At 39.9% G+C, this 123841-nt stretch overlaps 1 protein-coding gene across 6 annotated transcripts; it reads left to right on the top strand.

The window, feature by feature from the left end:
- Positions 1-57196: 57196 nt before the first annotated feature.
- LRIG2 (leucine rich repeats and immunoglobulin like domains 2) lies at positions 57197-117581 on the top strand. Of its 6 annotated transcripts, none has more exons than XM_070268489.1 (19): positions 57201-57672; positions 67685-67861; positions 93713-93778; positions 95303-95377; positions 95537-95671; positions 96173-96316; positions 96442-96585; positions 97099-97242; positions 97447-97590; positions 100096-100176; positions 100899-100970; positions 101109-101177; positions 102222-102385; positions 104054-104374; positions 105341-105622; positions 107079-107528; positions 108185-108313; positions 109938-110228; positions 112218-117581. In XM_070268489.1, exons 4-19 carry the CDS (start codon positions 95307-95309, stop codon positions 112448-112450), a joined length of 2874 nt encoding a protein of 957 aa, XP_070124590.1. In that variant the 5' UTR covers positions 57201-57672; positions 67685-67861; positions 93713-93778; positions 95303-95306; the 3' UTR covers positions 112451-117581. The 6 variants fall into 6 exon arrangements, with proteins under 6 accessions (XP_070124587.1, XP_001495377.4, XP_070124590.1 ...); XM_070268487.1 differs by having other exon boundaries at positions 108164-108313; XM_070268488.1 differs by having other exon boundaries at positions 57203-57672; positions 67685-67811; positions 108164-108313.
- The last annotated feature ends 6260 nt before the right edge of the window (positions 117582-123841 follow it).

Below are 123841 nucleotides of genomic sequence, written 5' to 3'. Positions count from 1 at the left end.
TGAACTTGCTTCTGTCGATTACAACATGTCAAGTTACTTGATCTGTATCTCGGTTTTCTCAGCTGTAAGTTGGGAATAGCATTTGTGCCTACCACATAGAATAGTGCCCGGTAGACCATAATTAGCACTCAATAAATGGTGGGTGTTTTAACATTGTTGTTAATAACCACCAGAGTTACTGTCTGGGCTAAATATCTCCAACCAATTGTACTGTCTTCTAGATCACCTGAACAGATTCTAGGGTCTGCTATCAGTATCTCTGGTCTGTATACTTGATCCCTTTATTTTATACACAGTTGAATGACTGTGTGAGGGCACTTTAACCTCCTAAGGAGCAAAGTGCATGTGCTTTTTGATGGCTATTTACTCATTAATATCTAGTCCCTGGACTGTGTTCTAAATACTTGGGAGTATTAGAAACATTACCTGCCTGTAAAGTGTGGCATTACAAAAAAAAAAAATCAGTCTGCCAATTTTACCAGCAGTTTGAAGTTAAAATGATCATTTTCAAACATAATTTTACAAAGGCTCTTCTCTTTGTTCTACTACCCATTTTGTCCAAAAAATCCTTCTTCTTCTCTATGGTTTCTGAAATACTGAGGAACTGCCTGGACAGAATGTGAATCTGTCTTTGTTAATTTTGTTAATTAACTTTGTTAATTTTCTCAGGGAAGTCCAGGAAAGGAACATTCTTAAAGCACAAGAATGAGACTTTTAAGTCAGTAAGTGATTTTCCCTTATAACTTGATCCTATACCAAAAAAGCAAGAGATAAAAACATGCATGTGAGATCCAAGAGGAGAAGGTTCCATATGAATAATGGAACATGGAGGTGCACTTAACATAGCTGGACTGACTTCCCCCACCTTTCTCTCTCCTCCTCCCACCTGCAGACCTAACCATTCCAACCCAAATCTGTGAGTCACCATTTAATCAATTGCACTCCTCACTTCAGGACTGGACAAAGATGACCCATTAAAGTTGTTCTCTTAAGCCCATAGCACTCCCCTGAGGTACTCCCTGGGAGAGAGGAAATGCTTCAGAAGAGCAGATAAATTCAAGCCTACTGGCATCATTCACGTGTCTGTTTGAAAGTTGTGGCGTTTTTAAAAATCTGTTCAGTCCAAAGTTAACCTGTTTGAAACTGGCCACTGGGAGTTGGCCTCCTGTCTAAAGGTTTAGCTGTAAGCAAACAATCTAAAAAAAAAAAAAAAAAATTAAAGACCTTGTTTTTGATCAGACTGTTCAAAGAAAGACTTTTGTCGGTAAAAGTTCACTAAGCTGAAACAATAGAAACATTTGAGAGTGGAATATGGCCTTCATTCTTAAAGCAGAGCATGTCACTGCACCCTTGCTGGCCTCTTTCCTGGGAGAACGGGACACAGCTTAATTCACCTCTTAGAATACTTTGCAAGTTGATCTTTAATATCAGGAGAGTCAATTAGAAAATACTATGCTCAGCATTGGGCATTTATCTAGGTCTAGGAAAATCTGGGAACAAATTTCAGCAGGGTTGATCTTCACTTGGCAAATAACCTCCTGAATCATTTTTAATGATTAAATAGCAAAAAGGGGGGCGAAAGGGGTAATAGGGCACATATGTATGATGATGGATAAAAACTAGGCTATTGGTGGTAAACATGATGCCATCTATGCAGAAACTGAAATATAGTAACGTACACCTGAAATTACAATGTTATAAGCCAGTGTGACCACAATAAAATAATTTTAAAAAAGAAAAAGCAAAAGGAAGACAGTAGCAGGAATTTTGCCACTCCCATGGCTCTGTATCAATTCCACTATAGATTACTATGACAACCACCCAGAACTGAAGAAAAGATAGCCAGTCTGACCCATCCCCTGATTTAAACCTTACTTTTTAACCATTAAGAGACAGAAAAACAAATTTAATCCTTAATTAATGAGACTCTAAGTTAGAAGAGGCCAAAATTAATTATTATTTCAAGAGTATGGAGGTAATTACATGTCCATGAGTTTGCTTGTGTGTTCCAGCTGTGGCAACCATGGGTCCTAAATTATCTGGGAAAGTCCAGATCTTTACATATTTTATCTCAGAAGTCCTTTACTCCTCAGACCATGAAATTTAGAAATTTTTCAGTCTGTGAAATATGATTGTTTTAGCTATAGCCTCATAAACTCTGTTAACAGCAATGATGTGCAAAGTTGTTTTAGGCTGAGAGAAGGCTGTTGAAGAACAAATAGTCATCTTCTACCCCCTTATGACATCTTACCAAGGTAACATCAAGTCATGTCCTCTATATGATTTTAAAGCACACCAAAAGAACAGGGCTTATCACAATTACTGCTAGAATTATCCTGACCTTCTCTTTCCTCTAGGGTAAGTGGAGAAAGAAGGAGGGGGATATGGGTTTATGTTCCTCTGACTGTCCTCCTCCTAGTTGTTAATTGCATGCTCTTCCCAGGTGCCCACTGCATCATGGGATCTTCACCATTTCCTCCATTATGGGTCACCACTCACTTAATCGCAGATCACTGCCCTGAACTCCTGGACACAGTTCTCTTGTAGGATGCTGTTGCCTGTAATGGGTGCAGCATAAGAGTAAAAGTGAGGCAGGACACAATTCTCTTTACAGTTTCATCCCTTTATCCTCCACACCTCCATCACACAAGGTAGTGTAGGTCTGTTAAACTTAGTGAATGGCTGGAGTAACTTAAGGAAATCACAGTGTAGGAAGGGAAAAAAATTTAAACTGAATACGAAATGTGCTATAATCATACAACTCACAGAGCATTTGATAGGTAAAAGCTCTATTTAAGCTGCCTTCTTCGAAGGCCCATCAAGACTTCCACTTAACTAATTAGAAATTTAGACTCATGCCTCATAGACCTGCTATTTCAAGAGTTAAGTCCATATTCCACTCCTGAATCTCTCATGTCACTATGGTTTCAGACTAGTGAACCCACAAAAGGCTGCAGAAGGGAGGCCAGCAAAATTAAGTGCCCTGACTTCCCACCACCACCATAAGCGAAAGTCAGGGGTCAGAGAACAAAATGAGACTAGCGATACTAATTGATCAAGTTATGTAGTTTTTTGTACATCCTGGTTTCAGTATATCAGTGGTAGTCCAGCTAACTGACCTTTCCAATAGTCTCAGAAAAGCGAACGAGACATTACACCCTTCCCAGGAGACTGCCTTGTAGACAGCCCAAACTATCATCTTTCTACCCTACCCTCAAGTCTGCGAGCTCTACGTTTCTGAACTTGTGCTGTGTGGTTGTCCATCTGTCCTCGGGAAGCTCTAGTGATTACCTGTGGAGTTGGTCTCATCTCAGAGACTGTCTCTTGCTGCTCCCAGTAGTTCATTCTCTGAGTCTGAGTTATTCAGTCAAAAAACCCAAATGCTTCAGACAACTCTCACAGACCATCACGGCCACCTTTGGCACTCTAGCCCCACAGAACAGTCCAGGTGGGCATATTGTCCCTCCAAGTGTGAACCCTGCTTGTCTCCTCACCGCTGTGAGTAGCAAATGTGCCTTTTTATTGTTAAATTGTCTGGCCAGTAACTGTTGGAACACCAATGCACGCATACACACACACACACACCTTTCAAGGGAAAATGTTAAATCACAGAGACAAGAAAACTTAAACTAAAGCTCTCAAACTGCCTATAAAGTGAAAACATCCCACAGACATGTCTGATCAGCCTGATGTTTTGTTGTTGTTGTAACTGCTGTCTTTTTCTTTTAAGTTTAATTAACATGCAATATCCTATTAGTTTCAGATGTACATCATAGCGGATCAATATTTATGGATATTACAAAATGATCACTGTGATAAGTCTAGTTTCCATCTGTCACCATACAACCTTATTACAATATTATTGACTATATTTCCTATGCTGTACATTACATCCCCATGACTTATTTATTTTATAACTGGAAGTTTGTACCTCTTAAACCTCTTCACTCATTTCACCCATCTGCCCTAACCACTTGTCACTCTGATAACCACCAGTTTGTTTCCTGTATCTGCGAGTCTGTTTCTGTTTTGTTTTGTTTTGTTTGTTCATTTATTTTGTTTTTGAGATTCCATGTTCTTGCTGTCTTTAAATGATTTTTAATGTCTTTAGAAGGGGCATGCAATTCCCATTTCCCGCCAGTCTCTACTCCTCCCTGTTATATTACATCCAACTGCTTCACCCATTTATAGTACTGGCCTGCCCTCGGAAAGCATTTGAGCTTGAAAGCCCTGTACCTAAACCCATAAGGAGGAAGGTGTACATTTTCCTAATTACCCTATAATATGTGAACATATCTCTTTCCTTCCCCTTCTGCTTTTAAACTTTGCCCCTTGGATCTTCAAGTTATAATAGGTCACTCTCTTAGCTACTCTCAAACCACATGAAGTTTTTCAATGTTCCTTTATGGATTTAGGTAAGTTCTTAGCAAGACTTATCCTCTCCCTCAGCCTTTGAAATACTAGAGATGGAGGGAGCTTTGATTCTTCAGGCCATGTTAGTAACAGTCATTTTCCAAGTTCTTCCTTACCCTTCTCACTGATATTGTTTGGAATACTGATAATTGGGCAATAATTCTTTCAGGATTTAGTTTAATAATTTTGGGGTTTTTTTAAGGAAGATTAGCCCTGAACTAACTGCTGCCAATACTCCTCTTTTTGCTGAGGAAGACTGGCCCTGAGCTAACATCCATGCCCATCTTTCTCTATTTTATATGTGGGACGCCTACCACAGCATGGCTTTTGCCAAGCGGTGCCATGTCTGCACCCAGGATCCCAACTGGCGAACCCCACGCTGCCGAAGCAGAACGTGTGCACTTAACCGCTGCGCCACCAGGCCAACCCCTAGTTTAATAATTTTTGATTTTCTCTTATAATATCTCTAAATGTTTTCATTTGTTCAACAAATATTTATTGAGCTCCTACTTTGAGTCAGGCCTACTCATACTAGGGTATACAGCAATGAGCAAAACAAAGCTCCCTGTCGTCATGAAGCTTACATTCTAGTAAAGGAAACAATTTCAGTATCTGCAGTAGAGAGCGTATTGTAATGTCTGTAATGCTGGAGATGTAATGTACTCTGGCTTTAATTTATTTTATTTTATTATTTTTTTGGAGGAAGATTAGCCCTGAGCTAACTACTGCCAATCCTCCTCTTTTTACTGAGGAAGACTGGTCCCGAGCTAACATCCATGCCTATCTCCCTCTACTTTATACGTGGGATGCCTACCACAGCATGGCTTTTGCCAAGCAGTGCCATGTCCACACCCGGGATCCAAACCGGTGATCCCGGACTCCCGAGAAGCAGAACATGCAAACTTCACCACTGCGCCACCAGACCGGCCCCATCTGGCTTTAATTTAGAATTATCTGTCTTGCACGGATATCTTTCATGTAATCAGGAGATATTATCTCAACTCAAGTAAATTAATTGCATATTATTAAATACTCATTTAGTAAGAAAATGTTCAAATGTAACCAAGCTAACTGTGACCAGTTAGCTCAGTAGACAGGGAAAGGTATTAATGATATCAAGGTCATTAACTCTTGGGCTTACTCTGCACAAATTGGTTACTAACCTTCAGTCTCACAGTCACGGACTACTCTGCTAGCCTGGCCTGTCCTCCTTCAGAGGCATGGAGTTGGAAAAGGGAAATCAGGGAATGATAGATGAGGTGTCTGTTAGCACCCTTGGAAAAACAACTTCACATCCATGTTGTGATGGTGGTGTCCTAAGAGGCATGCTGGACAGTAATGTCATTGTGATCAAGTGTGGCTCAGGGCAGTCTTCAAACTGGAAACTCTCCAGGTCCCTCTGTCTCTACCAGCCAGGAGGATGATGAGGGGGTTCTTTTCCTTGGATGAGACCCTTAGGGTGGGATGCAGTCCTTTCATTTCTGTGCTGCTGCTTTGATATAGTCCTCTGTCTTCAAGAGAGTTTTGAATTAAACTATTGATGCAGATAATTTAAGAGAATAACAAATGTGATGGGGATGTTTTGAAAATTTAAGCTGACACATTCTGGTGTTCAGACATTTCTGGAGGACCTGGCTGCCAAGGTTCCATCGATGTAAAAGATTAAGCAAGAGTTCATCCTAAGGGAAGAGAGGACCACAAGACAGGGTTAGAAGAGAGGAATGATTTTGGTCACAGACCAGATTCATATTTGAATCCTAGGGAAAGGGAGCTAAAATAAAGGGCACGTAAAACCCGAAAGAGTAGTTTCCGTAAAATCTCTGTGAGCTGTTACGACCTTAAAGCAGCCCTTCCAGATTGACCGTGTCACTGTGTGGAGCAAATCTGGGGTGGAGAGTGCTTTTGGCAGTTGGAATTTCTATGGTAGGCATAACAGGCTGAAACAGCCACCATCAGGCCCCTGAAGGAAGCTAGGGCAGCATCAGATCTCAGTGAGCCTGGGAGATGTAGCACAGACACCAGTGGCTCAGGTGCTTTGGCCCTGGCATCAGTGTGTGTGTATAGGCTGGCTTCAGGATGACAGGAGATAGCACCGAAGTGAACCAGAGAGGAAAGAGAGCGCATGTAGGTGTGGTTAAGTGTAATAGTTAAGACTGTGGTTCTATAGATGTCTCACTGTCAGAGAAGGAGATTATAAATATGAAAGGGGGAAGGCTAAAAGGAACTCTCCGCTGCTGGACTGGAATTGAAAATATCAGTCTGACCACGTTGTTTTATAAGTGTGTGTGTGTGTGTGTGAGAGAGAGAGAGAGAGAGAGAAAGCGTGCACACCTGTCGTCTCAGAGGGCCTACAAGCAATGACACGCCAGTACAAATCGGCACACCTAGAACCCAAATCTTTCTAAATACTTTTATCCACTAAAGGAACCAGGGCTTCTTAGAGAAGTGACTGATTTCAGGGTTAGGAAAATACAGGAAAAGCCTGAAATATCTTGTTGTGTCATAAAGTTATGAAGCTCAAAGAATCTTAGGGACATGACAAAAGGATAGTTTGAAGGGATTCCTACTATCGAAATCAGGCACAATTTGAGAATCATAATCAATAGTGTCAATAACAGATTATAACCCATTGAATAAAATAGGAATCTGTGAGTTCACACTGGTATAAATAAATAGCCAAACAAATCACGGAAAAGAGAAAATTTTTCCTTACAGTAGAGTGCCAACTAAAAAATATAAGAGGAATGGGGGCCGGCCTCATGGCTGAGTGGTTGGGTTCACGTGCTCTGCTTTGGCAGCCCAGGGTTTCGGCAGTTCGGATCCTGGGCACAGACATGGCACTGCTCATCGGGCCATGCTGAGGGGACATCCCACATAGCACAACCAAAGGCAACACAACTAGAATATACAACTATGTACCGGGGGGCTTTGAGGAGAAGAAGAAGAAGAAGAAAAAAAGATTGGCAACAGATGTTAGCTCAGGTGCCAATCTTTAAAAAAAAAAAAAAATATATATATATATATATATAAGGAAAGACAGAATTATAAAGTCATCATTTGGCAATCATCATCATAATAATTGACTCAGGCAAGAATTATCATTATAAGCCAATATGACCTCAGCAAAATAGTTAAATTAAAAAAAGAATCATCAATGGATGCTAAAACTAGTGGATAAAGTTTGATGAGGAATAGGATATTTACATAGTTTCAAAGTATCTCACCATGTGATACTTGTTAACTATAAATGGAAAAATAGTAATTTTAAGGTGGAGAAACCTGGCAGACACCACTTTGACCAAATCATTAAAGGCAACTTCAAAAGTAATGGAACAAATCAACTCCTAATATTATGTACTGAAAAGATCACATCACTTCTGTGGTATTCCTGCTAAGAATGCATAGCCTGAATCTAGTCATGAGGAAACATCAGACAACCCAATCGGAAGAACACTTTACAAGACAACCGGCCTGTAACTTCAAATATGTCAAGGTCGTGAAAGACGAAGTGTGGAAAATCTATTTCAGATTAAAGGACTAAAGATACTTGACAACTGACTGCAATGTATGATCTGGAATTTTCTTTTACTATAAAGGACATTTTTGGGGCTACTGAGTAACATTTGAACATTGAGGTCTGTAGATTAGATGTTCTTGAATCAGTATTGACTTCTTAAGTGGCATAGTTGTACTGTGGCTGAGAATGTTCTTGTTTTTAGGAAATACACACTGAAGTCCTTAGGGGAAAAGGGCATCATGTCCACAACTTATTCTCAAACAAAAAAGTTCAGAAAATGAACACATACAGAGAGAGTTCATGAGCATATGCTAGGTATTGGTCTAGGTTGCTAAGAGAAAGAAGTGAAATAAACAAGCAATTTATACATGACTAATATCAGAAATTTTGAGAATATGCCTCAAAGCCCTTTTACTGGGTGTTCAGTGCCAATTTATGATGTAAGATAAGATAGCAGCCCACATGGCAAAAAGTCTTGAATGCCGGTGAATCATTCCCTGGTTTGAAAGACCTATAGATCACTCTTCTAACCCAAAGTCAGTTCAACTCATCTTAACTTCAATTCCACAAACCCCTCTACTGAAAGTTGTTTCTTTAACCTTCATCTTCACCTTAAGTCATCGGAGTCCCAAATTCTACATAACTCTCCTGCTTGAACAGTAGAATAATCCCTTTTCTGATGAACAAGTTTAATGCAAATAAATTGCAAACACTTATCTAATATAATATAGGCATAAAATATTTTGGACCCCAAAGTCAAAGCTGATTAGAAACCAGCACAGATCACAGATTGAACCACCACCAACCTCTCTTTGCTCTATTACTTGTTTGCTCTCTTTGCTCTGTTATTTCTACATCACGTGTGGGCAGGAAGCAGCCATATTGAAATACAAATTTTACTTGGTTCTTTAAAAAAAAAGAAAAAGAAAAACAAATAGGTGGTTTATTCTAAGAATGTACAGGAACTTATATTCTAAACGTCCATAAATACCTGTTCTGGGGACTCTTATCACCTCAGAACCCTACCACAGCTTCTCTTTAATCTTTTTAAACATCCTGTTACATAAATTGCAGCTGTATCTATAGCAGGAAGAATAATAAGATAATAATTGGTCAAACATCAAAAGCCCTTGGGTGGGTCTTACATAGACATTTAGTCTTCTCTCCCACCAATACCATGTTCTTAGATATTTTTCCTAACCACAGTAACGTATTTTTTGTTTGTTTGTTCCTTCTTTTTCCTTTCCCCTGAGTAATTACTATGAATTTTTGCCAGATCACGAGTTTTTCCCAGGAAGAGACCCCGAGTAATAAGAAAGCAGGCAAACAGTACCTGAAGATAAGACATAAACTCTTTCCAGGCCAGCCCCTTCTTTTGATTTCTTTCTCTATGTTGAATGAGATTAATTGGTGGAATTGCACGTCCTCGGTTTTGTATGAGGGAGAGGTCCTGTACATGACCTATGCTAGGAATTTCCTATTAACTTTCATGAGATAAATTTGGAACTGTCCTTACCACCTAAAGGACACAATAATTATATTATTATTATTATTATTACACCATCTAGTATTATAGTAAGAACAACACAAATTGTCTTATGTGAGTTGTGAATCTAATATATATACGTCCAGCAAATATTTCTTGATCATAAAATATTAGAGTCAGGAAGAGTTTTAGAAGTCATTTAGCTTGACCTCTCTTTCAACACAGTCATTTCTTCCATGACTTTTCTGACAAATGATCGGCAGCCAAGATGCAGTTGTTAGAACAAGGGCTCCCTGTGGTGTTGGGCAGCCCCTTCCTTTGCTGGACAGCTCTCATTGTAACCTTTGCTTCTTGCTGTGGCTCTTTGGATCCTCACAGACTATGTCCAATCCCCCTCCATACAACAACCCTTCACATATTTGGAGGCTGGTAATTCGTCCTAACTAAGCTATCACGAGGCCTCAGAGTGATTTTTCAGACCACATTGAGTAAATGCATGAACATCCAAAGGTTAACAATAGTTTATTCTTGTAAACAACAGTTTAGTTTTCATTTTCTTGCTTATATGCAAATTCTAATTTTCACAATAAGTATTTACTTTAATAACAATGACAACAATCACTATTTTTATTGAGTTTCTTCTAGATGCCAGATCCCAGTAATTACATATAATTATCCAACAACAACCCTGAAAGATAGAAACTATAATTATCCCCATTGTACAGACGAGGAAACTAGGGTTTAAAGGGATTAAGTAATTGGCTCAAGGCCACACAGCTAAGTGGTTGAAAAGAAATTGGAACCCAGGGTTGCCTGACTCTTAACCATTCCTCTTATAACAAGAAAAACAATTTCTTTCTTTTTGGGGGGAGGGAGATATTTGTTTTTGCTTTTAGTGTCATGTCCAGAAATTGATACAGCATGCTAGATTTGATCTGAAGAGCATAAAGTATGCTGCAATTATTATGTCCTTTGGTTTGGACACAGAACAATCTATTAATGTCCCTAAGCCTGCATTTGATTTTTCACCTGTGAGATGAGATTATTGGCTCACGTAGAGCTTTCCAAAAACTCTTTGATTCTTTTTTTTTCCCTTGACTCCCTCTTGCTCCCTTGTCCTCTGCCACCCCATTAACATTTTCCCCTCCAGTAACCATTTTGTCAACCTAGATGTTAACATTTTTCTCCATGTTCATGTAATCACATATAGACAAATACAAATGCACACATATTCAATATAGATTTTCTTTGCCATTTAAGAAGTAATTACTTTTTTGCCTCTTTTACTTAAAACAATTTCTTATGTGAAATCCCTCTAAATCAACTGATAGAGTACAAATTTATTCCTTTTAATGGATATTCCCAAATGTAGTTGTGCTATAATTTTTGCAACCATTCTATTGATGGGAGTGCATAGTATTTACAATTTGTGTGTGTATTTTGCCACTTAAATTGCTGCTCCAATAAATATCCTTGTACATGTGTACTATGGGGTTTTTGTTTTTTGTTTTGGTGAGGAAGATTGGCCCTGAGCTAACATCTGTTGCCAGTCTTCCTCTTGTTTTCTTTTCCCCAAAGCCCAAGCACATATCTGTATATCCTAGTTGCAAGTCATTCCAGTTCTTCTATGCGGGATGCCTCCACAACATGGCCTTATGAGTGATGTGTAGGTCTGTGCCCAGGATTGGAACCAGTGAACCCTGGGCCGCCAAAGCGGAGTGTACGAACTTAACCACTTGGCCACAGGTCCGGCCCCTTATGATGTTTTTACTTCAATAGTTTTATTGAAACTAGTGGTTTTATCTCAGTAGGATAGATTCCCAGAACTGAGGTTGCTAGGTCAAAGGGTATATGTATTTTTTAAATAGTAGCTGTTGCCAGCTGTTGCTTTCCAAAAAGGCTGTAACACTTTACATTTCAATAGCAGCACATGAAAATATCCTTTACCCCACATCCCTGCAGCGAAAGGTCTTAGAGCCTACTCAGCAGCCCTTCTACAAAACCTGTGAAACCAGAGATCAAAGGAAATGACTTAAATATAATAAAGATTATTTACTGCAAATCAACAGTAACTATAATCCTAACTGGCAAATATTAAAACTCTTTTAGGGGCTGGCCTGGTGGTATAGTGGTTAAGTTCACGCACTCCGCTTCAACAGCCTGAGGTTGACGGGTTTGGATCCTGGGCACAGACCTAGCACCACTCATCAAGCCATGCTGAGGCAGCATCTCACATAGAAGAAGCAGAAGGACCTGCAACTAGATATACAACTATATACCAGGGCTTTGGGAGAAAATAGAATAAAAAGATAAAAATAAATAGTTTTAAAACTCTTTCATTCAAATCGGGAATTACACACTGATAAATTAAGTATATCTCCGAGTCCTTTTTCACTCAACTTTAAAACTGATCTGTAATACACATATTAAAAATGTGCACAAATCATAACTGCTCAGATCAATGAATCATTGCAAAGTAAACACATCCATATAACCACCACCCAGGTCAAGAAATAGACGTTACCACCACCTCGAAAGCCTTCCTCAAGCCCCTCTCAACCACGCCCCCCACTCCTTCCTCAAGAGACCCCCAGTCCTGACTTTCAACACCACCGACAGTTTTGCCTGGTTTTGAAATACACAGAAGTAGAATAATACAGTACATACTCTTTTTTGTGTGTCTAGTTTATTTCCCTCAACATTATTTTTCTGAAGTTTCTCCACGTTCCAGATAGCAGTACTTCACTTATTTTTATTGTCATTCATTGTATGAATAATATACCACAATTATCCATTCCATTTTTCCTGGGCTTTCAGGTCTTTGTGAATCTGAAATCTGTCATCCAATATGTTAGCCACCAATACTCCCAGCTTTGTGGCATCAGCAATTTGGATGATTATGCCATTTCTGTCTACAGAAATCATTGATTTTAACCATTTGACAGGATCAGACAGATTTGTGTCAGCCAACTAGAGCTCGCCCTTCAGGTTAACCTTAATACACTAATAAATATTATTTGGTCAAAGTTGTTCAATTAGCTAAAACTGTAGCTATCTAGTACATTTCTGCACCTCATCCGATTCAAAATGACAAATATTCCTCGAAGGTCTGCTGTGTTCCAGGTGCTGACGGGGACAGAGCGGGGAGGGAGACAGACCGACCCTCACCCTCATGGAATCTACGTTCTAGTTGATGAGACAGATGTAAACAAAACTTAAACAATTTAGATAATTTTATTTAAGTGCATGAGAAAAGTGAAACAGAGCAACATGAGGAAGCAATGAGGAGGGAGGCAGACAACATTAGAAGGAGGAAGACCAGTGAAGACTGAGAGTATAACACCCCAGGCAAGGGGAACAGCAAGTGCAAAGACCCTGAGGAGGGGATGAGCTTCAAGAAGCAGGGAGGCTAGCGTACCAGAGCAAATTGTGAACAGAAGCAAGTGGAGGAGAGGTAGACAGGAGCCAGATCACTTAGAGTCTTGAAGTCCTCTTATTCTAGATGCAACGGTGAGATGGATAAGGAGGTGCAACACCCAGATCGCCCTTTGAGGAAAGACTTGATGCCCAGAACTGAAGAGTGTGGTCAGCCAACAGGCCTGAGCTGACAGCTCTTTCAGGGTATGCGTCAGTTGCAGAGAGGCTTGCTGCCTGAGGACACACTCTTCCTCGGGCAGACCATGACTGAGACTGAGTGAGTGGGGATATAAACTATTTGGATCAGGCACCGGACCATTCTGACCGACAATACTCATTTCAGAACTCCCTGATGGGTTGGCCAAGGCTTTGTTGGGTCTCCATCACTGTTTGATTTCTTCCTCCTGCTTCCTCCCCTTTCCTTTCACAGGTGTTAAACCCCAATAAACGTCATGAATCCCAACTTGGTCTCCACATTTGTGGAGAACCCAACCTGTGACAAATGGGAAGCCACTGAAGGATTTTAAGCAAAGAATTCAAATGGTATGACTTAGATTTTAGATCCCTGCAGCTGTATAGAGAATGGATTGTGGGAGGTGAAAGTGAAAACAGTGGCCCAAGGGAGACATGGTCGTGGCCTGATCTAGGGAGGAGAGAGAAGATAGGGAGAAGAGGGCGGATTTTGGATAGAGTTTTGTTGTAGGACTGATAACTGTGGTTCATCCCAAGCATTTTGATCAATTGTTTTGCTGAAAACAAATTTAGCCCGTCTTTGTACCTGTCCAGTAATCATAGCAAAAAAGGAAATAGTGTTAGTTGGTGCCTGTGTAAATTGGCCCCTTGTTAACTGAGTGATGTCATTCTCACACTCCCTCCTGTTTACTGTTTGGGCCACCTCAGCTTTTTCTCCTTTCCTCCAGCATGCCAGGTTTATTGCTGCCTCATGCTTTTCTCAGATGGGATTGTCAGATTGTTTCTGTGGCACTCCCCACACTTTGCCTACCTAAATTCTACTCATCCTTCGGGGCTCAGATTTCACACCGCTTACTCACAGACTTCTCTAGCACTGCCTCCTTCTGCAATGAGGCTGGTTCCTCTAATTGTGTGCTCACATAAATCCTGTGTTTTCTTTCATAGCACTTATCACAAGTTGTAATTATGCTGTAATTTTTCTTTATTATTTGTCTTCCTTACTAGAATTCCACAAGGGGCAGGAATGTGCTTGTTTTGTTTTCTCTTCATCCCTAGCACCTGGCACAGTAACTGGGACCCAATAGGTGCACAATAAATATTTGCTAAATGAATGAAGTTGCCATTAATGGACTGGACCCACGTTGGTGCCTAGCGGGAATTTCTCTAGGTGCTCATAAAACATCCTTTAATAATCCATGCCAGAATCTTTCAGAGGTCATTGAATATTTCAGACTATAGTTTTTAAGATCTCATTTTTCCATATGAAAAACACTTTTTTGGTAAAACTTAGTTACTGTAATATATGGATGTAATCTTACAGTAGTAGCAAATATTTATAATGAAAACCATATATAACCCTGCTTTACTCCTCAGTCTTACTCTGTAGATAGGTAACTACTTTAAACTAAGCAGGTTTGGTCAGTCCTCTATCTTTAAAAGAAGTTATTTTTCACAGTTGAAAATCAACACATTTCACCTTCTGACGCTTTTCCTGCTGTCAATAATTTTTATGTGTCCATTCGTGGTTTGCAATCATGTGGCAATTTCTTTCTCTGTCTTTCAGTATTTGGGACTAGAAATCTTGATTTGTTAAAAGTGTCAGAATATCTCATATTATCTTACCTCAGTGGTGTTTCAAATTTCTTACCTATGTTTGTTCTTCCTCTCCCAGCATGAAAATTATTATTATTTTTTTTTTTTGAGGAAGATTAGCGCTGAGCTAACAACAGCCAGTCCTCCTCATTTTGCTGAGGAAGACTGGCCCTGAGCTAACATCCATGCCAGTCTTCCTCTACTTTACACGTGGGACGCCTACCACAGCATGGCTTGATAAGCAGTGTGTAGGTCTACACCCGGGATCCGAACCAGCGAACCCCGGGCCACCAAGAATCGAAACATGTGAACTTAACTGTTACGCCACCAGGCTGGCCCCGAAGATTATCTTTTTCAAAATTCACTTTTTATTTTTATTTATTTACTTATTTATATTTTGAGGAAGATTAGCCCTGAGCTAACTGCTGCCAATCCTCCTCTTTTTGCTGAGGAAGAGTGGCCCTGAGCTAACATTGTGCCCATCTTCCTCTACTTTATATGTGGAACACCTACCACAGCACGGCGTGCCAAGAGGTGCCATGTCCGCACCCGGGATCCAAACCGGCAAACCCCAGGCCGCCGAAGCGGAACGTATGCATTTAACTGCTGTGCCACCAGGCAGGCCCCAAAAATTCACTTTTTTTACAAAAAAGTATCTTTTGGGGCCGGCTCCCTGGCCAAGTGGTTGAGTTCGCACGCTCCACTTCAGCGGCCCAGGGTTTCACCAGTTCAAATCCTGGGCACGGACAGGGCACCTCTCGTCAGGCCACACTGAGGCAGTGTCCCACATACCACAACTAGAGGGACCCACAACTGAAATATGCAACTATGTACTGGGGGGATTTGGGGAGAAAAAGCAGAAAAAAAAATTATCTTTGTTGATGAAGAAGATGGAAAGACAAGTAGACCTTACATGGCTCACCAGCAGACATGCTACGGCTTTCTAGAAGCAAGAGTCTCTTGCCCTCCTTAAAGGATGGCCTGGGTTCCAAGGCCAAGGTAAGGAGAGAGGGAAATAGTGAGAGCAGACAGGCAGAGGCAGGAAAATGCAAGCACAGACCGTTTAACCAGCGAAGAGTAGTGAATTTCTTTCAACAATTTCCTTGCATAACAAGTTTGTCATTTCTTACTCACATCAAGTATCAGTCAGAATTAGATATAAATTTTTTTTTATGTAGTTTGGAGTTTATGCTACCCAGGTCCATCTATCTTAAGAGCTTCTTATGTGCCTGGTTTTGTCACCTTTGAAGATTCTTTGTAGTATCATATATGCATATTTAAATATAATCATAATTTTCAAGTATTAAATTTCACTGTTAAATTTTGACAGAATTTTGTATAATTTTTCTTTTGAAATTATTATTTAAACTATGAGTAAGCAATATTTAATTCATGTTTGGTTATCATTTCTCAAAAATTATCATACAGTCTTGTGAATTTATGTAGAATAAAATAAAATATAATCTTCAAATACTTTGCAGATGTAAAAAACTTCTTTTGAGTATTAATTTAATAATTAATGAACCTTACATGTTATATATGTTGAGATTTAATTAAAATTTTCATTAATTTCAAAAAAAGTGTGCACAAACATAACTTTTGTTTAAATGTTAGTATTTTTTAAATACATTCACTTGGTAAACAAATCAATCAGTTAATCCATAAAAGTATAAATCAAAAAGTAAAATCCTTTTTTCCTATCAGCCATTTCCATTTTCTGGAGCTGGAAGCAACCACTGTTGACAGTGTCTTGTCCATCTAGAAAATTTGTGTACGTATCCCAGCATAATATACATATGTAAAAATACCCCAATGGTATTCCATGATGCATATTGTTATGCGTCATGCTATTTTCACTTTGTAATTACTACAGGAGTCTTTTCTTCATACCTATAGATTCATCTCATTGTTTGCAAATGTTGCATAAGATTCCCCAAGATGAACTATAACATGCTGATCTAGTGCCCTATAAACATAACTTTCTAAGAATGTTTATCTTTTTGGGGATAGTGCCATTGTGGGTGACTTCTGTGCCTTTTATTTAGAACTGTATTAATGTTGCTATACTGTTCGTGTAATTAATTTCTTTTAATTTAAAAAAAGAAAAAGAACCATCCTTAGGGGGTGGTTTGCAGTAACAACTTCAACGGGACTCTGGAAGTCAGTAAAGACTGAGAAGGTGCATTTGAATCCACCCATTCATGATTAGATACATAATGACCCCTAATCATGTTTTCATTAGCGACCAAAACCAAATTACTGGAAGTTAAGAGGTGGAGATAACTATCAGGGCAGATAATTAATTTGTTAGAGAAGGGTAGAAACAGGACAAAGGCACAGACAAAACAAGTGTAAGCTCTGCCTCCTCAGCTATTTCAATGGTAAGCCCAAAGAAGATCTGATGAGGGGCTGGCCCTGTGGTCTGGTGGTTAAAGTTCTGTGCGCTCTGCTCTGGCGGCCCACGTTTGGATCCTGTTTCAGATCCCTGGTGTGGACCTACTCCACTCATTAACCATGCTGTGGGGGCATCCCACATACAAAGTAGAGGAAAGATAGGCCCAGATGTTGGTTCAGGGCTAATCTCCCTCACCAAAAAACAAACAAACAAAAAAAGAAGACTGATTAACCATGGAGAGTTGGTAGCATCCTAAGAGAGCTTCTTCACATTTTTCTTCCCATTGTTGTACTTTGTAAAAAGGGAGTGGAGGATAAGGGTCCTCATAAATTATGTTCTTGAGAGGTCGGCGACAGGACATGGGGAAGGGGAAGAAGCCTCTTGATTGTAAATCCCTCAGGTTTTACCCATAAGCAAAACCTAGTTCATGTCAAGCTGGCTGGATCTTCTGGAAGATGTGAGGCCATAGAAAAATGTATCACATTTAAAATGCTGAAATCAGATTTGCCTTAGTGAGGGTCTCTTAGGGCTTCCCCAGATGGTTATATGTTTTGAGGAAGAGAGCGGAGACAACAAAATAACCAGAGAAAATAATGACTCGATGAACAGAAACAGCTTAAGGCAAAATTACTTAAGGCAAAAAACACCTTAAGGAAAATTACAGTTACCCTTATCTTGTGTAGTTCTGGAAGTATGTCCCCATCTTTGTTTAACATAAGGATCATCCCTCACTAGGAGGAATTTCCTGCTAGGTTGAAGGGAAAAGTGGTACCAGGCCAGTGGAGCTATATTTTGGGCAAAGCATTGGAACTTTCCACATTTCTCAAATCACACAGTGCAAAGAGCATTCTCCTCTAATAGCCAACACTCTCTCCGTTGAGGCTGAATCAAGGCCCCTGGATACTCTGTGGGGGTCAGGCTAGCTGAGGGTCAGAGGTCAGAGGAGAGAGGGAAAGTGACTTTTCACGTTATATCTTTTGAACTTTGTATTATGAACATGTATCATTTTATTCAAAAAAATAAATAGTTGTTTTAAATACTTGATTAAGGCTGAGAAGAGAAATAGAAAATTTTGTTCTCTGGTCCACATAGCCTCTGGGATTTCCTTCATTTCACACCCTACTTTTTCATTTGGTTTGTGATTTCACAGTGTCATATTTTAGTTGAGGGACCTCTCCCTGCAAACCATGCCCTCAACCAAAATTAACCTAATCCAAACAGGTTAATTTCTGTGTGGCATCTCCTTTTCTGTCACCCACTTTTTGTTTCCCATCAGCAAACAAACCATCTTGTTAAACACAGACTATCTCGCTTAAGCTTGAGATCTGAATTACAGGCAGATGCTAGCCCTCCTCTTTACTAGCTACGTGACCTTCTGCAAGGTACTAAAGCCTGTGAGATTTGGTTTCCTCACGTTGGGCTGTGGAAAGTGAGCTCACTAGATCAAAGGTCAAAGGGTGTGGGTTCAACTTCTGGTTCTGCCACTTTGTTGCTGTGTGGACACTGCCTGGCCTGTGAGCTTCAGTTTCTATAAAATGGGGATAAATCTTACTTCCAGGGAGCTGGTGAAAGTGACATAAGATGTAAGATGCCTGGTGTCCAGGACACATGGGTTCTCCAGCCGCGTTAGTGTCTTTTCCTTCCTCTTCACCTTTGTCCTTCTGTTTTTGTTTTTTGTTTTGTTTTATTTTAACTTCGTAAAATGGGAATGGTGAGCTTTGTAAAATCGACCTGTTACTCAGATCTTCTGCCTCTCATAGTGCTTCGTAAACTGCAGAGCAGAAAGCAGAAAATGTGGTTGTTTTGGCACCAGGCAGACACGGGGTCCAGGCTGTGAATTTCTCTGACCTCTCTAAGTTGTGTTGGAATTCCAGAGGAGAGCTCTGTTTTTCTAGGTGGGAATCAGGTATGCATTTCCAGGAGCTCGCCCAGGCAGCAAGCCGGGGCCCAGGGCCTTCCCCAGGTAAGTCTTCCCCACCCTTTGCACCAGGGGCTCAGTGTCAAGGAGCCACCTGGGGATCCAGGGGCGGGTATTGTTTTTAGGAGCCACCTGCATGCTGGCTCACTCCCTCAGGACAAGAAAAGCTGCTTAGCCTTCTGAAATGCATTATTAAAAACCTATTCACACTTACATGGAAGCCAAACTGATGAGGATGATGATGCTAATAATAATAATAACAGCAACAACAATAATAACAAACCACACCTGATACTCACCATGTATACTATGCTCTGGGAGAAGTCAGAATGCCTTCAGCCCAGTACTTAATTGGGCTTTTAAAGTTTTTATTGCATTTCTATATCCTCCGAAGTTTTATTCCTATAGATACTTCTACGTGTAAAATAAAAATTCTTAACTAGATATTCTAACAGAAGGGAAGAAAGAAGACAGTTAACCTAAAAATTAGTAATTCTAATCATTTCACTTAGTTTAGAAATGAGCCAGAGCTACACATGGAAGCTTAGAAGAGTGGTTTGTAACCTTTATTAGAGGTTTCCCTGGCCTCGGTTTCCCTGTTTTAGGATGAGGAGAATTGGTGAAATATATTTAACACTTCCTAGCTCTAACTTTCCTAGGCCAGATGCTTACAAATTGAAACTCTTCAGTGTCAACCCTGTCCTCTTCCGTGGACAAGGGGGAGAAAAAAGATTTTATAGAGCAACTAGCATAAGCCAGGCATTGTGTGAGGAATTTTATGCACATTAATATATACATTAACTCCTAGCACAGCATTGCTCTGCTAATTTGACTAGTGGTCTTCAAATCAGGGGTGGACACACATGCCAGCAGTACCATCACAAGGTTCTCTTATTTCTAGCTTATCACGAAAACAAGAAAGTACTCAATAGACAGAAATTGACATTCAGAAGTATATATATATATAATTACTATAGTTTATACGTGTGTAAATTATGTATTTATATGTGGTACATAATTTACATTTTACATTAGGGGTACAAAAATTTTTTTAAAAAAGAGTTGAGACATTATCCGAGACACTGGAAATAAGATAATCACAGTCAACCTACCAGATACTTTACTTGGGGCTAACTGAAAGAACAGAATATGTCTAAATCAAGTTTCAAGTATAAATCACAGGTGAGATGTTTCTCAATCCATTATTAATCATTCTTTCCTTCCTTCCCTTCTTCCCTCCCTCCTTCTCTCCCTCCTTCCTTCTCTCCCTCCTTCCTTCTCTCCCTTCCTTCCTTCCCTACTTAAAAAAATTTCACATGTAATTCACTAAATCATCCTCACTGTGAAAGAGCCCGACAATACAGAACAAAGAGTTCTGTGCCGTTCTCTGCTCTGCCCTCCTGCCAGCCCCCAGCCCCTCACCTCCCTCTCCCACCCATTCAGTTCTCTCACCAGAGACAACTACAATTACCATTTTGATGTGTGTTCCAGGCCTATTCAAATTAGTTTCCGTATTGCTATCCTTAAATTGTTGCCTTAAGAAAGAGACAAGAGCGAGCGAGGAGAAAGCGGAACTCCACACCCTACAGAGCATTTTAGGCAGGACCCTCTTCAAAACGCAACGGGCAGAAGTGGAAGTTGAACCACGTGTGGTTGCCAGCGCAGGGCATCCGGCCACCTCCGCCTTGGTAAATAGTGCTGATTGACTGGCTCTGCCATGGCCCGCCTCCCAGAGACAGCCAAACACAGGAAACCTGACAAATCTAGCATCCTTCCCTTCTTTATTTTTATTCTTTATACTCATCTGTCACCCTGTACTCTGCTAATGGCCGGGAATAGGACTTTCTCTTACACACGGTGGCAGGGACACGTTTTCTCTCCTTCTATTTCCCTTCTAAAGGACGATCTCAAGAATCTGCCCGGGCCAGGTCAGAGAATGTTACATCAGAGATACTGCTGCTGTATTTACCCCCGCTTGCCTTCCAAGCAAAGCCATTATGTGATGAAAAACAGCGGAGGCAAACTGTCCTGAGTATCTTAAGAGAAGGAAAACATTAAATTTTAAAGCTGTGTATGATTTTACATTGTGGTAAATTTGTCTGGGGGCTAAACTTCCTTTTCCTCTTTCTTTATACTTTTAAAATTTTCTCTCAGGAGAGAGTTAAAGAGAAGTATGACTTCATCCCAGGCCCAGAGCACTGCAGTTGCTATTCAGGGTTTAATCCAGTTGAGGCTGTCACCATAGCCTTAAGACAAGAGACACTAAACAGACAGGAGAATGACAAGCAGAGTCATCACTGGTTTTGCTTTGGTCTGGAAGTTTCCAAATCAGCTTCTGTTGCATCCCCCATCCTCAACCGCTTCTGGACCAATTGTGTTTATTCCCCAGGCCTCAGTTTCCTGCTCAGTAAAATAGGAAGAATCAATTCTGTTTCACTTGGAAAGGTATTGATAGGAGAATAAATATGAATAAGGTCTTGAGGGGGAAGGAAGGTTATTCAGCTCTGATTCAATTCAACAATCACTTTTCTTTGTTTGTTTTTTAGGAAGATTAGCCCTGAGCTAACTGCTGCCAATCCTCCTCCTTTTGCTGAAGAAGACTGGCCCTGAGCTAACATCCATGCCCGTCTTCCTCTACTTTATACGTGGGATGCCTACCACAGCGTGGCTTGCCAAGCTGTGCCATGTCTGCACCCGGGATCCGAACTGGCGAACCCCGGGCCGCCGAAGCCGAATGTGCAAACTTAACCCCTGTGCCACGGGGCTGGCTCCCAATAATCACTTCTTGAGTGCTACATATTAAGTGCTGGCAGAGGGTACCATCCAGAGTAAGACATTGTGCCTTCCCTGAAGGAGTTAATCTGATAAGTGGTAAACCCCCAAATTTACAGAGAACCTTAACCTCAGGCAGTAACTGATAAGAGCCCCAAATTTCAGATGAGGGAATGCTCGGGGAATTCAGATAAGATTAGGGGAAGCTTCTAAGGGAGGAGTGGCATTTGAGATGGGAGGGAACAAGAGGACATTCCAGATAAGAGAGTAAAGAATAAAGAAAGGTAAGAGGAGCCAAAGCTCGGGATGTGTTCAGGGGACAATGAGGAGAGCAATCTGGTGCCTATCAGGGAGCAACGGGGGATAAATTGGTTTCACCTTGGAGAAGCTAAGAAGTCTATGCTTAATTCCATAGGTGTCACAGATGTTTAGTTGAAGAGCAGCACGATTAAAGTACTGCTTTAGGGCAATTACTATAGGCAGCTGTGGTGATGGGGGGACAAATTTGAGGGATAAAAGGAATAGGTGCTTCAGTGAGGGTGATGGCACAGTGTCCCTTGACCTATCCCTCCCCATGAATCTCTGCTTCCAATGCCTTTAAGGAAGAACTTCTTTCCTGGCACTTACATGTTTAATAGTTATACTCCCCCAAATCTGTTTTTGGTGGGTCTCTTTCTGTCCCAAGCATGACTCCTGGCTCCCTGAGAACGGGGTCTTTATTTATTCTTTTCCTCTCCTCCTCTCTGTGCCAGCAGCCCAAATTCCCTCCGTGCTGTGACCAGCCTGGCAGTAGCCTCACTCAGGGTGAAAAGATTGGCGCACGCCCTTCGGACCCGGGCTACACTTTCCCTCTGCTTTTGTTTCAGGCATTTTTCAACATCATCCAAAACATCTAATTAATTCAGAGGGTGCAAAAAGGATAATAATTGGTAGAAAGATGGGGGAGGAGGAGATGTGCCTGTGTCATAGTGAAAAACTTAGTGTTATGCTTCTTTAAAAAATTTTAAGACAGCATTTGTTGAGCAGTTATTATATGTCAGGCATCTTGCACTTCTTTTTTTTTTTTTTTTTGAGGAAGATTAGTCCTGAGCTAACATCTGCTGCCCATCCTCTTCTTACTGAGGAAGACTGGCCCTGAGCTAACATCCGTGCCCATCTTCCTCTACTTTATATGTGGGACGCCTGCCACAGCATGGCTGGATAAGTGGTGCATAGGTCCGAACCCGGGATCACGAACCGGTAAATCCCGGGCCGCTGAAGAAGGTGTGAACTTAACCACTGTGCCACTGGGCCAGCCCCCCTTTTTGCACTTCAAATACATTATCTCATTGCATCCAGTTGGCAATCCTATGAGACAGTTACTATTATTTCACAAATAAGAAAACTGATGCACAGAGAAATTCAATAGTTTGGTCAATAACCCATAACAAGTGACAGAGCTGGGATTTGAAGGGTGTCTTGCTGCTGTCCAAGCCCATTGTCTTACCCATTGTAGTCTGTTGGTGCTTCTGCATTCTGGACCTAGATATCAAGATCAACATATCTTCAACCCTTCAATCCACACTCTTCTCCTCCAACACAATGGTACTGTTGTTTGAATGTTTACTGAAAGAGTTGATCTCTTTGGATTAAGACGTTGTTACTGGAGATTAAATTTCAAAACCCTAACTTTTTCACTGCTAAGTAGCTCTCAGGGGTGGATCTCAATGCTTCAAGAAAGATTTTAGCCTGCAGGGCAAATTCATTTATTAATTAACTCCATTTCCCATAAGACAACCAGGCCTAATACACTGAGTTGATGGACCTCCAGACAAAAACAAAAGAATCTGAGTAGCCTGAAAAGAATGGACAATTTCTATTATGCTCCTTTGAAATGGAGAGAACACCACTCAGACCTCCTTGGAGCTTCCAGGGAGCTCGTGGTAGGAGGCAGTGAAAGTCCTGGAGCGCCGTTGGAAATTTCCTGCTCCGACCTTTGATGTGAGACTGCTTGAGTGTCTGGCATTTTAGAGACTTCCATTTAGGAAGGGAGCTCAGAAAGGGAAGAGAGCAAGGCAGCTGGGGAATGAGGGAGAGAGGAAGGGATAGTGAGCGAAAGGGAGGGAGAAATTGAGGGGAAGAGAGCTGCTCTGGGTATTCTCCTACCTTGAGGATGATGCTTGTAGCTTTTAGCCAATTAACTAAATTAGAACCTGCTTTGATTCAGTTGAGAAGACAGTGTGCTAGGACAGAAAGATCGTGGATTCTGAAGACAGGCACGTTTGGATTTCAATTCCTGCTTTTTCTCACTCCCTGCAGAACTTCCGAATCTCATGGAATAAAATCGTTATTTCTTAGGATTGTTATATATGAGATACGATATGTAAAAAAAAAAAAAAAAAAAGACCCTGGTATTAATAGGCATTGAATGAAGGTCATTTATTAAAAGTCTTGAGAAATACCATTTTTTGTTGACTTAAGAGGCCTCGGAATTAGACAACTCGCATAATTCACACTTTCTTATGAGTTTCAAGTCTGTTGTCTCTAGGAAGTAATGGTTGAAATAAACTAGAAAGACCTCAGATATTTTAAGTAGACGATAGTGGACAGGCAAGCAAGAGCATGACCTTAATGAATCTGCTGATCCTTAGGGAAGATAGAATGTTGATGAAGGCACCAAATTGTCTGTCAGAATTTTTCATTTGGCTTTTCTAACATCATCTTGATCAGTTTTAGAAGTAATTATTTTCAACATAAAGATCACAAAGGACATACTAAATGGCATTATTTCAAATTGGATCTTGAGACATAATTTTTGTTTATTTCTGTTTTTAGAGCCCTCCTTCCAAGATCTACTAAGTTGGAGGCTTGATATTTCAAGGGTCTAGTTTTAGCTTCCAAGCTTCTTCCTGTTTTTTTTTGTTTTGTTTTCTTGCTTGAGCCCAGATACTGTGCCCTAGCCCCAGAGTCTTATCCAAACCAATGGCCCTATGTCTGCCATCTCTCCAGGAGATATGGGGGTGAGGGTAGAGGCTGGTTCTCTTAGCACCACTGTACGTGCCTCCTAAGCGAGGCTGGGGTGTATGTGCGTGTGTGTGTCTGTGTGCGTGTGTGTGTTTTAAGCATCCTCAAGTGATTCAAGGATATTCTTGCTGGATTTCTGTGTCCCTTAATTTCAGAGAGTGTAAAATGAAATAAAACAAACTACCTCCGTTGTAACCAATTCTAAAATTCCAAGAATGAGCAAGGTGGATGTATGTTGTCTCTCCTCACTGCCCCACAGGGAGCTGTCCCCTTGGAAACCGGTTTGGTTGGGTGGGAGAGGCTGGAGACTTCTTTCTCCAGTTCAAGGGTATTCCAGAGACGGGAGTTGAAAATCAGTGAATATTTGGCAGATTTCCCTAAAATTAGTTAGAAGCTCTATGAAACAGCCAGACCATCACATGGGCAGACGAGGGCTGTGCCTGAGACATCCCTCCCCTTCTTCACTGGGCTGGAGTCAGCTCAGCCAACCCCTCCTCAGGGATGCCTTTCCTGTCGCTTCTTCCCGCATCCGTCTGGGTTGGGTGCAAGCTTAAAACTTCTTTCTCACGCTGCCTTAACCTCTTGTGTAGCATCGCAACGGACAGATTACAAGTTGATTATTTTGCCAGAGCATGTATTTTGCAAGAGATTTTTTTCACCCTATCTATAGAAATAGCGGAAAACCTGGAATATAATAGGTATTTAATACCAGTTTGCTTGCAGTAGGAAGGAAGAAAGGGCAAAGAAATCCCTTTCACTCCCTCACCACCCCCTCAAACACCAGCGTAACAAAAAAGAAAGCAAATGCATTTGGAGTTCCCCATTCATCAAAATTTCTCCGTTTACTAAATCTCAACAATCTGGCACCAAATAATTGAGAGTGGCAGAGAGCCCACACAAAAACAGACAAAATGTTTATGCACCAAAATAGGAGGCTTAAAAACTTCTCCCATTCCAGTCAAAGCTTTTGTTCAGAGTTGAATCTAGCTCCATGAAGGAAGAGCTGAGAGTTCTAGCTCTGTTTGTTTTTTTTTATTGAGGTATAATTGATATATAACATTATATTAGTTTCAGGTGTATGACATAATGATTTGATATTTGTATACACTGAGAAATCATCATCACAATAAGTCTAGTTAACGTCAATCACCGTACATAGCTACAAAATTTTTTTGTCTTGTGATAAGAGCTTTTAAGATCTACTCACTTAGCAACTTTCAAATATGCAATACAGTATTAGTAACTATAGTCACCAGGCTGTACATTACATCCCCAGGACTCATTTATTTTGTAACTGGAAGTTTGTACCTTTTGATCCATTTTGCCCACCCCTCAACCCCTGCCTCTGCCAACCACCAATCTGGTCTCTGTATCTTCGAGCTCGGTTTGTTTGTTTTGTTTTTTAGATTCCACATATATGGTGTTTGTCTTTCTCTGTCTGACTTATTTCGCTTAGCATAATGCCCTCAAGATCCATCCACATTATCACAAATGGCAAGGTTTCCTTCTTTTTTATGGCTAAATAATATTCCATTGTGTGTGTGTGTGTGTGTGTGTGTATGTGTGTATATCTTCTTTATCCATTCATCCATCGATGGACAGAGGTCATTTCCATACCTTGGTGGTTGTAAATAATGCTACAATGATCATGGGGGTGCACATATCTTTTCAAATTAGTGTTCTTGTTTTCTTTGGATAAGTACCCAAAAGTGGAATTTCTGGATCATATGGTAGTTCTAGTTCTAATTTTTTGAGGCCCTTCCATACTATTTTCCATAGTGGCTGCAGCAATTTGCATTTCCACCAACAGTGCACAAGGGTTCCCTATCATCCACATCCTCACCAAGACTTGTTATTTCTTGTGTTTTTGATAATAGCCATTTGAACAGGTGTGCGGTGGTATCTCCTTATGGTTTTGATTTGCATTTCCTTGATGATTAGTGATGTTGAGCATGCTTTCCTGTACCTGTTGGCCATCTGTACGTCTTCTTTGGAAAAATGTCTATTCAAATCCTCTGTCCATTTTTTTAATCATATTGTTTATTGTTTTGCTGTTGAATTGTATGAGTTCTTTATATATTAGGGATATTAATCTCTTATCAGATAAATGATTTATGAATATTTTCTCCCACTCAGTGGGTTGCCTTTTCATTCTGTTGATGGTTCTAGCTCCGTTTTTGATGCTGGTATTGACTTTGGGACTTTCCTTTTGCTTCAATTTCTTCATCTATAAAATGAGTCTGTGTTTAAAAATGTGAGTTGTGATCCATTAGTAGGCTGTATTATCAATATAGTGGGTTGCAACTGGCATTTTAAAATTGAAATCAGGGGCTGGCTTGGTGGCACAGCAGTTAAGTGCACACTTTCCGCTTCGGCAGCCCGGGGTTCGCCAGTTCAGATCCCAGGTGCGGACATGGCACCACTTGGCACACCATGTTGTGGTAGGCATCCCACATATAAAGTAGAGGGAGATGAGCACGGATGTTAGCTCAGGGCCAGTCTTCCTCAGCAAAAAGGGGAGGATTGGTGGCAGATGTTAGCTCAGGGCTAATCTTCCTCAAAAAAAAAATTAAAATTGAAATCAAACTGTATGTTTTGTAGGAAGGTAAGTATTGTTTCATGAAACTTAGTTTTGGTTATACTTACACAGATACTGAGTCATGGTATAAAATGTACTTCTTACTGTGTTATCACAGTCAAAAATTTTAAATTTGAACTGGATGATAAATGAGGCCCCTCTAATCTTAATTTGTGTGAATTTGGCAGGACTGTAGTGTGAGCACCTAAAACAGAGGAGAAAGAGAGACTGGCAAGAATTAAAGAGAGATCAATTAGAATAGCTGGAAATAGTAAGCAAACTACAGAATAGGAGAAACTGACAGAAGAGCACCAGAAAGATACAAAATAGAAATTCTTAAGAGAATCGTTCAGTTTGGCCCTTCCCCACCATCAGGGCCTTAAATCTCTGACCTGTCCCTTGCCTTTATTTCTCTGAATTGGGAAGAACATTGGCATTTTTATGGGTTGTTCCCTGCAGCCCACCCTGACTCTTCTCCTCCTCTGGTTACACATAACTCCTCTTCCTGCCCCTTTGCAACTCTTCCCCACCCCCATCCCCGTGCACCCACATATGTGTGCAGGTGTTGGGCCTAATTACTGCTGGGTGTCTGGCTCACACCTCTTTCTATTCATCTTTGGTGGTCTGCCGCATGTGCTCCATACACCCTTGGAGCCAAGAAGTGTGTGTAGAAATGTGGGGTCTTGGGAGGGGGAAAATGGGGGGAATGATTCTCTGCAGGAACCCAAACCTTCCCAAGGAGGTAGATCGAGGTAAATTGAAAACATATATTTTAATCCCAAACATTGTTTCAATTCATATTAAAGGAAGGTGTAAGACTTTATCATTATTATTACTATTATTATTTTGCTGAGGAAGATTAGCCCTGAGCTAACATCTGTGCCAATCTATCTTCCCCCACTTTATATGTGGGTCGCAGCACCTGCGAAGCTGCGAACCTGGGTTGCTAAAGTGGAGCGCGCTGAATTTAACCACTACGTCAAGGGGCCAACCCCTGTTATTATTATTTTCGATCAAAAGGGATCACAACAACAGCAAACAAACATATAGATACAGAGAACAGATTAGTGGTTACCAAAAGGGAAACGGGGTGTAGGGAAAGTGAAAGGTGTAAAGGTGCACATGTGTATGGTGACAGAAACTAGACTTTTGATGGTGAACAGGATGCAGTCTATAGAGAAGTCGAAATATACTCATGTACACCTGAAATTTATGTAATATTATAAACCAATGTTACCTCAATAAAAAAAAAGCATAACTAAATACATAAATGGATCATGAGTTTTAAAAGTTTGAAAAGCACTAGTGAATAGAGTCAGAAGTGCCTCCCATTACCCACCCACTCCAATCACCTGTCTTTGTTGCAGGGTGACTAGGCCAGCCAGGATGGAGGAGATCCACCTAGAGAGAGATGGAAATGCATCTCTGAAACTCTGGGGCAGAATGGCTGATGGTAAGGGGTTGGGGCTCAAAGCAAGGGCAGTCTGATTTCTAAAGTCCTTTCTAGTTACCAGATTCTGAAAAACTAAGATTTTTAGGATTTAATGAACAAATGAGAAGCAATAGGAGATTTTAGTAGGTACCTACTTTGTCCTGTTATCATCAGAGGAGCCCAGCCTCAGGACAAGGAGACAAGAGACCTTAGTGTATGAGCCTATGCCCCCTGCTCCGGCTGTGGATGCTTCTGGCCAGTGCTTAGTGGAAATCCATGAAAGAATGGACTATTCTCAATGCCAGTGTCAGGAAAAGATGTTATGGACCGTATCTCTAGACAGAGTCACTGCTCAGAAATTAAAGGTGAATGGGCTAGATGCTAGCATTCCAGGGTTCTAGTCCTTTGCAACTGACCAATCAAATGAACTTTGACATCTGGCTTGACCTCTCTGTTTCTCATTTTTTCTCTTCTGTTAAGTGAATTTTCAAGTAAACAATAATGGCTTCTATTGCCAAGCACTTTTTAAGGTAGCTTAGACAAATTAAAAAGTAGTGGTAGTAGAAGAAATAGAAGAAGCAGTAAATATTATTCTTATTTTATGTTAGAAAACTGAGGCACAGATAGGCCAAAAGCACCCTGCCCAAGGGTGTCCAGATATTTGTGTAAGTGGCTGAGTGAGCAATCACCCAAGGTGGTATGACTCCAAGGTGAGTAATCGGTGTTGGTTGCTGGGAATGGGGGTGGAAGTGGCGACAAGGAAGCTGAAGACTGGTCTAGCCCTGCCCTGGAAGAGTCTTACAGTGGTGCTGAGTCACAGTTCTGTTTCCACCTCTGGAAATGACGTTGGCCTTGAGCTGTGGTCTTCAACTGGTTTTGCTCCTGTGCCTTTCTAAGAGTTTTGAAAAACCATGAACCCATTTATAGATTTTAAAGTTGACAGCTAACATTTTTCATCATAAGCTTATGGAGTTGTAAGAGCAGTAAAACACTATTATTGGTCTTTTATAAATATTGATACAGTAAAACTATGAAATCACTCTTTTAATGAATCCAGAAGAATATAAATATCATGGTAATTTGATACTAGCATCATCAATTTAACTAATTCATGACTAAACTCTCTAAATTGGAAATTTTACATTGTTTCTTTTTTCTTTGAAATCATATTTCAATTCCCCTTCCTTGTAATCTTGTCTTAGTATAATGTAGTGATTGAAAGCATTTTATTGATCATTGTATTATACATACTTTTCAGTAACAAAAATACATAAATTCATTTAAAAAATATCTTCAAGGGGCTGGCCCAGTGGCGCAGTAGTTAAGTGCACGCATTCCTCTTCGGCGGCCCTGGGTTCACTGGTTCGGCTCCCGGGTGCGGACGTGGCACCGTTTGGCAAGCCATGCTGTGGCAGGCGTCCCACATACAAAGTAGAGGAAGATGGGCATGGATGTTAGCTCTAGGCCAGTCTTCCTCAGCAAAAAGAGGAGAATTGGCAGCAGATGTTAGCTCAGGGCTAATCTTCTTAAAAAAAAATAAAGTTTAAAAAAATAGAAAAACATTTTCAGTGACAGATTCTAATTGTTTAAAAAATATTACTGTTATTAGTAGCATTCATCAAAACAGCAGATATAACAAATTTATATAATTACTAAGCATTGTTTCACTTCTTAAAAAGTGAAATTTTATTGAGAACTTGTCTCTTAAGGAGACGGAAAGAGTGGGGAGGTGTTTATGGTACCTTCATTAAAACAATTATGGAATCGTCCCTTTGATGTCCCAGAAGTTTGTATACCCTAAAGCAATGCATCATTTGGCAGGATTAGAGAAGAATGACAGGTAAACTTTTTTATTTTTTATTTTTGTAAAGTGGGAAGAGGGCAATCGAGAAAAAGAGATGGGAAAAGAAAATCGGGGCTGCAGATGACCCCTGAGCCACATCAGTTTTAGGGAAGAACACGACTGGAAACTGAGGGTCTGGAGGTGGATTCCTTTGAAAGGATCCACGTTGCTGCACCCCGCCTAGGGGAAGAAACTGGGTCATAGTAGCAGTAACCAAGCAATTCTCTTTGTTCCCTACTCCAGAGGATTTGCGCAACCTCCAGCCCTTTCAAGGTCCTCCTGAGTCATTCTGGAGTCCCTGGGGGTGGCTTTCCTGTGCTCACAAACTGGGTTCCTTATCCCTTTTGTGGTTTCTGCCCATTCTGTCCATCCTCTGTAGCTTGGCGCAGCAAAGCTGCTAGCCCCTTAGCTGCCAGAGGCGAGCAGACTGTTCCAGATGAAGAAATCAAGCTTCAGACCCACGGGACCCTTCGGGCTCAAACTCTCCAGAAGGAAAGGTGTCCCCATCCCCACCTGGTGTCATTCCCTGGGATGAGGGGGATTTAGCAGGAAGAGCACCTCCTGCTGACAGTTCGCACAGGTCTTCTCATTTGGTCGCCCCTCCGGTTTAGGAGTAGTGATAATGCTCCAAGTGGGCCGAAGTACCAGTCGTTATGAGAGGGGCCTTGATCCCACACTGCACTTTGTATTTCAGCTTTACCTCAGTTTCCTTCACACCCCAGCACTCAAGGGGCTCATTCCCTTGTCCTTGCCCTTTTGTCCCCTTGGCGAACTCATATTCACCCTTCAAATCTCAGTGCAATCCCTTCTTTCAGGATGCCTCCCCTTCCCTCCCTCTGGTGGCCTTGCGGGTTTTTTGCTATTCTGCATGCTCTTACTACATGTTGGTACATTTGCTCTTACATATTTGTTAGTCTTTGTCTGCAATTAACTATGGGCTCCTTGAAGGCTAGGATTAAGTTTATCAAACTAATCATCCCTGGTATCTAACATGGGGTGTGGACAGAGTAGGTGCTCAAAGGATGTTTGTTGAATTGAATGTCGTGCCATTTGGAGAAACTTAGAGTGAAAAAAGATAATAGAAGCATCCCACTGATTTTGGCCTGTGTCATAATTGGGGTTGGGGAGGGGATAAGAAGTGTCCATTGAGAGTTTGCTCCCTCTTATTATCTTCTGGTGCATAAACAGAAGTGAGTTGCTCTCCTTAAGTCAGTCTAAGTGTGTTTGGGTGCTCAACTCTCTTGAAGATCCAGCTCACTCCCCTGGCCTCTGTGACTCTGGAGATTCTAGCGGTTAGAGGGTGCTGAGGAGGGGACAGAGGCCGCTAGGCACGAGCTGTTGAGCATAGCCCAGTTGTGAAGGTAGAATCTTTAATCTCCTGCCCAAAGGGTGAAGGAGGAGCCTATTGTGATTCTCTGGCCAACTGGGATGAAAGAAACAGTCCATGGAGAACCAGCCTATTATCTGAACTCAGCCCCCTCCAAACAATGCTCTGGTTGATACATTCTCTGCTCCTATTCCAAGAGGAGAGAACAGCACTAGGCTGATCTATGAAATCTTCTGGCCTGGACTTAGAAGGATCTGGACTGACTGTTCTTGAGGAGTTCATCTTATCAGGATTTTATTGAAGCAAGCCCCTGACCTAGATCAATTCACTTCATTTGGTGTACAGCAGTGCTTGCTCAAAGTGTGGTCTACCACCGGCAGCATTAGAATATCTTGGGAGTGTTAAGAATGCAAATTCTTGGGCCCCACTCCAGACCTAGTAAATCAGAATTCCTGGGTGACGCCCAGGGAGCTGTTTTTTAACATGTACTTCAGGTGATTTTTGTGTATACTGAAGTTTGGAAAGTACTGCTGTATTAGATACACACACACATTCTCTCTCCCTTTCTCTCTCTCTCTCACTCTCTCTCTCTCTCTCACACACACACACACACACACACACACACAGCTGCCTACAAGCTCCTGCAGCTGCTAGTGCCACTTGGTTGTTTCCCTGTGGTTTCCCTCAGCAGGGCCCTAGGATTTGTTTTTCTCCACTGTGGACCTTGTTCATTTCCTGCTGCTTCCAAGAGGTTGGGAGAGGAAAGAGAGCGAGAATGAAGGCAGCAGGGAGGGCGACTGGGGTTAGCTCAGGCAGTGGGGCTTTCAAGAATGAAAAGGAAAATCCTTAGTGACAATGTTCCTTTGTGAAGAGTTAGCTTTATGCTGATGGAGCTGCAAGTCATTAGCAATCCCGGCACATGGCTCGAGTTGACCAGGTCATTCTCCAGGGCCGAGATCGCCCTCTGCTGCCGACTGATGAATAATACTCTGGACTCGGGAATTGCCAGGAAAAAGAGGAAGAGTCCCTGGGGCTGGGGTGGGAGAGAGGACGTGACTAAGACCAAGAGGTCACAAAGTCACCGCTTCAGCCGGTAGAATAATCTCATTATGTTCTTATTTGTAGGAGGAAGAAGTAGCCGGTTCAGTGGGTGTTTCCAGGAGCCATCCAACAAACAATGAGGTTCTGCCAAGACCTCCACTGGCTCGCATGAGTCCAAGCTCCCAGCTTGATTTGACTCTGCAGCCATTCTTTCCCCTTCTTGCTCACCCTTACTTCACCTTGAAAAGAAGGGTTGTTTAAAATTGGAAAGGGGATAAAAAAAAAAAGATGGATTTTTTTTTGGTGTGGAGGCATCTAGGGGCAGTTAGTCAAGGCTCAGACTTTTTAAAAATCTCATTTCTCAGAGTCTCTTTTGTTTCTTTTGTCTCCTTGAAAGCACTATGTCTTTCTATCTTTCTTCTCTTGCCAGGGAGGTCTTATCCCACAGATGTGGAGTCAGCCCTTCTTTATTGCCTCTCTTTATTGCTGTTGGGGATTATGGTTCACGTGGGTCACTGGTGAAGAGAGCAAAGTTTTTTTCCAGAATAAAAGCTCAGGCACAGCAGTTGCTTCTGCCAGCTATGGGGCGGTGACCCATTTCCTGGTTCTTGCTTTTGCCTCTTCCCAGCTCTCACTGGAGCTGGCCATGGTTGGTCATCACCCCTGCACCCCCGCTTGGGACTTCCGCCGAGTGTAGGACTCCTGCTGGGGAGATATCTGCATGGTCAAGTCTGGAAAATTACTTAAACTGCCCAAAAGGGGCTAGGATGGAGTGGAGGAAGGGAAGAGAAGGAGAGGAGGAGAGACTGGAGAGATGAAGAGTGGGGGATAGAAACGGGAGTGTAGGTGGGAGGACATAAGAGCAGCAGCCACATTTTTCCGCATGTTCTGGTGTCACAAAACCCTCTGGCCTCTCCCCCAAACATCCTCATGTACACAGTAGTCTATCTATGTGAACCAAAACAGATATCTTTAGATTAAAATGTGGTTGTTTCCTTGGTTTTTGGTCTACTTGGAACCAAATATCTGGATCTGTAGATAACCACATTTGGCTAATTTTATCTATATGACCCGAGATATATGCTGGTTAGCTATTGGTATTAAAATTGAAGCACCTTATACACTGCCTTGTGGTTACGATACTTGAAGGACAATTTCATCTCTTGTAAGTAATCTGCTTGGTTGTCTTCATTGTGAGCAGGCTTGTATCTCTGTAGCAATTTTGTGCCTAGAGTTGGACTAGAACTCAAAGTAGAAGAGGCATAATCGTAGCCACTTTGGCTGGTGAGAGTGATACAGCCTTTACAAACACAGGCAGGTAGGGGGTTAAGGAAAAGAATGGCTAATAGAGGGTGTGATTGTAACAATGTTTGGTGATGGATGTTAACTAGATTTATTGTGATCATTTCACAATCTATACAAATATCAAATCGTTATATTGTACAGCTGAAACTAATATAATGTTATATGTTAATTACATCTCAATAAAAAAAGTAGAGGGTGTGAGTAGCTACACAATTTGCAGGGCTCAGTGCAAAAGGAAAATACAAGGCCTCTTCAAAAATTATTAAGAATTTCCAGATGACAATAGCAGAACATTGTGTGGGACCCTTGTAAGTGTGGGGGCCGGTGTGATTGCACCGGTCGAAGGACCATGGAGCCGGCTCTGGTAGGAGGTCCCCTAGGGAGGATGTGGACTAACAAATGCAAGGAGCTGTGACATGTCCCCTCCATTTAGGGTTCCCTCCATTTCAGTGTCATTCCTTCTGCAATTGTCAAGACTTCTGTCAGGTTTTTATCAACACTCACTTCTGGTCTTAGCTGTATTTGGGGAGAGAGGGGTAGAGCCTGTGTCTAGGTTAGGGAGACACACCTGGGGGAGAGCAACAGCAGTATCAGGGAGGAGCCAGTCCCCAGATGGCGTCAGGTGGCTTTGGAGCTGTGGAGCGGCTGGGGGGTGGGGGTGGGGGCAAATGTACTTGGGGAGGAAACCTGCAAATGGCAGGCTCATGTTGGCTTTTTTTCCAGAATTCCTGCCACAATTGAACAAGAAAGAAGAGGGGAGGGATCCAATGAAAAGCAGCTTCTCATAGTCTAGAGAAGATGGCTTGGAGTCACTGAAATGTGCATATTAAAGAAATGTGACCTGATTCCGTAGTCTTGGGTGAATGAAGTCTTGGGACACTTGTGGTTGCATAGTCAGGTGTAACTGGCGTGACATGCTTTGTAGCTTGGAGTATAAATGTAGTCTCATCTTTTAATTATCCATTAATCACTTGAGTCCCTAAAATACCTTTAATGGCAGGAAGTGCAAGGTCTCCTTGGAGACCTTCCCATCACCCTTCTGAATTGTCCAGGAACAGGGGGCTTCTGCAGGTCTGGCCTTGTTTGGAAGGGGAAATGGCAGCAGGGAGTGGCTCAGAGAGTGGAGGAGATGATGCCTAAGCGTCCACGGAGGTTGAGAAAGCAGCACCCCCCAAGTTCTACTTTATTTCCTTCCTCTCCTGGGCAGAATCAGTGCTGTATTGTGGGTGAATAACTACTGCACACTTCCTGACTTCTTTCTCAGAATTAGGAAACCTTGGTTAGCATTCAAAACCTCGCTTTCATAGACATTAGTAATTAAAATATCAAGACCTAGGCAACACACTGATCAAATTTGATATGAAGGAAGATGGTAAAATTTAAATATATTTAAAATATGTTTAAAATATGTATTTAAAATGTTTGTTTATAAGTCTCAATAATTGAAATTGCCATTTAAAGCAATAATTGATTGTTGCTGTTTCTTCTAGTGAATTATTGTGTGTGTATTTTTTTTGTTTTTGTTTTTGAGGAAGATTAGCCCTGAGCTAACTGCTGCCAGTCCTCCTCTTTTCACTGAGGAAGACTGACCCTGAGCTAACATCCATGCCCATCTCCCTCTACTTTATATGTGGGACGCCTACCACAGCATGGCTTGCCAAACGGTGCCATGTCTGCACCCGAATCCAAGCCGGCGGACCCCAGGCCGCTGAGAAGCAGAACGTGCAAACTTAACCACTGTGCCACCAGGCTGGCCCCTGTTTCTTCCTTCTAAAGAAGGTAACAAAATGCATGTTGATAAGGGAATAAATCTCTGTCTTGGTCCCATCCTCCCAGCAGCTATTGGGGAAGGAGAAAGGAAAAGAGATTTCTAAGTGGTCCTGAGGGCTTGGCTCTGGGTAAATGCTCACAGGTTAGCAGAGCACAGCCGCAAGTCTAGCTCAGCAGAGGAGGCCTGGGGTTGAGCAAGGGATGGAGAGGTCAGTTGTTTTGCGTAACAGAGTGAGGAGAACCCAGTTTCTGGGAGATCAAATGAAGGAGGGCCTGAAAACTGGATTACCAAGAAGGCTTTGGGGAAGAAATGATGATCAAATTGAGTTTGTGTTGTTTGTGTTTCTATAATGTAAATTCCTTCCTCTCCCCAGATCTTCAGTAAAGTCTACCACACACACACAAATGCCTTGGGCTAACAATTAATAGAACAACACATAATACTTGCTGTTTATCACATGCTATTCCGAGTACTCTACACATGCAAACTTATTTAATCCTCATAATAATCTATGAAGTCAGTACTATTATTCCATTTCTATGGATGAAGAAACTGAGACACAGAGAAGGTAAGTAATTTGCATAAAGTCACTCATGGTTAATATATTTTGAAATGTCACTAGATATTAACATGCTATTACTTATTTGAATGCCAGTAATTAAAAAGTTTTAAAAAATTATACATCAAATACCTGATGAATAAATTTTAAGGTATCAAGTTTAAAATTAATGGAGAGATATAGCAAGGAGGAGTGTGGGCCAGGACTGATTTTCGTTTATTTGTTTGTTTTCTACTTTTCCTTCCCAAACTAAAGAGACACTGAGGCCAAAATTCTAGGCACTGCAGACATTACAGGGTAAAAAATGACTAGCAGAACAAGTGCAAATGAAGAACAATGCTGAGAGGAAACTGGAGTTGGAGAGAGTAGGCAGATGGGAAATGAGCTTTTTAGAAAATGCCTCCAAAAATCTCTGGGCCCAGAGAATGATATTCCAAAGAAGTAAAATGATTTGTTGATGGGATCATGGATCTACCAGCAAATTTCTACCTTTGAGCATAAAGTTACCCATATTTTCACTTAAAAAAATCCTTGAGAAGTTGTGGTAAAAATAAAAGGGTGTCAGAAGGCTGGAAACATGAAAACATTATAAATTTCATAAAGGAGAAAAGGGCAGATTTCAGAACCTTATATCAGGAAGTCGGATGCTGATCACAGGAAAAAAACCCAGAATAGTGTATTAAATAGTCGTTTTGTGGAAACTTCATAAAGAAAGATGTTGACACTTGGAATGAGTATGAGTTTTCTGGAATACTTCATGTCAAATTATCTTTATTTTATTTTGTAATAAAGTTACTAGATGTGTAAATTAGGGGGATGCAATAGTTACACGCTATCTTGATTTTAGAAGGACATTTAAAGAGTCCTTTGGAAATCATTTCCATATCATAATGGAAAAGATGAAAAATGTGACAAGATTCTAACATAGTTTGCTGGATTGTATCAGTTAAACAGCTCATGTCACTGTAAACTGATACAGGGCCTTTGATCCTGGTCTGCTTGGTGTTTTTATTAAGGACATAGGAAAGCATTTTTATTAAATTTATAGATGACAAATTTGGAAGCAATATTTAATGAATTGGATAAGAGAGTCAAGATCCAAAAAGATCTTGTTATTTTGGATAATTACCCTAAACCAATAAGAATATTATTGCATCCTGCAATTAAGTATAGAAACAGTGGCCGGCCTGGTGGCGTAGAGGTTAAGTTCACATGCTCTGCCTTGGTGCCCAGGGTTCGTAGGTTCAGATCTTGAGCACGGACACAGTACCGCTAGTCAAGTCATACTCTGATGGCATCCCACATAAAATAGAGGAAGATTGGCACAAATGTTAGCTCAGTGACAATCTTCTTGACAAAAAAGAAAAATGAGCTTTTGCATGAATGTTTCAAAAGTAAATCCTATGAAAACTCCCGGGTGGGGTGGGTCTTCATTATTTTTAGTATAACTGCTAAATAAACAAATATATAAAAAACAAAAGAATTCTTCCCTGGGTGGCCACATCAGGAGCTCTGGATATGGTTCAGTATGCTATTCTTTAGGAGGATCCTAAAAAACTGGGGGATAGTCAATGATGATAACACTGTGCAAGAGGCTTTAGTAAACATTTTCTCATTTAATTCTTGCAACAATCTTGTGTAATAGCTATTACTGTCCTCATTTCACAAACAAACAAACTGGGTCATAGTAAGATTAAATATTTGCCCCAAATCATACAGCTATACTTAAGATACGAACACAGACCTGGCAGACTTTCCCGCCCAAATGCTTGGTTACAGTGCACCCTGCCTTTCAGAAGAATGACCGGGTAAGTATGGTCTTAAGTTAAACTGTGCCTTAACACAAATGGTTAAAGAGCCTGGGCTTGCGTCGTAGCTATTTTCAAATATTTTGAAAGTTTCATGTGGAAGATATGGCTCCAGAGGGCATAATTAGGACCAAAAGGTAGATCAGTATCTGCTCCACGGGAGGAAAGACTTTCTAATTATTAGAACTGTCCACAAAGGTAATGAGCTGCTTAGAAAAAAATATTTGTGTGTGTGTGTGTCCAGGCTCCTGGTGCTGGTACATGGCAGTGACCAACGGTCCTGCTCTCAGGGCGTTTCTTGCCAGTGTTTCAAAGTATTCAAGATGTCTGGCAACTGACTCTGGATTCCTCCTAGAAGTGATGACATTTGAGTTGGATCTACACTAAGTGGGAACTTGGACTGATGAAATCTAAGTTTACAAGCAATTCAATGATTCCTATTTGAAATATTTGGATTATTTGATGTTTAAGATTTTATGCAAATGTTAGCTACATGTACTAAAAAGGAATAGCTCACAGTACCACTATTTTTCTTTCCACGTCTCCTCCTCAGTCACTCACAGCTGTCGCTATTGCTCTTTTAACAGTTATTTAAATCAGACTGGTTTATATGCCTATACAGACTTGTACACAAACATTCACAGAAGTTTTGTTTGTAATACACAAAAACTGGAAATGGCTCAAATGTTCATTGATAATGATGGATAAACACATAGAGGAATATCCATACCATGGAATAATTACTCAGCAACAAAAACGAAGGAAATATTGATACACACAATAACATGATGGCTCTTAAAATAATTATATTGCGTGGAAGAAGCCAGACAAAAAAAAAGAGTACATGTTATGCTATCTCATTTATGTAAAATTCTAGAATACGTAAACTAATCTATGGTAACAGAGGCAGGCCAGTGGTTGCCTGTGGACAGGCTTGGTGGGTCGGGGAGTGAGGGGTGGATTACAAATGAGCACTAGGAAACTTTGGGGAATGATGGCTAGGGCATTATCTTGATCATGGTTATGGTTTCACAGGTGTATACATGTATCAAAACTCACCAAGTTGTATACTTTAAATACAGGCAGTTTATGATATGTCAGTTACACCTCAATAAAGCTGAAACGAGAAAATGTGTGAAAGGAGATACAGGTAACTATAAGCAGTAAACACCTCTAAGTTAGGAGGGGGGAAGGGATGACAATTTTCCCTTATTGTGTTCTTTGAATTTTTGTGAAAAAAACAATAAAAGGAAAACAAAATGTTTTAAAAATAAAACTATTCACATGAGCAAGAAAATTAGGCTGTTTTGAGCCCAGAAATTAATGGATTTGGAAAAACTTTTCAAAATGGCTGCATATAGAACAAAAAAGGCAGCCATACGGAAGAGTGTTCAGAGGTGGCTTCGTTCCTGAGAACTGCACAGGCTGACCTGAAGCTCTCTCAGAGTTTTCCTCGCGTTCCTCTTCCCGTGAGGTCAAATTACTTACTAAGCAGTAATCAGAGAATAGCATTCTGCCTCTCTGGGATTAAATTAGAGGTCTTTAGGTTAAGAAGTCGGGTCATTGTTCCCTTTCAACAAAGTGTACTAGTACTTAGAACATACAAGGCACTAGGATGGGTCTTTGTTGTCAGTTATAATCATCACGGTCATAGCCATAGCCGACCTGTGCAGAGCTTTCTGCTAGAGGACTTGAGATGCAGTATCTTGTTTAATCCCAACAGTCATCTAATATAGATATTATTATTTATTTATTTTTTTTAAAGATTTTATTTTATTTTATTTTTTCTCCCCAAAGCCCCCAGTACATAGTTGTATATTCTTTGTTGTGGGTCCTTCTAGTTGTGGTATGTGGGACGCTGCCTCAGCGTGGTTTTGATGAGCAGTGCCATGTCCGCGCCCCAGGATTCGAACCAACGAAACACTGGGTCGCCTGCAGCGGAGCATGTGAACTTAACCACTCGGCCACGGGGCCAGCCCCTATAGATATTATTTTTAATTGCCATTTTACAGTTGAGGAAATTGAGGCGAAGAGAAGTTAAGTACCTTACCCAAGGTTATAGAGCTCATAAGTGGTAGAGCTGGGATTTTAATCTAGACAGCCTTCCTCCAGAACCGGTTTACTTAACCATCGCTTTATACCGCCTCTCGAGGGATACTGAAATGAGAAAGACAGAGGCCCTGGTCTTGAGGCACCCATGGTTTGGTGGGCGAGACTGGCACAGAAACACATTCTCCCTACCATGTGATAAACACTAATGAAGCTGTGTACACTGTACCATGAAAGGACTGAGGAAGCACCCTCTGCCCTGCCTCAGGAAAATGGGGAAAGTGACGTTTGAGCTGGACCTTGAAGGATAGGTGGGATTTGCCATGTAGTGAGGGAGGAAGGGTATGGCAGGCAAATGGAACTGCATATACAGAAGGCACTGGAGGATGAAACATGAAAGCAGATCAGATTTGGAGAAAAGCAAATAGTTTGAAGAGAGAATAGAGTGGTGCAGCAGGAGATGAGAATGGATCCAGCTTGTGGGAACCCCTGATGGGTGTTGAGGAGCCACAGAAAGTGTGTGAGCAGACTAACAAGGTCAGAGCTGCGGTGATGATCCTGGTGTAATTCCACCTCAACAACATCACAAGCAGAACCTAAGACTTTTGCCACAAGTTCAAGAGACTCTGAGCTCAAGCTGGTTATGACTTTGAAAGAAGAGGAGTTACTGCTCTGTTTATTTATTGTTTATTTGCTTCTGCTTAGGGAAGTCAGTCTTGGGCTGTTGGTTCTAGAAGGGGCAGGAAGAGCCTCTAGCAAAATACTTGCTATTTTCCTGTGAAATAGAAAGAAACACCGGGTATGCATCCTTCTCCATTGTTATTGATACTTGCATAAGGAATACCCTATCTGGATGCTCTCAGTTGCACCAAAAGAAAAATAGCCTTGAATGGAATTTATCAGCTCGTGAAGCTAAAGTCCAGAGGCAGCTAACTTTAGATGAGGCTTGATCCAGCAGCAAAACAGTGCTTTCTTTCTTCTCTACTGTCTTCTTACTGAAGCTGACTCCCTCTGGGGTCCCAAGATGGCTGAAAACAGCTCCCAGGGCTACTGCTTTCTCATTCACATTCAGCAGGAAAGACAGCATCTTTGTCCCAGTATTCTCAGCAGCAGTTCCGAGAGTCACCCTGATTACAACAGCTTTGGCTACATGCACACTTTATTGATATTATTATTATTTATTATTTTTTCTTTGAGGAAGATTAGCCCTGAGCTAACATCTGCCACCAATCCTCCTCCTTTTGCTGAGGAAGACCGGACTTGAGCTCACATCCGTGCCCATCTTCCTCTGCTTTATATGTGGGACGCCTACCACAGCATGGCTTGACAAGCGGTGCCATGTCCACACCTGGGATCCGAACTGGCGAACGCCAGGCCGCCGAAGCGGAACGTGCGCACTTAACTGCTGCGCCACCGGGCCGGCCCCACATGCATGCTTTAAATCTATCATAGTGGCGGTGGATAAAATACAATAATTTCCTTAGCCTTCAGGGGCGTCCTGCTTGACCCCTTAAGTCAAGGAAGGAGTCGGTGTTCCCAGGACTACGTGCATCAACTACTGGGAAAGTGGGAAAGGACCCACCAACAGCCACCCTCTACAGCCGGGTGCCAGAGACTCAGAGGACTCGTTCAGTTAAAAAGCCTTGAATTTCACATGACCGCGTGCCGTGATTCTTAGCAGCCCTCAGAACTTCACCCTCATGGCAGCCTCTATTTCATCCAGAGATTCTCAGCACCTTCCGAGATTCTGATTTCATTGGCCTAGACATCAGTATTTTGTTTTCAGCTTCCCAGATGATTCCAGCGGGCAGCCAGGGCTGGTAACCACTGCTTTAATCTTTCGTTGTTGCCACTTCTTCAGTCATACACTTGGTTTTATGCACAGCTGAACGCCGTTGATCCAACCAAAAGAACATAGACAAACACAAAATAAAAATTAATAACTAATACTTATGAGAGTTATATGTTCCAGGCACATTGCAAGGTATTTTACATGCATTATCTCATTTCATCCATCCAATAATCTCATGAGATAGAGAGTATTATCTCTTTTTCACAGATGAGAAAACCGAGGCTGGGAGAACTTAACTTAGTTGTCCAAGTTCATGTATCTAGTGTGTGGTTACGACAGGACTTGAACCCGGGTGTATCTAACTCCAAATTTCCATGCACTTAACCCCTGTTACGCATTGGCCCAGAACCGTGACTATAAGACATCTCATTTACGGTTCATTTCCCAACCCTTTTTAGTCCCTGACACACTTTTGTTAGAGCTTTGTTGGAACCTGCCAGGGGACATTTAGGTGGGGTTTTGTTTTCAAACCACTTCTTAGTGTGTCTTGCTCATCTACCACCTTTTATATACGTTGTACCATACACACAGAGATTACACCTAGTATATCTCTATAGGTATAAAATGGGGTGGGATCTAAATATGTGTTCACAAATTATATCTTGTGCACTTAGCCTTTATATCTATATACACACACACCCCCCTATATTTTAGACACATATAAAAGTTATGGGAGTATAAAAGTATAAGGGAGAGAATACAAGATTACGAATTTAGAGTCCCACTTTTGATTAGCACTGTGACTTTAGGCAAATCACCTGAATTTGTTAGTCTCCTTTTTATCACCTCTAAAGTGGGGAGATAATGCTTGCTTTTTCAAATTGCATGATTATCTGAGGATCAAATGAGATCCCAAACCTAGTAAAGAATCTTGACCACACATTTTTTGCCAGCTAACAAGCTGTTCAAATGAACTCTAGCACATATATAGGGTTGGTTGGCATCACCTTTTACAAAGTAATGTTGCATCTCTGTGTATCCCAGTTGATGAGCCATAAACTCCCCCTCTCCTTGTTTTCTCATCTACTAATAAACCTTTGGAATTCTGTATATCGTGCATGTGTCAGAGGTTGTGAATTTAACAGAGAGCAGGGGAAAGGACAGAAGAAAAGGGAAGGAGTGGGAGACACATTTTTGCAATTTACATACCAGCACGGTTTTTTTTTTTTACTACAAAACAAGTCACTGTTGCTAGGATAGGAGGAAATGGGCTCTTTTATACACTGTTGGTGGGAGTGTAAACTGACATAAAACTTTAGAGAGTTAGTTATCAAATTGAAGATCAGCATATCAATCCCATTTTGTATAGATAATAAAAAATAAAAAATGTAAGCTCTTGGGGCCGGCCCGGTGGCTCAGTGGTTAAGTGCACACGTTCTGCTTCAGTGGCCTGGGGTTCGCCAGGTTGGATCCCAGGTGCAGACATGGCACCGCTTGGCACGCCATGCTGTGGTAGGTGTCCCACATATAAAGTAGAGGAAGATGGGCATTGATGTTAGCTCAGGGCTAATCTTCCTCAAAAAAAAAAAAAAAATGTAAGCTCATATTTATACCAAGATTTAGCAGAAAAAGATATGAAAATATAAACAACAAATAGTTAGCAGCGGCTATCCCTAGTGGGCGGGAATGTCTGGGACAGGATGCTTCACTTTTTGCTTTATATTCTTCTGGATGATTTGAACTTGTGTACAAGCATTTATTATTTTTTGCAAAATACAAAGGAAACCCAGAGCAGAGAATAGCTCGATATACACACGTCCGCAGTGCTCCTGTGTCCTTTGGCTCCACTTGGCAAGGCAGGCCCAGAGTCCCAGGAGGGCGCTGACCCCTGCCTGCCAGGCCCTCCTCGTGCTGTTTTGCAGTCCTTTACCAGCTGCTTAAGCAGCAGGTTCCCGGTGGCTGGTCAGCTGGAACTGCTTTAGGAGGACAAACAGGAAGGACACAGCTGCCAGTGCAGATTACCCCGTTGGCCTCATTGATAGGAAAAAGATTTAAATCTTAAAATGTTGAGGAAAATTTCATGCTCTCCACAACTCCCTCGAGCCTCCGCCTTGCAAAGCGGGTGAGCCGGATCTAGACTGCCTTGAAGGAATCCTTGCATTTGCCTGCATTACAAGCCTCCAGCCCCAGGTCCTGGTGACTTGTCCTCCACACTTGGTTAGGGCTTCTGTTCCACAGGCTAAATCTCCCGGCAATCCTGATCCCCTATGTCAAACTGGAGCTTTTTCTATAGCAAAATAAAATGTCTCACCATTCCTGCAGCTAGCCCTGTCTTGTGCAAGATGCCTGCAGGAGCTCAGGGCAGAGAGATTAAGGGAGGCAATGAAGTAAGGTAAGAACTCAGGTAGATGGATAGCAGACCCCTGCTCTGACTCTTCCTAAGTGTGTGGCCTTAGGCAAATTACTTCACCACTCTGAGCCTAGATTTCCTCATCTGTAAAATAGGGCAAATAAACCTACCTGCCTTATAGGTTTGGAGGTGCTGCGACCTATAAAGGGCTTAGCACCTTTTGCCTGAAATAGAGGAATGCTCAGTAAGAGCGACATTTATTTATGCTTGGATCCTTGTTTCCTGTTACACCCTCAAATGGCAGTGGTTAAGAGTCTGGGCTCTGTTGTTTATTACAAGTGCGACTTTGAGCAAACCCTTTTGAGTCTCAATTTTCTCATAGGCAAAATGAATATAAAGATTCCCATCTCATATGGGTCTTGTGAAGATTAACTGAGATAATGCACATAAAGCAGTAAAGTGCTTGGGACGTAGCATTCAGGAAATGGGGCTGTTACAATTTGCTGATGAAAAGTTAGCATGTTTTCTATAAAAAATAGGAGTTTCGTAAAACTGATACTAGCCCTGATATTGGTCCCCCTACATTAAACCCAGCATATATGGGGTTAAAACCAAAGCATTCATTCCCTGTTTACTCCCTGGCTTCCTGGCTCCAGAATCCACTATTCACAATGGAGACAGACGGCCAAGGACAGCCACCTGGATTCCTTATCATCTCCTCCTCCTCCCTGAAAGCAGTGTCCCAAGGCTGAACACAGGCTGATGGGAAAGCTCTGACCAGCAAGGCCACTGACTCCCCCCACTCTACAAGCAGCCACATTCCTCATCAACCTTTAAAAGCCCTCATGTCCCATCTTTTGGGGAGACAAGAAGAGACAAGACAAATCTGAAGGCTCACTCTTATCTCTTGGCTGATATCATCTGAAATAAAAATGTTTTCCTTGCCGTAAGCCTGGCGTGCCAGTTTTTATTTGGCCCCTCTTGTGTCACGGGTAAGGAACGTATGTTTGTAGGCACTAACAAAACCATCTTCTGATCTGCCCACTCCCCAGACACTCAGGAAGTGAGCTGCTGGTTCCAATCTGAACTCTACTCCTGAACTCCTGTGCTGTAGGATATTCCTGTCTTCATCTCCTTCTTTCTCGCTCTTCCAGCTTATCGTTCACTCTTTCCTAGGCCTCTCATTAGTCCAATTAATAAACTGTTGCTGTCATTTCAGTTCAGCCCCAGGAGCAGGGTCCCTTGGGGATGTGTGTTATGCTAGGGAAGTAAGGCAGTGGGGGAAGTACAGGGACATCCTTATTTCTACAGGGGAGTGGAACAAGGAACCAGGGTTGGCAGCAGATGGACCTCCCTAGGCCTTGTCTCTTGGGACATCATCAGGATAATCAGTGAGAACTTCATTATACAGAGTGAAAGTCTGGCTATTTGGCAGAGCACCAGGGTCTCATTCAGGTTCTGGCCTAGAGATAATGACCAGCCAGAGGCCTCTAGCTTTCTTCTGTGCACTGGCCTTCAACTCTCCCTTGGGCATGTGCGCGCGCGCACACACACACACACACACACAGACGCATGCAGGCATGCACGCAAGTTCCCTGGGCTTTTAGTCAACTAAAGAGTTTGTGGATACATTCCAGGCCTGGAAGGCCAGTAAACAGGGTGAAGCTGGAGGGCCCAGAAACGCACGACTGCTCCTGCTGATTGCTGGGAATATCCAAACCCTGAGGTTCCCAAGAACCCATTAAACCATCACAAGTGCCTCATCCGGGGTGAGGGCAGGTTCCTTCCCAATCTTGAAAGGATAAAGGAGCAGCCCTGGAGAATGGCCCAGCTAGCTGAAAACAAGAAAATGGGACTAACAAGTTAGCTCAGAGGCTCAAGCGGCCCAGGGACAAGTTGGTTTGTTGGGTACACAATGGAGTCAGCATTTTCAACCCCCTCCCCCCCACACCATCAGTATGTGAAACTGGAGTTTATGCTGTGTGGGGTGGGGGGCCCCCTGCGGTGAAGGAGCATTCTTTGATAGGAAGTCAGCCCAGTTATTTCCTCAGCCAGTTACATCATACATACCTGTTCAGGCATATATTTAGGAAAAAAGGGGTTCATATCAAACGCATTCCACTGACACCTGACTCCTACCTGCGGCACTGTCAGCACTCTTACTCGCCACCTAGAATTATGAGCTTCTATGCTGGCCTCAGCCCAAGGCGAATGTGGAGAATGTCACATTTTCTTTCACTGCTTTGTCTCCTAATTCCCACAAACACCAAAACATTTGTGCTGCGTATAATAGACTTGATGGTAGGTCTCAAAGTGTGATCCATGGACCAGCTGCTTCAGCGTCACCTGGGAACTTGCTAGAAATGCAAATTCTCAAGTATCACCCTAGACCTACTGGATCAGAAACTGGGGGCCAACCCAACAATTTGTGCTAACAAGCCCTTCAAGTGATTCTGATACATTCTGAAATTTAAGAACCATTGTTGTATATTTGGGGATAATGAAAAAACTGCAAGGTAGGGAAGGAGACTAAATTAAGACACAATTGTAAATAGGACTGTTTGCAAGTTTACAGGAATATAAAAAAGGGCCTTTCAAGGAGTTTTGCTTCCCTCCCTGGATGCGCACATGCAGAGGTTGATTTCTTCCCATATGAAGACAATCCAAAGCATGTGCTCTCTCTCTCTCTCACACACACACACACACATGCACACGAACCCATTTTTTATCCACAGAGGCCACAACATTCTTGAATTGGTCGTTATCCTTCGCAAGCATATTTTTACCATATATTATTTTTTGCATATTTTTAAATTTGTGTATTTTGATCATACTATACCCATCTGTTGGCAATTTGCTTTTTTCCGCTTGTCATTAAGTTTTGAGATTTATCTTTGGTGCTGTTACATCTATCTATTTTCTTGCTGATGGACATTTAAGTTGATTCCAACTTTTAGCTGTTATAGATAATGCTGCAATTAATACTCATGTACACATATGCCCCTTTGCACCAATGTATAACAGTGTCCTTAGGATATATACCTAGCAATGGAATTTTACTGGATCACAGTAATGTGCATCTTTAACTTTCCTAGATCTTTGCAAGTTATTCTCCAAAGTGCTTATATTGATTTAAGCTGCTACAAAAACAGGGTACAAGAGTTCCCGTTGCTCACCGCAAATATTTGATAGTTAGACTTTCATATTTTTGTTAATTTGTCAATTTTTGGATTTGAATGGTATTTTTTTTGTAGTTTTATTTTGCATTTATCTGATTACTGTTAAAGTTGAACATTTTTTATATGTTTATTTGGCCATTTGGTTTCTTTTGTGATTTCATGTTTATTTATTTTGTCTATTTTTCTATTGGGTTTCTATCTTTTCTCCACTGATCTGAGGAATTTCTAATACACTCTGTTTAGGCATTATAAATATCTTTCAATCATGGCTGCATTTTCACATTATTTATGGTGTTTTGTGGTATAGACATTTTTCATTTTAATGTCGAAGTTATCAACATTTTTCCATCTGGTTGGTGCTCTTTGAGTCATGGTTACAAAATATTTCTATGTTAGTGAAGACTGAGATGCTGTAATAAAGAACTCCCAAAATTCAGTGGTTTCAAAAACAGAGACATTTATTTTTCCCTCACAAAACAGAACCTGATGAACAGTCTTGATTGCTGAGGTGGCTTTGCTGAACATAGGCATTCTGGGTCGCAGGTTCACGGCATCTTGCAGCATCCTCTTGGGCATATCACCATCTCGTATAGTCAAAGCTGCGTCACTGCCATATTCAAATTCCAACCAGCAAGAAAGAGAAGGAGAGCCTGGAGGAAGCATACCTAACGTCAAGTCCCGGAGCTGAAAGTGGCACCCATCATTTCTGCTCACAGCCCACGGTGAGAAGTTAATTTCATTACCAGACCCAACTGCAGGGCAGGCTGGGAAACGTGTCCAGCTACAATGTGATTATTACGGAAGAATGGGAGAATGGATTTCATGGGCAAGGAGTAGTCTCTGTCATGCCTTCTCTACCCTGAGGTTTGTATTCTAGTAGGGGTTTTTTTTCATTATAGTGTGAATTAGGGGTCTAATTTTATTTTTTCTTATGTTCCAGCATATTTGTTGATTAATCCATCCATTTCTTCTTGCTTTGTAATGTGAGCTGTGTCTTACATCAAGTTTCCTTGTGTGCATGACTCGATTTCTGAACTCTCTGTTCTGTTCTATTTGTTTACCTTTATACGTCTTCCCCAGTTTCTTAATTTCTAGAGTATTACTATAAGCCTTATTATCTGAAGAGTAGGTTCCTTGACTTAGTTATTTTTTAATAAAATTAGTCTTGGTTCTTTTTGGTCCTTTGCTCTGCTCTACAATTTTAGAATCAACTTGTTACGTTTTGTAGAAGACTTTATTAGAACTGCATTGCACTTATGGATTCATTTTGGCAGACTTGTCATTCTTAACTTTTCTATTATAAAATACAACGTACAGAAAAGTGTAAAAAAAAACCCCTACATTTTGGTTGTAAAGCAAAACCCATGTAACCACCACCCAGGTCAAGAAACAGAATACTACTGGAACTCCAGACGTCCTGTGTATCTTCCTTGCCAAACACAATCGTGCTCCTCCCCTGTGGGGGTAACTACCCTTAACTTTTATAGGACTTATTTTCTTTATAGTTTTACTGTCTGTGATTGCATCTTTAAATAAAATAATTTTCCTTGCTTTTAAGCTTTGTATGAGAAGAACAATACAGTACGCACTGTTTTGTCATTTAGATTTGGGTTCAACATTATGCTCAGGTTGTTTCCAGTCTGGGGCAATTATAATAATGCTGCTATCAACATTTTGTTACATATATCGAGTTGCGCAAGCATGCCTATTGCTAAGGTATACATCTGGAAGAGAAGTGCTGAATTGTGACATATGTACATCCTCACCTTTATTAGATAATGCCATGCTGTTTTCCAAAGTGGTTTTGCTAATTCCCACTCCCGCCAGACTTGTTTTTGAAAGATTGGCCCTGAGCTAACGTCTACTGCCAATCTTTTCTTTTTTTCTTCTTCTTCTCCCCAAAGCCCCCCAGTACATAGTTGTCTATTCTAGCTGCAGGTTCTTCTAGTTGTGCTATGTTTGACTGGCCTAAGCATGGCTTGACGAGCGGCTAGGTCCACGTCCAGGATGCTAACCAATGAAACCTGGGGCACCGAAGTGGAGTGTGAAAATTTAATCAGTCCACCGCAGAGCCGGCCCCTCCCACCAGATTTTGATGAGACACTTCATTGCTCCATTGTCATACCAACACTCCGGATTCTATGATTTTTGTTACTTTGCTCAGGTTTTATAATTTTTTGTCAATCTGATTGTGTAGTGGTATTTCATTGTAGTTTTAATAGTCCATTTCCCTGACAAATAATGAGATTGAGCAATGTTTCAAGTGCTTTTGGGCTATTTATATATATATCTTTTTCTTTTGAAGTGCCTGTTAAAAGCTGATGACCGTTTATCTTTTGGGTTGTTTGCCTTTATCTCATTGATTTATAGGAATTCTTTGGGGCCAGCCCAGTGGTGCAGTGGTTAAGTTGGCAGTTTCCACTTCAGCCGCCTGGGGTTTGCCAATTCGGATCCTAGGTGCAGACATGGCACCGCTTGGCAAGCCATGCTGTGACAGGCGTCCCACATATAGAGTAGAGGAAGATTCGCGTGGATGTTAACTCAGGGCCAGTCTTCCTCAGCAAAAGGAGGAGGATTGGCAGCAGATGTTAGCTCAGGGCTAATCTTCCTCAAAAATAAAAAAAAAAGGGAATTCTTTGCAAATTCTGAATACTTTATTGGTTATGTGTCTTACAAATATCTTCTTTGGTATCTTTGGTGAATGAAATTTTATTTTAATGTATTCAAATTTAATGTTCTTTTCTTTTATGATTAACGATTTTTTCCCTTTCAAGATATCCTATTCTACTCCAAAGTGAAAAGGATAGTCTCGACTATTCTCTTCTAAAAGCTTCATGGCTTTACCTTTCATTTTTAGGTCTTGAATTAATTTTCGTATATGGTGTGAGAAAGGATCCAATTTCATTTTTTCCCATATGATTGTCTAACAATCTCAGCCCCATTTATTGAAAAGTCTATCCTTTCTCCACTGAGAAGGACTCCCGTGTCATAAATCAAATGTCCAATTAAGTCTCTGATAGATATCAAAAGACTATTTAACTTTCTATGTGGCAATACTACACTTTTTAATTACTATAGCTTTAAAAACTATCTTGGTATATGATAAAGCAGGTTCTTTTAGATTTTTTCTCCCAAGAGGATGTTTGCTATTATTTTCCCCTTGTGATATCATGCACATTTAGGATTTTTATTGAGATTGCTTTAAATCTACAAACTAACCTGGGAGAATAATAACGATTCTTTTTTTTTTCTGGGAAAGATTCACCCTGAACTAACATCTGTTGCCAATCTTCTTCTCTTTTTTTCTCTCCAAAGCCCCAGTACGTAGTTGTAAGTCCTTCTAGTTCTTCTATGTGAGCCACTGCCACAGCATGTCTACTGACAGATGAGTGGTGTGGTTCCACACCCAGGACCGAGCACAGGCCACCGAAGCACAGAGCACCAATCTTTAACTGCTAGGCCTTGAGGGCTGGCTCAATAATGATTCTTTCAGTCTAACAGCATAGTATAACTCTCCATCTACTTAGGTCTTTTTTTAATGCTTTTCAATAATGTTTTATAATGTTCTCTGTATACTTTTTCTCTTGCACTTCTTTATTTGACCTAGGTAACTCTAAGTTTTATTTTGTGTATCTTTTGTTCTAGATATCTTTTAGCTTTTTTGCTATTGCATATGCTATATTTTAAACAATTATATTTTAAAATTGCTAATTTATTAGAATAATATAGATTTAGTATGTCACATACTATGTTTAGTAGTCACAATCTTATTGAACATTTTTACTAGTTCCAATAGTTTACTTGAACATTCTTTTGGATTTTTCCTTTAGATAAGCACATCCTGTGTGAATAAGGGTAATTTTATTCTTCCTTTAAAATCATTATACCATTTAATATCTTTGCTTTCACTGGTTAGGACTTCTTGCTGCACTAGTACAGTGTCGAATAGAAGCAGTGATAAGCATCTTGTCTTGATTCCAATGTAAAATGAGTATTTTTAATGTTTCTCTATTAAGTTTGAAGTTTGCTGCAGGTTTTGGTAAATACCCTTTATCAGCTTAAAGAAGTTCATTGTATTCCAAGTTGGCAAAGAGTTTTTATAATGAGTAAGTCTGGAATATTATGTTTTACACACATATATATTAGATCTCATATGGTAGATATTTACACATATCTTATTTGGTATGTGACCTATATTATATATCATATAGTACATATATATGTTAAAGAAGAAAAACCATACAATTATTTCAGTATATGAAAAAATATATATGATATATATTTTATATGATATATGTAATATGTATAACACACATATACTATATCTGATAAAGTAGTGAGTTGCTGGCACTCTCTGATTTACCTCTTAAAGAGTTCATTTATGCTGTTTACTGTGTGGATAATTTTGAGGGGAACAAGATTGGAAAAACGAGTTCAGTTAGGAGGCCACTGAAGTGGTAGAGGTGAGAGGTAACTGTGGCTTCAGCTGATGTTGTGGTAACGGAGATAGAAAGAAACAATCAATTTTAAGATACATTTTGGATTTGCTGATGGATTGGTGTGGAGAGCTAACAGTAGAGAGCTGATGGAGAATAAGGAGAAAGGAATGACTCAAAGTTGAGTTCCAGATTTCTGGTTTTATATTTTTAAAAAAATTTTTGTAAATTATACATAACATAAAATTTACCATTTCAACCATGTACAGTTCAGTGGCATTAAGTACATTTACATTGTTGTGCAACCGTCACCACCACCCATCTCCAGAACTTTTTTGTCATCCAAAACTGAAGCTCGGTGTCTATTAAACAATAGCTCTCCATTCCTTCCCCCTAGGCCCTGGCAACAACCATTCTATATTGTGTCTCTATGAATTTGACTACTCTAGGTACATCATGTAAGTGGAACTAACAATATTTGTCCTTTGGTGACTGGTTTATTTCACTTAGTACAATGTCTTCAAATTTCACCCATGTTGTAGCATGTGTGAGAATCTCTTCCTTTTAAAGAGTGAATAATATTCCTTTGTATGTACCACATTTTCTTTATCCATTCATCTGTAGATGGACACTTAAGTTGATTTCACCTTTTGGCTATTGTGAACAACATTGCTATGAACATGGGTGTGCAAATGTCTCTTCAACTCCTTGCTTTCAATTCTTTTGGGTATATACCCAGAAGAAGAATTGCTGGATCATATGATAATTCTATGTTTAATTTTTTGAGGAAATGCCATACTATTTTCCACAGTAGCTGCACCATTTTACATTCCCACTAGCAAAGCACAAGAGTTCCAAATTCTCCATATTCTTGCCAATTCTTGCGATTTTGAGTTTGTTCATTTGTTTGGTTTTTTTGATAATAGCCATCCTGATGGGGGTACAGTGGTATCTCATTGTGGTTTTGATTTACATTGCCTTAATGATTAGGGATGTTTAGCATTGTTTCATGTGCTTATTGGCAATTGCATATCTTACTTGGAGAAATGTCTATACAAGTCCTTTACCCATTTTCAATTTGTTTGTTTGTTTTTTTGTTATTGCGTTATAGGAGTTCTTTATACATTCTGGATATTAATCCCTTATCAGACGTATGATTTGTAAATCTTTTCTCCCATTCCATGGTTGCTTTTTCACTTGTTGATTGTGTCCTTTGGTACACAAAAGTTTTTCATTTTGATGAAGTCCAATTTATCTATTTTTTTGGCTTTAGATTTTGCTTCAATGAATAGTAATTATTATTATTACTCCTTCTTTGCTTTTGTGGGAAAAGGAGATGGAGGAAGGAAGAGACGGAAGGAGTCAAAGTTATTCTAAGAACATTTAGGCTTATTCAATAGAGAAGCCGTGAAGTTAACAATAATTTATTCAATAACAAATATTCATTTATTATCTCATATTCCAGACTCTGTCTGCATTTAGCACAGGGATATAAAACAAGTATGTAGATTTTTTACCTCATGGGAGGCCAACCAGAAAAAGGTATATTCAACACAATAAGATGGCATGGAAGTGATATTTATATGAATGCCATAAACGGTGGTTGTAGAGTTGAAGTGGAAGCCACTAAATGCCTGGAATAGTCAGAGAAATCATTATAAAGGAAGAACCTAGGGCCGGCCCTGTGGCCGAGTGGTGAAGTTCGTGCGCTCTGCTTTGGCAGCCCAGGGTTTCGCCAATTTGAATCCTAGGCACGGACCTAGTACCGCTCATCAAGCCATGCTGAGGCAGCGTCCCGCATAGCAGAACTAGAAGGATCTAAAATTAGGACACACAACTGTGTACTGGAGGACTTTGGGGAGAAGAAGAAGAAGAAAAAAAGGAAGAACTAGAAGGAGAGTAGGAAATGCCTGGCCATAGAAGGTGGAGAATGGCAGCCAGTAGAAGCAAAACATGTACAAATAAGTATAGACATGCACGGCCCAATTTTGAAGGGCAAATTGTTTCCTGTGACTGGAATACGGAGAAAATGATGAGGAGATACGGGAAATGTGGGAGGTAGTTAGGCTGGGGCCTGACTGTGGAGCCTTAAATGGTAGGACAAAGAATTTGGAATTTGATATTATAGGCAATGGGAAGTCATTAACTAAAAAAAAATTTCTATTTTCCAAAATAATCCATGTTCATTATAAAACATTCGGGAAAACACAAAGAATAAAATAAAAGCCACTGGAACACCAAATATTTTTATATAGGGAGAAGCTAACAACATACCTATATCATTATGCTTTGGAAAAACAATTCTAGTGATACTGGGAGAGGGGAGAGACTGGAGGACAGGAAATGAGTTCAGAGATTATTGCGTTAATACCCACGAGAGATGGAGATCTAAATAAAGACAGTGGCAGTGGGAATGGAGAAGTGGGAAAAGATCTGGGACATCCTTGAGTGGAAATCAATAGAGCCTAGTGACTGACCGGATGCAGGAGGAAAGAAAGATGAGAAAGCATGGGTGACCCTGAGATTTCTAGTTTAGGAGAATGGAATTGACTAGATTAGTTAGCTATGACTTAGCAAAGAGTAAAGTCCTGAGATAATGGGATAATATGGGGTAGCTAAATTTTAAAGGGATGGTGTTATATGAAGGTCTAGAACAAGGAATCCAAAGTGAGTAGTTTTCTTTAGGAGTCTGGAGCTGGGCTATTCTCTGTTTTTGGGTTATGCTGAACTCTAAAAACTCTGCCCATGTACTTTGGTACCCAAGGATTTTTAGACAATTCTAGGGCAATGAATATAAAACTCTTTGCTCCATTGTTAATGAGAAATAGATCACTAAACTCTTTATTAAAAATGTGTATTAGCTAAATCAACTTAGATATATGAGTGCTTATTGTATTATATGGGTGCTCTTTATTTCTATGTATATTCACATTTTTCACAATAAAAAAGTTTTAACAGTAGAATGTAAGATAATATCTCATTATCTATTCATTTATCAAATATTTATTGAGTGTCTATTATGTGCCAGATGCTGTGCTAGCCCATAAGGAAAATACAAAGATATATAAGGTGCATATATGTGCTATCAGAATGGGAAAAATAATGTGCCGAAGGAATTAAGAGCTGGGAGGGACTCCTAGCTGGTATGATCTGCACTACTCATTGGAAAGGACACAGGGTAGAGAGTGTGAATTTCTAATGGGTTATAAAACTATAATGCAGAGAGATACATACTAAAATGCCCCTTTTTTTTGTGGGGCTCCTGCCTATGCCCAGTTTCTTAGAGTAGGTGTTAAGCATGCTCAGCAGCCAGGGAAGGGAGGCTAACAGTAAGTTTAACTCTGCTCCCTTGGCTTTAAAAGTTTGGTTTAGATTGGAGAATTGTATTTGGCCTTGATTCCAAGAAATATTTCATTATTAAAAAATGGAAGAAGAATTTTAAAAGTATAATTGTGACTCCAAACCTGTCATGGAAAGATTGATTTCAGTTACTTTCTAGGACAACTCTATGACTTAGCATTATCATTTTTAACCTGCTCAGGTTTCTAATTTACAAGACTCAGAAAACCCACAATAATGTCAGCCTGCCTCTGCCTCTGGATAACTTATTTTAACCTCTAAACTTGTTTCCTTGCCAGCAATAACTGTCTTGCCAATTTCACAGTCATTGAGGGACCAAACAAGGTAACAGATGCAAAGGTTCTTTGAAAAGTATAAAAGCACTACATATAAGTGAACCATCACTATTATTCTTGTTAAAATTGACTATAGTGGAGTAATTTTAAAATGGAGTCAGAGCTGTCTTTCCAGAGAAGCTTCCTTGGTGTCTTGAACCTTGGACTGGGCCAAAATAGCAATTGTTTACAAGCAATTGTTTGAGAAGTCAGCAGGAGAATGAACATCTTGATCACAAAGACTGAGGATTAAGGACTTTCTGAAGATAGAATCAATAATTGACCAATGTTTTGCCAAGACTAGTGCTCTGCCTCTAACTCCAATTAAAATTCTTGGTAATACAACCTCTTTTCTTTGTCTTTAAAACCCCCTCACTTTTACTCTCTAGCAGAACACTGTTTGGGTTCCTATCCAAATCTGTGTGCCTCAAATTGCAACTCTTTGACCAGAACATAAATGTCTCTTTGCCTTTCATTTTGGCTCTTTATTTTTAGGTTAACATTCTCAAAGTAGTATTTATAATCTTGGATATACATGGCTGAGTGAGCATAAAGCGGCCAGACTTCACCTTTTCTAGTAGGTTTTCCATAACCTTTGCTTCAGGATAAATAAAAAATTTCCTCACACCCAGCCTTCACTTTGTTGACTGTTCAACACCCTCTTTATCTACATGTCCCGCTTGCCTTTCTGAGAGTGACTATTGTATCTAGAACACCATTCTCCAAAACAGAGAAAAGAAGAGTATTTTCCTTAGAGACATGCCTAGCAGGTGCAGTCCCATCAACACGTACTGAACTCCGAGCTAGAACAGAAGCTGGAGGTACAAAGATGAATAAACAGGGCCTCGATCTACGTGAGATTAGGTGGCCATCAATTGATAGTGATGGATGTTTCCTGTCAGGAGAGTGAGAGTTGCTGCCCATTTGTAGGACACCACGAGCTGCAGACAAGCAGGCGCGGGCGGAGGAGGGCCCAGCTCGGCTCTGGAGACCAACCGGTCCAGATGGAAGCTCCCGCGCCCCATTCGCATCTGCGACTTGGAAGGCAGCCCTTCTGCCATTCTCTTTTCTTGGAGCCTCTAGAGAAGAGAAAAGGTCCTTTCCTATCGCCCTAATAGATATACCCCAAGTCAGCACATTGGACTCTGCAGCACTACAGCACCTACTCCCTCTGAAGGAGCCACGGCGCCCTCCAGCGGAGGAATGGCGGCGGAACCCCGGAGGGACGCCGGAAAGCGCAGGACACCTTAAAGGCTTCCTCCTTAAGGAGCTCGCTATCTCCGGCCCCGCCCCCTCACGGAGTCCCGCCCCCATGCGATCTCGTCCTCTGGCACCGATTGGCTGGTTCCTGTGCGTGAAGACGTTGCGTCGCGGGGCGGGGCGGAGGAGCGTTGTCCGTGGGGCCTCGGCCGTGTGTCCTCGGCCGCCGCCCCCACTGCCGCGCCGTATCCGCCCCTCGCCTGCCTTTAGAGGGTGCGGGCGACAGTGGGGCCTAGGGTGGTCGCGCAGCCGCCAAGCGTCTCCGCCGAGCCGCCTTTTGTAGCTGGCGGCTCTTCTCTGCCGGGGCCGGGTCGGGGAGGAAAATGGCGCCGGCGCCCCGAGGCGTCCGGGAGGAGCCGCTGCTGGAGTGTGCGTCGGGACCGCTTTCCCGGCTCCTCTTCCTCGCCCAGGCGGTGCTCTTCCTGCTGCCGGCCGCCCGGGCAGGTGTCTGCCCCGCGCTCTGCTCCTGCCGCATCCCTCTGCTGGACTGCAGTCGCAGGAAACTGCCCGCCCCGAGCTGGAGGGCGCTGTCGAGCCCGCTGCCCCCTGACTCCGCCAGCCTGTGAGTAGCGTTGCTGGGCGCGGGGACCGAGGGAAAGGGGAGCTCCCCCTCCACGGGGGACCGGAGGGAGACAGGTCTGGGTGGAGGGGGCCTAAGTTCTCAAGGAAAAGGACTTTACGATGTCGTGAACTTTCGAGGCTGGCGGTGGTGGAAGCCTGAAAGCCTGGTGTTCAGGTTTTGGAGGCTTGTGTGAAGACCAGGATTAAGATTCTTAGGACCGGGGAGTCTGATTCCTGGGCTGGGGAGGAGTTGGGGCGGGGATGTTGTTAAGGGCTCACTGGTCCTGGGCAGCGGCATTGACTTTGCGTGTTTGGGGCTCCTTGCCCGCTTTGGGCTATATCATCCAGTGTATACCCAGTGGAATGGTCCCCGGGCACGTGATTTTATAACCAGGTTCGCCAAAGACATATGAACAGTCTTTTGTGCCCAGTTAGCGTTTTGGCTCATTTCGTGCTATAGTTTTGATACTTAACAAGGTTAAAATCTGTGTTAGGAGCTGCAGCGTTAGGAGATCCAGTAGTACCGCGAACAAATGTCTTTATAAGTAGCATTCTTGTTCTAATTTAAGATTCACTGTAAAAAAGGGAAGGAATAGTCTTTTCCAAAATCACGTGATGCTTTGATTGTTTTCAGTGCAATTCTGTGTGTCGAAGAACCTAAAAATCAGTCCTCTGTGTTTATGTATGAGAAGCAAGTACAATGTTTGGATGCATTCTTCGGGAGACTCCACTGCTGAGTGCTCATCTTGAAAGGCCTGTGTTAGACAGTGGCCCTGGAGAGCTCATTAGTCTGAGTCAACCTGGTGGCATTAGGAGCAACAGTGGGTATTATATGCTGCAATTATGGAGCTGCTTAACCACCATCTTACAGTTATTTCTTTGCTGCTAACTGAGCGACGCATTTATTAATTGACAGATTTCTAGTCGTCACAAAAAAGAATAGCTTGAGGTGCAATTAAAATATGAGGGGCTGTTTGGATTTTCATTGGAAGTAGAACACAAACAGAAGGCCTCTGCTGCAGAGATTAAAGGATTAATACATTTGCAAATAGGATAGATGGGAAAGACAGCTACGTCATAAATCATTGAGAAAGTTAAGGTAACCAAGTGTTGCAGTAGCTTAGATGTGCAATATAATAAGACGCTTTCTGTCATTTTGTGATCGTGACACTTGTAGCTCATTCCAGTTCTGTTGACACAAATACAATTTAAAAATTCACATCAATGTGCAGCATAGTCTAAATTAAACCTACTACAGCTGTCTTTGTTATGCAGCAGGTGCCTTTTTCTAAGAAATTCTTCGAATAGTTACCTGATTATGACAGCATAAATCTGGTGCAGGTTTAAAAACAACACAGCTTCATTAGCTGTAATTGAAGTAAATATGGCCTACTTTAAAAAAATTTTTTATTGAGGTTACGATAGTTTATAACCTTGTGAAATTTCAGTTGTACATTCTTATTTGTGACTCATAGGTGCACCACTTCACCCTTTGTGCCCCCCTCCAGCCCCCCCTTTCCCCTGGTAACTACTAATCTATTCTCTTTGTCTATGTGTTTATCTTCCACATATGAGTGGAGTCATACAGACATTGTCTGTGTCTATCTGGCTTATTTCGCTTAACATAATACCCTCAAGGTCCATCCATGTTGCTGTGAATGGGATGATTTTATCCTTTTTTATGGCTGAGTGGTATTCCATTGTGTATGTATAAATATATATACTATATCTTCTTTACCCAGTCGTCAGTCCATGGGCACTTAGGTTGCTTCCGTGTTTTGGCTATTGTAAATAATGCTGCGATGAACATAGAGGTGCATGGGTCTCTTTGAATTGCTGATTTCAAGTTCTTTGGATAGATACCCAGTATTGGGATGGCTGGGTCGTATGGTATTTCTAGTTTTAATTTTTTGAGAAATCTCCATACTGTTTTTCATAGTGGCTGCACCAGTTTGCATTCCCACCAGTAGTGTATGAGGATTCCTTTTTCTCCACAACCTCTCCAACATTTGTTATTTTTTGTTTTGGTTATTTTAGCCATTCTCATGGGTGTAAGGTGATAGCTTAGTGTAGTTTTGATTTGCATTTCCCTGATGCTCAGTGATGATGAGCATCTTTTCATGTGCCTATTGGCCATCTGTGTATCTTTGGAGAAATGTCTGTTCATATCCCCTGCCCATTTTTTGATCGGGTTGTTTGATTTTTTGTTGTTGAGTTGTATGAGTCCTTTATATATTATGGAGATTAACCCTCTGTCAGATACATATGATTTGCCAAAATTTTTTCCAGTTGGTGGGTTGTGTTTTTGTTTCAGTCCTGTTTTCCCTTGCCTCGTAGAAGCTCTTTAGTCTGATGAAGTCCCATTTGTTTATTCTTTCTGTTGTTTCCCTTCTCTGAGAAGACATGGTGTCCGAAAAGATCCTTTTAAGACTGATGGCAAAGAGTGTACTGCCTATATTTTCTTCCAGAAGTCTTATGGTTTCAGGTCTTACCTTTAAGTCTTTGATCCATTTTGAGTTTGTTTTTGTGAATAGCATAAAAGAATTGTGTATTTTCATTTGTTTGCATGTGGCTGTCCAGTTTTCCCAGCACCATTTGTTGAGGAGACTTTCTTTTCTCCATTGTATGTTCTCAGCTCCTTTGTCAAAGATTAGCTGTCCATAGATGTGTGGTTTTATTTCTGAGCTTTCAATTCTGTTCCGTTAATCTGTGTGCCTGTTTTGTACCAGTACCATGCTGTTTTGATTATGATAGCTTTGTAGTATATTTTGAAGTCAGGATTGTGATGCCTCCAGCTTTGTTCTTTTTTCTCAGGATTGCTTTAGCAATTTGGGATCTTTTGTTGTCCCATATGAATTTTAGGATTCTTTGGTCTATTTCCATGAGGAATGTCATTGGGATTCTGATTTGGATTGTGTTGAATCTGTAGATTACTTTAGGTAGTATGCACATTTTAGCTATGTTTATTCTTCCAATCCATGTGCATGGAATGTCTTTCCATCTCTTTATGTTGTCATCAATTTCTTTCAGGAAAGTCTTGAAGTTTTCATTGTATAGGTCTTTCACTTCCTTGGTTAAATTTATTCCAAGATATTTTATTATTTTTGTTGGGATTGTGAGTGGGATTGTGTTCTTGAGTTCTCTGCTAGTTCGTTATTAGAGTATAGAAATGCTACTGATTTCTGTAAGTTGATTTTGTGCCCTGCAACTTTGCTGTAATTGTTGATTACTTCTAGTAGCTTTCTGATGGATTTTTTAGGGTTTTCTGTATATAAGATCATGTCATCTGCAAACAGCGAGAGTTTCACTTCTTCATTGTTCATTTGGATTCCTTTTATTTCTTTTTCCTGCCTAATTGCTCTGGTCAAAACCTTCAGTAAGATGTTGAATAAGAGTGGTGAGAGTGGGCATCTTTGTCTTGTTCCTGTTCTTAGAGGGGTGGTTTTCAGTTTTTCCCCATTGAGTATGATATTGGCTGTGGGTTTGTCATATATGGCCTTTATTATGTTGAGGTACTTTCCTTCTATTCCCATTTTATTGAGAGTTTTTATCATAAATGGATGTTGGATTTTTTTTTTTAAGATTTTTTTAATTTTTTTCATTTTTCTCCCCAAAGCCCCCCAGTACCTAGTTGTATATTTTTAGTTGTGGGTCCTTCTAGTTGTGGCATGTGGGACACCACCTCAGCATGGCTTCATGAGCAGTGCCATGTCCGTGCCCAGGATTCGAACCAACGAAACACTGGGCTGCCTGCAGCAGAGCGTGTGAACTTAACCACTTGGCCATGGGGCCGGCCCCTGGATGTTGGATCTTGTCGAATGCTTTCTCTGCATCTATTGAGATGATCATGTGGTTTTTCTTCCTCATTTTGTTACTGTGGTATATTACATTGATTGATTTGTGGATGTTGAACCGTCCCTGTGTCCCTGGTATAAATCCCACTTGATCATGGTGTATGATCTTTTTAATGTGTTGCTGTATTCGGTTTGCCAATATTTTGTTGAGGATTTTTGTGTCTATGTTCACTAGTGATATTGGCCTGTAGTTTTTCTTCTTTGTGTTGTCCTTGTCTGGTTTTGGGATCAGGGTGATGTTGGCCTCGTAGAATGTGTTAGGAAGTGCTCCATCTTCCTTAATTTTCTGGAGTAGTTTGAGAAGGCTAGGTATTAAGTCTTCTTTGAACGTTTGGTAGAATTCTCCAGAGAAGCTGTCTGGTCCTGGACATTTATTTTTGGGGAGGTTTTTGATTGCTGTTTCAATCTCTTTACTTGTGATTGGTCTATTCACATTCTCTATTTCTTCCTGATTCAGTTTTGGGAGAGTGTAAGAGTCCAAGAATTTATCCATTTCTTCTAGGTTGTCCAATTCGTTGGCATATAGTTTTTCATAGTATTCTCTGATAACCTTTTATATTTCAGTGGCATCCGTTGTGATTTCTCCTCTTTCATTTCTGATTTTATTTATTTGAGTCCCCTCTTTTTTTTTAGTGAGCCTTGCTAAGACACTGTCAATTTTGTTTATTTCTTGAAGATCCAGCTCTTTGTTTCATTGATCCTTTGTACTGTCTTTTTTGTTTTGATTTCATTTATTTCTGCTCTAATTTTTATTATTTCCCTCCTTCTGCTGACTTTGGGCTTTGTTTGTTTTTCTTTTTCTAATTCTGTTAGGTGTAGTTTGAGATTGGTTATTTGAGATTTTTCTTGTTTATTGAGGTAAGCCTGTATTACGATGAATTTCCCTCTTAATATGGCTTTTGCTGCATCCCAAATGAATTGGTATGGTATATTTTCATTTTCATTTTTCTCCAGATAATATTTGATTTCTCCTTTGATCCATTGGTCATTCAGTAGCATGTTGTTTAATCTCCACATCTTTGCCCCTTTCTCAACTTTATTCTGGTAATTTATTTCTAGTTTCATAGCATTATGGTTGGAAAAGATGCTTGATATTATTTCAGTGCTCTTAAGTTTGTTGAGGCTTGCTTTGTTTCCCAACACATGGTCTATCCTTGAGAATGTTCCATGCGCACTTGAGAAGAATGTGTAACTTGCTGTCTTTGGATGGAGTGTCATATATATATATCTATTAAGTCAATCTAGTCTAGTTTTTAATTTAATTGTACAATTTCCTTGTTGACTTTCTGTCTGGATGATCTATCCATTGGTGTTAGGGGGTGTTGAGGTCCCCTACTATTATCATATTGTTGTTCATATTTCCTTTTAGTTTTGTTAATAGTTGCTTTTCGTACTTTGGTGCTCCTGTGTTGGGCGCATATATATTTATAAGTGTTATGTCTTCTTGGTGGAGAGTCCCTTTTATCATTATAAACTTCCCCTCTTAGTCTTCCTTTACCTGTTTTGCCTTGAAGTCTACTTTGTCTGATATAAATATGGCAGCACCTGCTTTCTTATGTTCACTATTAGCTTGGAGTATCGTCTTCCATCCCTTCACTCTGAGTCTGTGTTTGTCTTTGGGGCTGAGGTGTTTCCTGGAGGCAGCATATTCTTGGGTCTTGTTCTTAATCCATCCTGCCACTCTGTGTCTTTTGATTGGAGAATTCAATGCATTTACATTTAGAGTGATTATTGAAATGTGGGGTCCTAATGCTGCCATTTTATTGCTCGTTTTCTGGTTCTCCTGCATTTCTTTTGTTTCTCATCCCATGCATTTTGGACTACCAATTCAGTTAGGTGGTTTTCTGTGTTGGTTTTCTTCTTATTTCTAATTTGTGTCTCCATTCTAATTATTTGTTTAGTGGTTACCATGTGGTTTGTATAAAACATCTCGTAGATGAGATAGTCCATTTTCTGATAGTCTGTTATTTCCTTAGACTAAGCTAGTTCCCTTTCCTCTTCCCCTTCTAGGTTGTTATTGTCACATCTTTTTGTCTTCTTGTGTTGTGAGTTTGTGTTTAAAATGACAAGGTTATATTTATTCTTGGTGTTTCCCTTCCCTTTTTTTCTTTGTTTGAGGAAGATTAGCCCTGAGCTAACATCTGCCAATCCTCCTCTTTTTGCTGAGGAAGACTGGCCCTGAGCTAACATCTGTGCCCATCTTCCTCTACTTTCTATGTGGGATGCCTACCACAGCATGGGTTGCCAGGTGGTGCCATGTCTGCACCCAGGATCCAAACTGTCGAACCCCGGGCTGCCGAAGCGGAACATGCTCACTTAACTGCTGCACCACCAGGCCGCTCCTTCCCCCACACCCTTTTTTGAAGATTTTATTTATTTTTTATTTTTCCTTCTCCCCAAAGCCCCCCAATACTCAGTTGTATATTTTTAGTTGTGGGTCCTTCTAGTTGTGGCATGTGGGACGCCGCCTCAGCGTGGCTTCATGAGTGGTGCTAGGTCCGTGCCCAGAATCCGAACTGGCAAAACTCTGGGCTGCCAAAGTGGAGCATGCAAACTCAACCACTCAGCCCCCAGCCCCATCTTCCCTTTATCTTTAATGTTATCCTTTAGCATTTGCTAACCTGTTCTGATGGAGAGCTGCAATTTTCTGATTTTGTCTTTCTACTTATCTCCTTTGCTCAGGGTTTTGTAACCCCTTTCCTGTTTTTTTTTGTTTTTTTTTTTCCGTGTATGAGGGAAATACATTCCTGAGCATTTTTTGCATGGGGAGGGGGCCTTGTGGCAATGAGCTCCCTTAGCTTTTATTTATCTGGGAAAGTTTTTATTTCTCTGTCATATTTGAAGGATATTTTAGCTGGTTAGAGTATTCTTGGCTGCAAGTTTCTGTTTTTCAGAGTTTTGAATATATCATTCCACTCTCTCCCAGCCTGTAAGGTATCTGCTGAGAAATCTGCTGACAGCCTGATGGGGGTTCCTTTGTAGGTTATTTTCTTCTGCCTTGCTACCCTTAATATTTTCTCTTTGTTGTTGACTTTTGCAACATTCAGCACTTTATGCCTTGGGCTTGGTTTTTTTACATTGGTAAAGTTTGGAGATCTATTAACTTTTTTTTTTTTAAGATTTAAAATTTTTTCCTTTTTCTCCCCAGAGCCCCCTAGTACATAGTTGTATATATTTTAGTTGTGGATCCTTCTAGTTGTGGTACGTGGGATGCCGCCTCTGCATGGCCTGATGAGCGATGCCATGTCTGTGTCCAGGATTTGAACCACTGAAACCCTGGGCCACCGCAGCGGAACACGCGAACTTAACCACTCGGCCACGGGGCCAGCCCCTGTTAGCTTCTGTCACGTGGATTTCCAACTGTCTCCTCAGGTTTGGGACGTTTTCAGCTATTATTACTTTGAACAAGCTTTCTGCTCCATTCTCCTTCTCTTCTCCCTCTGGGATACCTATAATCCTTATGTTGTGTTTCCTAATTGAGTTGGATCTTTCTTGAAAAGTTCCTTCATTTCTTTTTAGTCTTAGTTCTCTCTCCTCCTCTATCTGAAGCATTTCTATATTCCTGTCCTCCAGACTGCTAATTCTGTCCTCCATATTATCAGCCTTACTGTTCAGGGAGTCCAGATTTTTCTTAATCTCCTCCGTTGTGTTTTTCATTTCCAACATTTCTGATTGGTTCTTCTTTACAGTATCAAGCTCTTTTGTGATGTAGCTCCTGAACTCATTGAATTGTCTATCTGTATTCTCTTTTAACTCATTGAGTTTTTTAATGATAGATATTTTGAATTCTTTGTCATTTGGGTTATAGATTTCTGTGTCTTTGGGATTGTTTTCTTGGTACTTGTCATTTTCCTTCTGTTCTGGAGATTTAATATTTTTTTTGTACTGCTTGGTGGCATGGATTTGTGCCTCCACATAGAGATAGAGTTTGGTTACTGCTTCCAGTTGGGGGGAGGGGGCAGCAGCTGTGTAATCTGCACTGACCAGGATCCCTGTCAGCTGTCCTGACTGAGGCTGGGCCCCTCCTGGGATCGCAGTGGCCATGTGGGGTCTTCTGTCAGCTGTGGGAATAATCACATGGGGGCTTTGGGTTGCTGGTGCCTGCTCCCACAACCCGCCTGGACATGCTCCCTCCTTAGGGTCTGCAGTGGTGTTATGGGCTTTTGCGGCAGCCGTGAGCTGGTTCACCCAGACTTGCAGCTCTGCTACCATCTGATACTGCTGGATCTCACTTTCCCACTCTGGGCTGCAGCAGAGCTATGGGCATCTAATGCAGCCAGTGGTTAGCTCGCCTGGCTGTGAAGTGTGGCCTACTTTTGAAGCTCCTTCATTGTTAGGTAAACAGTAATTAGAAATAGTTTTATGTAAGATACATTAATTTTGTGTCTAGGTTTGATTTTTGTTTAGTCAAGACAAATTGCCAAAAGCCAAATGGCATTGAAGAATTTTAAATGTCCTATAATAAAATTGACATTTTCAGTTGAAGTGAAATGCCTTGGAGATTAATTCTGTTGTAGAAATGTAATTGGATAGAAGCCTTATATTAGCAGAATAACTCTTAGAATATTAAAAGATGGGATTGTGCTGTATGAAACTGAGAAATCTAACATTCATCAGCAGTTGGCTTGAACTATAAAACCACTAGATACACATGGCTTTCTTTATGCAATTTTGAATTTTTAAAACACATGCAATGTTTTAAATATACTGGTAAGTCAAACTCAGATGATTAAACTTGTGGCCTTTATCAAAAAGATCGTAGACAATATTCATTAATCCTGGTTTTTGAAATATTTATATCTGGCCCTGTTTCCTGGCACAGAGCTCTTGGAACCCTTCTAGTTTCCTAAGTGATAAGAGCACTAGGAGCATCTTTTGTTCTTATATTTGGTCTTTACCCTGATTTCTGATACAGAGCTTCTAAATCTCTTGGAATTTCCTGGGGGATAGGAGTGCTGTTGGATCTAAAGAGGTGACTCTTGGTGGGCTGCTGGATAGCTTCAGGATAGGGGCTGGTCACCGGAAAGACCAAGCTATGATTAGAAGCTTGGATCTTTCAGCCGCACGCCCCCACCCTCCTGGAAAGGGAGAGGGGCTGGAGATTGAGTTAACAATTGATCATTCCTCTGTGAAGAAGCCTCCGTAAAAATCCCCAAAGTATGGGTTTTGGAGAGCTTCTGGGTTGGTGAGCACATCTGCGTGCTGGGAGGGTGGTGCACCCCAAGTCTGCAGGGACAGAAGCTCCTGCACTGGACCCTTCTGCATCTCGCCCGATGTCTCTCTTCATCTGGCTGTTCATCTGTGTCCTTGATCACATCTTTTATTATATAATAAACTTGTAAATGTAAGTAAGTGTTTCCCTGAGTTCTGTGAGCTGTAGGAAGTGATTGACTCCAAGGAGGGGGTCGTAGGAACCTCTGATTTGTAGCCAAGTTGGACCGAAGTTGTACGTATCATGGGGACCTACTATTTATGATTGGTGTCTGAAGTGAGGAACAGTCTTGTGGGACTGAGCCCTTATCTTGTGGAGTCTGCACTAACTCCAGGTAGTGTCAGAATTGAATTGAATTGAATTGTAGGACATCCAGCTGGTGTTGGAGAATTGGTTGGTGTTGGGGAAAAAGCACATGCGTCTGGTGTGAGAAATATTATGTGTGTGAGTAAAGGAAGAAACAAGTGGCAAACATTTTTTGCTTTACCAAACTTTAGTCAGACTCCTGAACCTTCTCCTAGGCCCGTTTGTGCACATCCTCGTAAAATGCAGTTTTAGCAAGACCTTGCCAAGTCAGTTTAGCAAGAAGCCCCATCCTCGATATCTGAACACTCTCAATATCTGATTGGGTTTCTCATCCTCCACAATCCCCCAGGTGATGTCTGATCACCCTGGCCCGTCTTCAGCAAGAATCCTGTCAGATGTGTTTAATCGGAGCCCCCCTACCCCTGATATTTCCTCTTAGTAATTTTCTGTCTACTGACCCCATCCTGCTCCTTAGCTATAAATTCCCACTTACCAGTATTTGGAGTTGAGTCCAATCTCTTTTTCTCACTGCAAAATTTCATCGCAGTGGTCCCTATACCTATTGAGATAGGCCTCCCCCCTCAAAGTCTTCCTTACCATGTTTTAACGAGTGTCATTGAATATTTTTTTCCTTTTAACAGTTATGGTGCCACAACTCGGATAGGATCAGATTCATCATTGGACCCCCGGACCTCTCACCCAGGACCCTAAGTGTGTACCTTTGAAGCCTTTATCTTCACTCCTGACTGATTGATCGGGGATCCATTGGTGAGTCCGACTCCTGAACCATTGCTCCGGACAAACGTCCGTGGAAGCTGGTAAGGATAGATTTTGATTCTTAAGAGTCTGAGTGTACTCCAGAAGATGGGATAGAGTCCCAGATAAACTCAGACTGGGTTAGAGTCCCAAGTTTCTCTGTTTATAAGAAGCTCAGTTAGAGTCCCAGGCAAGCAGCTGTTTGTAAGAAGCTGGGATAGAGTCCTAGGCTTCTTTGTTTGAAAGGTACCTACTGGGCTGGAAGTCTCTTTTTTTGATTATTCCTTGACTCTTTGTGCTGGAAGTCTTTCTTCCTTGCTCTCTGTGACACCTCTCAGTTTTTTCTATTGGATCCTGCTTCTCCCCTGAGAACTTCTTCGTTGACTCAAACTAAGGGTTTTTGAACCCCTGCTGACTATATTCTCTGCCAACTGTGTCTACCTCCGTTCTTGTAGGCATGATGTTGCTGAGAATAATATGGAACTTCATTGGCCTCTTTGTCAAACTTGAGATCTCCCCGAACTGGCTCCTCTAATACTTCTCCCTTCCCATTGCCTCTGCTTCTCCTTCCTCCTCTTACCACCTTCGGTCTTCCCTCCAATTCCTTTGAATCATTTGATATGTCCCCCTCCAAATGCCTTCCTCCTCTATCCCTCTACCCCTGCCAGACCTTTTTCCACCTCAGTGTGTCTAGCCACTTGGCTTTGGGCTCCCTGTCCTCCATTTGGGGCTGTCAAGGGCCTTAGGGACCCCTAAAAGCAACCACTTGAGGCTAAAAAGGAAAAAGGCTAATTGGAAATGGACTGGATGTTTTGGCCAGTTGGATGGGCTTTGGACACATCAGATAGCTGCTAGATGTCTCCTCGGTGACTCACCTAAAATTTGGTCCACAGCCTCCATAAGATTACATATCATGGCAAGGGAAGGTCTTGAAGGTGGTCTCTACAAAATTGGTAAACAGGTAACCTTAATTTGTCCCATTTTCCAGAAACAATTTGCATAAAAATATGAAGTGGAGAAAAGACAAGAGCTAATTATTTTGTATACACCAGTGAGTTTATATTACTATGTTTTGTTAACTCATGGCTAAAATTTTAGAATGAAAACCATAAGATCTCTATTTATGTCTGTATGTTTATTTATGTTAATATATATGTATGTTATAGATGTGTGATATTTTTGTACCTCTGGATGGTATTACCAAGTTAATTTATAAAATTCCTTAAATCGGTTCCATTCAAGTTGGCTTAGAGATAAACGAGCGCTTATATGAATTAAATATTGCTGAAACTCTCAGAAATAAAGAAACTAACCCAATGTTTTAAGTTCACATGATCAGGGATAATTTTTCATAAGTATAATTTTAAAATTCTTGGTGAAATAAAAACAGGTGTGTCTTCTGAGTTGTCAGCATTAAATATAATGCAGACATACACAGGCATACCTCTGAGATACTGTGAGTTCAGTTCCAGACTGCCGCAATAAAATGAGTCGTGAATTTTTTGGTTTCCCAGTGCATATAAAAATTACGTATATATTATACTGTAGTCTATTGTGTTCAATAACATTATGCCTTGAAAAACAATTTATGTACCTTAATTAAAAAATGCTTTATTGCTAAAAAATGCTAACCATCATCTGAGCCTTCAGCGAGTCATAATCTTTTTGCTGGTGGAGGGTCTTGCCTCAGTGTTGATGGCTGCTGACTGATCAGGGTGGTGGTTGCTGAAGGTTGGGGTGGCTGTGGCAGTTTCCTTTTTTTTTTTCCTTCTTTATCTCCCCAAATCCCCCCGGTACATAGTTGTATATCTTATCTGCAGGTCCTTCTAGTTGCGTAGTGGCAATTTGTTAAAGTAAGACAGCAATGAAGTTTGCTGCATTGATTGAATTTTCCTTTCACGAACAATTTCTCTGAGGCCTCTGATGCCGTTTGATAACATTTTACTCACTGTAGAACTTCTTTCAAAATTGGACTCAATCCTCTCACCCCTGCCATTGCTTTATCAACTAAGTTTATGTAATATTCTAGATCCTTTGTTGTCGTTTAAACAATTTTCACAGCATCTTCACCAGGAGTAGATTCCATCTCAAGAAACCACTTTCTTTGCTCATCAATAAGAAGCAACTTTTCATCCATTAAAGTTTTATCATGAGATTGCAGCAATTCAGTCACATCCTTAGGCCCCGCTTCTAATTCTAGTTCTCTTGCTATTTCCGCCACATCTGCAGTTGCTTGCTGTACTGAAGTCTTGAAACCCTCAAAGTCATCCATGAGTGTTGGAACCAACTTCTTCCAAACTCCTGTTATGTTGATATTTTGACCTCTTCCCGTGAATCACAAATGTTCTTAATGGTATCTAGAATGGTTAATCCTTTCCAGAAGGTTTTCACTTTAGTTTGCCAAGATCCATTAGAGGAATCACTGTCTGTGGCAGCTGTGGCCTTACGAAATGTGTTTCTTAAATAATAAGACTTGCAAGTTGAAATTACTCCTTGATCCATGGGCTGCAGAATGGATGTTGTGTTAGCAGGCATGAAAACAACATTAATCTTGTACATCTCCATCAGTCAGCGCTCTTGGGTGACCAGCTGTGTTGTCACTGAGCAGTAATATTTTGAAAGGAATCTTTTTTTCTGAGCAGTCGGTCTCAACAGTGGGATTGAACTATTCAGTAAACAATGTAAACAGATGTGCTGTCATCCAGGCTCTTCTAAAATTGAGAGGACTCAGCTTTATTTTTTTAAATAATCAAAGACCTGATAAAGGTAACGTGAAACACAGGAAATTATTTTGATAAGACACAAAATCTTTGTTTCCGAGGCAGATTACTTAACAGGTAAAGAAAAACCTTTTTATAATTTCCTAATAAGAGCAGACCAATAACCCAAGAAAACTTTGGCATTATAGTTTTGATTTAGTGCACTTTTGATATTAAAGTTCTGTGTGTTTTTTTTCAAAATAGTGTTTCAGTATTTTATTTTATTTTTTTTAAAGATTGGCACCTGGGCTAACAACTGTTGCCAGTCTTTTTTTTTTTTCTGCTTTATTCCCCAAACCACCACCTCCCCCCCGCCCCCGGTACATAGTTGTATATCTTAGTTGCAGGTCCTTCTAGTTGTGGGATGTGGGACGCCGCCTCAACGTGGCCTGACGAGTGGTGCCATGTCCATGCCCAGGATCCGAACCCTGGGCCTCTGCAGTGGAGCGCGCGAACTTAACCACTCAGCCACGGAGCTGGCCCCTCCATTCAGTTTTTTGTCCTATATTTTTCTTCTTTCTCATCCTGGAACAACCAGTAAGTCTACCTTAGAATGAAATTACTTTTTTTCTTTGAACAAAAGCACATCTTTCATACCTTGCATACTTAGCATACAAAGTTGCTTCTCTTCATTCTTAGAATTTTTAGTAGTTTCATTTACACATATTTATATGATTTTTAACCATTAATAACCTTTCTTTTACAGAGAAAACTAGGAAGTAAACATCTGTGGTCTGTCATAGATCAGTATTCTGGAGTAGATTAGTAAATTTATGAATACAGCACTCCCTCAACTTATGATGAGGTTACATCTTGATAAACCCAATGTAAGTGAAAATGTAAGTCAAAAATGCGTTTAATACACCTAACCTACCGAACATCATAGCTTAGCCGAGCCTACCTGAAACATGCTCGAAACACTTACATTAGCCTACAGTTGGGTAAAATCATCTAACACAAAGCTGTTTTATAATAAAGTGTTGAATATCTCATGTAATTAATTGTATACAGTAGTGAAAGTAAAAAACAGAATGGTTCTGTGGGTACAAAATGATTGTAAGTGTGTTGGTTGTTTGCTCTTGTGATCACGTGGCTGACTGGGAGCTGTGGCTCACTACCGCTGTGGCTGCCGCTACCCAGCGTCACAAGAGTATATAGTACTGCGTATCGCTAGCCCAGGAAAAGATCAAAATTCAAAATATAAAGTATGGTTCCCACTGAATGTGTATCGCTTTTACACCAACATAAAGTCAAAAAATCATAAGTCAAACCGTTGTAAGTTGGGGACTGTCTGTATACAATTTCACAATTTCTGGGGGCACGTGATTCCTCATAGTACAGTTTCTCAGTGTAGCAAACGACATGTTTACTAGCAAATCCAAGTATCTTTAGCTTCTTTATACCATGTAAAAACAAGATGCCAAAAATATATAAACTTAAACTTAGGTTCGATAATGAATGTTTCAGTAGTTTATTTTACTTAGAAATGACTTAGATTCTTATTTTAGGCAGACGTAAGACTAAACAGAGTTAGCCATCGTCTCAAATTATTTCCCTACTACTTATTTTTACAAAACACGCATTAGGCAAACATCACAAAAGCAAAAACCTAAAAAGATTAAATACATGTTCCCCGCCCCTTTTTTCATAGTGCCGTGCTTGACATATATGAAGCAATTCATTTTTATTATACATTTTATTCTTAGTTTGGTTTTATAGTTTTATAATCTTAAACATCTTATAGAGATAGCATAAGCTTGTTCAACTAGTAAATCTAGGTAGAAAAAAAATTAAGGCATACACCCTTTTATTGTACTTTGCTTTATCGCACTTTGCAGATACCACATTTTTTACAAATTGATGGTTTATGGTAAACCCACATTGAGCAAGTCTATTGACACTTTTTCCTACAGCATTTGCTCACTTTTTGTCTCTGTCACATTTTGGAAATTCTTTTACAATATTTCAAACTTTTCCATTGTTATTATATTTGTTATAGTAATCTGTGATCAGTGATCTTTGATGTTACTATTATAATTGTTTTAGGGCACCATGAACTGCACCCATTTAAGACAGCAAACTTAGGGGCTGGCTTGGTAGCATAGTGGTTATGTTTGCATGGTCCACTTTCACGGCCCAGGGTTTGCCAGTTCAGATGCCTGGTGCAGACCTACACACCACTCATCAAGCCATGCTGTGGCAGTGTCCCACATACAAAACAGTGGGAGATTGGCACAGATGTTAGCTCAGCAACAGTCTTCATCAAGCAAAAAGAAGAAGACTGGCAACAGATGTTAGCTCAGGGCCAGTTTTCCTCACCAAAAAAAAAAAAAAAAAAGTGAACTTAATCTGTAAATGTTGTGTGTGTTCCGACTGTTCCACTGACCAGTGTTCCCCTCTCTCCCTTCCTCTCCTCAGGCCTCCCTTTTCCCTGAGACACAATATTGAAATAAGGCCAGTTAATAACCCTACACTGGCCTCTTAAGTATTCAAGTAAAAGGAAGAGTCACACATCTCTCACTGTAAGTCAAAAGCTAGAAATGATGAAGCTTAGTGAGGAAGGCATTTGGAAAGCTAAGATAAACCTAAAGCTAGCCTCTTGTTCCAAACAGTTAGCCAAGCTGTGAATGCAAAAGAAAAGTTCTTGGAAGAAATTAAAAGTGCTACTCCAGTGAACACACCAATGATAAGAAAACGAAACAGCCTTATTGCTGATATGGAGAAAGTTTTAGTGGTCTGGATAGAAGATGACATCAGCCACATCACAACATTCCCTTAAGCCAAAGCCTAATGCAGAGCAAGGCCCTAACTCTCTCCAATTCTATCAAGGCTGAGAGGTGAGGAAGCTGCAGAAGAAAAGTCTGAAGCTAGTGGAGGTCGGTTCATGAGGTTCAAAGAAAGAAGCTGTCTCCATAACATAAAAGTGCAAGTGAAGCATCAAGTGCTGGTGTAGAAGCTGCAGCAAGTTGTCCGGAACAGCTAGCTAAGAGAAGTAACGAAGGTGGATACACTAAACAACATATTGTCAGTGTAGATGAGACAGCCTTGTATTGGAAGAAGATGCCACCTAGGACTTTGACAGCAGAAGAGGAGAAGTCAGTGCTTGGCTTCAAAGGACAGGCTGACTCTCTTGCTGGGGACTAACACAACTGGTGACTTTAAGCTGAAGCTAGTGCTCATTTCTCATTCCAAAAATCCTAGGGCCCTTAAGAATTAGGCTAAATCTACTCTGCCTGTGCTCTGTAACAACTATGTAACTTTCTATATTTGCCTTTGAAATCTTTTGTTTGTCACTTTATTTAAATAGATAGCTAAGTATTGTTTCACAGTGACTTGTGATCTTAGTCAAGTGTTTAAATCTTTTGACATTTTTGTCACCTCCTCCAAATCAAATTCTAAAAGGAGTCTTTTTGACTACAAACTGACTTTGGGATATTCCAGAGGGCCTCTGGAAAATCTCAAAGGATTTGTCTCATCTTGTAAAAGAGATGTTACACTAATTAGGTTTGTTTGGTATGTTAAATTATGTGGGAAGCATTGTCAAATAAGAAATGATAACAAACCTTCTTAGGTTATATGTGTATGGATATATATATGTTACTAATATAGGTATTCCAGAAATATATGAGGTTGATAGAAATTTGTCAATACTGTTGTCTGGTTATTATGTTAAAATATTGTTTGCCACACAAATAACTAATTTTCCTTATCAAATGAACTCTCATCAGAACCTTAACCATGGCCATTTTAAGTCTGTCATTCACAGACAAATTGTTTTACTCTCATTCTTCTCTGAAAGCATTTACAATTAGCTACAGGCAAGAAGGCTCCATGATGGCATCAGTCAAATAACTTTTGACCATGCCATTGGACTGAGTAAGAATTTCCAGAACTAATGAAGAAGCTCATGGATTCATAAAACTGTTAACCCAAGGTCAAGCAGAACAAGAACTAACTAATTACATGGGACTGAATGAACTGATGAGGATGATTATAATTTTTTTATGATTCTGTGTTTGAAACATTGCAGGTTCTTTAATGTTTTGTTTTCCAGATTTAAAGAACCCTTTTTACTTTTCTCTTAAGCTGTCTATAGCTTACAGTAGTCTGGTAGATTATACCTTTATGAACAAAGATGAAACAATTGCTTTTTCTCTCTACCTCATCTCTCCAGAATTCGGAAACTCCTAGTATTTTTATTGTCTTGACAATATAGTTATTTGCATAAGTTCAATAAGAATCTCTTTTTGTAACAGGATACAATTGGAAACATTGTTTCTATCACCAAGGCTTTGTCTGGAATGTTATATTTGAGAATGATGTGCAGAGAATCTGGTTTAAGGGACTAAGGTTGACTTCATGGAGCCAGTACTCTTGGAAAAACTGGCCTGGTAACCTGGCTTATAGGGTTTCCCAGCCTTATAGGTGAGTAAGGAAGGTCACTTTCTGGCAGGCTCAGGACCTCAGGATATCTTAGGGAACTCAAAAAGAGAGGAATTCACTCAAATCTATAGGTGTGGGAGGTGAAGTCTGGTGGCTAGTTCCTGGATTGGCTTCCTGTGTTTGAGAGGCTTTTTTAAAAGTCTAATCTGAGGGCCCAGCCCATGGCTGAGTGGTTAAGTTTGTGCGCTCTGTTTCGGCGGCCGAGGGTTTCGCTGGTTCAGATCCTGGGTGCAGACCTAGCACAGCTCATCAAGCCATGCTGAGGCAGTGTCCCACATAGCAGAACTGGAAGGACCTACAACTAGAATTTACAACTATGTACTGGGGGGACTTTGGGGAGAAGAAGGAAAAAAAAAAAGAAGAAAATGTCTAATCTGACATTCCTTGTGAAAAGGTCCAGCAAAGCAAACTCAAAAAGAGGCTATATGGTCAGTTACTATTCTTGCTGCACATATGTAAATAATCTGGGCAAATATAATAAGACCAGAATTATTTTGTAAACAAGAATCATAAAGTTGACTGAAGAGAGAAATTTTTTTGTTTCAATGCAAAACTTTAGTGCACCCTTTTGGGTTCTGTCTTGCACATTTTACCAGTCTTTACCACATTCTCAATTTTAGTTCCCTCTGTATCTGGTTATAACTCTCCAAACTAATGTTTCCAATTTTTTCCCCACCCTTCTGACTTGGTGCTGAGAACTAAAACTGTACTTTTCCTGAAACCCCGCAAGCTGAAGCTGGATGACTTGATATAAACGTAAAAAAAAATTACTACAACAGATCATGTATGGCAACCTTTGTGCCTTCTGCTCTGTGGACCACTCATGGAGTTCATCAGAACGCCCACTGCCATCATCAGAGACATTCACACTGCAAACGAGGAAAATTCTTCAGATAACCACTTGCTGTCCTCACTCTGCCATCTCAATATGCTTCAAGCTCAAGTCTAAAAATCTTGAAACTGGCTGTCCTCTGGACTCAGAAACTGGATTTCTATCTATTAATTCTTGCTTGTCTTTTATTTTCATAGAAACTCCCTCATTAAATGCCTGACTGCTGGCACTATTGAGCAAATATCCTCTAATACCAAGCCCCAACAGAAGGTTCGCCTGGTCCATCATAAGAAGAAAGTCTCTTCTTTCGTGAACAAGGGTGGGAACTCACAAAGATTCTCTGCTTGACCAACTTTTAGTCAGACTCCTGAACCTTCTTCCTAGACCCATCTGTATACTTCCTTGAAAATGCAGTTTTAGCAAGAACCCTGCTAAGTCAGTTTAGCAAGAAGCTGCCACCCCCTTAATGTATGATCAATTCCTCATCCTCCACCATTCCCTAGGTGATGTCTAATCACCCTGGCCTGTCTTCAGCAGGAATCCACTAAGGTCTGTTTAGCTGGATCCCCCCTACCCCTGATGTTTCCTCTTAGTAATTTTATGTTCACTCACCTTGGCTGAGTAAGGCTCCTTCTTATGAGGAGTAAGGAGTAAGGCTACTTTTTAGCTATAAATTCCCACTTGCCCATGCAGTATTCGGAGTTGAGCCCAATCTCTTTCCCTCACTGTAGAATTTCACTGCACTGGTCCCTATACCTGTAGAGATAACCTGCACCACCTTGAATAAAGCCTTCCTTTCCGTGTTTTAACAAATGTCATTGAATATTTTTTTCTTTGAACACAGGGAGTTTTTCTTAGATATTTGGTGTCACAGGAGTGAGATTTGCTAGAATGGCCCTGGCTCAGGGAAACACGTGATTTGGGAAGAGAACAAATAAAAGGGTGGAGTATATAGAACCTTTGGTTCCTGGATGGCCATGTGGTCACCCGTGGTATGGAACAGCACTTGTGCTGCTCTCAGTTACTAAAGGTAAAAGTTACCAGTGGGATTTAGAGATGGTTTGGTTTGGTTCAGCACTTTGGTTCACTGGATGCATAAGGAAATGGAAACTAATAAGAAAAAGGTGAAATGTTCAATCCCTTGGTTATTGTTACCTGTAATAGCTAAAATGAAATTAAAAGAGAGCGCTGAGTTGGAGTTTGATGTTAGCAAGTTCAGATTTCAGTGAGTCAGCTTAGGCCGCTAGCCTCAAAGCTGCTCCCCAAGGGAAAAATTACACAAGGACAACAGAAAGCACCTGTAAGACCTGGTCACCAAGAAGGTAGTTGGTGTAGAGGAAGGCAAAACCGAAAAACTGTTGAAACCAAGGAGTATAGTGTGAAGGAGTTGTTTCATTTTGTGGATTGCTAATATCAACTTCCTGAAGAACCCTTACTAAAATGGGTTGTGAAAGTAACTAATTGAGGAGCAGTATCTGGTTTTAAATGCTGCAGCGGGGAAGAGCATGTTTGGGTTCATGTAAGATCCACAGCTCACTATGGAACAACCGCAGATGGCCATATGTGATCCAGACACAAAGCAGGTTATTCCTGAGGGAACAGTCAGCCTGGTGGACAGGGTAAAAGCCACTGTAAGGTCTGTGTACCCTGAGAAAGGGGACTGCCTGCCGCTCCCTGTGAATGCCAAGTGGAACTCTCCTGATGAAGTGATGATTTCTTTCCTATATAAGCCATATGGGATTATCTTTATGTTAATGGGGGATATTCACCTAATGAATATGCCTGTTACCCAGTTCATGGTAAATGCTGTGGTTAAGGGGGACTCTTTTACATGAACACCCCATATGACCTCACTGCTGCCAAACCAGGGGGCAGTTGGGAAAGCCTTATATATTTGCTGTCTCAGCTTCCCCTCCTGAATTTTACAAATGTTAATAAAAACTTTAGGTTAATTAACAAGAGAATGAGGAAAAGCAAAGTAGAGGGTCAAGGGACTGGTCTTAACAAGGTGGAAATTTTTAAATGGTTATTAAGAAGGTATGAATAAAACAGATATTGCTAGGACCAAAGAAAAGGAAGAATTACAGGACTTGACCTAGCATAATGGAAAACTTTACATGGTTATTAAGGAATAGGATGAATAAAACAGACATTGATGGGATTAAAACAAAGGTTTTAGTTCAGCACTACCCAAGGTTGGGCTGGCCAAAGGGACCTCTTTGTGGCCGCCAACATTAGAGGGCCTCAAACAAGTCCACTCTGTTTACCCTAGCTTAGAGAAATTTAAAAATCTGAAGGCAGAGTGCCAGCCCTGATGGTCTAGTGGTTAAAGTTCAGTGTGCTCTGATTTGGCAGCCCAGGTTCAATTCCCAGGCATGGAACCACACCACTTATCTGTCATGCAGTGGTGGTGGCTCACATGAAAGAACTAGAAGGACCTACAAATAGAATATACAACTATGTTCTGGGACTTTGGGGAGGTTTTAGGGAAAAAAAAAAGAGAGGAAGATTGGCAACAGATGTTAGCTCAGGGCAAATCTTTCCCAGCAAAAAAATAATGAAAATGAAAAATCCCAAGGCGGAGATTACAGTGAGAAACCTGACCAGCAATCCCTTGGGGCATTGGTTAGGCAGATTAAATGAGATCAAGATTGACAAAAAGGCCAGAGTCCCTTGGCTTAACCCCGGGGAGGACCCAAAGCCTTTTGTGCATGAGTGGGTAAAATGGTCAGGAGGTGACGAGAAGTTTTTAGCACTCCTTTATATGGGAGCCCTTTGCACTGTGGTACCAAAACCCATTGGTGAAGCCCTGATGCAACTGTGAGAGAACTTCAAACTATTTAAGGTTTGACAGGATTATGAAAGTTGGAATGTTTCAACAGGCTTTATGTAAAGAGGTTGTGTCTCCTTTACCTGAATCTTTTGTGGGAATGGATGTTATGTCTGGCTGAGGAGCACTTCCCCTACCTAGTATTATAAAACCAAAACCTGTTAATGAAGTCCTAATGGAAGCTACAGTTAGGAATGTAAGGTAAAAGTTTGTAGGAGAACTGCTATATTTGAACAGGCTTTTACCTAATTATTATGGAGATGGATGTTGTATCTGACTGGGGAATGTTTCCTCTACCTAGTATAAAACAGAAGGCATGTAAATCCACCCTTCAAGCAGTGTTAATTGGACATGCTAAATGGGAACCAGTAAAATTGCGCAAGCCCACACAGTATAGAATAGAAATTGGAGTGCTGGTATGGACAAATTCTCTGTGTGATAGCCATGTGTGTACTGTGGACTGGGGCTTATGGCAAAAGCCGGCAATGACTACTCGGACTTTGGACTAGAGAAGTTCCATTTGAAAGGCAGTTATTGGCTTGCTATTGGACATTAATTGAAACTGCCACTATGACTAAAAGTCATAAAATAATCTTGAAACCTGAAATACTCATAATGTCTTGTATAATGACAGATAAACACTCAAATGGGGAGGGCAGTGCCCATAAGAGTTCCATAATAGGTGTGTACAGGATCATGCTGCCTGGGGAATGCAAGGAGGAGAAACTCGAGCAGGGAGCCTCTTTTCCCCAGGGCTGACTCTGGAACTGTGTGAGGAGCTGCTGATTTCTTTTGTCACTTGGGTAGTGTCCTCTGTACAGCTCATAACTGACTAAAAAAGAGCTGCTTGGTTTGTGGATGGGAGTTCCAGGGTGAATGGGCAGCATCCTATTTGGAAGGCCACTACTCTGATTGATAAATATAAAGACAAATTAGCTTGGTAGGCTGAGTTGCATGCTGTTTTCTTAGCAATGATGGAAGAATTGAACATTGGAAAAAGCCCATATGTTTGGAGTTTTACTGACTCATAGGCAGTGGCCAGTGGTCTGGCCATAGGTCAGGCAGAAGAGCAGTGGAAACCTCGCCTATTAAAGGGATGCCCATATGGGACACAGTACTCTGGAAATCACTGTGGGAATTTGAGGGTTGCCTTAAAGTAGGACATGTCAATGCCCATCGGAAGAACCCTCTTCCAAGTTTGGAAGGTGATTGGAATCAACCAGCAAATATCCTTGTGTGCTCATTTGTGGTGGCCACCTGGGTCCATGAAATGAGTGGATACAGGGGCACTGCAGCAATGCAGAGATGGGCTGAATCTAGACATATTCCTTTTGCACTTTCTGAGGCACAAAATGCCAATAAGAACTGTTCTGTCTGTAAGCAAAAGAGACAGAGACTGCAGATGGCTTTGTGGGAGATCCCCTGGTGGGAAGGCCCTGAGCATAGCTGGCAGGTGAGACTGATGCTTGTAGCCCTTGGGGGCTACCCGTGGGTCCTGACAGGGATAGACACTGACTGTGGACTGAGCTTTGCTTATCTGATGGTAGATGCAAATGCTCACAGTGCTATAAAAGAACCGGAACAAAAGATAACATATGCCACTTTGGATGGCTGGCCATTATTTCTTCAGACCAAGGAATACACTTTACAGCCCATAATGTCCAACAATGGGCAGAGAGATATCCTCCTCAGAGTACTAGTTTGAGAACTGGAACAGGCAGTTAAAACATTGGTTGTCTAAAATGGGGGGAGCTAAAGACATGAAGGGCTGGCTTAAATACCTTCATGAAAGTATGCTCACACTCAACATGAGTTGGGGCTAAAGGAAGGGCCCTACTAATTAGAGTCCTCTTTTTCTGGTGGATTTGGGGAATAGAGGGTGAGGAAGGATGCTGGAATGACTGTGCAGTTCTTATCGGGGGAGGAGTTTGCTGGTGGAATGACCATACTTTTTTCTTTCTTCCCCATATCACTTCAACTTTTTTTTCCTAGTTGATACAGTGGTCATAGGATGAGGGCTGCACTTACAAGTGCCAGAAACAAGCATGATTCCTAAGCAAGAAACTGTAACTGTATTTTTAAACTTTGGACCAGAATTCCTAAGGCCCTGAAGGAGTGGATTGTGCCTTCACTCCATCTGGTAAAATTGAGGTTAACAGTGAATGCCGCTATATTGCCTGGTGGTAAAAATAACTCACTAGTTCTGTGCCTATGTAACCTTACCCTAACTGAACAGAGTGGATCGAGGGGGAGATATTTGCTGGATTATTATTGCTGTTTGCAATCTGGACCAGCACAGTGGCCGAACCTGATGTCCCTTCCAAAGGTGGAAGAGTTCGGATATAACTGGAGAGAAGGAGCAATAGTAGCTGAGGGTAAAGGAATGACTAAATGGGTTGTATAATGAGAGAAATCCAATATTAGCACCTCAGAAGAGGCTCAGGGTAAGAGATGATATGTCTCTTAACTCACTTATGCCACATGACTGAAAGGGTGAAACTGTGTTTGCCTAGACTGCTCCTGCTTTTGTAACCTGACAGGATTGAATGGAAGCCTGCAAACCTGAGTGGCCTTGTTCTGGAAGGCATTTTTCATATGAAATGGTGATGGACTGGACTTATTATTAATGACTGAATGGCATTCTAATAATGTGCTGGTATCTTTTGCGTTGTACATCATTTTCCTGTAAGGGGTCTGTGGCAAGAGACCAAGGAGCTGGGCTGTGAAATAATAGAAAATGTAGGTATTGGACTCTGGCCCTGTTTCCTGGCACAGAGCTCTTGGAACCCTTCTAGTTTCCTAAGTGATAAGAGCACTAGGAGCATCTTTTGTTCTTATATTTGGTCTTTACCCTGATTTCTGATACAGAGCTTCTAAATCTCTTGGAATTTCCTGGGGGATAGGAGTGCTGTTGGATCTAAAGAGGTGACTCTTGGTGGGCTGCTGGATAGCTTCAGGATAGGGGCTGGTCACCGGAAAGACCAAGCTATGATTAGAAGCTTGGATCTTTCAGCCGCACGCCCCCACCCTCCTGGAAAGGGAGAGGGGCTGGAGATTGAGTTAACAATTGATCATTCCTCTGTGAAGAAGCCTCCGTAAAAATCCCCAAAGTATGGGTTTTGGAGAGCTTCTGGGTTGGTGAGCACATCTGCGTGCTGGGAGGGTGGTGCACCCCAAGTCTGCAGGGACAGAAGCTCCTGCACTGGACCCTTCTGCATCTCGCCCGATGTCTCTCTTCATCTGGCTGTTCATCTGTGTCCTTGATCACATCTTTTATTATATAATAAACTTGTAAATGTAAGTAAGTGTTTCCCTGAGTTCTGTGAGCTGTAGGAAGTGATTGACTCCAAGGAGGGGGTCGTAGGAACCTCTGATTTGTAGCCAAGTTGGACCGAAGTTGTACGTATCATGGGGACCTACTATTTATGATTGGTGTCTGAAGTGAGGAACAGTCTTGTGGGACTGAGCCCTTATCTTGTGGAGTCTGCACTAACTCCAGGTAGTGTCAGAATTGAATTGAATTGAATTGAATTGTAGGACATCCAGCTGGTGTTGGAGAATTGGTTGATGTGGGGAAAAACCACACATCTGGTGTCAGGAGTTTGTGTGTGTGTGAGTAAAGATAGAAAGAGAATTTTTCCTGGAGAGGAACCTGTTTAGATACTGTCTGTCTGCTTTTCTATATCAGAAACTCTTGCAAATTTTGTTTGGTTATTCAAAACTTGGCTGGATTCTCCATGGGTGCAGAGCTCTGTATGTAACATTGTTCTGATTTTACACACACGTGCTTGCGCTCATGTGCGTACACACACACACACACACACACGAATTGGAGGACCAGGTAGATTAGTCAACTTCTTGTTTTGCTAAGGACATTAGAACCCCTCTCTTCCAATTATTTGTTGTCATGGTCATTTCATGATAGCACCAAAAAATTAGGAGTACATAATTTTAGAGTTAATGACTATTCTGTAGATTAAATAAACTTAGCTTTATGGAAAACTTGTAACCTTGTGCTTACTATTTTCCTTTTGGGCTGATGAAGACTTATCATGGATCAGTATTTGGGAACCATGCTGTACTAGATTAACTGGATTTCATGTATATTTAGTTTCTTTAGTTTCTCAGTTCCTTCTGTTCTCATTATAGTAACTGTTTAAGATTTGCTTGCATTTATTTAGAATAGTTGTGAACACATTAGTTCTTTCGCATACACAGAGGACATTAACTTATATTGAATAACTCTAGGGACGTCTTTCCAAATTTGTATGTGACTTGACCCTCAGCCTCTTTAGCTGCGGCTCTGTATAACTGACATTGGCAATTTTCACTGTTGGTTAATGGGTTGAGCCAGCCTTGACCCCTTCAAAAGTCCTGAGCGCACTACCAGTGAATTGTGTGACGTCAAGCGAAAACTGCATAGCTTTCCCTCTACTTCACATTTCCTTCCTAGAGGTGCAGATAATTTGTAGTATCCTTTCTTTCTGTATTTGTAGTGATATTGGTCAGGATTGAGAGAGACTTTGGAAAACATTCTTAGGTTTTAGAAGGATGGTATGGTAGGGGTGTTGATTTGAGGGCCTTTTAAGTTCATTCCGGATGTTCGTTTTTCTGAAAATGAACTCTTTCACTTTTCTATTGCATGTGGAGGATAAAGATTGTGAAGAAAACTGTGAGAAGGAGAAACATAATTTTGACATAACTTGTTGCTTTTCAGTCCCATAATCCAGCTGGAATGTGAAAAGAATCTGCTTTAATTGGGTTAAACAACAAGATGGTGAACTGAAAATGAGTCCTTTTAAAAAAGGTACAGGTTAGATTTCTTTTCTACTAAGGTCCCTAATGTTTACTTAAATTACTACTATCTACTTTGTTTTCCACTTCTCCTTCCATCGTATGTCCATGATATTCATGATATGTCTTATAGAGAAATGAGATTGGCTATGGGCTGAGCAGACACTGGGTTTAGAAACCTAGTTTACTCTGTGATCAAACCCAGGTAGGATTTCCATCTCTTGGCCTGTTGGCCTCCGTAGGCGGGAATGTGTAGGAAGCTCTGCCTTCTCTGGATAATGTCACTCTGTTCCACGTTTACCAGAGTGGTAAAAAACTGTGCTTGTTCCTGGAAAGTTCCCCCCCCTTCCCCTTAACCCTCATCCTCACTAAGAGGCAGTATCTGCCCTTGTCCATCAGCATGAGTCTCATTATGCCCTTTATTCTTGTTTATACTGTCTCCTCTAGAAGCTCAGGACGTTCATGTTCTCTCCTCTCCCAGAGACAGCTTCGACCCCTTTCTTGACTTTATTTTTGTCATTAGCAGGCATCATTTTCTGACATGCTACGTATTTGGCTTTGTCTTCTTTTCAGTAGAATGTAAATATCACAAGGGCATGAATTTTTGTCTGTTGTTCATTGCTGTAGATTGCGGTGACCAGTAGTAGGTGCTCAGAAATATTTGTTGAATGCACGCATTAAATAATTAAAGAAAGTGTGCGGCTGTGCTTTTTGAGGGAGATCAGGAGGAACTCTCAAAGAAATTAAAGCAGTGCTTTCTCATTTGCTTCTCTGGTCTTTTAAATATCTTCTTAGATGGTTTCTTTTCAAGGTACTTCATTCTCCATAGTAAACGTTGTGAATGAATTAGGGCATTATCTTGACTAGTTTTTTGCATTTTAAGATCATCTTAAAGAAAAAAGAAAAGAAAAATTCTAAATTTAGGTACATTAAGTTACTGCTAACTCTAGCTCCCATCTCAGTCTGTCTGGGATGTTTTGTCTAATTGCACCAAAATTCAGAAAAACTTTTGCATGCACAAATAATCTTACATTTATTCTAATCATCTTTGTTTTTATAGGGCTTTGCAGCATCTATTAGATATTTACTGAATAATAGTGAATAATCAGTTGCACACAGCATGTCATGGCTTGCAGCTGTAGTTTGGGGAATTTAATAGTGCACAACTTCATTCTAACCTGTACACCAGCCACCCATTTCCAAAGTTGGGATACTGCAAAGACAGGGTCACATAGCATGTCTTTCAAAGCTCTAGCAGAAAAACCAGTTTCAATCGTTTAAATTACTGGTAAATCCTTAAAGCAGATTTGGGAGGAATGGGAATATGCTGCTATAGTGTTTCCAGAATCCAATATGCATTGACCTTCGCTTGCATACTACTGTTAGAATGAGCTGTTTTGCTTTCAACATCATTTCAAAGCATGTACAATATGCTGTTTTTCATTGTATTAAGGATTTTAATATATTTCATCTTCTTTATCCTGAGCCACCTGGGGAAGTGCTAAACAGATGTGACCTCAGGAAATCTGTTACAATAATCTTCAAGGCATTTTTGTTAGTTCAGAAGATACCTAAACAAGAAAGCCTACAATGAGAGAGCCTTAAGAAATCTGATCTAGTGCATATCTGATACAGGTCACTTAGGGCTGGTTGTGAACATAAGTTTACCCTGAAATGTCTTGATATTTTATGTTGAGTCTTGCATCATTTACCAGTTTAAATTCCTTTTGGCACTGTGAGAGTGCCTGCCTGTCTTATCATACTTTTTCTAGTATTGGTTATCATTAAAATTATTATTTTTTTTTTGCTAATTTGGTAGGGGAAAAATTATCACGTTGTTTTAATTGCTTTTCTTTGCACAATCTGTTTGCTTCTCTTAATATTAACATTGCCTCCACTGGTTCCCTTGCCCTGAATGGCACTTAATTTTAGATGTCAGAACCACTTGGAAAGAAAAAAGAGAGTGCGCTATATCCCTAAGAATTTTTACCTTCAGCTTTTGCCTGTTTTGATAAAATCTTGCCGGGCATGGGAACAATAGTTAAGGGATTAGGAAAGACAAACAAGACTACTACTGGAAAGAGGTAAAGAAATCTAGGATTGTTAGCCTCGCTACCCAAACCCAAATCCTGACTCTCCTCCCCAGTGAAATACCTAGCCCAGAATCTACCAATATGTTTTGCTGCATTTATCTAGGAATTTATTTTTAAAATCTTATTTGAGAAAACATACAGAAAGAAATTATAAAAGGGCTTATTCATGAGCATATGTGCTCTTTAAAAAAAATCATGCAAAACAGAAATGTATTAAATAGAGATAAAAGCATTCCTTCCTCTACCCCCTCTATCCCACCTGTCTGTGGTGCAAATAGTTAACTTGTTTTATAGGCATTTTATCTTGATAGTAAATATACTTTAATGGCATTTTAGTGTCAGTAAGGCTTTAGTGGAAGGTGATCCTATAAACTCCCAGAGGGATTGTGTAGACTAAAAATGTCTGTTTTGTTCGCTACTACTTAGTGCAATGCCTGGCATATAGTAAGTGTCAAATCTTTGTTGACAGGCAGGTTTATTGTAAGGCGAGAAAAGGAAAAGAATTGAAAAAATTCTAACAGAGCATCCTCTGGCCATCAGGCTTTGGGTTATTAGATTTCTGGACTAGTGCAACGGTTCTCAGCATTGGCTACACATTAGACTGTCACTTGGAGAGCTTGTACAAAATACCAGTGCTTGGGCCTCACCCCCCAGTGATTCTGATTTGATTGGTCTGGGGTGAGACCCCAGCATCAGTATTTTAAAATCTTTCCTGCTGATGCTGATGTGCAGCAGTGGTGGAGAGCCACTGAGCCATAAACACTTGTTGCTTACTGAATGTTAATTGAGATCTGTGCTTTGCTTAATTCTTTAAAAGTCTTTTATGCTTTGGTGGACACTTGTATTTTTATTGAGATTATTGTCCTAATTATATTTCATTATATTAAAAATATTTTGCCTTTCCTGATATACAACATATATAGTCACCACATGCATAATCAAAGAGTTACTTATATATTAAGGTAATCCTTTGGCTTCCTGATGCTAGAAAATAAATTTCCCTCATCTTAGGTCCATGACATTTTATGCGGTACACTTTACTTTTTGAAGGTCCTTCAATTCTAAAGGAACACAGGCATTTAAGCAGTAGAGAAAATACATCATATTAAGAGCTTAACAAAGATGTTTAAAAAAAAATCTGAATGCATTCTTATGCCATATTTTCTACATCAAAGTAGATGACTCAGTTTATTCTGTATTATTCCAGATGTCAAAAATGTTAAGATGTTCAGCTGATGAAAATAAAAAAATAAAACAATTTAAGTAATTCTATCCCATCCAAATTATTAATTTCATGTTTGGCACAGAAGCTAGATGGACAGAGTAGTTAATGCAAGCTTTACTTTGCTAAAAACCTGTTTGTTTTTAAGTGTGTGTTCTTTACCTCTCTTTCCCTTGTACTTCCCCAACTCCCCCCCACTCCCAAAAGAGACTGCATTTATGTTATTTGTAGCAGATTTAACTGTTGGAATAGTCATAATAGTCATGATAACTATTGGTGGGATTAGCAGTTTTAAAGTTAAACAGTACGCTTTAGTGAAGTGTGTTGTAAATAAATTTTAAATAAATGCTTTTTAACTTTGGGTTTCTCTTGCATATTTTTATTTTTTATGTATCTGTTTCAAAATCACCATGACATCTTGGTTACATAATCAGAATCTTGGCGGGTTGCAGCAGGAAAAGCATAGCCAACCCTACGTATAAGTATGCTTATTTGAGATGTTAGACTTGGTGCCAGGTTAAACTACATGGGTATTAGGGAATGATGGATTACATTAATAATGGTAAACCCTACGAATGCTTCGTTTTGATTAGACCTTCCTTCTCTGCCAGTAATGTAAGTGATACGACTTGTTTTAATATCCATTCACTTCTAAAAATCTTTAGAATAACTTAATAATTATAATAAAATATAAATAATCTGGTAGAAAGATGTGAACCCAGTTGATACCCAGAAAAGCTCACTAATGATGATGGAAAATGTCATAGTTTTCTGTATATTTTCATGTATAAGCAATAGCCTTTGTTCTGCTATTGCTGAATTATTATTTTATTCTAAATGGAAAAAAAGACATTAAAAACATGAGATTAGTGTGCTATAGTTTTGTACTCTTTGCTAAAAATTCAACTCTTCACTGGCTTGAAATTTGAAGGCCAGACACTAGGTTCTAAAATGGGATTTATTATTTCATAAATCAGTCCATAAGCAGTCTAGCATGTTTGCATTTCCCACTGTTTTTCTGAGCTGTATTACTGATTAGGAATATAAAAGAACATCTAGTTGTTAGGGGTTTTTTTTTCCCCTTGTCTAGGGTCATAATTAACCTAGTTTGGTCCATGGATGGCATTATTCTGAAAACATTCTGTAGGAAGAATTCTAATCTCTTAGAAAAGTAACAATTAAAATCTTATTCCCATCACATTCTGGGTTAAAGGTAGATTTTATATGCAAGTTTATTTTATTTTGGTTTTTTTTTAAGGAAGATTAGCCCTGAGCTAACTGCTGCCAATCCTCCTCTTTCTCCTGAGGAAGCCTGGCCCTGAGCTAACATCGTGCCCATCTTCTTCCACTTTCTATGTCGGATGCCCACCACAGCATGGCGTGCCAAGCGGTGCCATGTCTGCATCCGGGATCTGAACTGGCGAAGCCCGGGCTTTCCAAGCGGAACGTGCGCACTTAACTGCTGCACCACTGGGCCGGCCCCCAAGTTTATTTTTAAGTAACACTTTCCCATGGTAGACTATTAGAACAGTACAGAAGCATATAAAGTGGAAAACTAACAAGTTCCTTTGTCCTACTTAAGGAAAACCCATTGTTAACTGTTTCTTGGGTATACTTATTGAAGTTTTACAGTATATCTTTTTCCTTTTCTTTAAAACACACACACACATGTGAAGCCATACTATGAAGTATGTATAAATATTTATGCTATTCTTTTTACTGGGTGCAGAGATTTCCATTGTATGAAACTTTCATGAGGTATTTAATTGATCCCATTTTAATAAACATTTAGATTGCTTTTCATTTTGTGATTTTGCTGTTACAGTAACTTCCTGGTAGATACCTCTTCATAATAACATGAATATATATGTAGAATAGATTATTAGGAGTATCACTGGGTTATTCTAAAACATTAATACCTATATATCTTGTGATATAGGTATGTTCCTCAATAACTTGACCAAATCTTTGGTGGGCCGCCTTGTTATTGGTGTCTTTCTCATGAAATTGGGATTCAGAAACAATATTTAGTTTACTACTTTAATAAGTTAATGTAAGGAAATAGTTCCAATTATTAAAGTTTTTCCTTGGCAAGTGGATTATGCCTGCATGTACAATAGATAAATACTCAGAGAAGGTGATAGTGCTGGACCATTATCCTATTTCAAATCCAGTATTATGTAATAACCTGTTTACACACTGACTTGTCTGCTAAACATTTTATGTATATTCTTTTAATCTTCTGAGCAATCCACTGAGGTTGGTACTAGTTTTCTCATTTAACTGTGGAGGAAATTGAAGTTAAAGAGGTTAAATGACGCACCCAAGGTCCCAGAACTTGGCATGTGAACACTCTTTTCTTAAATGGAACTGTAGAATCCATATTTCCTGTTTTTCTGTTGTTGTATTCCCCCAGTGAAGCAGTATTTTTAATCATTAAGAACCCAAGGAAAAATAATGGAAGAAAATAACATATGCCTCTTATTCTTGAAATGGATGCTCCCATCTTCCTGCCACCTCCAGCTTTTTGGATTCATATAAAAGGTGTTGTACAGTGTATTACAAATAAGTAGTGCAAGTGAAGGATAGGAAGTTTAATTTGGAGTAGCATTATGCTTCATGCTGTAATAAAATCTTATTTATCCTAAAGATATTTATCCAATATCTCTAGCCATCTCTAGTTCAACCAAAAAGCAAAAATGCCTCCAGGAAGCATTTATTCATAAAGGAGCCTCTCAGACTCTCACTCAGATCTCATTTACTCCTGTTTCAGACAGTTCTAACAGACACTGGGGTTTCCTAGCCTATGACAGTCGATTAGAAGCAACAAATTAGAAAAATTGCAAGTGGCGCTTTTATAGACAGGAAGGCTGACAGCTCCAGGAATGGATAGCTTTTGGTGCAAAGCTGTTAGTGGTAAAGGAAAAGCAAACCTAAATGCAGACAGAAGTTTAAGAGTTGTTTGGAATCCTTGTGTTTAGTATTCTTCAAGAGTACTCAAGATCATCATCATGTTAAATCACAGTACTGTAATTGATCGTAATGCTAATCCTGAGTATTATTTTAAAAGTAAATTATGCTAGATATACATGGATTTCTATACATAAATGGCAAGTTATGCTGGATAAATATGGAAAGCATTGTCATACCCAGACTATTGGGTATAACATGTTCTTATTTTTTAACTTTTGCAAAGGGCCCCTGTATCAGAGGTTTCATATTGTTGAAGTTTGCAGTTTGGCCTGTTAGCGCTGCAGATTTTCAAAAACAAGATTGACAGTGACTCAAAAGTGTATTTATGTGACTGGGTAGGAGAAAACCCCTGCATCTCTGTTGCTGCAGGACTTCTTTGCAATTAGCTTGCAGAACTTGATTCTTCTCCTAAAACTGTTGTGATTTCTCTGTACATCCTATAAATTATTTACACCCTGATGGTACTAAATGACTACATTAATGGCACCTCTGGCTCCACATGATATCAAGAACTTCAATAATTCATCATTTATTACAGCTCCATCCCTGTAGATGAGCACAAGTGGGAGCTGAGTTTGCAGCACTGAGATGAAGCCTCTCTGAGACCTTTGCTCTCCACTCATTATAGCTACAAATATTCAGATATTAGTGGTATTAAAAAATAAAGGAAAGATTATTGACTGTTAGAAAGCTAGACTTTTTAGGTTAAGTTTATCAAGCATTAGATTACATTAAGTTTTTAAGTATATTTTAGGGATATTTCAATGGGAAAATCTTTGAAAGACAGTTTTCTATTTCAGGACTCTCCCTTTAAAAAAACTCAGACAAACCAGTATTAGCTTATTCAAACTAAATGGAATTAATGATTGGCCACTGGAAGAATTGTGAGAGACTTTATTTGAAACAGTGATCCAAATTCTTAATCTCAGAGTTTTACACCTGATAGTTGAAGTCTTCAAATTTCAGTCTTCATCCTTTTTGGAGTACTGTAAGAAAAAAAAATAGGAAAGGCATGCTTATGGAGAGCAAGAGTGTATCTTTGCACCCCCATAAGCACATGTAATATGATTCAATTCCAGAGTGAAATTTAAGTATAAAAGAAAGTTAATTTACACATTTCCAGTGAAGGAGAATAGTAGAGTTGATATTGAATTTGTGTTTACAGTTATAGGGTGATTCCACCTCGTGAGTACAGTAAGTGTTGCTTTCAAAAAAGACAAAGAAAAAGGTTAGTAAGGTTCACAGTGTTTGTAACTGTAGCACTTAGCACAGTGCCTGACATGTGGTTCAGTAAATGTTTGTTGTCTGAATGCATGATGATCAAATCAATCTGTATAATTCTATCCAGACACCTGGTATTTTGGTAACTTAAATAGCTATTCTCATTTATCCTAGTTGCTTTCTATGATAGTACTAATTTGGGAGTCTATTTCAGTTCACTGTCAGTGCTTTTTAATATTCGATGTGGATGTGTTGCAGAAGGGTCCAGAGAGCCTTATTATATAGAGTTCTGGTCTGTGAGGCGTATATTCTTAAGGCAGGATTGTCCTGTAGAGAGGCTCCAAAGTATTTCAGGTATCCTTTGGATTTCATCAAAAAGCCTTAGAAGTTCTTCAAAGATACATAGAAAATTACTCTTTCTAATAGAGACACTAGACAGTTTTCACTGATACTAAGTCGTTTATAACAGGTGTAAGTTGAGTTTAATTTGATTGCTTTAGATTTCTGAAATAATGATTTTCTTTAAAACTGATTATCTGGTGATCATTGACATCTATGGGAGAACTGTAGGGGATGAGTACAGTCAAGAGTTAGACTGCCAGGGGTATTAGGGCTTGGAAAGGCATTAGAATCACTGTTATGATGAAAATGAAAGCCCTTAATCTGTAAAAGGAAAAATAAATTAAATTTCAGGAAGCATGAGATGTAGAATTAAATCATACTATGCTGGGCTGCTACACAGATGATGTTAGCTCTCTATTTGCCAGACCCTCCACCTTGGGGCAGAATATGGAATGTCTAATTTAAATTACAACAGCTGAATTTCTCCTTCAGGTGAAATTTTACCACAGTAAATAAACATCTTTTTACTTGTATGAAATTCTGTGTTTGTTGTCTAGTAGCAAGAGTGAATTGGATGAAATATCTGAATATAAGTTTTTTTTTTTTAAGATTTTATTTTTTTCCTTTTTCTCCCCAAAGCCGCCCGGTACATAGTTGTATATTCTTAGTTGTGGGTCCTTCTAGTTGTGGCATGTGGGACGCCGCCTCAGCATGGCTTGACGAGCGGTACCATGTCCTTGCCCAGGATTCAAACCGACGAAACACTGGGCCACCTGCAGCGGAGCGCGTGAACTTAACCACTTGGCCACGGGGCTGGCCCCTGAATATAAGATTTTTGTGTGAAGCGAATTTGTATTTTTCTCTCTTACATTTCCCAACACACCCTTTATTCATGAATATCCTTGAGTTGATACCTAGTGCCAGATATCTTAGAATAAAGGTTTTAGAACTCTTGTGGAAAAATGATGGTTTGATTTAGCCTTAGTTATGTTATAGTGTGAATTAAGCTCTTAAATGCAGGTGGCTAGGTTTTACAGATGGACAGACATGAATCTGGCTGAGAACAAATCGTTCTGCTGTGATAGAGACATCGTTCAAACCCGCATGCATCTGTCAACTGCCTGTAGTGGCACAGTGAGATAAAGTGATCTGTAATGTTGCTCTCATGTGTCCCTATTGCTAGCCATATTGTAATGTATAATACATCTCTTGGGCAGACAGCTTGTGTGGGCTGGATTCCACCTCAGCCTTGTAAAGATGCCAAGAAGCATCAAGGTGAATTTTTTAAGCCTATTTAAATATTTAGACTCATGACTAATTTCAGTGAAATCTCTGCTATATCTAATAAACTACTTGCTAGAAGTGAGATGGAATTTCACGTTTGTGGCTTCTTCACTTATTAGCTGTTTGATATTGGCTTGACAAATTATTAATTTCTCTGTTTCTGTATCAGGAGAGTGAGGATTGTAAAAGTATTCACCCACCGCATAAGGTTGTTGTGTGGATTCAGGCAGTTAATAGGTATAAAGTGCATAAAAGAGTGCCTGACACTTAATAAATGTTAGCTGCCACTACTGTCATCGTCATCATCATTAACATAATTTGGAGTGAGATTAATTTCCCTTCCCTGAAGCTAGATTGCTTTTTTTTAGGAAGACCACATCACTATCAAGGATGTGGCCAACCCTACTTCTGATACAGAAGCTCACTGTCTTGACTTTTGAAATCTACAAGTTTATCTACAGCTAAAGTGTAGGGTGTATTACAATATTATGTAATATATATTATGTAAAGTGGATGTTACTTTTAAAAGTATATAGTACTTTATATTATATTACTTTAAAAAGTGTATATTTCTTTTAAAAATGTATGAAGTATAGTACATTATAATAAAGAGTGATATCACTAAAAGGAATGAAGAAACTCTTTATAATACTGCTATGGAATGACCTATAAGATGTATTGTTAAGTGAAAAAAGCAAGGGGAAAAATAATGTGTAAATTATTCTACCATTTGTGTAAAAATTTGCTGGTACATGCATAAAATACCTGGCACACTGCACAGGTAATGGTACATTTTTATTACTGTTGCAGAGCAAAACTGGATGGCTGGAGACAAGGGTGGGAGACTTACTAATGTATATCCTTGTATACTTTTTGATTATTGAACCATGTGAATGTGTTCCCTAGTTAGTAAAAAGAACCTCATAAAAATGAAAAAGTAAAATAGCTATTTTGAATTCTAGATAAATTTTTATTTGTCCTTTATAAACATTTCTTCTTTTTGTCTATACTACACAAATTCACATTTGATAGGACTTCTAGTATTCCTCTGTTTGTTTAGTTGTTTTTTTAAGTTCCCTTTCCAATACTAAACTAAGAATGATCTCTTGTCTTCCATTAGGGACTTGAGTCATAATCGGTTGTCTACCTGGAACATCAGCTTGGAATCTCAAACATTACAAGAAGTGTAAGTTATTTTTATTTATTTAAATTTACACTAAATTCCTTGAGGTGATTTGATGAGTTACGAATTTGAGGATGTTCAGTCTAGAAATGTCAAAAAATTGAAGGGAAAAATTTTTTTAATTAAAAGATGTTGTGTGTAAACCTTAACTGTTATCTTTGACTTTGTTGCTATCGTAGACTCTTTGGGCATTGTGCCATTGGGTTGGTGATTTCAAATTGCAAACCATGTAGACATACTGTTCTACCTCCTTGGGGCCAAAAGTAAAGATTTTTCCCCTCTTCAGAGTGAATATGTTCTGTTTTTTGCCAAAGTTTCAGCCAGTGAAACTCTGCTGTGTAAACTTTTTTTATGTCTTGACTTATCTAAGATGGAAGCATCATGTCTAAGGATTTATATGAAATACAGTATTTTTGATATCACGAATGTGGTGGTTAATATAATTCAATTTTTCACCTCAGTGAAGTTTTTCATTTAATATGGAGATGTATTATTATGTACTTTTTGGAGGGAATTTTCTAAAATTTTATTATTTGTCAGTTATTACATTGTGATGTTCCCAGAGACACAACTGTTGAGATATATAGGCCTGTTTGCCTCTACAGTGAACACCCCCAGAACCCTGAGATTTACTTTTCTTTTTAATTTCTTGCTGACAGGGGCTCCTTCTTCATGCTCTCGTTGTCTCTGCATTCTCTCCTGCCCCACATTGGCTACTTCTGATCTGCTTTGGACTCAGTAAAGTGACAAGCTTATTAGCTGAGAGTAGGCACTGAGGAAAGCCCCAAAAATGCTTCCATGGGAAGTACATGAGCTTTATTTCATGGACTTGTTTAGAGGCCATTTACTTCTGGTTTCTTTTCTGTATTCTAGATTGTTGAGATTGTTCGGTGATTGAAAACCAGGTTAATGAAATGTGATTGTATTAGATTAGCTACTAAGACATTTGAGACAATCCATTTAAAGAGCTGCTAGAATTAGATGGTGACATCTCATGTCATCTGTAAAATCAATCGTAGGTTTCATCTCTAGGTGGGCAAGTTAATTTCATCTGTGGTCTCAAGCAACCCTCCCCAACTTCGCTTAGCTTTGAAAAAATGTGTGTGTGTGTGTGATTGCACACCTTTTAAAAATTTATGTAATTAATTTATTATGTATTATAAATATACATATAAAGAGATATGATGGGTTAATTATTTCTTCTTTGTTTAAGAAAGACTCAAATTAACTGTCATAAATGTAACTCTTCAGAGAACCTTTTGCTGGGATTAAAAATATTTAATGTGCAAAATATTTCCTAACCTTTCTAATTTTGATAAAAATTGTAGATCTACACAATGAAAAAACATTTCTTATTAAAATCTCTAATTTTTACTAACTATACTACATTTAGTCTTAACTCATTCTGAATCATAGGCTTTTTTCAAATTTAGCACCTATCCTAAAGAATGTGTTAGCAAGAAACCAGAACTCAAGAGGTAACATTTCCCTCACTAAACTTTTAAATCCGTTTGTCCCCCTACCTAGGAAAATGAATTATAATGAGCTAACAGAAATCCCATATTTTGGAGAGTCAACTTCTAATATTACTCTACTCTCATTGTAAGTAAATAAGATTTTAGATCTTTTACTTAAATTATAAATACTACACTGTCTTTTTGTTTTAGGTACACTTATTAATTATTGATCTTAATTATTTGACAACCTTGTGGCCTCGGGTAGATCACTGGCAATAGCTTCAATATAATTTTTGTTTTGTAGAGTCCATAATATAATCCCAGAAATAAATTCAGAGACATTCCAGTTTTACTCTGCTCTCGAGAGCTTAGATCTCAGCTCAAATATAATATCGGAAATCAAGACATCTTCATTTCCTCGAATGCAACTTAAATACCTGTAAGTGAAATAAAGTTTAAGCTAGATTTACTTTAAAGTACATGTTTATTATTCATTGATACTTTCCAGAAATGTCTATTTATTGTGATTTTGATATGCTTATGTGAAAGAAGCCTAGGGTCAGTTTTTTAGTTTTTTTGGATTGTTGGTTTTTTCCTCCCCTTAAAGAAAGAGTGGACTATTGTCAGAAAATATTGTTAAGTATCCAGGGTAACTTTTGAGATTTAATTCTGGATTGCTTTTTACTAAAGGTTTTGTAAAAGGTAAATAGGAGTGATTTGTTAAACAGCAGCTTACCCTATATAACGATGGTAATTAGCATGTGCCAGAGTTTTCACAGTTTCCAAAAGCATATTGACACACTGTTTCAACCCAAATGAAGTAGGTATTGTCCTTATTTTGTAGTTGAAGAAACAGACCAGTTAAATGATTTGTAAAGTCGTATACAGTTTTAAGTGGTAGAGCTGGGGCTCATTGTTGTTGTTACCTTGTTCATTTTAGGAATTTGAGTAATAACAGGATAACCGTCTTGGAGGCTGGTTGCTTTGATAATTTATCGAGTTCCTTATTAGTGGTAAAGTTAAACCGGAACAGAATTAGCATGATTCCACCCAAGATCTTCAAGCTACCTCACCTCCAATTCTTGTGAGTAACTAAATAAGTGGATTATAAGAAGATCATTTTTTTCTTACAGTGTCTTTTTCTTTTTAATTATTATTAGAGGAAATCAGCAAAGCAATTTTCTGACTGTAAAACTATTTTTGTTAAAGGGAGCTTAAAAGAAACAGGATTAAAGTTGTGGAAGGTCTAACATTCCAAGGGCTTGACTCCTTAAGATCTTTGAAAATGCAGCGGAATGGAATTAGCAAACTTAAGGATGGAGCTTTTTTTGGCTTGGATAACATGGAAGAATTGTAAGTACTATCAACTAGAATTGGAGATTGTTAGGAAAGGAATCGGACTGGGACTTTTCAGTGCCATATCGCTAGGATTATTGCTTTAATTATCCCAAAGTACATTGATTCTTTCTCCCATCTCTGATGTGAAATAAGTGTACACAAATCTCTTTTGGCTTTGTTATCTAACTGATATTTTTGTCGTCATTCTTAACAAATATTTTATTTAAAAAGTTTATGTTCCCTTAGTGTTTTGGCTGATGAAAATTATCAGAATTTATCTAGAACAGGCATACCATAACTCTTGGTGTGTTGATTTTATAGATCTGATATTTTAGACAGTCTTACTACCTTCTAGCAGTAACTCTTAAGTAAGATAACAATATTTATTGAATAGAATTTGTTCGTTCATTTGGGTTGAACAAAGATATATGCCTCTCTGAGCAAGACTTAATGAACATTTTTGGAGTCTTCTCATTGCAGTGCCTTATTCTGAAACATATTTTCTCTTCTCTTTCTCTAATTCTGCAGAGATCTGGAGCATAATAACCTTACAGAAGTGAACAAGGGGTGGTTGTATGGCTTGCGAATGTTACAACAGCTCTATGTGAGCCAGAATGCTGTTGAAAGAATCAGCCCTGATGCATGGGAGTTCTGCCAGAGACTGTCCGAACTGTAAGTGTTGGATGGCATTTCAGTGGAGGCTGTGAGCTTAGAGCAGGTTGGGATAAATCGTCCCATGGCCAGTAATGAGATATTCCATCCCTCTTTATTAGAACTTTATTGAAAGCTCTAAATTTATCATATAAATGGAATAAAAGTTTGACAATTGAACTAAAATCCAATGCATTCCTTACCTTGCATGTTTTCTGTTTTCAGTGATTTGTCCTATAACCAGTTGACCCGCCTGGATGAATCTGCTTTTGTGGGTCTGAGCCTACTGGAGAGATTGAATTTAGGGGACAACAGAGTCACTCACATTGCTGATGGTGTCTTTAGGTTTCTTTCCCATCTTCAGACACTGTAAGTATGTTTGTCCTTTTTTTTTTGCTAATTTTTTTAAAGCAATAAAGCAAATAAATTAAAACAACTAATCAATCTGCAAATTTATGTATTTTAATATTTTGTGGTTCTTCTATGTTGTGTCTCAGGACAAGATAGCTTTATTTGTCTCTATCCCCATACATAAATCATACTTATCTCTAGCCAGTTCACCTTCTACTTTAATTCTGAGTTAATAACCAAACAATAAAGCATCTCTTATTGTGCCAGTTACAGTGCAATAAAATATAGTTGCTAGTGTTAGGAATGCACATTTTCTTGTTCCTCTAACCTTGAACTACCAGTGGTGTACCAGCACTACTACTTCTCGTTCAAAAGGATGCAGGATGTGTACAGGGAGCAGCTCTGGCAGGAGACCTGTTCACTGTTACTAATTTGCTGCATAACTTTGGACAGAAAAAATTAACATTTATTAATGATCTGATATGTGCCAGCTGCTTTCAGAATACTAGGATATTGTTGCTTTTTTCCGTATCAGGAGGATGAGGTTCAGAGAAATTAAAATGATTTGTTTAAAGTCACATAGCTTGTAAATGTTTGGGCCAAGATTAGAACCCAGGTTTGTTTGATACTGAAGCTCATGTGCTTTTTACCATACTGACATGAACAAAACCACTTAGCTTTTCCTGGGTGTCATTTTCTTTGTCTCTTTGTCCAGTGAAGAGGATTAGATGATTGCTAAAGGCAATTTCAGTCCTAAAATTCCATGGTTCTGTAAGTTTAATATTTTACCCTGATCATAGAATATAATTGTATGATGAGGTATTTTAATGAAATAATCTCAAACATAGAGCAGAATAAGAGAAAAAGAGTAATTAGTAGAATTTGTGGATTGTTAAGTTTCCTGAAGAAGGGACTTTCTGGCCATTGAGTTCAGAATTGATAAAATGGTCTCAGAAAAGAGCCCAGCTCCCAACTTTGCGACCTAACCATCAATGAGGAAGAAAGCATGATAATTTTGTGAAGATGTATATACATGCACAAACGTGCATTTGATCTTTTTTTAACTTAATGAGGTAGTCTTCCTTCAGATTTTGCCTTATAAATTCAGAGTTCCTTCCCCCCCTTTACATTATCAGAGGTGAAACTAGATCAGTGCCAACTCATTAACTTACATCAGATGCACCTGCAGCCTTTTGGCAAGTCACGGGATGGCAAACAGGTTCTTTCAGTTTACCACTGATTGTTACTTTTAATATTGAAGTTTAGGAAAGTAATTGCAGTAGTAAATGATTATCTAATGCCACAGAGATAGTTAAGGCAGAATTAGGATAAGATCTGAGAAATTTTGGCTTTAGCCCAATGCTCTTGCCAGAGTGGATAATACTTCTTACTCACTTTGGTGAGCTGAGTTCTGTTTATGTTATGCTGTGGAGGAGAGGGGGAAGTGCTCAAGAATTGAGCCATCAGTTGTTTCAGTGTTAATACCTTAGCAAAATAAAATGAGTTTTATTAGGTTTTTACTTCAAGTAAAGATACAGCTAAATAGGAAGAGTGATCTCCTATCTCCTTACTGTAATTTCTTTTCTTTTTTAATAATAGGCTATATTTAAAATAATTACATACTAAAAGATATCTACAAAATGATGGAAACTTGGCTATAAAATTTTAACATCAGCAATATTAGGACGTAATACTACCTTATTTAAATGAATATGTTTAAAACAATTTTTTTAAATTTTTTTATTGAGGCAACATTGGTTTATAATAAATTTCAGGTGTGCATCATTATATTTAGACTTCTGTGTAGACTGCATCCTGTTCATTACCAAAAGTCTAGTTGCCATTTATCACTGTACAATTGTGCCCTTTTACCCCTTTTACCCTCCCCCACCCCTAACTGGTATTTCTTAACCTCACAACGTGGTATGGTGCAGTTGCGTTTCCTCTGAGAATGGAACAGTGGATTTTAAAAGATCCATACTTTTCCTTTTAAAGAAACCAGAATGATCACTCTAGCACATAGATATATTATTTTTGCTTCCCAGGGGGCGTGTTTAATTGCTGTCAAGCTGTGAAGCTCTGTATTGACATTACTCTTTGTCAGCCATCTTAGATTTAAGAGCCCAGGGGAAGGCTTGGGTCACCTAGAAATCCCCTTAGGCTGAAATCATATTTGTAAGCCATATCCCCTGCATCTTGAAATCATCTTGCTTTTTCAGGACACTGACTATAATTTTTAATATGCTAACACAATTAGGGGCTGTTAGATAGGAAGATTAATACTCTTAACAGATTGCTTGATTTAGTTACCAAGGCCAGCTTAAATCTTAGCTCGTGAGAATCAGTTCTTACATGCTTATTGCAGATATTCTTTGAAAAGGAGAGTTGTCTTCATCATAAATAAGTGATAAAATAAGAATCAAAATTAGCATGTGCATCTTGACATTGCTGTGCCAGGTTGATACCCATGGTATAGTGGTCATGTTGACTAACATAAGCTGTCTTTCCCTGACATTTTTGTAGAAACTTAAGAAACAATGAAATTTCATGGGCCATAGAAGATGCTAGTGAAGTCTTTGCTGGACTCACAAGTCTCACTAAATTGTATGTATTTATAATATTTATGTATGTCTACAAATGTATATTTTCAGGAACCAATTATAAGTGTGATTGGATTATGTCCACTTGCTATGGCTAACAAGTCTGAGCCTTCTGGCTCATCCACTAAAGGGAGAAGCTTTGTTGTCATTATTTGTTTGTTTTTTGCGGTGTTTTACTTTTGTTTTTTGTCGGGGGCACTTTCTGTTGAAAGAACATTCCTGTGGGCACTTATAGAGAAATTATTTGTGGAACGAGAATTTCTATTCAAGTGAAAGAGGTGCGCTGAGAAACCGCAGTTGAACTAGTAATCTGTTTAATCATATGAGATTTATGGGTAATTTATCTAGCAAGAGAGTATTCTCTCAAGTAAGATCTTAGATCTTCTCCTAAGAGAATTTCTGCAAGCCTTCACACTTGTCTGAATTTCTTTGACCTGATGATCTTTTGCTAAGAAGGGAAAAACTGGAAATAAAATCCAGTTTGTCACGTGAAAACTACCGAGTGTATCAGTGGTCAGGATGGTTGTTTACAGGTACTTCACTGAGCTCCAGCATCTTAATAGAAACCTTCATTCTGTGCTTTGCATTGGTTAATAATAAAGGTTTGCAAATTTCTTACAAATGCATGTTAAGCTTATTTTCACCTTTTGTAGGTAAATGTTTAATTTAATGAATGTAATTTTGTTTAGTGAAGAGCTTTATTAGAAAGATCTGTTTGTATTTCAGAATCTTACAAGGAAATCAGATTAAGTCAATTACAAAGAAAGCATTCATTGGTCTTGAATCCCTGGAGCATCTGTAAGTATTTTGCATACACTTTGCTCGGTATATAAATAATCTTTGCTATTAGTAGAGGTTTTCATGACCATTTAAAGTGTTAAGATAACTTAATTATAGAAATGGTGACTGTTAATGTTTCATTTCTCTTCATTTCAGAGATTTGAACAACAATGCTATAATATCTATCCAAGAAAATGCTTTTTCTCAGACTCACTTGAAAGAACTGTACGTAACTTGTCTTTTCTGCCACTAATTAGATTATCATCCATGCTTGTTGTGCTTAAAGTGTGATGATGTGACCCAAATGTTTCCAGAAGCATACGGTTCATTTAAGGGTCATTAAAAGAAAACACTGAGTTTTCAGATATATTTTATAAGCCTATTATAGAGCACAAATAATTTTTCAGTGGTTCTAAGTTTAAGTTGCAGTTCACATTACCACATGGCTGAAGCGTTTTCATTCTTGGTGAAATAATTTGAAAATAATTATGTCCTCTCCACAACAAAGATGTGTCTATGCTCCATTATATTTAGTAAGCTTTTACCCAAACTTTTCTGGGAAAAATTTTAAACCTCAAAAATTTAAAGGAATGTACAATGAACATCCATTTACTCTTTACCTAAATTCAGCAATTGTTAGCTTTTTGAAAAATTATTTTTCTCCCTCCCTCCCTCCTTCCTTGCTTTCTTTCCTTCCTCTTTCTCTCCCTCCCTGCCTCTCCAAACACACACACACACACACACACACACACACATGCATATATATACACACACTATTATTTTGCTTTGCGTTTTGAAAGTTGCAGACATCATGACACTTCACTCCTAAATATCTCAACATGTATTTCCTAAGAATAAGTACATATTCCTACATAACCACAGCACTGTCATCACACCCAAGGAAATGAACATTGATCAAATAATATTATCTAATTATCCAGTCCATAGTCAAATTTCCCCAATGTCAAAAAATGTCCTTTGTAGATATTTTTTTCCCATCAAGAGTCGCACTTGTATTTGGTTGTAATGGCTCTTGAGTCTCCTTTAATCTAAAATGGGGCGCTTGCCCTTGTCACCCTCACTCGTTTTTTAGTGTGAAAGACACTGACATATTTGAGGAATTGAGGCTGATAGTCTGAATTTGTTTTCTCATGGTTAGATTCAAGTTAAACATTTTGGCGAGAGAAATGCATAGGTATGTAGTAAGATTTTAATGCTGAAGAAACTTAGAATGAAAAGTGAAGGGGTCTTTCTTTTTTCTTTCTGCAGGATTCTGAACACAAGCACTTTGCTCTGTGACTGCCATTTGAAGTGGTTGCTTCAGTGGCTGGTTGATAATAACTTTCAACATTCTGTGAATGTAAGCTGTGCACACCCTGAATGGCTAGCAGGGCAAAGCATCCTGAATGTGGATCTGAAAGATTTTGTCTGTGGTTTGTATTTTTGTTTTGAAATTCTGTACATTATAATAACACTATCGTAATAACAGAATTAAAAAAAAAAAATTAAAGCAGAATGCTTTCCCACCAGCATATCTATTTCTGTTTCTCTCTGTTCTTCTCCAACATTTTTATATTTTTGTAGTTGTAGGTTAAATTTCATGTTCTTTAACTTAATAATGTCATAAGCGGTTTTTTTCTTCTGTGTTCTTAAGTGATCATTTTTAAAGTCAGTATAGTAGCATCTTTATGAATCTAGGCCTTTCCCTTTTAGGAGGATTGTTAATCTTAGAATAAATATCCAATAGTAAGATTCCTGAATCAAAAAGTATGATTTTTTTTACATGAATTCATTCAAAAGTATAATTTTAATTTTTTTAGTAGATCTTGAAAAGTGCTACCAGGTATTTTCTAAAAAAGATAGCACTAGTTTATGTTGTCACCAGCAGTGTATGAATGTACCAGTTTTGTATGGTTTCTGTTTTAAGTGGTAGGGGTTTGGAGTTTTTTGGAGGGTAAGGGGGACAGTCATAGACAAGTTATCTTGATTAGAGCATTTACTTATAATTTCAAGCATATATCTATTGTTCTCTCTCAACTTGAAAATTTTTTCTTTACATTTAAATTTCCTTTAAAGTAGAATAACTCATTCTTAGCTTTACATGGTGGAACTTTTAGAACAGTGGGTCTGTGTTGCATATCACTAGTATGTCTGATCATTTAGATAGCTGTATATTGCCAGGTCTGTTTCCACAATGTCCTTTACTTAAAGATGCTTGGGACACTTGGAAGTTCAGGCCCACAACATATTTATGTTGTTTTTACACATTTTAAAGAAGAAAACAAAGAATCTAACAACACTTAAATTTTGCTTACATTGCCATGAATTCTCTTCTGACTTTACTTAGTTTTAAATGTAAACATAGTGTATATTTTATCCTTTTTTCACTTATCACTTTTATGGCACAGTGAAATGTTATCCAGTGAAGATACAGGTAAGGAATTCATACACCTGCTTCTGTGAATCAGTCTAATAATATATTATTTATAAATCTGTTAGCCAGTCCTAAGCCAATCTTTAGTTAGATGTTTGACATGTTTGGAATTTTTCACTATTTTAGGTGAAATTATGCACATAGAAAGTAGTTTCAAATAATATGTTTTATTAATAGATATTCCCTGTAAAATGTAAGTTCATAATCCCCGTTTTCTATGTTGGCATGGAAAGGATAACCGGTATTATATACATGTATATATATGTAACGTATATAAACACACACACACACACACACGGGGTAATAGGATTAGAACCTGTCTTCATTCTGATAGAGGTTTTTCTTTCTTCCAAGTAACTGGTACTGCTTCAGAAGTGCATTCTAAGCACAAGTGACAGTAAGGGATAGTGGAAAGAGTGCTAAACCCTGAAGGCAGACAACCTGGGTTCCAGTCCAGGCTCACCTGCTGACTTAGATGTCTTTGAGCAAGTCATTTGACCCTTCTGGGCCTCATTTCCTCATCTTTAAACAAGGGAATTAGATTCTAGCTCTATAGTCTCTTTCAGTCATAATAGGCAACACAATGTTACATGATTTTTAAAAAATTGAATCTGTAGTAGCAAATATAAATAACTGACTCTGTTCCTGCCCCATTTTTTCCACTTAGATGATTTTCTGAAGCCACAGATAAGAACACATCCTGAAACTACAGTGGCTCTAAGAGGCATGAATGTGACTCTGACGTGCACTGCAGTGAGCAGCAGCGATTCACCCATGTCCACTGTGTGGCGCAAAGACAGTGAAATCTTGTATGATGCCGATATTGAGAATTTTGTTCGTTATCAGCAGCAAGCTGGAGAAGCTCTGGAGTATACTAGTGTCTTACATCTTTTCAATGTGAATTTCACAGATGAAGGAAAATACCAGTGCATTGTTACTAATCACTTCGGTTCTAATTATTCTCATAAAGCCAAACTGACTGTGAATGGTAAGGAGTTATGCTCCCTGATGATTTTGTAGTTAGAAGGATTTATCACGTTCAATTTTTGAACCACTTGGCCAAGAAAATTAGGCCAAATTTGATGTTTGAGGGAGGATCTTAACTGTTTTTGTGTTTAGGGTTGTGATAATGTATAGACTGGATTGCCAATTAGCCCACTTACTGTCCCTAATTGGTCTTTGGTCAAGGGGTAAAAGTGAATTCCGTGGCCCCAGGAGATAAGCTGCTTTCGAAAACTATGAAATTTATTCCTGAACACTGTTCATAGGACCTTCTAATAACTGGAAGTTTTTAGGACATTTCTGGGTCCAGTGATCATTATCATCATCTACATGTAGTCACACAGCATCATTTTTGAAATTGATGCTCTTCTTTACTGTGGCTGTAAAAAAACTTCTTCAAAATAGCTTGATTTATCTATCACCTATCAGATTGAATAACTATACCATTTTAGGCTTTGTGCAACCAAAAGATATACTTATATCTTGTTTCCTTGTTGTTTTATGAGGTTTTTGAAGGCATACATTTTTTTTTTTTTTATCATGCAGTTGCCTTGACAGTTTTGTAGATGTTAGTTTGGGAAGCACTGTTTAGTCTCTTAAGTGAGGGAGTCATAGTAAATAACAGCTCCTAAAATATGGAATTCAGAAAGGTTTGTGGGTTTCTGCTTTCCCTTTTCCCATCAGGGAGATCGGGTAGGTGTGTGATGCCATTCTAGAAGAGTTAGTCAGCGCTGTACTCCAAATGCTCTGAGGTTCTGAGAGAAAAGATGGCCTCTGAAGTTGTATTTACTATCAGTCCCGAGAACGTCTTCTCAAAGAAATGGAGCATTAAAACAGTTGGTATTTTGCCTAGCAGATTCTCCTGTGTATGTGTGTGTGTGTGTGTGTGTATTTATATATATTTTTTCTTTTTTCCCCACCCACCACTTCTTGGTCATCTTTTTTGGAACAGAAATGCCATCTTTTCTGAAAACGCCAATGGATCTAACTATTCGCACTGGTGCCATGGCCAGATTAGAATGTGCTGCAGAGGGGCACCCTGCACCTCAGATTTCCTGGCAGAAGGATGGTGGTACTGACTTCCCTGCAGCTCGAGAAAGACGCATGCATGTCATGCCTGAAGATGATGTCTTCTTCATTGCAAATGTGAAAATAGAAGACATGGGAATCTATAGCTGCATGGCACAAAATATAGCAGGAGGCCTCTCAGCAAATGCCTCCCTAACAGTGTTAGGTACGTTTACTGCTCTGTGGGTCCCTGCTTTCATAGGAGCCTTTTTATTAGGGATTTGCTCTTGATCTTAATGGCAAGAAAAGTCTAAGTTTGAGATTTCAGTTGTGATTCTTACATCTTTGTCACCTTATTTTGCCAATTTATTTGGGGTTATATCAGCCTAGGATATTAGTGGATCAGATAACTGAAACTTGGGGAAATGCTGAGGGCAGAATTAGAGTTCTTTATTGCATGAATTGAAAATTCAAATTCCTTTATCACTTTATCCTGATATATCTCCCTTTGTAAGGTTTCTGCTTCATATATTTGTTTTATCTGCTATTCAGAAGTGAGTTTGCAGCTGTTTTATACTACTTCACATACAGTTTCACAGAGAAACTTGAAACAATTTAACTGTTTTCCCTCCTAGTACATTTAAAAAAAAGTTTAGTACAAAAAAATGACCTGTCTTCTGGTTAGATTTCCTGTTTTTCTTCTGGTGTGCTCCTCTTAATTCTCTGCTCTGGTAAAATGTTTTTTCTCTAAAGATTTCCCCTGATAGGCCTGTATTTTTCTTATGAGAATACTTTTCTTCATGGAACTCAAATCCAAGGCAAATTCTGTTTTCTAGTTCTCTATTCCCCTAGAGGTTATGGTTTTAAAAAAATTTGTTGATTTGTGTTATTTACTTGTATAATCAGAAAAATAAGGTCATTCTATGAATTTAGGATACGCAGAAAATTAGAAAAAAGGAGAGGAAGTCCCTCAAACATATGAGTCTTGGCGTATTCCCTGCCCCCCCTTTTTTTTTTGAGGAAGATTAGCCCTGAGCTAACAGCTGCTGCCAATCCTCTTCTTTTTTGCTGAGAAAGATTGGCCCTGAGCTAACATCTGTGCCCATCTTCCTCTATTTTATGTGTAGGTTACCTGCCACAGCATGGTTTGATAAGTGGTACATAGGTCTGCACCTGGGATCTGAACCGGCGAAACCTAGGCTACTGAAGCGGAACGTGTGAACTTAACCACTGCACCACTGGGCTGGCCTTGGTTCCCTACTTTTTTTTATACTCATTTTTATGTAATTATGTATACCTACTTTTTTCCACTTAATATTGTATCACAAGGGTTATCCTGTCGTTAAGTCTTCATAAAATGTCATGTGACTGTATTATAATTTACTTAATCATTTTCCTGCTAGATTTTTTCCTTTTCTTTTTTGAAATTACAACTAATTTCATAATAACCATCTTTGTGTATAAATCTTTGAATTCCTTGCTTAGGATAGCTTGCCCAAGGTGGAATTACTGAGATAAGATTTAGATTTTTTGAGGCTTTTGCTTTTCTGAAACATTAACTTCTAATCTTCCCATGAGTATATGAAAGTGCTTATTCCATCATAACCTCATTAGTCTAATTCATTAGGACTTAAGGAATAAAATTGCTAAATGTGATTTTTTTTTATATATCTTTCTGTTAGAGACACCCTCATTTATTAGACCTCTGGAGGACAAGACAGTAACCCGAGGTGAAACTGCAGTATTACAGTGCATAGCTGGAGGGAGTCCTGCCCCTCGCCTCAATTGGACCAAAGATGATGGACCACTGCTGGTGACAGAACGGCACTTCTTTGCTGCAGCCAATCAGCTTCTCATCATTGTAGATGCTGGGCTAGAAGATGCTGGGAAATATACTTGTATTATGTCTAACACCCTTGGGACAGAACGTGGTCACATTTACCTAAATGTCATTTCATCCCCTAATTGTGACTCTTCCCAAAGTAGCATTGGGCATGAAGATGATGGCTGGACCACAGTTGGCATTGTCATCATTGTTGTAGTCTGCTGTGTTGTGGGCACCTCTTTGATCTGGGTCATTGTTATTTACCACATGAGAAGGAAAAATGAAGACTATAGTATCACAAACACAGGTGAGTGGTACCCATTTAACACGTGTGGCTTGTACTTGAATCAGGGATGTAGTATAGGATTTATTGTAAAATAGGAAAAACTAAGGAACTTTGATATTTTACCTTATGTGTGGTAGAAAGAAGAGTTTTTCTGTAAAAATGTCGTACTCCCTTGATAAAATGGAATCTCTTTGATAAATAATTTGAAGAATTTGTAGACCTTTCCCCCAAAACTTTGCTCTTATAAGCACATTACCGGTGCATCTGTTTTCATTAATGTTTATGGCTAATTTCCGTTGTAATTTCCTTATAGGCAAGAGTGGAGCCCTAGTGAGTGAGATCAGTCTTTCATGCCCCTCACCCTGAAATCCTGCAAGAGAAGATGTCCAGCCAGACAGATTGTGAAAGTGTGTCTGTGGATAAGATTTCAGACTTTAGGTTTTGTTTCTTTTGGTAATATTTTTTAAATGAAGCTTTGAGAAGAATTCTGGTGAGAAATAGTTTTAGGGGAAAGTTCTGAGAGCCATTGAGTACCTGGGTACATAACATTTTCCTGGCCAAAAGTATCAAAGTGGAACACATTTGCAAAATAGTCTTCTGAGTGTTGACTTAAATTACCTAACTTTATTCGAGAGTTACAGATGTCTCTTTTACAGAGGAGCTTAATCTGCCTGCAGACATTCCCAGCTACTTGTCATCCCAAGGAACACTGTCTGAGCCGCAGGAAGGCTACAGCAACTCTGAGGCAGGCAGTCATCAGCAACTTATGCCTCCTGCCAACGGATATTTACACAAAGGCGTTGATGGTAATGACTCTTCTATATGTTCACAATTTCAGCTTACCCTATTGAGTTTATTTTTCAGTGTATAGTTTTCCCTGTTAACCTGAAGCAATATTTTAAAGTAAGATACTCCGTGAGAACATTTGGCCCCAAGCAAAATAGGGTGAAAATTGGCCATAGTCTTCACAGAGATGAAAATCGTGTGACAGAAAGGGGAAACACATCCTTAAACAAGGGATTGGAGTATGTAGCAGAGGCTCTCAAATGAAAATATCCTAGGAAGGAGATGCTTTAGAAACTCTTTTCAGGTGTCTTTTATCCTTTTCAGTCATGAGCACCCTTCAGGCCATATCCAGGGGAGGTTTGTTGCTCTTGCTGACAGGTAGATATTCACTCAAGCTTAAAGGGCAATCATGATTCTCAGCATATATTGGAGAACATCAGAGAGAGATAAAATGTGCCCTAATTAGATGAACTCTACTTCTCAACACTGCTTCTCTTCCCCACTCCATTCTTTCCACAGGGAGGTGAATTAAGGGACAGAAGAACTGGATTTGATTCCTAGTTCCTCTTTCCAGCTATGTGATCATGAACAAGTTACTTAAGATCTGAGCTTTAATTTCCTCATTTTTAAAATAAACAATATTTTATGAAGGACTCCTCTCAAGATTCTCACAGATCCTTTCAAAAAAATCTGTGTAGTACATCAAGTACCATACAAAGGAATCTCTACAGAAATTTTTTTGGGGCTATCAACAGAACTTCTCTACTTAATTGATAAATTGGATTTTATTTTGGCTTTCCATGGAAAAGAGGGTATTTCTAACTCTTAAAAGAATACTCAAAAGACTCTACTCTTAGAAATTTGTTGGAAATAACACTGCTTTCTGGGTTAAACTAAATTACTTCTAGGTCTCTTCCAGTTCTAACATTCTTTTGCTTGATTATGAATGTCGCTCACTCTACTTCTCACACTTTTTCCTCTCTTTCATCATTCAGTTTTCAAAGTATAGAGCAGTCCAAGGAGCTCATTATTAAACCTTTACTTCTGCCAAACACACGTTTGTCAGACAGGACGCTTGACTGCCAGAGGCTTTCTCTAGGGGTACTTTTAGTAATTGATGTTGCTTAACCTCTTGACTCTCAAAGGTAAAATGGGCTTTTGTGAAGTGAAGTCATCATAACTCCTTGTTCTCTGCTTTAGTTTACTTAAGCCAAACATGTGTCTTGTAGCAGAGTGCCAGCCTTATCTTGGCTCCCTTGATTTGAGCATGACCTTATCCAGGTTTGACAGGGATGGTTTCATGTAGTATTCAAGAGCCTGGGCCCTGGAGCCATTGTCTGTGAGTGAGATCAAATTTCTGCTCTCTACTCTGGCAGTATATCTTCGGGCAAGTTAACTTCTCTGTGTTGTAGTTAGTTACCCTATCTGTAAAGTGGGGATAATATTACCTACTTCATAGGGATAGTGTGAGGATTAAATTAGTTAATTCACAGAAAGACCTTGAAACTTCACCTAGTTTGTAAAGTGGGTGTTGAATAAATGCCAGCTATGATGACAATGATGACAGCTGTTGAAGAAAACAGGATTAGCAAAGCTGATTCCTAAACTGAAGGATGTTTGGCTTCTTTCCCATGTTGTCATTAGGTGGCACTGGTACCCGGGTTATCTGCTCAGATTGTTATGACAATGCCAACATCTACTCCAGGACTCGAGAATACTGTCCGTACACCTATATTGCCGAGGAGGATGTTCTAGATCAGACGCTGTCCAGCCTCATGGTCCAGATGCCCAAAGAGACATATTTGACATATCCTCCCCAAGATGCTACGACCCTGGAAAGCCTGGTATCGTCAGCAGATGGAGAGATGTCTGCCTTTCCCACCAACCATGAGAGGATAAATGACAAGAAACTTTCATCCTCACAGATGAGCAGTGGTAAAGGGCACAGTGTTTTTTGTTTATTTTGTTTTGTTTTCACTTTTATGTACATGATTTTTCCTTCTGCTATATAGGTAACACTCTCATTTGGTGGGAGGCAAACCAGATGGTATAAAGGAGTAATTATCTACTGTAAACTGATATAAGCTAGAGCCAGAGATTTTTAGAGATTAGAGTTACAAAGAAGTCTGTATGTGTAGAATGAAAATGGCCTTTGTGGGAATAATAAGCTCACACTTTTAAAAATTCACAAGCCATATAGAAAAAGCTTTAAAAAAGTTTCATGTGGGTGTTAACAATTTTCCTTCCATATTTATTTAAATAATGGAGATTCATAATGCTAAGAATATAATTTTGGGCATAATCTGGTGAAGGCTTTTACTTAAGAAGGTTTAAATATTGAATGTCAGTATTGCTTGGCAGGGGTTTGCTCTCATCTGTGAGGTGTTAAGGTCAGGGCCGTAAGTGGGAAAGCAGTTTTGGGGTAGTGTCCTTGGTCCCACATGGCCCAGGAAAAGAAGTACACGTTTATATTGTGCAGATGAGGCATTTGACAGCAACTCAGTCAGTAAAACAAAACAAAACTTTCTAGACCATGAAGGGCACTACTGAGTATGTCTTCCTGTCCATCCAGGCTTTTCATCAGCTATTCCCCTCCTGTCAGCCTGAAATGGAAGAGCACTGGAAATAGAGTGGGGTGAGAACCGCGGGTTCATAGAGCAGTCTTCCAGGGGTGGTTCTAGCAGGAGTAAATGATCTGACATGGGGCTTTTAAAATGTGCTCTGTTGTTCTTAATTAAGAGACCGACTAAAGATTTCTAAAGAGGGTCCAGGTCAGAGAAAAATATACTGTTATTCAGTAATCTCTTGTCTTTACATTCAGTGTCCATGAAAAAAATGCACCAACACTAAATCCATTTTCCCATGTCCTAGAAAGGTTACATACAAAAGAACTTTAAGTAGAACCCCAAATGTGGTGTGCATCTTTTTCCTAACCTTCAGGCTATCTTAATTGTTAATCTGGCCTGTAAGGGAGGAAATCATCAATTGAGGGCTTTTTGGTGCATTGGTCATCCTTAACTAAGGTTCTCTAGCTCCCTGCTACTCAAAGTGTGGTCTGTCAGCATCAGCATTACCTAGGAGCTTGATAGAAATGTAGATCGTGGGTCCCACTCCAGACTTAATCAACCAGAGTCTGTATTTTAACAAGATCCCTAGGTTGTTTGCATTTTAAAGCTTGAGAAGCCCTGTTCCAGCTTAGTTTTCACATGGGTTTTATTTTTATTTCTGAGTGTCTGTTTCCAGAATGGTTGGTTAGCTTTTTCTAGAATACATCCCCATGAAGTTAATATAACTTTCAGTGAAGGATCTTTGAGGAAACACCTCATCACTGAAGTAAATCAGGAGAATGAGAATGCAGATTTGGGAAACCAAAGTACAGATAATCTGATTTAAAATTACTGCTTTTGGTTATTATTTTGTTGTTAGAATTATTGGCATGCTAGAAGCTGGAGAGGAATGATTTTTAAAACAATTTTTTAAACATAAGCATTTAATTGTTTAGAAATGTATTGGCTACATTGAATTAATCTTTTTTATCTGTGTCATGCAACTTTCATTACAATATGGATACTATTAAGTCTCTTTTAGACTTTTTTCCATGTGTCTAAAGAGGTTTATTTGTCAATTTTTGTTGCAGCAGAATCACTAAGAATAGGTGAAAGTAGATGATATGTAACATGGTTTCAGTAAATAATTGGTTAAGTTTGTTGAGTAGAAGGGTTTGAAAGACGATGGATCCAGTTTTTGTTTTCTTTTTTTGGTTGTTGCTAAGAAGATGGGAAGTATACGTTTGAGCTCAGCATCCTTATTCAGGAATATTGGGCATCTTTATTTCTTTGAGGATCTGGGTAAAAGAAAATTAAGTTTTAGAAAATTAATTGTGAACTTCCATTTGTCACTGATAATCTTGTCTGTCATTCTCAGAAATACTGCAGCGGCCTCTGTGGAACATAAGCAAAGAATTAAGCCTGCCTCATGCTCCCTTTTCCCAGCAGCCAGTCCTTGAGTCACCACAACTCCCTCGAAATGAGGGCCTGGCAGAGAGTGATCCAGATCCAGACTGTTCTCCTTCCCCCATGCCCTGTCACAGGTTACATGACCACGCTTTTGATTTTAGTAGGACTCAGAACGTTCAAGACGGTAGTGAGGGCACATGAAACTTACTCCAGGATGAAATCTGGGCAAAGACTCAAGTTAAGTAATTTTATATTTACTACCTCAGAGTTCAGCAGAAACCCCCAAGTCAGCATGTGCTTTACTCTTTGTCTGCAATTACATCTGACCACACCAGGGTGGGCCAGGCATTTGTTTGGGCTTATATCTGATGAAGAAGGGTAACGGCTGACAGAAATGAGTATATCAAATAAAAAATGTGCAGCATGGGCACAGGAAGATACAGGACAGACGTGCTTCCTGTGGGTTCCACGGCAAAATGCCCAGGTGTGCACTGCCTATTAGGAAGAGTCTGATTGTCTCAACCCGCTGAATGATCCTGAGAAGACATCACTGTTCTATTTTGCCTTCCTAGGAACAAAAGTAACTTGGGAACCTTCTAGGAAGTGTGCCTGGGATTCTTCGCTGGTTTTAAGCATATAGTTAAGACCGGGGCTTTGATATTCAAGGTCTTTGACAAGAATCCCAAGGTTGACCAACTGTTACCAGGCCAAGGGGTTTTGTATTCTTGTGAATCTTTTTTTTTTTGGTCCCTGTTGACCAGGCATCTCATTGTAAATATATGTGCATTTATAAATAATTTTTGTATTCGTTGACTTTATGTGTTGGCTGCAATGTAATATGTAAATATTTTTGATATGCCAAAATTATATGTAATAATCCAGTTGTAACACTGACAGCAGCTTCTCAGACCACAGACAGATTTTGTATAACTTGGTTTAGTGAGATCTAAAGACTTTTAACTTTTAAAAACGTATTTGTTAAGAAGTATGTGTATAGAGGCAGGGTACCTAGTGATTGCGTACACAGAAACACAATCTTGGTGTAATTAACCACTTTCTTCATACCCAAAGGTTCGTACATCTAATCGTTTGCCATCTGCTTACAAGTGCCAGCTGATACCACCTTTCTAGCATAAAATAGCTCTTTTAAAAGCCTAGCAGTCTAGTCATAGCCATATACAACTAGATAGAGGAAAACTTGTTTGGGGAGTGTCTTCTTTCAGCAAAGTACTTAGTTGACGAGTGAACCAAAGATTGTGTCTTTTCTGTTTGTTTTTTGTAATATCTCTTCCACCAATGCACAGTATATCTTAAGAAGGGAAGAGTGCTTTGGGGAGTGGAAGAATGTGCAGAAATTCTTATACTATGAAGCTTTGGAGTAGTCCTTGTTTTGTACAAGTGATTATTTAAGCCAAAAACTTTTCTCCAATTTCTGATAGCAAAAAGCCTTGAGTAAACAAAGGACTTAACACTCTAATGGAATGTAATGGACTGAAGTTCTTCTTTCTTCGTGCTTTTGGATTTCCTTACATAGGCTTTCACATTCTGTCTTCTAAATCTAGTAAGTGCTAGTTAGTTACTAGATAACTTCCATCACTTAAATGAAAATATCTATTTCTAAGTCATTGTGCATTTCAAGGGTTCTAAACCCACCTAATTCCTTAGCTTTTTTCAGGAAAATTAGCTGAATTTGATACTAGTTTTCAATCCTAAATTTTCTCCCATAGGCAGCAGCACTTCTTTGTCTGTTTTGTACCACCATGCCTTTTCTTTTTCTTCTTGGTTTTTTATTTTTTGGTGAGCAAGATTGTCCCTAAGCTAGCATTTGTGCTAGTCTTCCTCTATTTTTTTGTATGTGGGACACTGCCACAACATGGCTTGATGAGCGGTGTAAAGTCTGTGCCCAGGATCTGAACCCATGAACCCTGGGCCGCTAAGGCGGAACACATGAACTGAACCACTACACCACTGCGCCAACCCCTCTTTTTCCTTTTTAAATTGTTAGCCTCTGTTCATTTTCACTTTGACCTTCTTAAATATCACTATTTTCCTATCCCTTCAATTTGTGATTTCTCTTTTTACTTACTAGATTGTAGTGTGATTTGTACTGGACTGACTTAGAATCAAGGGACCTGATTAATTTAGTTCCTAGCTTTCCTGCTTACTGGTTGTGTTATCAAGGGCAAATCCTTTTACTTCTCAGCCTGATTTTCTCATTTATGAAATGAGGGCATTTTTCTAGATGCTTTAAAGCCCTTTCCAACTGTAACATTCTATGAATCTGTGATCCCTCCAGGAACCAAAGAGGATTATGCTATTCTAATAAAAAGCTGCTTTCATCAAATGTGTGTGAGAATAGAACAGGAATGATGCTGCTTGCTCTGACTTGAGCCAGATTTATTTCCTCTACAGCAGGAGTAATGGTATAAGAAATACTCATGAGGGGAAGAAATATTCTGCTAAATGGTATCAGTAAACATAAAGAATCTTGACTCAATTGAAAATCACCCATTGCTCTCCAGAACAGCAGGTCTGAATGCTAGTGTTACAGCACACCAGTGTGTCAGAATCAGCTGAGAGGTGTGCCACAGCTAATTTGTAACTAGTTTGTGACTCACTTATGTTTCTAATGTATTCAAGGTTATCCCTATAATTATGGTACTCTCACTCAAATTCTGAGAAACTTTCTTGAATGAAAAAGGGGGAGTTAGAGGTAGGCTGTGAGTGAATGTCAGCTGTCACATGTGAGAGACAAAAACAGGCTGTGAAGCAGCGCTCTAGAAAACTTACAGTATATGAGTGCTGCCTCTTTGCTGCAGCTGTGGGCGATCTCCTGCCAGTGGTGTCAGAGTCTGGTCTCCTGCATGGCCAGCTTCTCTATTATGTCAACTTGGATGGTTGAGATGCCCTCCCAGATATTGCTAGCTTGCCTAAATAACTAAAAAACTATCCCCCCAAACTCATCAGGAATTTGTTTAAATGTGAATAGCCTACCCCTGGCCTTAAAAATATAGTAATAAATTTAACAAATTCTAATCTTAGGAGAAGGAATTCCTGATGCTTTTCATTATTGCATATGTTTTTGACCAAGCAGCGATTTAACCCTCTCCCATAAGCAGGATTCTCATCAGTGTTTCTTCCCAACAGTGTAATGTCTGCCTCCTGTCCCTTCAATCAGGGATGTTGCAAAGAAAGGCAAACTAAAATGCTGAGAGAAATATTCTCTGTCCCCTCCCGGTTACCATTTCACATCATTAGGGATACATAAACTCTGTTAATTTGTTTGTGCTCCTCTTAGACGGATTCTTCAAGTCTGCCTGGTAGAAGAAATAACCTTTTCCTTGAACTCCAAGCCTTACTAGCACAGGGTCTACCCTTGAGCTGTTGGCTTTCTGTCACTCAGCAGCGTCTAAAGTGCTTTCCCTAGTATGCAAGTTACTCTGTAGAATAGAAAATATCAGAAACCTAGCCCAATGTGCAGTTCCCTCTAATGTGCCATCTCAGAATGCTTTAAATGTATATTTTTCTGTAAGGTAACTTTCATGTTTAAAAATAGTTACCTTTACATTGCCCATTGGGAGGTTGTAAAAGGAGCATTAAGATGTCAAGCAACTTAGAATCTGTTAGCCATTTTCCTAAGAAAAGGGAGGTATGATAAAAGTCTTTAGTTACTTAAAGGGTTGCATGTGAAATAAGGATTAGATTCACTCTTTTTATTCCAGAGGACAGGGGTCATATCACTGGGGTAGAAGTTACAGGGAGATGCAGTATATACTTGCTAATAAATCTATATAAACTAACTCTAACAATTAGATCTGTCTGACAATTGGAATGATCAGCCTTCCATGGGAAAAGTAAATGCAGAAACTAAATAATGGTGTGTTAATAGCACTGAAGAAATTTTTGCATTGAGGTGGAATATGGGCAAGATAACTTTAAGGTCTCTTTCAGTTATCATTGGAAGTCTCAAGAAGCAGTCTGACAGTCTTAAAACTTTGTCCTTCAGAATCCTTTATATATAGGAAGTGTAGAGCACTTTAGAACTTTTAAAAATTAAGTAGTTTTGGTGTTTGTTTGATAAAAGGGGCCTGATCTGTGTTAATGGCTGAAAACATGAAGCTCTGGGCTTATTCTTCTGAGGAAATCTATAACTAGTTACTAACACAATTGCCATTACCATGGTAAAAATTTTAAAAGCCTGTAATGTATTATAACCCTCCCTTTTACTCTTTGTTTAATTTATATTCCTGTTTCTTCTTACCCCTGGAACTCCATTTGGAATGAGGTTGGAATTGTGATGTTCAGTTTTATATCCAATATTTTATCCAAGTGTGTTATGGCCTAAAATGATTAGAAAAAATCATTTTAATACCCCCAGAAATGCCAGAAGGGTAATGGAGCAACAGAGAGGTAAATTTGCTGTCATTTTATGCTACATCCTCCATTTTTTATTTTGCTTCTTGATGCGATGACTGAGGTAATTGTGAAATAGTTGGACCTTAGAAGGCTGAGCTAAGATTTTTTGGCAACCTGCAAGTAATGTTTTATTTTTCTATTACATGGTCTCTTTCCCAGTTCAGTTTGGCAGATGTTTTGCCCTCCTGCTTCTTCTAACTTGGAACTTTTTTGTTTGGAGTAATATAATCTAAAGCAGCATCAGTTAGCCTTAATTTTCTTTCTTTATACTTTGGACAACTGCCTGGTTTGTTGACAAAAATAACAAAGTTCTGAATTAAGAAATATATTACAAGTTGCTCTTCACAAAACACCAGAAAGTCCACAACTCATCTGAAGGTTTTGTGAGTAGTGGGGGTGTGTGTTTGTGTGTGTGTAATATTCGGCTGTGTGTGTGTAATGTTAGGGGGTGTGTGTGTAAGAGTAATATTTGGACCTGCTCCCTCAAGGCTGTGTTGAGTGTTTCTTAGGGGGTGCAGGTGAAGAAGCAGCTCCATGTGAGCCTGGTTTTCAGATGCCAGGAGTACAGTGACCTTATATCAACTGTAACAGTCTTGAAAGAGAAATTGATCATGAGGTGTCAAGTGCTCTTGGAATATCTCTTGGCTGCTTAAAATGGCCCTTGATTACTAGAGACAGTTTCTACCCTGTTTTCCCCACTGTTCTCCCTTTCTTCCCCTATCAGATGATGTCCATCTAGCAGCCCTGGTACAGATACACCTAAAGAGAGTACTAAGCCAAGTTGTTCAGTGTGGCCCTTTCCTAGTATTTATTTATATTTTCTCAAACATGAAAATGTTTATTTTATAAAGCATGTGTTTGTCCTATTTGTTTGTCTGCTGTAATATGTCTTCAATAAAGCTAAAATACATTATGATTTTCTGGTCTTGCCTAAAGTACAGGAGTGAAATAGTGCATTTTTTAAGATCGTAATCTTTTTGAGAGGGTCTCCAAATAGCTGTACAAGTTAAAATGGGGAAGAGTTGCCCTCCTCTGGTTCCTGCCGTGTTGGAGTCACATTCTGCCTTGAGCCTGCCACTGGCCACGCCTTGCAGCTGTGAGCTGCTCAAGGGCTGGCACTGTGTGCTCTCCTGCTTCCTTCCTCCTGGTGTCCTGGCAGGATGGAAACAAATATACTTAACAGTTCATTCGAAAATAAGAGTGCTTTCTGCACAGGGAAGAATTTGAAGGCAGCATATTCTAATTGGTAAACTTTGGGTTAACAAAATATCTGAAGAATGGCCGTATTCCAGTCAGCTTCCATACTGCACCGTGTTAGGGGCTGTTTCTTTTGAGACTGTCAGCTCTTTGAAGGCTGGGCTCAATACTGATCCCATGGTGTACTTCTGTTGCCCTTTATTCTTTGTGAGATGATGTTCCACAGACATCATCTCATTTGAATCTCACAACGCTCTTAAGATGTAGATCGGGCAGGTAATTTTAATCTCCACTTTTTGTAGTTAAGGAAACTGGCTGGGTGAGATTATCACTTACACAAAGTCAGAAAGCTTCAGGCAATAAAGGCAGGGTTTAAATCCAGATTTTCTGACTCATATTCAGGATTTTCCCCCACTGTTATATCTTCTGGTTCTGAGTAAAGTATTGTGTCTGTAGCCTTCATAAGCATTTCAATAAAAAGTCCTCTGGACGTTGGTCACTTCTAATATAGCAAAAGTTTGGACTGGAATATACACTGGAAGCTGATTTTTACTATATTCCTGATAGGAAAACAGACTATCATTTTCATCTCTTGTAAAATGCAGAAAAAGACCATGGTTTTATTGTTTCTTTTTGTTTTGGAGTGGGATGTGCTAGGGCCCAGGGAGTAGTATCCTCCCGAGTTATGAGAAGGATTTGTTCACACTGAGCTATTTGGAAGCTTGTAACGGAGTGCTTAAGCTGGCTGTGCTGCGGGACTAGTTACTCGGGACCAAACCTTTTGTAAAATACAATAAGAAGGAATTTCTGGAAAAATGAAAAGACACGAAATACAAGCATAAAATTTTTATTGTACATTTAACAGATATAAAATTACTCTGTCAAACTGCTGTTCAAGTTCCTAAATGCCTACTCTTGATTTCTGTGTTTGTCATGGACCAAACAGTAGCAAACAGTTTGCAGATTGGCACAGATCTGCAGACCACTTTTGGAGTAGCACCGCTGTAACTGTGTAATGCTGGTCGTATGTCATGGTGGGGATTAGTTTTACTCATTTCTGGAGCTCCCTTTTAACCTTGCTGGTTTGGAATGGTTGAAACTGAGAACTGGGCTTCTGTCTAGAGACCTCCCTGACTAGAAGCAACAATTTTCAGCTCAGCCACTTCCTGCGTTAAAGCTCCTTACTTGCTGGGTTGAGTCCTTTGTAGCATGATGCTTGTTTTCCAGTCCTCCCATCTTTCTGGCCAGTGCTCTTGGAATGGGCTGCCTCTGACTTTTGTTTTAAGGGAACTTCTGTCATTAGGGTAAGAGAAGAGGAAGTACATGGGTCATCATACTGGGAGGGAGATGGGGCCTGATGTGGCCTTGTGGGTATTCGCTAAAGTAAGGCTTCTTGGGGGATGTGTCATCTACCACCTCTGCTGCTGTCTTTGTTCAGCCAATCAAGAAATGTTTCTGGAAATCACTAGGACAGAGATTTGTCACTTTGTTTATTTAGTTCACAGACCATCGCCAAGGCTGGTTGCCAAAGCACTTGGACAAAAGGCAAATAAGAAGCATTAATCACAATTACTGCTAGGAAGAAATAATGCAGTAATAGCCAATACATTCTGCCTACCTCTTCCAGATACTGTTAAGCACTTCACGTACTTAGCATTTTATCCTTGAAACAATCCCTTTGAGGGAGATATTCTTATTCCCATTTTACAGATGATACAGAGGATAAGCAACTTGCTCTGTTGCATAATTAGCAAGCAATAGAACCAGGAGTTGAAATTATGCTTTACAATTCTAAAGCACAAGTTCTTTCTCTATGCCAAAGAGAGGAAAAGTGTGAGCCTTTATCAAGCTCCTACTTTGTCATTTGGTCTTTCTTACAGGCTGAATTGTGTCCCCCCCAATTCATATGTTGATGCTCTAACCTAGACTGCCTCAGAATGTGACTGCATTTGAAGATAAGGTCTTTGAAGAGGTTGTTTAACTTAAAATGAGATCTTTAGGGTGGGCCCTAATCCGATCTGACTGATGTTCTTACAAGAACAAGAGGAAATTCAGACACCAGATGTAAGGCACGGAAGAAAGATCATGTGAGGACACAGCGAGAAGGCGTCCATCTCCAGGCCTCAGAGAGAGGCCTCAGAGGAAACCAGACCTTCTGACACATTAATCTTGGACTTCTAGCCTCCAGAACTGTGGAAGAATAAACTTCTGCTGTTTAAGCCACCCAGTCTGTGGTATTTTGTTAAGGCAGCCTTGAGCAAACTAATAGTCTTCCAATAACCCAGCCAGGTTGGTAACTCAGGCTATGTGATTTGCCTAAGGTCACATGCTCCAAAGCCTGTGTTACCGAGCCATACTGTCCTCTGAGCCCAGTCGATGCGTTGTGTAAAGCACTGTAGAGAAACTGGAAATGCAGCTGATGGACATGCTGGCTGGCATGCGTGCAATTCTGACACACTGCACATCCCCGACCTCACAGAAGTTCAAACAAAAGACGGCTGCAGCCCTGAATGATGCTCGCCAGAAGGCAGGAAACCAACATGTGTTTAGGGCATAAATGATTGTAAGTTGAGTGCATCTGGGAACACAGAAGCAAGGTAGTTGGAGCATTCAAGAGTAAGTGCTTTTAAGCTCTTATTTTATTCTCTCCCAAGGAGGAACCAGGTTTTTAAATCAAGTAGAATCCCATATGTGGAATGACTGGGTGCTCTCGAGTTATATGCCAGATCAAGTAGTTTAATTTTGTGTTCTTTTTAAATGCTCCATCAAAGCCAATGTGAATTCTGTCTCAAAAACAATAGGCATGTGGTTAAGGTCGGCGGTGATAGAGGTTAGCTTGAATTATTCATTCTTCTGGGCAAGCTCCGGAGACGAGTGCATGGGGCTCTGTTCCATGCCAGAACAGTGAGGAGAAGGAATAGAGTTGTCATCAAACTCAATTACTGCTGTTTCCAGGGGCCTGTTTTCTTATACTTGTGACGTGGGGGTGGCTCAGGCACCACACAGATACACTCTCACTGAAAAGGAACTAAAGGTTAAGATTCAAATGTATAATGTTGAGAAGTTTTGACTTGGAGAAGCACAAAAGCACACTAAATTGCAGCTTTGGGGGAAAAGCAATGCACCACGTTGGCAGGAGTTTTGCCTCCTGGGCCCCACCCCTCCACGAGCACCAGCTTTCTCTCACACCCTTTCTAGACCTTAGTGGCCTGTTCCACCTACCAAGTGTGTACCTTTTCCTGAGGGTCCCTTGGGCATGGAAGACTTTAATACCCACGGAAGTACTAAGTTTGAAAACTAGCCCCTTGTCTCCCCTGTTGAAAGTCTTGGTGTGTGTTCCTTTGGGCAGCCCTAATTTGGAGGTGTGTTCATTGCCTTCCTCACTCCAGCAGAGGGATTCTGTGAAGAGAAGTCCCAGTTTACAGAGATGACTGGTTCATTTTGCACAGAAGTCCTTTCCTGTGTCTAATTTAAGTTCAAGCTGATGCAAGACCTGTTAGTGAAATGGTTATTGAGGATGGTGGAAGAATTTACTAAGAATGGCAGAGAATCCTTCTGTAGCTCTTAAAGGCAGGGTGTGGCTTTTAGAATACCTTTGGTTTAAAAAACAAACCTGGGGGGGCCGGCCCGGTGGCGCAGCGGTTAAGTTCGCACGTTCCGCTTCTTGGCGGCTTGGAGTTTGCTGGTTCGGATCCCGGGTGCGGATATGGCATCGCTTGGCACGCCATGCTGTGGCAGGCGTCCCACATAGAAAGTAGAGGAAGATGGGCACGGATGTTAGCTCAGGGCTAATCTTCCTCAAAAAAATAAAATAAAATAAAAAACAAACCTGTTGTCAATTTTCTTTGTTCCCGCCAAACCTCCAGTCCTGAATGTTTCCTTCCTTCTTGTTCTTCCTACTCTCCCCCGACCCCTCAAAGAGTTTGGGCAGAAGCAGCAAGAAACTAAACTCCTAAGTCCCCCAATCTGCCAGCCCTGGTGGAAGTCCCCTTTTTCAACTAGGCAGGGCCTGTAGTTTTCTGCAGGGACAGCTGGCTGGTGTATGAGGATTCTCTGTGCTCAGCCAAAACTTAATTTGAGTTTCCCTGGGTCCTGCATTTACCTTATGATTTTTAAACGTCAGTTGTTTGGAGCCCTGCCTTTGATGTACAACAGAGCTGGACTCCAATCCTATCTCCACCTCTTATGGATTGTGGGAGCTTAAGCCAGTCATTAGGTGCTTTGTGCCTCATTCTCCTTATCTGTAAAATGGAAATAATCATGTCTACCTTCTATGGTTGTTGAGAGGATTAGACAAGCTAATGCATATAAAGTATGTACTAAGCACAGAGTCCAGCACAGAATTCAATACATTTTGGCTGCTATTAGCTATTGTTCTGGGTGCTCAGAATAGAGCGCTCTCTTTCCCTTCCCTTCCGTATCTGGAACAGCTCAAGATGGGGAATGTCAGCAGTTTCCCCCAAAGAGTCATTTCAGGGGTAGCCCTGGAGATTTGGGTTCCTAGCTGGATTTTATTTAGAAACAAGAAACAATCTCCTGAAACTGATTCAGTGAAAAGTGTCTTCAGCTAGGAGCCAATTGGACTGGGATTCTGACCAGCTCTGCCACTTACTCACTGTGTGATTTTGGAAAGTCACGTGATTGCTGGGGCTTGATGTCATCTGCCAAGAGAGCATTTGGACTGTCATCGGATGCTCTCGGAGGCCCCTTCCAGCTCTGAAATACTGTAGGTTTTTCAGGCACAGAGAGCCATCCTCCCCACTGTCCCCATTGTGTCTTTGTTTCTTCCCATTGTTTAGTGGTTCTTCTTAACTTTCCCAGGAGGGAACTCACTTTATCAGAAAAAGAATAATTACAAACACTTGCATGGGATTTTATAGGGGACAAAGAGCCTGTCTGGCTTAAATGAAAGGAATGAAGTGGGAAACAAAGGAGAAAACTTTCTGTCTAAGTGAGAAGCTTTGAGCCTCCCAGAAGGTGGATTGTACGAACTGACCTCCAGTGAGCATTATTCCTGAATGAGGGTCATCCTTGGTCCACAAATTCCACCTTACAGTGTAGTCCTAATGATTGTGTAAGAATTCTTGCAACAATCTGTGGCAAACTAAATTGCTTCTCAGAATATTCTCTTTAGTACTTAATATGTCGGCTTCATGCCAAGGGAGATGATGGCATTGGGAAAACTGGAACTCTTGGCTACTTACAGGAAAATTACTCAATTTCTTTTAGCCTCTGTTTCCTTTTCTGCAAGATGGTGGTGATACTACTGCTCATCTCAAGATCTCACGTCAAGATTGCTGTGAGCGCCGAGTGGGATTGTTTCTACTGGGGAGCAGCAAACACTTCAGATTTAGTAAATCTAACTTATTTGGGAATATAGGTAAAGGAAATGGCAGCTTCACTTGCTCTGGGCCCAGTCAGTGCCTGCATTTTATCCCTGAGGAGCAGTGGTAGCTTGTTAATAGATTGAAAAATCATTCCAGTTTTCCCAAGGCTCCTCAGGGTTGACTCTAAAGGGAGCCCCTTGTTTGAATTGTCGTTGGTCTGAAGAGGGACCAGCAGCTCCTGGCAGGCAAGGACGTGTTGTCTCTGCACTCCCTGGGGACTGCGGACAGCTGCTGCCCCCAAGCTGCCGAGGACTGGGTGCTTTGATGCACAGTGAGGGCTTGAATATTTTATGTATCTTGTTTTCCAGTTATATTTAAGAATTCAATAGGCCTAGTAGTAGGAAGCTAAATTGCTGGCCTGGCAAAGGAATGAACAGAAAAACCTAAAGGAAGAGTATTTTTAAAAAAACTTCTTGCTCAGTTTGGAAGCTTGGCCTGCTCTTCTTGATACTCCACTACCATCTGGCTTGGATTTTCTTCAGGCAAAAATAACTCCATGCTGATTTTGAACTATTGGCTTATCTTTGATGCCTTTGTAGACTCATCCAGCTACTTCTGAATAAATGGGCCATGATAAATGTGTGTTCATGCT

Source organism: Equus caballus, chromosome 5 (assembly GCF_041296265.1).
Source record: "Equus caballus isolate H_3958 breed thoroughbred chromosome 5, TB-T2T, whole genome shotgun sequence".
NCBI classification, from domain to species: domain Eukaryota; kingdom Metazoa; phylum Chordata; class Mammalia; order Perissodactyla; family Equidae; genus Equus; species Equus caballus.
Note: the sequence above shows the minus strand (reverse complement) of the source record. Positions and strands in the feature narration are given on the sequence as shown.

What these genes read in the sequence shown, in the direction of transcription:
- LRIG2 (XM_001495327.7), top strand. Translation starts at nt 57,434, where the DNA reads ATGGCGCCGGCGCCCCGAGGCGTCCGGGAGGAGCCGCTGCTGGAGTGT. An exon ending in CGAATGCAACTTAAATACCT is followed by an intron (nt 95,672 to 96,172) that starts GTAAGTGAAATA and finishes TGTTCATTTTAG; the next exon opens with GAATTTGAGTAATAACAGGA. An exon ending in TTGGATAACATGGAAGAATT is followed by an intron (nt 96,586 to 97,098) that starts GTAAGTACTATC and finishes CTAATTCTGCAG; the next exon opens with AGATCTGGAGCATAATAACC.